The sequence below is a fragment of the Sus scrofa genome, chromosome 4 (genome assembly GCF_000003025.6).
Source record: "Sus scrofa isolate TJ Tabasco breed Duroc chromosome 4, Sscrofa11.1, whole genome shotgun sequence".
Taxonomy (NCBI): Eukaryota; Metazoa; Chordata; class Mammalia; order Artiodactyla; family Suidae; genus Sus; species Sus scrofa.
The window spans coordinates 21,946,077-22,090,255 of NC_010446.5; the positions used below are offsets into that span (position 1 = coordinate 21,946,077).

A 144,179-nucleotide genomic window follows, 5' to 3' on the forward strand; every position below is an offset into this window, starting at 1 on the left:
AAACTCCTTGCCAGGATTAGATAATTTTATATTGGCAGATGTCTGTGATAAAACTTTGATGTTGGTTAGTGTTTGCCAATACAATTGCCCTTTCTTTGATCACGTTCAAAATCCTAGTTTATAAGTTTTCTGTGAAAGGTAAAATACTTTTTCAGAGTAAAATAAACTAAATCCTTTTTGCATACGATAGAAGCTATCTTGACATTTGTTTCTTTTGAAAGTATAAACAATTTGATTTGAACTGAGAAGGTCAATGGGATGTATCTCCTGTTTGGAAAAGTTAGTTAAATATGAAGAACCCCAGCTGCTTGGGCAAGAAACATCAAGGGAGTGTTACTGTCACCTGGTTGTCAATTAAAGAAAGCAAGCAGAATTTCTGTCTGTTGGCCCAGCTAGTACTAGCGAGCTCTCTCTCTCTTTAGGGTAAATAACAAAGGAGAAACTATCTCTAAGAAAAAAATTTCAAGGGATTTCTGATTGTATTTCTAAATGAGACAGTGATCAAGAAGTATTCACTATTAGTTATCAGTGACTATTGTCAGATGGCTATAAAATTAGAGAAGCAATTTGCTTGCTAAATAGTTTATTTGAATCACATTTTATACTGTCATGTGAGGTAAGTTGAAATGAGTTCAGTATTTCACAATCAAATCTGAATAGTGCTCTCCATTGGGATTTTACTCCAAATGTCCAGTGGTATTGTTACCGAATCCAAGTTCAAGTGCCTGATGCCCGGTGAGGCCAAACAAACAGAAATATTGGAGTTTGGAGCAGAGAAAGATTTATTGCAGGGCCATGCACGGAGATGGGTGGCTTTTGCCTCAAAAAACCCTGAAGTCCCTGAAAGCTTTCAGCAAAGCGTTTTTAAGAACAAGGTGAGGGAGGGACATAACTGGTTTTTGTAGACTTCTCAGGTAGGAATCCTTTAGCTGTCCCTATAGATCAGATCACAATGTTCCTGTAAACCTCCAACAAGACATGTTATTCTCGGTTTTGCAACTTTTTATCTCTATATGAGTGCAAAAGTATATACCCTTGAAGGTAAGAGCCTGGAGACTAGTCTATCCTGTATATTTCAGGCTGTAGGCAAGTCTTTTACAAAAACTGTGCAGAGCCAGGATGACTAAACACAGGCAACAGAGTACAAAGGTTAAAATAAAAGAAATTGATCTAATATGGAATCAGATTTGTTCTTCCCTGCTGCAGTATTAATTAAAGTAGTAAAAACATACCTTGGAAGAGAAAAGTGCAAAGAAGCAGTAGCAATGTGCAAAATATTTTACGTTGATACATGCATAACAAACTACCATTTGAAATTTAATTAAATCGTAACTGAAACTGGTTAGAGAAGTTCATACTGTCATTCATTTTTAACCTATCAAAGCATTTTAGAAGATTAATGAGGAGTTCCCATTGCAGCTCAGTGGTAACAAACCCAACTAGTGTCCATGAGGCTGTGTGTGGGTTTGATCCATGGTCTCGCTCAGTGAGTTAAGGATCTGGTGTTGCCGTGGCTATGGCATAGGCCAGCAGCTGCAGCTCTGACTTGACCCCTAGCCTGCCAACTTACATATGCCACAGGGGTGTGGACCTAAAAAGACCAAAAAAAAAAAAAAAAAAAAAAATTGGAGTTCCTGTTGTGGTGCAGCAGAAACGAATCTGACTAGGAACCATGAGGTTGTGGGTTTGATCTGGTGTGGCTGTGAGCTGTGGTGTAGTTCGCAGACGTGGCTCGGATCTGGCAGTGCTGTGGCTCTGGTGTAGGCTGGCAGCTATAGCTCCAGTTAGACTCCTAGCCTGGGAACCTCCATGTGCCGCCCGCGGGTGTGGCCCTAAAAGGACAAAAGCCAAAAAAAAAAAAAAAAAAAATTAATGAATCCTTATAAAATTACTCTAGGTAAGCAAATATTATTACTGTTACTTAAAGGAGTTTAAAGATTGAGAATTATGTCAGATTATGGCATTAAAGGATTTTCCAAAAACAGTGTTTATTTATTTTGAACAAAATGTTGAAGACAACCCTTTCACCCATGGTTTCGTATATATTTCTAAGCAGCAGGCAGACTTCAGGGCAGAAACTGAACTTTTGGTGGCAAGAAATTAAACAGGCTTTCAATAATTCAGTAGAATATTATTTCAAAGTCTTGTACTTATAATTGAATTACATTAGTACAAGGTATTAATTACATGATATATACAAAATAAAAGTTGCTCTTAGAACATGTGCAAATGTTTTCAGTGCAAGATCACTTCTTTTAGTATTAGTTGGTAAGTCATAAATCAAAATACTGTGATGAGAAGATCAAATGTCACTTTAAAAAGAAGTATTATTTTAGCAAACATAGAGAAAAGTCCCACATGCTGTGTTGTATGTATAAATGAATATTATTTTCTTTTCATTGGCTCTCTTTTTAGCCTCTCTGTAGTGACTTTTCATAATACTGAACAAATCACTTAGCTCTTCCAAGTATAAACTCACATACTCTCATTCCACATATGCACACAGACGGAGGCATGTAACTTAAATTAATCCCAGACTAAAGAGAAAGATTTCCCCCCATGGTTGGGGGAGAGGTTTTCTTTTTCTTACAATAAACATTAAAAAAAAAAAAAAAAAAAAGACGTGCATTGTGTTCTTTGCTACTGGCAGCTATTTTGAGGTTAGCCAGCCTGTGTGTGGACAGAACCAAAACATGGCAGAAGACAGTTAGGAGATTCATAAAAATATAGAACTGGAGTCTTTCTGCTACTTCATTCAGAGTGTCTCCCCTCTAGACATTTAATTATGTGGTAGAATAAATTTCCTTCTTGTTTAAATAATTTAAATTATTTTATACTTAGTTGCTTATAGCCCAGAGCATCCTAACTGATGGACTATCTTTTAAATCTAGGCAACAAAATGTACTTTTAAAGGAAAAATATTACCTGTAAAGTACTTTGCTTTAAAGAAATTTAAGATGTTCTGCATGTGTTCTTGTTTTATCTTAGACTCCGTTGTGCAGGGGCTGAGCTGCAGAAAATGTGTTGCTATTAGCTACTTTCAATATCTCCCAAGGCATTTTCTTCCATCTTAGTTAAATATTAAGCAAAGCATTTAGTGTTTTAAGCCAAATGATTTTCTTTGGCCAAATGAATATTGGTGAACTTCTGAAGAGTGTATTAACTTAATTCAGAACCTTAGTTTTGCCCTATTTATATGTTGTTTCTTTTGGCCTTGCTCATGTCTAATTTTTGTGTCTCTGGCCTTGTTCATGAATTATGATGGGACCATATATTCTCTTGGGGAGGAGGAGATGGAACAGATAGTGCCCTTTCCTCCCATTTCCATAGAGTAATGCATTTCTGGTCCCCTCCTTATGAGTAATGTTGGAAAGTAGATTTCCTATTTCTCTCTATACCCTGTTACTTATGACTCCCCAACGGTGGAGTGACTAATCGGATGTTTGGGAGATCCTGTAACTATCCCATAATGGTATCTCCTTCTCAAGGAGAAAAAAGATCTTTGAAAATAATCTACCCAGAAGAGATGAGAACATATGCCCCTTCCAAGCTTTCACTGAAAATCTGATTGAAAATGGTGGTGCTTCCTTGATTCCTTTGTTTCTCGTGAGTACTAAAGAAGAACCACCCCTTGCTGTATGTCATGAATGTATGGTTACTTTCCAGAGGGACAGTAAATAGAAAGGTCAGGTTACTTTTTACCTTCTTCCTTCATACCAAGGGTGGAACAGATGCTAAGTTGGTCCTATAGAGGTTGCCTGTGAACCCTGAGTTTAATTCAGACCCAAGATTGTCAAGATGTTCAAAGGAGCCTTGCCGTCCATAGAGGTTGGAAAGAAGGTAACAACTGAATAGGAACAAATTGACATTCAAAAAGAAACAAACAAACAACTCCCCCCTTGGCTCTTCTGAATACGGAATAGGAATAAGGTGACATTTTAAGAAATTCTTTGGCTCCTCTTTGACGGCTCGATTCTTCTATTTTATTGCACTGAAAGGGATTTAGGAAAGTCTTAGCCAAGTAAGGGAAAACAGCTCCAGTACTGGCTGGGTCTAAGGCATGGACTGGTCACAGTCTGACATTCACTGGGCTATGTTTTCCTTGTGGGTTTGAGTTCCTATGCCACAAAAGCAGAACTAGTCAGACGGTTTATTTTTTCATTTTTTCACTCAGGTATGGCAGGCTATCCTTTGCTTCCTGTCCCCATGCAGTAATCACCCACGGACGGGGCCTGAAGCTTGCTTTGGACGGTCCTCGTCACCCTCTCTCTTTTTGCCTCTGACTAAATTTGAAAAATTTCCAGCAAATATAGAAATAGGCTAAAAACTTTAGTTTCTGTGACAGAGAAAATGAGGGAAATATTGTTGGGAATAAAAGGTAAATTTATTTTATCCAGAATATGAATACCTACAGTGATATTAATATCCAAAACATCAAAACTGTCTTTTGGAAGGGGGCAAAAACACAATTTTAATGGTTGTGACTTTCAGCGATTAGATATATTCAGTAGTCTGTTATTTAATTTCTTCTGCATGTTGTAGGCTTATTTTGGTCTTATTTTTCTAGGATCTTGAAGAGGAAGCTTAGGTTATTGATTTGAGAATTATCCTCTTTTATTTTTATTTATTTATTTATGTATGTATTTATTTTTAATTTTTAATTTTTTTGGTCTTTTTAGGGGTGCACCCGTGGCATGTGTAAGTTCCCAGGGTAGGGGTCAAATTGGAGCTGTAGCTGCTTGCCTACACCAGTCATAGCAATGCCAGATCTGAGCCATGTCTGTGACCTATACCACGCAGCTCATGGCAATGCTGGATCCTTTACCCACCAAGCAAGGACAGGGATCAAGCCTGCTTCCTCACAGATACTAGTCAAGTTCATCATTGCTGAGTCACAATGGGAACTCCTATTTTTAGATTTTTACAGCCACATGTGCAGCACATTGGAGGTTCCTGGAGCTAGGGGTCGAATCGGTGCTGCAGCTGCTGGCCTATGCCACGGTCACAGCAATGCTGGATCCTTAACTCACTGAGTGAGGCCAGGGATTGAACCCAAATCCTCATGGATACTATATTGGGTTCTTAACCCCCTGAGCCACAATGGGAACTCCAAGAAATATGCTCTTTTTTAATGTATACATTTAGCTATAAATTTCTATCTCAGTACTGATGCAGCTGTGTCCCCCAGATTTTGACATTTCAGATTTTTATATTCATTCAGTTTAATGTGTATGTGTGTGTACATGCATGCTTTAAAATTTCCTTAAGACTTCCTCTTTGATCCATGGGTTATTAGAAGCATGCTGTATGGTTTCTAAGTATTTGGAAATTTACCTGTTTCCTTTATGACTTGACCTCTAGTTTGAATCCATTGTCACTGGAGAACATACTCTGAATGATTTCAATTATTTTAAATTTGTTAAGGTTGTTTCATGACTCAGTATGTGATTTCTTTTCAATGGGCCTTTGACAAGACTGTGTATCCTGTTGTTGGGTAGAATGTTTTATATATGTTGATTAGATCCTCTTGATTGATGGTATATTGACTGATTCCTTTATATCCATGCTAATTTTCCCTCTAGTTGTTATATTAATTGTTAGGAGAGGGAAGTTGACATCTCTAACTATGACTGTGGGCGTGTCTATTTGTCCTTTGAACTCTGTTCGTTTTTTTCTTGACACCATAAGTTCAACTTTGTAGTGAGGATATACACACTCAGAATTGCTGTGTGGAAGTTCCTGTTGTGGTGCAGTGGAAACGAAACTGACTAGGAACCATGAGGTTGCGGGTTCAACCCCTGACCTCGCTTGGTGGGTTAAGTATCCGGCATTGCCATGAGCTGTGGTGTAGGTCGCAGACTTGGCTCAGATCCTATGTTGCTGTGGTTGTGACTGTGGCATAGGCCACCAGATGTAGCTCCGATTAGACCCCTAGCCTGGGAGCAGAATTGGTATGTGTTTTTGGTGAGTGACCATTTTATCATGATGTGATATTTGTCCCTAGTGATTATTTTAGTTCTGAATTCTCCTTTATCTGATATTAGTCCAGTCAATCTTGCTTTCTTTTGATTAATGTTTGAATGATATATATTTCTCCACCAGTTTGCTGTCAATATGCCTATATTATTATATTTGAAATGAGTTTGTTCTAGACAGCCTACGGTTAGGTTGTTTTTATCCCTTCTACCAATAGTTGTCTTTTAATAGGTTATTTAGAACATTTATATCAATCTATTAATATGTTTAGGCTGAAGACTGACATTTCTTTTTTCCCCTAATTCTATTTTTATTTGTTTTCTTTTCATTGCTTTCTTGTGGACTATTTGAACATTCTTTAGAATTTTATGTTGACTTCTCTGTAGTGTTTTTGAGTATATCCCTTTGTAAAGCATTTTCCATGGTTCCTTTAGGTATTACATTAGATAAAAATAACATCTCAGTTTAGTGTTGTCATTTTACCAGCTGAGGTGACTTATAGAAACCTGACTTCCCTATATGTCCTTTAACCAGCCATTATTTGCTTTTAAGTATTTCTTCACTGGCATCAGGAGTGGGTAGACTCATTACCAGCTGTGGTGAAATCCTTTGTTTCTACTGAGCCTCTTTGGGCATCACTGGGGAATGAAGTGAGTCCCTTTTTGCTGTCTGGTAAGGGTGAATGGTCAAGCTCTCCACATGGTCCCCACTGACAGTGTGCAGAGAACAGATTTTTGTTGGAGCTTTCTTTCTTTCTTTTTTTTTGTCTTTTGAGGGCTGCACCCACTGCATATGGAAGTTCATGCATGCTTTAAGGGGTCAAGTCAGAGCTGCAGCTGCTGGCCTACATCACAGCCACAGCAATGTGGGATCGAAGCGTGCCTGCAGCCAACACCACAGCTCATGGCAACACCGCATCCTTAACCCACAGATCGAGGCCAGGGATGGAACCCGCTTCCTCTTGGATACCAGTCAGATTAGTTTCCACTGAACCATGATGGGAACTCCCTAATGGAGCTTTTTAAAATCTGTACCTTTTGATGTTTTCAGATGACGATTTCGCTCCAAGTCTAGGATATATGTACAAATAGAAGCTGGGAGATAACCATTGTGTTGTTCCCTGGATTCAGCATCTCTATCCCCAGTCTTTCTCCTTCTCTCCACCTTGCAGTGTCCTTTTATATTTCTTTTATATATAATGTCCAGGGATTTAGTTGTACTTATAGGGAGGAATAGGAAAAAAATTTTTATTTTATCTTCCCCAAAAGAGTCTGGATTTTGAATACATTTTTAATATAGAGCCTACAGGAGTTTCTGATGGATGGAGGTGTAGGTTATGAGGGAAACAGAGGAGTCAAATATGGTCCTAGGGATTTTGGTTTTATTACCTAGAAAAATAGAACTGTCATCAAATGAGATGGGGAAGACTGTGGGAAGAACATTTTTTTCCAAGGGAAGGTGTTATTGGGAACTCAGTTTTTGAAAGATTTAGTTGGAAGTGCCTGTGGGACATTTAAGTGGAGATGTTAAATACCCAGAGGGACACGGCTGATGTGGAGTTCAGTGGCAATGTAAACATAATATATACATGCATTATATAAATATGATATCAATGTGTATTTGTTAAATATAAATATAAAATTAATGTATTTAAATATAAACATAATATTAATATATATTTATATTTAAATATATATGTATAATATGTTACATTATATTATGTATAACACAATTAATATTATATACATATGTATTTCTTGGAAAATATAAATTTGAGAATCATAGGTATATGCATGAACACTGAGATAGGGAGTAAAGACAAGGGAATGAAGGTGTATGAAGACTGAACTCTGGTGCTGTTCTTAAAGTAAAAGAATGGCTTTTGGCTCTGGGCTATTTCATGTAGAGGGGCCGCATACACTGTTGTGGTTCAAATGATAAGAACACATGTAGTGGGATTAATACATATGACTGGAAAATCTTAGGTATTTATTTCCAAGGACAAAAATTGCAAAGAAATTTTAAACTTTAATACTGGCTCACCACTAATTAACAGAATGACGTTAGACAAATCATGTCTCAATTTCTTAATCGGTAATGGGAGTTAGTATAGCTCTTCATATTTTCCAAGATTGGGATGGGGGTTAACTTTTTTTTTGGGGGGGGCTATTTCTTGGGCCGCTCCTGCAGCATATGGAGGTTCCCAGGCTAGGGGTTGAATCGGAGCTGTAGCCACCGGCCTACGCCAGAGCCACAGCAACGCGGGATCCGAGCCTCGTCTGCAACCTACACCACAGCTCACGGCAACGCCGGATCGTTAACCCACTAAGCAAGGGCAGGGACCGAATCCGCAACCTCATGGTTCCTAGTCGGATTCGTTAACCACTGCGCCACGACGGGAACTCCTTTTTTGCTTTTTTTTAGGGTCGCACTTGTGGCATATGGAAGTTCCCAGGCTGGGAGTCAAATCAGAGCTACAGCTGCTGGCCTCAGCCACAGGAAGGCAGGATCCCAGGTGACCTACACCACAGCTCATGGCAATGCTGGATACCTGACCCACTGAACGAGGCCAGGGATTGAACCCGCTTCCTCATGGATAATAGCTGGATTCTTTCTGCTTCACCAAAAAAGGAACTCCAGGGATTAATTTTAAAATTTAGAAGTGAAAGAATTTTTAGGAATGAAACACTACATAAATGCTAGCTATAATGCTATTACGATCAGCTGCTTAATGGAAGCCCACTAAACATAGAGTAGAAAACATTGAAAAAAAAGACTATTTTTGCCTCTCTTAAAGCATTCAATGAGAAAGAAGCCGCAAATGTACAAGGCGCAAGCGCATGGATTCCACCGACAAGGGCTGGAAAAAAGCAGGGTAGGCGGGGCCTCCCTGGTTCGGCCTTAGCTTCCAGCTCCGCCCCTCGAACGCCGGCTGCGTCTGACGTCACGTAAAGTTTGTACTTCCTCTTCCGTTTACTCACGTTTCTCCTTTTTCCTGTCCGGCTAGGAAGATGGCGTCCCGCAAGGAAGGCACTGGTTCTGCCGCCACCTCTTCCAGCTCCACCACCGGCGCTGCTGGGAAAGGCAAAGGCAAAGGAGGGTCTGGAGATTCGGCGGTGAAGCAAGTGCAGATAGATGGCTTGGTGAGTGGGGTTCCGTCTCCCCAGGTCCACGTGGGAAGCGCAGTTCCCTACCCCGTCCCGTCAGACCTGCTTCCCGGCAGCCTCCCCCCTGCGCTTGCTGAGACTTGGCCAAGGTTTTCCCCTAAATTCCCTTCCCTTTATCTTTACCTTTTGTTCGGGAGAGGTGACCATCTTCTTTGCCATCTGCTGAGGGGGTTGAGGGCTGAGAAAGGGGACCTAGGCTAGAGTGCATGTGTGACAGATTCTTGGGGGCTTGTTTTGAGAGATCTGTGAGAAAGTATTTGGAGGATGACTCCTCTGGGAGACTAGTGGTGGACGGAGGTGTGGAGAAGGATCTAGTACTCTAGGATTCTGGAATGGGAGAGTAAACTTTATTGCTTCCCTGCTGGGATTTGACTTCTGTAAGTGCTCAAATGGAGATTTTCTTTGTAGCCAGTTTTGAGCTTGTGATTCAGCCCCTTACTTGAAATCGTGTAATTGGAATAAACTTCTTTTATGATGGCTTCTCTTTCCCGCATTTGGGTTTTCGGCTTCCTTCCACCTGGTCTCTATTTGCGACTTGACAAAGTAGGTGAAAGCACAATTCTGGAGTCGGACTTCTTGGGTTGGAATCCAGCTCTAAAATTAGCTGAATGACATTGGACGTGTTACTTAATTTCTTTGTGTCTCATTTTCCTTATATGCATTTTACCACTTAATCTTAGCTGCTGCTGTTATTATTTATAGTAGCAATAATGGTAGACACTCTTTAAGGCTCCTTTTGAAAGCTTTAAGTATTGTTTGTATTTTTCTAACTCCTAGATTTCTATTTCTTGCCATACTTTGGTTTTTGAATGCCACTCTTGCATACTCAACTGCCTGTTTGATATTGTTGTTTGGTTATTTATCTCATAGGCACCTCAAATTATTGGCATCCCCCCTCTTGTCCTTGGTCCTTCTCTCATTCTCTTCCATCTTAGTAAATGGAAGCACCATCTACCCACTTGAACAAGTCAAAAAACCTAGATGTTAACATATGCTTGTTCACATCATCCATTCCCTCAGCAAATACTATTGGTTCCATCTCCAAAATATATGAAAGTAACCTGCTATTTATATTGCCACTAACCACATTCGCTTACAATAAAATGTAGACTTCTTAATACACAAGGTTTTTCTACTCTTGTCTCTTCACACTCACCTCTCACTTCTATGCTTCAGTAACAGTGAGCTTTCAGTGTTTTGTTTTCTCTGCCTGAAATACTCTTTCCTATGCCACAGCTGCTGCAATGCTGGATCCTTAACCCACTATGCCACAGCAGGAACTCCTCGATGGCTTCTTTTGAGCTTTTAGGTATTAGCTTAAAAGGCCTTGCCTAACAAACCTGTCAAAAATAGGCCCATCTCTATCGCTCTATTATATTACCCTTTATTTCCTTCATAGCATTTTCCACTGCCTGTTGCTATCTTGTTTGTTTTGTTTCCCCCACCAGAATGTAAGCTACTGAGAACAGACAAGGGATTATGATTTTCACCTGTTATTATATTCCCAAAATTGAACCAGTTAACTGACATAAATAGGGTAAATTTCATTTTATTTTTGTATTACTCCTATTTCATGTCTTAGTATCTTCTTTTATAGATTATTTTAATGAATTTAATATCTTGAATTGTCCTCATAGCCCACTTCAATCCATGCTTCATACTTTTTATAAGACATTCACCCAGTGTGAAAGTTCAGACCTAGTTACTTTTCCTTCTGAAATATTCTCAGTGACTTTGGAATGAATTCAAGGCCCACCAAGATGTTGTCTTGCTTTTATGTTCAAGTTTATTTGCTACTGTTTACAAATCCAGGATTTGTTACGAACTGTTCATTCCAGCGACACATGACTAATTTAGTTAGTGTGATTTTTTTTTTTTTGGCTGCACCTGCGGGACGTGGAAGTTCCTGGGCCAGGGCTCAAACCCAGGCCACAGGGGTGACTCGAGCTGCTGCAGTGATGGTGCTGGATCCTTAACCCACTGTGCTGCAGGAGAACTCCAGGCTAGCCTGATGTTTAATCACATTTTTTTCATGGCACCTTGGTAATGACCAAGACCAATTTTTCTTCTTTCCTCCTTAAACCTTTACTTTCTTACCTTTAGGCTTGTTTCATCAATTTTCTGTGTTTTTAATATTATCTTTCTCTTAACATATGACCATTGTCAGACTTTCCCATGTTAAAATGTTCAGTTCTGTCCTTTTTACTTAGTACTCTGTTCTGTTCTTAGTCCCTAATTTTTCCTTTTAAGTCAATGGTTAAAGAATTTGTCGGTATGTGTTTTTTTTCCCCCCTTCCATTTGTTCTTTTTCGTTTTTTTTTGTTTTTTAGGGCTGCACCTGCAGCATATGGAAGTTCCCAGGCTAGGGATCAAATCGGAGTTGCAGCTGCTGGCCCATGCCACAGCCTCAGCAATGCCAGATCTGAGCCACATCTACAACCTCTGAAACCTACACTGTAGCTTATGGCAATGCCAGATCCTTAACCCACTGAGGCGAAGCTAGGGATTGAACCTCCATCCTCATGGATACTCCAGGTTTGTAACCTGCTGAGCCATGAGAGGAACTCCTTCCATTTGTTCTTCAACTCACTGCTACTAGAATCTGCCGTCACCAGTTCCTTGACCTAGTTTTTTAAAAGGTCATTGGTAACATTATTGAAGAACTATGAAAGGTATCATATGTGCAAAATGGTGTCTGTAATGCATAATTTTAATAATCACAAACATCCATTTACCTACCATTAACTTGAGAAATAGAACATTGTGGATATCTTTGAAGCCCCTTCACCTATTTCATCCTTTCCTTTCATTCCTTCTCCATAACCTACGATCACTCTTATGAGCTTTATTTCAGTGATTTCTTGGTTTTCTGTAGAGCTTCATCACATAGAGTATTCCTAAACAGTTTAGTTTTGCCTGCTTTTATTGATAAATATGAATGAAATAAGGACTAAAGCATAGTATATGTTCTGCTATGTTTTGAACTATATATACATATCTCACACTATGATTTTGAGATTAGCTTATTCTAGAATAAGCGGTTGTAAATCCTTTTATTACTATGTAGGATTTTATAGTATGAATAGAACATAGGTTTTTTCTCATCTAAAGGGACAGTTAGATGGCTTGTTTTCCTTGTGTGAAATGGTGTCTCTCAATTATCTTAATTGACCATTTCAGTAGACTTGTCAGTGTGTCTTTTGTTGTACCCTGCACAGAGTCAGTGCTTGGTATATCCTTGTAGAGTGGAAGGGTGGATCTTGTAGCCTAGTGGGCTCGTTTTTCCTAGGTAAGATCAAGCTAATTCTTCCTGATGGACTTTTCATGTAAAACCCACCTCACTCCCCCCAAACCAGTCTGAATCTTACCTTTCTTATGTATATTATACCTTTGCTACTCAAAGTGTGGCCCAAGGACCAGCAAGACAAGCCTGGTAGCTTGTTAGACCTGCAGAAATACAGTTTCTGAGAATCTCTCCTGACCATCTGTTTCAGGTGACTTATAGCATATTAATGTTGGGGCAGTACCAGTCTGGGCCACATCTATCTCTTCTTTTCTGTGAACTTTTTTTTTTTCTTTTTTGCTTTTTAGGGCCGCACCTGCGGCATATGGAGGTTCACACGCTAGGGGTCAAATCGGAGCTTCAGCTGCTGGCCTCCAACACAGCCACAGCAACACAGGATCCAAGCCACGTCTGTGACCTACACCGCAGCTCACAGCAACGCTGGGTCCTTAACCCACTGATGGAGGCCAGGGATTGAACCCAAAACCTCATGGTTCCTAGTCAGATTCATTTCTGCTGCGCCATGACAGGAACTCCCCTTTCTGTGAACTTTTTATGGTGTTAGTTTGCATTACTCATCTTGGCAGTAATCATTTGCTGTTAATTAATGGTTTACTGTTTACATAATTTTTCCTTTCTCACTGAGATGATAACCTGAAGGCTAAAGTGTAAAATCTTGCTATCTTTCATAGTGACAATGCTTAAAACCCATTACCACTGAAATAATTTTTTTTTTTTTTTTTTTTTTTTTTTTTTTTTTTTTTTTTGGTCTTTTTGCCTTTTCTTGAGCCGCTCCTACGGCATATGGAGGTTCCCAGGCTAGTGGTCAAATCAGAGCTGTAGCCACCGGCCTACGCCAGAGCCACAGCAACGCAGGATCCGAGCTGCGTCTGTGACCCCCACCACAGCTCACGGCAATGCCGGATCCTTAACCCACTGAGCAAGGCCAGGGATCGAATCCACAACCTCATGGTTCCTAGTCGGATTCATTAACCACTGTGCCACGACGGGAACTCCCTGAAATAAATTTATTTATTTGTTTTTTGCTTTTTTTTGAAACCGCTTTTTATTTTTCCATTATACCTGGTTTACAGTGTTATGTCAGTTATCTACCATACAGCAAAGTGCATTACCCTCCATCATGCTCCATCATAACTGACTAGATATAGTTCCCAATGCTACACAGCAGGATCTCATGCTTATCCATTCCAAATGCAATAGTTTACACCTACTAACCCCAGATTCCCAGTCCATCCTACTTCCTCCTCTGCCCCCTTTGCAACCACAAGTTTGTTCTCCAAGTCCATGAGTTTCTTTTCTGTGGAAAGGTTCATTTGTGCTGTATATTGGATTCAAAATACAAGTGATATTATATGGTATTTGTCTTTCTGACTTACTTCACTTAGTTTGAGAGTCTCTAGTTCCATCCATGTTGCTGTGAATGGCATTATCTTGTTCTTTCTTATGGCTGAGTAGTATTCCATTGTGTATATATACCACATTTCCTTAATCCATCCATTCATCATCTTAATCCATTCATGGACATTTAGATTGTTTCCATGTCTTGGCTATTGTGAATGGTGCTGTAGTGAACATACAGGTGCATGTGTCTTTTTCAAGGAAAATTTTGTCTGGATATATGCCCAAGAGTGGGATTGCTGAGTCATGTGGTAGTTCTATAACCATTGAAATTTATTACCTTTCAAATTTTTGTTTTCTCCTTTATGTAGGAAGTTATCTTATTGTTTAAAATTGTCAGCTCCGGGAGTTCCCGTCGTGGTGCAGTGGTTAACGAATCCGACTAGGAACCATGAGGTTGCGGGTTCGGTCCCTGCCCTTGCTCAGTGGGTTAACGATCCGGCGTTGCCGTGAGCTGTGGTGTAGGTTGCAGACGAGGCTCGGATCCCGCGTTGCTGTGGCTCTGGCGTAGGCCGGTGGCTACAGCTCCGATTTGACCCCTAGCCTGGGAACCTCCATATGCCGAGGGAGCGGCCCAAAAAATAGCAACAACAACAACAAAAGACAAAAAGACAAAAGACAAAAAAAAAAAAAAAAAATTGTCAGCTCCTTTGTTAGAAGCTAGGTAGAGTATTTTATTAATAAATGAAAAAGTCAGAGTTACATAGACTTTTTTGTCATTCGGGTGTCAGCTTAGATGTCACCTCACATGGACTCTGTGATAGATCTAAGGTGGCCCATCAGTTGCCCTTTTCCTTTTTTTTTTTTTTTTTTTTTTTGCTTTTTAGGGCTGCAGTCTGGGCATATGGAAGTTCCCAGTCTAGGGGTCAAATCAGAGCTACATCTCTTGGTCTATGCCACAGCCATAGCAACACCAGGTCTGAGCCTTGTCTGCAGCCTACACCACAGCTTGTGGCAGGGCTAGATCCTTAACCCATTGAGTGAGGTCAGGGATCAAACCTGTGTCCTCATGGATAGTTAATTTCCCCTGAGCCACAGTGGGAACTCCTGAATTCACTGACTTTTATGTACCCTCTTTTACAGTCTGAAATTCTCTTGTTGTTTTCTCACAGTCTAATATCAAATTCCCAATAGCAGGACCTATGTCAGGTTTGTTCACTACAATATTTGCAAGTGTCTAGAGCAGTGACTGATACATAGAAAGCACTCAGATGTTGTGAGTGAATTAATACAGTCCCGTGGTAGAGAAATTTTCTTTTCTTTTTTTTGTTTTTTTTTTAGGGCCGTGCCTGTGGTGTATGGAAGTTCCTAGGCTAGGGGTTGAATTGGAGCTGCAGCTGCCAGCCTATATACCACAGACACAGCAACGTGGGATCTGAGCAGCATCTTCGACCTACAGCACAGCTCATGGTGATGCCGGATCCTTAACCCACTGAGCTAGGCCAGGAATCGAACCTGCATCTTCATGGATACTATTTGGGTTCATAACCTGCTGAGCCACAATGGGAACTCCCAGAAATTTTCTTGAAAATGAATCATGAGGATCAAACTGGGTTAGTAAATGCTTTGTAAGTGTTGATGTGTTGGTGAGAAAAGAGCAGAGGAATGAATCTAGGAGACCAGTTTGCTTTATAAACTTGCTTGTATTTCTTTGTCCGTTTAAAGCATCGATGTGTCTTCTGTAAGAAAAATCATTCTTATTGAGAACCTACTCAGTTAAGAGAAGATTTGGTTTGATTATGTCTGATCCTCACAACAGCTTTGAGAGTAGATGTTATCTCTTTTGTGCTTACCTGGTGATTATTCAGATCTAATGAGAAAATGTTGGTAGAAATGCTTATTGAGCTGTTTAGATTTGTCAAGGGCTTATGCTGGGCTATGGACATATATCATTCTATATATTTTTTTTTGTACGTATATAACTTCTACATGAAGTAGTAAAGATTAGGTAAAGCTCGTTAAAGCTCTGTGAAGGAGCTTTCATCTGAAAGCCTAATCTAAAGTCCAGTGTAGTTTGGCTTTTTAATGTTTCAACGAGAAACATTGTTATGTCTCTTGGCTCCTTTCAGTTTTCTGATTTTAATGGAGAATAAATAAATTCACATGTGTGATTATGTCAATCAGATAACATGAAACTATTTTAAGCCTCAAAAGTTACTTTTTAGCTCTATTAATTATAAATGTTTCTCAAGTGCCCTATGTAATTTTCTCCCTCTTTGGTCAGGGATTATTGAACACAGCCAATAACATAATTTATTATCCCATACTGGGCAGATGTCCTCAAGAGTTCCTTGGGGGTATATACATCTGTTTATTTTTTATAGTAAATGTCCCTGTTTTTGAATTTTAGTTACCTTGAATAATTTGTCTTTCTAGTTGGCAATTTTTTTTTGATTGTTGTTAAATTTATCTTTCACCCCTTTGATTTCCAGCTTTTCATCTGCTATGGATAAAAACTAAACAGTCTTGTTAGCATTAATCCCAACATGAATGAGGATTAAATTTAGCATGCAGTTTATATTTTTGTTGCTTATTGCTTTTAAGTCAAAGGGTTTTTTTTTTTTTTTTGTCTTTTCTAGGGCCGCATCCCACAGCATATGGAGGTTCCCAGGCTAGTGGTCAAATTGGAGCTGTAGCCGATGGCCTACATCACAGCCACAGCCATAGCCACGCCAGATCCGAGCCGCATCTGTTACCTAGACCTACACCACAGCTCATGGCAATGCCAGATCCTTAACCCACTGAGCAAGACCAGGGATCAAACCCACAACCTCATGGTTCCTAGTCGGATTTGTTAACCACTGAGCCACAACAGGAACTCCAAGTCATAGCTTTTAATAGTAGATAAAAATACTTTGACATATATTGTTTTATCTTAGGAGCTCTAGGAGCTGGTAAAACCAGTGTTATACATAATGCACATACGATTCATAGAAACTGAGTGGGGAGTTTCCATCATGGCTCAGTGGGTTAAGGACCTGATGTTTCTGTGAGGATATAGTTCGATCCCTGGCCTTTGCTCAGTGGGTTAAGGATCTGGCATTGTCACAGGCTGCAGCATAGATCACAGATGTAGTTTGGATCCACTGTTGCTGTGGCCATTATGTAGGCCTCAGCTGTAGCTCCAGTTTGACCCCTAGCCTTGGAATTTCCATGTGCCAAAGGATTGGCCATTAAAAAAGAAAGAAAGAAATTCCTAGCCTTGGAATTTCCATGTGCCAAAGGATTGGCCATTAAAAAAGAAAGAAAGGAAGAAAGAGAAAAGAAAGAAGGAAGGAAAGAAAGGAAAGAGGAAGAAAGAAAAAAAGAAACTGGGTGGCTTTTCAGGACATGAAGGGAATATATCCTAGAGCTTAAACTCAGATCTTGCCATGCTTGATTTATTCTGCTTCCCATTATTACAGTTCCTTCTAAAATTGTAAGGAATCAATAGATGTTAGCTTTTATTGTGTGCCAGCTACTGTTCAAAGTACTTTATATATATTATAGCGTTGAAGCTGTATGACAATTCTTTGATGTTGGAACCATTATCATTTTCATTTTACAGTAGAAACTCAGGTATATATAGATTTTGTCACTTGGTAATTGTTGAGGATAGGAGGAAATAGAGGTAAATGTGTTAACAAGGTAATTAATCCAGCGATTCTTGCTCAAGCATTAGAAGGTATATTTTCCAAAATTTAGGTCTCTTATGGACTTAAAACTTGAAAATGTACAAGAAAGCTAATACTGTATAATCTTTATATTTAAAAAATCTCATATTCCAGGGGATTGGGAAGTTAGGAAAGAGGCAACCTTTTTAAGATATTGGGGGATTAATATCGAAAAAGAAAACAAAGTGTATTAAGGAGAGTCAGTAGTTAATAGAAAGCATATTAAAGAGAGTCAGGAGGAGTAACAGTAGATACCCCTAAGCAAGGTAGTTTACTTGCCTTGGCTCCATCTGGTTTTTTCATCTCAGGATGTTTCCAAGATTTGGATAACCCTGCACATATCCTGGGCATTGTTTCTTTTTCTTTAGGTCAGAGAGCTTTTTGAAATAATTGTCTTTAAAACAAACAAACAAACAAACAAAAAAACCCCCCAAACTTCATGACATTGCTTCTGTGTTTATGGCATATACACCAGTGATGACAGGCTACCTTAGGGTCATTTCTTGTAGCTATTGTGGGGATGATTTAAGGAGCCTAGCACATGGTGTTTCTCATGGAGGAGATTTAATAAATGGCATTTCTGGGCCTAAGTTTCTTCTGCCTTAGTATGAGGATAATGCATGACCCTCCTACTGTCATAAATAAAAGCTTAACATTAAAATTTCTATTGATGTTTAATAATCATTGTCAATAACAGTTTTAGTAAGTTGGTATTTATTTTAATAGTTGGAATTAGTTACAGTAGGTTTCTAAACTGAATGCTTTATCAAGTAATGGAATATAATGAGAAGTTTAAACTGTAGTTGTGAAGGCTTAGATGAAATGACATACATCACTCTCTATAAATTCCTGTTTTGACATTAAAAGTTAGGGGCACAGTATTTTACATGAGACTACTGGTTTCTTATCTTTTTGTTTTCTTGTTACCTTTGGCTTTAGCTAGCTCCTATATAATTAGAAGCTCTGATCGTCTGCTCAATATCCAGGATTTCATGAGTTTATACAGGTATTTTAAGTCTTGGCAGCCTTTTTCTGGACTTTTAGCTCAGCCCTAGCCCCGACATTAGGGAGAAATGCCTCTAGAAGGCATTAGACTTTGAAGAGGTGTTTGCCACTTCTTATTTTTGTGGTTAAATACTTTCACTTTTACTTTGCCAGGTCTACTTTAGATAGTTTCTTAAATAAAGATTCCTGATTTTAGCACTTACGTGAAAATTTGGTTGCATTTGCTTTTGTCTGGATAATTCATAATTTTGATTTTGTAAAATATTTAAATTATGATACTTGGATAGTACTTCTTTTGGCAGGATATGGGATAGTATACTCAAAAAAAAAATAGCCTTTTTCCTGTAAACTGCTGTTTGTAAGATCATTGTATAAAATGGTTATCTTCTGTAATGATTAGATTTATTAGCAAAGTATAGTATAACTTACATATCCATCTTTTTGATTATAAATTGTACTTATTTCATAAAAACTGAAAGGGCTTATGTGGATACTGGTATATGCATGCCATAGTTAGATTTTGGAGTTTCATTGATGTTGGTACCAAACCCAAGCATAAAAGAAAAAAAAAATAGAGTCAATAAAATACTGATAACAGTATTAACTTAAAATATAAAACTTTGAGTCTGAATATCAGTTGTACTTTGCTGTAAAAATTTAAGGTTTTATTTCCCCACCAAATAGTACCTAAATACCACAGGTATTCATTGTATCCTGATGATTAATAAAAGATTTTTTTTTCAATACCTGTACCTTCTATCCCTATCCTCAATTAATTTTTCTTGATGTAAGTAGCAGATGTTTGTGGGATAACAGTAAACTGGTAAAATAGAATGTTTTAAAAGACAAAAAAAACTATACATTCATTGTAAGAAAATTTGTACAAATAAAAACAAAAAGGAAATTAGTTTATAAGCTCATAACTCTAGGGTAGGTAACGCCATAAAGATTCTGGAATTTACTTTTCTAGTGTTTCTTCTGATGCTTTAATAAATATCTGTAGTTGAAGTTAATGGGTTAAAGGTGGTTGTGCATGTTTTTTTTAAGATGTATTAACCATGTTGCCAAACTGCTCTCCAGAATCGTTGTATAGTAGTGTTTACTTTCCAATTTACAGAGTAGGGAGTGCTGTCTCTTGGCACCATTGCCGACTGAAATTGTGATTTCTAAAAATCTTAGTCTTTATTTTTAAAATTGAGTATGCATGTTAGTATGCTTGTTATAGTGATTCAGTTCACTAAAGAATTCCTGTATGATAGTGATGACACTCCCACATCTGCCTAAGTCACCCAGTCCTCCTGTGTTATCTTTGGTTGTTCCTTAGGTTTCCCTTGAATTCTCTTGTAGCTGTGGCCCTAGAATGCAGAAACCCTTTGGAAAATTCTCATTACACAAAATCAAACTTTAAAGCCTGACTTTTAAGATCTTCTTTGCTTTTTATTTATAGCCTCCAAATGAAGGCTTGTAGATGGTTTAAGGGTAGACTTTAAAACAAAACCAACATCTTTTTTTTTTTTTTTTGATAGAAAGCCCATTTTGCATTTTGTACAGAAATGCATAATTTTCAGTTTTGTTCTGAAGGGCTTCTTGAGAAATCACTTTCCCCTGGGATTATTGTGGTATATACTCTTTCTGCTGGAAAGTTGAAGTGCATTTAATTTGTTAAGCCTATTTAATTACATGCAGCCATTACACTGGGTCCACATGGTATACAACCGAAAGCAAAAAAAGAGCAGGTAGTAAAGAGAAACTGACGCTTTTATCCCTATCTTCCCCTACCGTCTTCCCGGAGGCAGTCACTGTTACTCTTTTTTAATGTTTCCTTCTGGACCTATTTTAGCAAGTACTGCCTCCTGTTAAGGAGTAGAAACCAACTGTAATCCGAAGTGCCTAAAAATCACCTAAAGGCCTTTTAATTAAGCAGTGGTTCATGCTCCTGAATATAATAAACTTAACTGTTTTAGGAAGCAGACAGCTCATTACAGCTTTGAAATTTTTTGGTTTGTTTTGTGTGAGAGAGGAAATGACTTTTGTTCTAGCTAAGCCTCTTAAATAACTCATTTTACTTTGGGAAAATTACCTTCTGGTTACATTTGGGAAAATTTGCTGAGTTGGTAAAGTAAATATATGCCGAGTTGGTAAAGTAAAAACTTAATGTTATAAGATAAGTATCCTTATTTAACATTTAAAATGAAATTTTACGTTTGTACGTTTTATTGCATCATTGTACTTTGTCATGACTAATTTTTATGATGAGAGCAGAGCTATTCTGTTGAATTTCTTGAGGATATATTGTCCTTCTCTCCCTTTTCCCAACAATTATTAGTTGATTTAACTTCAAAACTGTGGATCATCATCGAGTATTACATCCAAGAGAATAATAACAAAATACTTTCAACTGAAATATTATAGAAGTGATATTGATTAAGTGTATTAAAGCATTGTAACTAATCCTGTATGTGTCAGGGACAAAATTCTTTTTTTTTTTCTGTTGAAGTTATTTGCATTTCTTTCACGTCAAAACTTAACAGCAATGATTTAAGTCCTATTTATTATTTGACTCAGCCAGTTATGAAGTGGAACCCCATCCCACTTGAGCCATAAAATGTGTGAGATTTAAGACTAATGCTGCTTTCTGCTTTTTGAATTTACATTTTGGCAATAACTACCTTCTTTGTTCAGTGTTAGAAAAAGTGATCCAGGCTTAACCAAATAAGAAAACTGCCAAGTTCACAGATCAGTCAGTGAAATAAGCCAGAATTAACTGAAAGTCTAGATATTGACTTTACAGAATATGCTAAGGAGAGATTCTGTGGCATTGCAGTTTCTGAGAGACTAAAATTCTTCTACAGTAATAGCTTGTTCTTTGACGGTGATTGATGTGAGAAATTCAGGCTATGGACCTTACCTCCCAGAATTTATAAAACTGGAGTGAAGCCAGCTAGGAGTCATGCATCCTGTCTGATTTTTCCAACTGGCCATCATGCAGTTTGGGCTTTGCCATTTTATTTCAGATTTTTGAGAAACTCTTGGAGTGGATCTAAGTCTTTTTTTTTTTTTTTTTTTAAAGCAAGGATAATGATATTTTTAAGGAAACTTAACATCTATCCATACACACATATACTGAATTTTTTTTTCTTTTTTGGTTGCCCTGTGGCATGTGAGTTCGCGGCCATGGATTGGATCCTAGCCGTAGTTACAACCTAAGCTGCAGCTGCAGCAATGCCAGATGCTTAACCCACTGTGCAGGGCCGGGGATCCAACCTGTGTTCCAGCATTCCCAGACGATGCCAGTGCGGTTGTGCCTGGGAGCTCCTATACGCAATGTTTTCAATAAATCAATTTAGTCATAGTTGAGTTTTTAATGCAGATTTAAAAAATCGTGTCCTGAAACCCTTGGATTATTGGTTGTTATAAGAGCTAGCTCCAGGTACAGTTGGCTGATAAGTCTTAACAATAATGGAAGTTTAGTATCAGGTAGTTGATTTTTAATAAATCATATTTTTATCTTATATTGGACTGAAAAAAAATCTCTGAGGAATAGACTCGGAACATTCTGAGGAGACAAGTGTCAGTGCCATGAGAGTACCTGGCTTGTTCTAGTCACTCACTAAGTATTTGTGGGTTAGGTGGATGGATGAGTGAATGAGATGAGGTGAAATATTTATTGTAATAATAGTAGTGTTAGCAATGGTAGCTAACACTGAGGATTTACTGGGCCCAGTGTGCTAGGTTTTTGGGTGGATGATATTTTAATCTGTGTAATAATGCATGAGATAGGTACTGACTCACTTATCTTCACAGGAGATGGGGAGGCTGGGAAAGATAAGGTAATTAACCTGCCTAAGGCCGCAGACTCTGGCACTCAGACTTAATTTTTGATTCTGTTGCTCAGACTCTCAACTATGCTATGTGATTTCCTGTTTACTAAAGTTTTTCCTCTCACTTGAACATTATTTTTTTTTTTCACACAAATAAGAATTAGTTCTCGAGTTACTGTGTACTAGCCAACAAGTAGAAGACAGCAAAACAAGGTTTGCATGTTGGGGCTTCAGCTGGGCTCACTCATTCGATAAATAATTCACTCCCTTAAACCTCTTGTCTTATAGAGCATGTAATTCAAAGTGGGCTCCTGCTGCTGAAATGAATTTGTTTTTGCCCTTCTTACAAATACAATATTTAGGAGTTGCCTCATAGCCTAGCAGTTAAGGATCTGGTGTTGTCACTGCTGTGGCTCAGGTTTGATCCCTGGTCTGGGAACTTCCACATGCTCTGGGTGCCCCCCAAAACAACAACAACCACAAAAATACAATGTTCAGAACAGAATGAAAGAATAGTGAGTGGTCTGACCCCAGCTGAGGAGGTCCTTCTCTCCTATAGCAGCAGCAGGTGGGACTTGGTGGGGAGGCTGTGGGTTTGAGTTGCTTGAGTTTGCAGCTTGGAGTTCAGATCCATTGAGCTAATGTTATATTTTGAGAGATTTCATTTTCTCTGACATAAATTAGGAAGTGATTGATTCTAAACTCTGGATGTTTTACTCCTGGAGAGGGCAGAGGACTGTACCTGCCTAATGTTATGGGTTCTATAAACCAGTGGTGTCTGAAGTGTGAGGTGTGGTCTGTGAACTGTTTGCTGGCCTGCCTTCGATGAGCATGGGAGTGATACTGAATGTTTAGAAACTTTGACAGCAGTTTAATTTTGCTGTGTAGCTAAGCTTGTGATCTCTAGGCTTGTATTCTCTCTGTCTTTAAAAAAGAGATAGTTTTTAATAAGTAATTTTTTTCTTTGAATAAAGTACCAGTCTGTGATGGACTGGAAAAAAGGGAGTTCTTCACTAGTAGTTTGAGAAACATGTTATAAATGATTTTCATGTTTATTTTAGGTAATAGTATCTTCCTATAGTGAGAGTCTAATAATATTAGAACCCTATCTAAAATAATATTGTGATCACTAAACACTACTAGATTTACTTTTTATTTTTATATTTAGTGGTAAAACATTTTTTTTTTTGTCTTTTTTTTGTTGTTGCTGTTGTTGTTGTTATTGTTGTTGTTGTTGCTATTTCTTTGGCCGCTCCCACGGCATATGGAGGTTCCCAGGCTAGGGGTTGAATCGGAGCTGTAGCCACTGGCATATGGAGGTTCCCAGGCTAGGGGTTGAATCGGAGCTGTAGCCACTGGCCTACGCCAGAGCCACAGCAACGCGGGATCCGAGCCGCGTCTGCAACCTACACCACAGCTCACGGCAACGCCGGATCGTTAACCCACTGAGCAAAGGCAGGGACCGAACCCGCAACCTCGTGGTTCCTAGTCGGATTCGTTAACCACTGCGCCACGACGGGAACTCCGGTAAAACATTTTAAAGTCAGCTTTTCTTTATCTGTGAACTCTAGCAAGATGAACAAGTAGATTCAGTATTTGCTTACTCCAGGTGCATAATACAGGTTTCAACCTCAGAGCATTGCTTATGAACTCATAAAGGAAGGTTAAAAATGATAAATGGTATAGTTTTAACAATTTAAAACTACTTAGGTCCCAAATCATTTAAGCTGGGCTTTCAACAGATCCTTTTTATGTGTATTACAGAGACAGTGGGAAACCTGCTGCTTTTCCTGGTGAAGATTTATCTCCATAAGTTTGCACAAAGTTTGAATTAATATTTTGCTGATTTATAATTGGCTTAGGTTAGGCTTCTCTTAAACAGATCTCTCTGCTTGTTGAAAAGCAGTCTGTATATCCAGAAGTTACCTCTTTTCACCTTGATGGTGTGTACATATGTGTATTTTTTAGTAATTTGTGTATACGTGTGCAGTGACATCTGTGAATTGAGTTGAAAAGTAACCATATCAACAAGAGATTAGAATTTAAAGTCGGCAGGTGCGTAGGCTTAAAAGTGTGTGGATTTTTTTCTTTCTCTCCTTTCAAAGCCACTTAACTGTGCTTCATTCGGTCCATATATTTTTTTAATATACCCAAAAGAACATGCTAAAATCAAGATATATTGTGTCCACATCATTCTCTCAACTCAGTAGCACCCTCAGAAAAGGAAATTAGTTTGTTCTTCTTCGTGTAACACCATGCAGTGAATTGCAGTGATTGCTGTATTTTAAAATCTTTTCCTTAATTTTTTCATTTGATGTTTTTTCAATTAAAAACAAATACATGCTTATTATAACTAGGTAAATAACAGAGATTCATAAAAGAAAATGTAGGTCCTTCCACACCATTGTTGTTCATACAAATGTAGATGCACAATTGCATGTATGTAGTAAATTTTTATTACTACTTAATTTTTAAAACTATAACCTTTGGTGTGTGATGGGCCTTTGGGAATCTGACAAATAACATGGACCTTTTTTCCCAAGAAAGCATAGGCATAAAATATTGTATATGATTTTAAGAGGTTCTTAGATCACTTCAAGTTTATTTGTAGCCTTCCAGTTTGAATGTTTGCTTGTAGAGCTTATACACTTTGAAAAGTATACTTGTTAATGTAGAATTTTGAGTAGCATGGATTTTTTTTTTTTCCTTTTGTCTTTTTAGGGCCACACCCATGGCATGTGGAGATTCCCAGGCTAGAGGTCCAATCAGAGCTGTAACTGCTGGCCTATGCCACAGCAACACTGGATCTGAGCTGCCTCTGCGACCTACACACAGCTCACGGCAATGCTGGATTCTTAACCCGCTGATTGAGGCCAGGGATTGAACCCGCAACCTCATGGTTCCTTGGATTCATTTCTGCTGCGCCATGACGGGAAGTCCTGGATTTTTTTTTAAACCATGTTTTTTTTGGGGGGGGGGGTGTGTGTATGCGTCTATTTGTAAATATTTAAACTTCTCCTTTCTAAGAATGTATATTTATGTATGACTGGGTTACTTTGCTGTACAGCAGAAATTGACAGCTATAATAAAAATTCAAAACAGAAACCGAAATTCATGCAATTTCTGGTGAATTGGTTTTACATAAACATTTTTTCTAGCTAACAAATTATCTATTAATCTTGTTAAATTCCAAAACAGTTTAAAAGAAATATTCTAAATGTTATACTTCTTTGACTTCTTAAATAGTGGTTTGATGTATTTTTTATTACTTAGGCTTATTATAAACTTGAGTTTTTAGATTTATTTATTTATTTTTTATCTTTTTGGCCACACCCATGGTATGGGGAATTTCCTGGGTCAGGGATCAAACCTGCGCCTTAACAGCAACCCAAAACCACTGTGACAATGCTGGATCCTTAACCGACTGCACCACAGAGAACTCCAAATTTGAGTTTATGTATACATATATAAAATGAAAATTAGTCACTATAATCTGGTATTTAATCTGCTCTTAATCTAGTTCCTTGGACTTTATAGCATTTAAGTCAATCTTTTTATTTATTTATTTTGACCACACGTTAAGAGTAAAGAGGGGGGGAGTTGAAGTACTTCATATTGGTATATTGCAAAGCCTGAAAGTTCCAGATACATTTATTTCCTAGTTTACTTTTTAACTCAATTTTGCTGCCTTTTGGGGTGGTAACTTGGTAGACATGTTTACCAGCTAAAGATTAACCTTGATACTAGAGTATTGTAAATATTGCTGATTATAAAAGCCATGGCAAACCTTTCCTGAAAGGATTTTATTTATATATTGTTTCATAATTCAGCAAAAAATGATATGAAATCGTTAGTTTTGAATTAAGTAATGGGATCTTTAGACATAACTGTTTCTGCCAGGAGATTGAGTTAAATAAATAATAAACATGAAAGTGTACTATGCCCACTCTACTGTTCATCCATATTTAGGCTTTTTTGTTCCTTTAAAATACAACTTGTATACTTTTTGAAAAGCAAGTATCAGTGCTTTAAAAAAACTGGTATTTAAAATCCATAGTTGGCAAATATTCTCTTCACCTATTCTTCATACAGCTGGCTGACTGCTTTTTCTTTAGCTCTCTGCTCAGGTGTCATCTCAGATCACCCTAGGTTGATGGTACATTTCCCTATTTGTTTTCGTCATAGTGCTTTTGACAGTCTGTAAGCATGTTAACTTTCTTAATTGTTATTCTAAAATAGTGGCTCCTAAAGTGTGAGAATCCCCAACACTCTTTTAGAAGGTCTCTGAGATCTAAACTGCTATCAAAATAATAATTAAACATTATCATTTCTACTTTTATTCTTTCATGAGTGTTTAATGGAGTTTTCCAAATGCTACATGATGTCTTATTTGTAAAAGATTGAATGCAGAAGCAGATAGGAGAATCCAGTTGTCTTATATTAAACATTAATAGGATTTACAGAAATATGTCATTCTTCTATCTTGATTAAAACCTCTTTTTAAAAATGTAAATATTTAACAGAAATATGAAACAATATGTCAGTTTTGTATCCTTATTAAGTTTTATCTTTTGGAGAATAGTTATTTTTCATAAAGGTATAATTTGTTAGTTTGTGATGCATTTCATTTAAGTGAATAAAATATTTTGAATGTTTTTTGGTTTGAATTTTTACTATGTAAATATGCATGTAAAAATTTTTTGGGGGTCCACAGTAATTTTTAAGAGTATTAGAGGGGCCTTTTGACCAAAAAGCTTTGAGAATTGGCATTCTAAAATATAAGCACCATGAAAGTAAAGACCTTATGTGTTTAATGTAGTCGAATATTCACAGGGCCTGGCAGATGTATAACTGGCCTGTAGAAGTCACTCAACAAATAACCTAGGTGAATGGATTAATGAGTGAACCAAAGAAACTGAAAATAGCAGAATTCTGGTGATTCTTTGCAGAGCTTCCAAGTTTTTCTGTAATATCTGGTCCTTGCAGACATCATATTTGATAGAAAATTACTGTAATTCACCAGAAAGCATAATCTTTATTTTGGCCAGATTTAAATTGTCCCTTGGTGCAGAATTGAAAGTTTTTGATGTGATCTTGATAGAGAGTTATTAGAGATACCTCTAAATGTTCCTTTCCCGGAAAGATGAAAGATTTTACCCATCATTCTTATTAACTAATTCAGAGTTTAGGTTGATTGACTTCTGGTGTAGTTTATTTATTTGGATATTTTAGATTATTATATAATATTTTGTGCTACGGCATTGAGAATACTTAATGTCTTGGAAGTTAAATTCTTTTCTGCCTTTAGCCTCTGGACAAAGTTAGGTTTTCTTTTTTTTTTTTTTTTTTTTTTTGTCTTTTTGCTATTTCTTGGGCCGCCCCTGCGGCATATGGAGGTTCCCAGGCTAGGGGTCGAATCGGAGCCATAGCCACCGGCCTACGCCAGAGCCATAGCAACGCGGGATCCGAGCCACGTCTGCAACCTACACCACAGCTCACGGCAACGCCGGATTGTTAACCCACTGAGCAAGGGTAGGGACGGAACCTGCAACCTCATGGTTCCTAGTCGGATTCATTAACCACTGCGCCACGACGGGAACTCCGTTTTTCATTTTTTTTTAAATGCGAGGCGCTTAAATAGTATCTTGTTCTTTGGAGATTACAAATAGTCTGCTTCTGCTTTTTCATATTGTCTGGTCTGAATAATAAACAATAGTAGGAAAAAAATGATTCCTTTTGGATACTTTCAGCAGACAGCAAACCTGGTCTTGCAGGTTGGGATTCTTTGCTAAGCTCTGCCTGTTCCAAGAATATATGCAAACCTTAGAAAGCTAGGAGATGCTTCTAGGACTGCTCATCTAGCCCACGAACATTACTTACTGTGCAGAGTACATCTAGGAGGTGAAAAAGCATTTAGACCCAGAGCATGGGGAAGGTATAGAAAAATTTGATAATTTAGAGTTCTGCTGGCCAGTTTGTTTTTGTCCTTTCAGGCATAATTTATAGAAGAATCTTCATTTACCCTCTAATTTATGGGATAAAGGGACCTGGTCAGCACTAGTTCATAAATAGTCACAAATATGGGGCCAAGCCGTAAAGAATAAGTCTTACTCTGCTCCAAATACTTGAATGCTTGCTTCTCAGATGGACTGCTCACATTTCTTTTCCTTTTATTTCTTTACTGTAGAGAGCCTTCCAAGTGGAGCTTGAATTTCTCTTTATGCTTTTATAAGTAAAAAGTTCATTTTTGGGCCTGTGGTTCTCAGTGTACTCACTTTTCAGCCACACAGGCATTCTTTTTTTTTTTTTTTTTTTTTTTTTTTTTTTGTCTTTTTGCCTTTTCTAGGGCCGCTCCTGCAGCATATGGAGGTTCCCAGGCTAGGGGTCTAATCGGAACTGTAGCCACTGGCCTACGCCAGAGCCACAGCAGCTCGGGATCCGAGCCATCTCTGCGACCTGCACCACAGCTCATGGCAACGCCGGATCCTTAACCCACTGAGCAAGGTCAGGGATCAAACCCGCAACCTCAAGGTTCCTAGTTGGATTCATTAACCACTGCGCCACGATGGGAACTCCAGCACAGGCATTCTTAAAACAGGAAAGGAAACTTTTGGCTTAATCATTCGTGTGCATTGCAGTCATCCAAGGAGTTAAAACAAAAAAGGAAAGCTGGTCCATACTACATTAAAGGTTAGAAGGAAGTAAGATGATAGAATCACCCAGACAATCTAAAAACAATAATAGAAGCCAAAATCCCCCCAAAAGAAAGAAAAAGGAAAGCTCCCCTCTTTCCAGCCCAGATTAACTAACTCATTTTCAGGGTTAAGCATTAGTGTTTTATTATTATTTTTTCTTTTTTGGATGCCCCATGGAATATGGAGTTCTTGGGAGCAGGGATCAGATCAGAGCCACATTTGTGACCTATGCAGCAAAGCTGGATCCTTAACACACTATGCTGGGTTGGAGATTGAATCTGCATCTCAGTGCTGCAGCGATGCCGCTGATACCATTACACCATAGCAGGAACTCCTAGGCATCAGTATTTAAAAAATACTGATGACTATAATACGTTGTCAAGATGAAGACTTCTTTTCATGTTTTTAAAAAAAGCACCCTCCCCCCCACCCCCGATCATTTTGATGTGCCGAGAACAAGAAATACAGAGCTAGCTCCTGAGTATTTGAGGTCGTTTGTGACACTTATAAACAAAATGTAATAGAGGAGTATGTTTTTGTTTTGGAGAGCTATTAAGCTTCCCATGTATCTTGTTTCGAAGAGTAAGACAGGGAGCATGACATCAGTAAACAGAATTAATGAAAAGTATGTCAGCACTGTTTTATGGACAGAGGCATATATGGTTGGTTGGAGGAGAGAAAATGAAAGGCCAGTAAGCATGCCTAAAACAGGACTTGTGTGGTGGAACATTCCCATCTTGTGGTTTGTGAGGACAGTGCTGCTAAAGATAAAGAGCTGAATTGCATTCTTGCAACCATTGGCAGTTTCCTGTTCATGCTACTTGACTTCTTGTGATCAGGGTACAAAAAAATGTGACGACCAGCACCATTCCCCCAATCTTTTTGCTGCTTGACCCAGTAAATCCTTCAGTGAATTTTTCTTACTGCAATGCAGAAGCCCTGCTTCTACAACTTAGTTATAGAGACTTCTTCCAGAGCTCTTGGCCACTGTATTCAGCTTGGTTATGAAAAACACCTTTGGAGCCTTAAGTCACTAGGTTATTGTGAAGTAATTAAATGTACCTTGGAATCAGTAGTCAGATCACACATCCCTGATTTAATAAATCAATGTCAGATTATATGTTACCTCCTCTGTAAAATAGGGAAATAGTGTTAGAGACTGACGAGTGATTATGAGGATTAAATGAGTAATTGCATGTGAGACATTTAGTGGAGTGCTTGACATATGAGTGATTGGTAAGTGTTTACCATCCATTCCTTTAGCAAATATAATTTGAGTCTCTTTTATGTGCTAATACCTGTGTTGGGTGGGTGTTGAAGATGTGGAGATTAAAACATCCCTTCATTTTTACAGGGGGAGGCCATGAGCAGAAAATGGATTGTCTTAATTCTAAATACCAGTAATCTATGTAATGTTCTTATAAGATACAGAAAAGTTCTTGGTTATTTATGTAGAATATCAAAAGCCTTTATGGCCCTTGGTTACTTCTGACAGGAATTTCCATTTGACATCTAAATGAGCATACTCTGAAGTTGGTAATGCAATTCTAGTACATTATTTTTTGAATCAGGAATTGAGATTTCATTGCATATGTAGGAAATGGAAGTCTATATAAAATGTCAAAGTGAAGAATGAGTCTGCTTAGTTTTTATAAAGTTTTTTTCTAAATCTTTTGTATCATCAAATTTTATTAAGTTGGCAAGGTCGTAAATACTAGAATTGAAAAGTATTTTAGTCATCACCAGTCATTTCCTAAAGGCTTACTATTTTGGATAGCTGTAAGTGCTAGAAAAAATTCATCCTTAAAGTTGAGACTTTCTTTCTTGAAACTATCTCCTGTGGTCCTCAGTTTGCCTTTCAAAGTAAGACACATCCTTTAGAAGGTGCTCTTTGTGATTGTCCCTAGTCTGGAGAGAGATTTGAATTCATTGAACTGGTTCTCATCCTAGGGTTTTAAGGTTGCTCTCTTATAATTAGTCCTTTCCGGGTACATTTAATCACATTGATTGTCTTTAGCAGATAGTTAAACCACTGTGCTTTCTCACTGCTCAGTTGAGTACTGTTAACTGGTCATCAGAGAGAACTGGATATAACAGATTAGCGATGCTGAAAAGAGTGAGATGATAATTTCTCTTACTTGGAGTACTTATGTGAATGCTATGTAAATTGTATTGATTCTTGGGACAGGTGTTACAGGCCTCTGCACTGTTTGGTTAATTTCCCGCAATCCCTTTGCAGTCCCCTTTCCTTAGAGTTTAGACAGTGTTTCAGTGTAAGATTTTTTTGAATTATGCTGCTTCTTTTTTTTTGAGGGTTTGAACCTGCGTCCTCATGGATGCTAGTCAGATTCATTAACCACTGAGCCACGAAGGGAACTCCCCTCATTCCTATTTTATTTGTTAAAGGAAGTAAGGAAAGGCCTAACTTTTTGTGAAACTGTGTCAGTTACTAATTATCAGTACTCTTTCTGCATACTTAGGAACCAGCTGTTGAAGAGTCAGTTCTAGAATTTGTGCAGAGATCTGCATAAAACTCGGATGTCCTCTAACATCTCTTATTTACTTTGGTTCAGTGATCTCATAAATGGAGATAAGTATTCAGGAAACTAGATAATCTAGGCAGGTTGGTAGATGTGTTTGTAGTAATTCTTTACCAGTTTTGTTTATCACTTCTTAGTCATCCATGTTTCTTCCATTTTTTTAAGTGTGAAACTGATTGTCTTTGGCAGAGTTGAGTTGAGTAGGATTTAAATAGTTCTGCTTTCTTTTTATTGACAAAGTCGATAGAGGTGATTATCGAACATTTATTACATGGCAGCCCCTCTGTGAAGTATTTACTGTACATTTTCTCTCTCTCTCTCTTTTTATTTTTTTTATTAATTTTTTTTTAAATTTTCTGCTTTTTAGGGCCGCACCTGAGGGATATGGAGATTCCCAGGGTAGGGGTCCAGTTGGAGCTACAGCTGCCAGCCTATGCCACAGCCACAGCAACATAGGATCCAAGCCGTGTCTGTGACCTGCACCACAGCTCACAGCAACGCCAGATCCTTAACCCACTGAGTGAGGCCAGGGATTGAACGCACAACCTCATGGTTCCTAGTCCGATGCATTTCTGCTGCGCCACAAGGGAAACTCCCATTTTCTCGTTTTTGATAGTGTCAGTAATGCTATGAAACAGCTCCATTTTGCAAGTTAGAAATCTAAGACTTAGGAAGATTAAATGCCTTTCCCAAGGTCACAGCTAATGAATGCTAGAGCGTGAACTCATTGCTATACCTGCATGACTTTTTAAGCCCGTTTTGTGCCTTTCAGGAGGTGGAGAGGTTTTTTTAATTAAGAATGTGTAAAGTTTGTGCATTTTTTTCTATGTCCCAGTACTGAAGGTCGGCCAGTCTTAACAGTTGATGTCCTTCCATGTCAAGTTCTTTTCCTTGCTGACAGCTTGCTATCCTTAGGGGGTCTGGATCTTATTGGTATACAGTCTTTTGGGGCCTGTTCATCAGAGCCTTTGCATCATGTTTATTACCAGGGATGGTTTAATTATTAAACTACTGATATGAAAATCATCTCCTTGTATGCATACAAGCTTTGGAGTTTCGCTTAGTTTAAATCTTGGCTCTGCCACTTCCTGGATGTGTAATCTTTAATAGTCTTTTACTTAATTTCTCTCTGCTTCAGTTTTCTTATTTGTAAAATGAGTATAATAATGCCTTTCTTCTAAGGTAGTTGTGAGACTCACGCGATTTGATAATACATGTAGAATAATTAGACTGTTGCCTGGCACATAATGTTCAATAATTTTAACCTTTGTTAATAACTGGTTGCTGATGATTGATTTCTGTCAATAATGTATTTGTTTTAAATGAAATGCTCATCAGTAAAATGCTAATTATCATTTTGTTGTTAGATTTATTTTTCCCTCAGAGGGAAATTTTCCATTATATTTTAGACTGGGTTACCCTTTAGTGTTCAGGCCATGGGCTTGTACTGAATAATACATACTATGTGCCAAGTATTATTCAGAGCCCTTTTAATATATTAACCTCATGTTGAAGGAATTATTATTAATCATTACTGTTACTGTGAAATTAAATTAATTGCCTGTTCAGTCATGTAGTATTACCTCTTTATCTTTATGGAAATATTAAAGGAGAGAGTAATATAAGAACTGGCTATTCTGTTAGAGGTTATTTGGTGTATCTGTGTTCTTTGATACCAAGCAGCTTCTTCTTGGGTACATGTGTATTCCTGTTGTGGCGTCCTCTGACTCTTGAGATGCTCTGTTCAGGAGCCATCTTGAGGTGTTGCTCTTAGGTGTTGAGATAATTGAGGTCTTCATCTCTGTATCTTCTTAATACTTTTATCATCTGTGGCAGGAAATTATCTTCCTATTGATAAAGGATACCGGATCACTTTCTGTTTTAAGGATGCAGGATCACTTTCTGTAGTAACTTCAGGTTGAGGTGACGTTGTTTGGTTTGACTGAAGGAACTCTTGGTTGTCAGACCTTTGGGGAGCCTTGACCTGAAGGTTATGAATGCTGTATGTGCTCATTTCTGATTTATCTTCAAATTCTAAGAGTTTCAGATGTACGTTTAGACTGTGTAAGACTATTATTTATATAAGGGTAAAGGAAATGATTTGTAAGAAATTTGGTTAGTCCTATTATATAATTTTGTGGTTTTGCAAACCTGCCAGTAGTGTATTCTTTCTTTGAAATAAAGGAAGTGTAAACTGTGATAATGGTGTTTAAGCTCCTTTCTCTATTTTCTTTTAGGTGGTCTTGAAGATTATCAAACATTACCAAGAAGAAGGACAAGGAACTGAGGTGGTTCAAGGAGTGCTTTTGGGCCTTGTTGTAGAAGATCGACTTGAAATTACCAACTGCTTTCCTTTTCCCCAGCACACAGAAGATGATGCTGACTTTGATGAAGGTAAGGGTACTCATCTTTACTGTGTCTTTGCAGTGCACGCAGGTGATTATTAATCCACTTCTCACCATAACCTTTGATAATCTGTTTTTGGGAGTCTGTCAGTTTGGCCTAGTTCTAGTTTTTTAAAAACAACAACAAAACAAACAAATTCTCTGAAATGAGGATTTATTATCGAATATTTCATTAGTTTGACTAATTCCAGTTAGTTGGAATTTGTGATTCTGATTGTAATAAATTAGGAGCTGTGCTGATATTAATTTTTCCACTGTGAAATCAGCTTGCCAGATATATTGTGAAGGACACAGATAGTCAATATATCCAACACCCATTTTCTTCTATAGTATTTTGACTTGCTGTTTAAACAGAGATGAGTTGAGCTATCTACTTTAGAAAGAAAACACTCCTTAAGCTTTTCAGGATCATTTTATTCTGTGTTATAGGAATATTGCTTTGTTAGCAAAGGCTAATACTAATTAAAAGCTCATCCCAAAGGATTTAAAAAGAAAATCTGGTTGAAAATAATTTCTGGCGTTCTCGTCATGGCTCAATGGAAACAAATCTGACTAGTATCCATGAGGACGCAGGTTCGATCCTTGGCCTTGCTCAGTGGGTTAAGGATCTGGTGTTTCTGTGAGCTGTGGTGTAGGTCGCAGAAGTGGCTTGGTTCCCGCCTTGCTGTGGCTGTGGTGTAGGCCAGCGGCTATAGCTCTGATTGGACCCCTACCCTGGGAACCTCCATATGCCATGGGTGTGGCCCTAAAAAGACAAAAAAGAAAAAAAAGAAAATAATTTTTCACTTGTCTGAATTCTCAGAACTCATTCTGTATATTTATTTTTTATGGTAAGTAAAACATGGTAACATAAAATTTATCATCTTAATTCTTTTTAAGTGTACAGTAGTGTTAAACTTTATGCCTGTTGTTGTGCATCAGAACATTAAAACTCTGGTTTTGCAAAAACTGAAACTGTATCCATTGACCAGCTCCTTTCCTTTCCACCTCCCTAGCCTCTGGCAGCTACCATTCTACTTTCTGAGAGTTTGATTACTTTAGATACCTTGTATAAGTGGAATCATGCAATGTTTGTTTTTCTGTGACTGACTTATTTCACTAAGCTTGAATGCCCTCAAGGTTCATTCATGTTGTAGCATATAGCAGGATTTCCTTTTTTAAGGCTGTGTAATATTCCTCTGTATGTATATACTATATTTTTTCCATTCATTCATTGTTGGATATTTAGATTATTTTTTACCTCTTGGTTACTCTGAGTAATGCTGCAGATATTTCTGTAAGATCTTGTTTTCAGTTCTCTTGGACACATAATCTCATCAGAAGTAAGATTTGCCAGATCATATTATAATTTTATATTTCATTTTTTGAAGAACTTTCATATTTTCGACAGTCACTCCACCAGTTTACATTCCTATCAGCAATGCACAAGGGTTCCTTTCTCTCTATTCTTGCCAACATTTGTTATTTGTTTTATCGATGATAACCGTTCTGACAGGTGTGAGGTCATCTCTCATTATAATTTTCATTTGTATTTCTCTGATGATTAATGATGTTGAACATTTCTTTATGTGCTTGTTGGCCATTTTTATGTTTTCTTTAGAAGGAGAAATGTCTGTTCAAGTCTTTCAGTCATTTTTTATAATTTTCTTTTTGGTGGAAGGAGTGCTTTTATATATTCTGGATATTATTAACTCCTTATCCTATATATGGCTTGCAAATATTTTATTCCAGTCCATAGGTTACCTTTTCACTCTTGATTGTTTCTTTGTTGTGCAGAAGCTTCTTAGTTTAATACAGTTCAACTTGTCTATTTTTGCTTTTGTTGCTTGTGCTTTTGGTATAATATCCAAGAAAACATTGTGAAGACCAGTGTTGTGAAGTTTCTTTCCTGTATTTTTTTAAGAGGAATTTTATGCCAGTACCATACCCTTGATTATTGTTGCTTTATAATATGTTTTGGAATCAAGAAGTGTGAGGTCTCTAACTTTGTTTTTCTTTTCAAGATTATTTTGGCTATTTAGGGGCATTTGGGATTCCATATGAATTTTAGTTTTTTTTTTTCCTATTTCTGCAAAAAAAATGCCATTGGGATTTTGATAGGGACTGCTTTGACTCTCTAGATCACATTGGATAGTATGGACATTTTAACAATATTAAATCTTCTGATCCATGAACATGGGATAGATGTCTTTCCACTTCTGTTGTATTTACTTTCTTTCAGCAGTGTTTTAAAGTTTTCAGGGTACAAGTGTTTCGCCACATTGGTTAAATTTTTTTGTTAAGTATTTTATTCTTTTTGATTCTATTATAGATTGTTTTTAAATTTCCTTTTTATCATTCACTTTTTATATAATTTTTAATTGATCACTTTTAACTTTGATAAACGTTTATCTCATTTGACTTCACATCCTCATAGTACCTTGGACATAAAATAACACAAAGTACATTTCTTATTAAGCTTTGTATTTTGATATTGCAGTTTGGTCTACAAATATTTTTTTCATTAAAGCCATACTTCTAGAAACTAACCAAGGCTATTTTATCCTAGGCATCTAAGTATATGCATTTTTAAAAAACTTTTGTGCAGTATGCAGTGTATTTTATTTTAAACCAGCCAGGATCTCCCTATTTTGTCTGAACTTCTATAGTATTAATATTAAATATGTGTACACAGGATTAAGCTTGGAATTCCTCTTCTTTCCATTCTGATAGTATTAGGATATCTCTGTTCCCATATTCAGCAGTACATTTAGAGATGCTCACTTATAATTCAGTGATAACTATTTTCAATCTAGAAGACTAGAGCAGTCCAGGGATTGTTAGCCCAGTTTCTTTGATTTTGTTTGAGGTGACTTATTTCAGTTTCCTGGTTAGTGGCACGGTTATTTAGTACAGTCCATTTCTGAACAGTTTACCTTGTCATGCAGTCTTCTCAGGTAATTAATTTTGTTTTATAAAACTCAATATAAAGTATGAACAAGAAATAATGTTTAGTGCAGTTGTGATAGGTGAACAAAGCAAAATGTCTTTTTAGATCTTGATCATTGGAAGCCAGCTTATCTTATGGAATAGAGGTAATTGACCTGTATGCTGTTTCATTAACATGTGATTTCAGAAGTTCATTAAAACATGTTTTTGTAACACTAAGAAGAGATTGCTGTTTAGCATTAAATAATAATAAAATTGCAGTGTATTATGTGCTGTGTATTATATGCACATTGCTTATAATCACTTAGTCTGCATAGTTGAAGGTTTTATCAGTCCCATTTTCCAGATTAGGAAACTAATGCTAATTTATCTAAAATCATTTAACTGGGAATTGGTAGAATAAGGATTGAGATCTGTGTGTGCCTGGTCCTAAATCTCATGATTTTCTCACTAAGAAGCATTGATTTTAGAAAGTGGAAGCCAGTGATTAAAGGGTGTTGTATAACGTCATTATTCTATATCTTAAATTTACTTTTTGAGAAAAACAACTCAATTTGTTTTTCTTGGTTTGCCTTTAGACACTAGTAGGATCTGCCATTTTTCTTACATGTGAAAAATCTAAGACAATGCTCTGTATTTCTTCATAGCCTCCTCTACTAGTCCTGAATTTTAGATTCTCTTACCTAATCCATTTGTCTTTTTTTTTTTTTTTTTGTCTTTTTTTGTCTTTTTGCCTTTTCTGGGGCTGCTTTCATGGCATATGGAGGTTCCCAGGCTAGGTGTCTAATCGGAGCTGTAGCTGCCAGCCTATGCCAGAGCCACAGCAACACGGGATCCGAGCTGCGGCTGCAACCTACACTAAAGCTCATGGCAATGCCGGATCCTTAACCCACTGAGCAAGGTCAGGGGTCGAACCCACAGCCTCATGGTTCCTAGTCGGAAACTCCACCTAATCCATTTATCTATCTTGATGGAAATTAGTATGCAGTCACCATTAGATTTTTATCAGATTTGATAAAAGCTAAATTTTCCTGTTATAGCCCTGCATATTGATTATTTTATTTTAAATCATGCTAAAAACCTATTGTTTTGCTTATTGCTTTTCTTTTATTATATGCTTGCTAAAACTAATATTTATTCAGGGATGGATCTTTTCCTCTGCTTTTCATCCTGTGGAATAAAATACTCACCAAACGTAATTTTTTAGTGATTACATGTATTAAGTTGTGTTAGGCTTTTTTTTTGTATTTTTTGATTGTTTGTTTGCTTGTTTGTTGTTTTTTTCTTTTTTGTGCCTCATGTAGAGATTTCTAATCTGCGGTCAAAAACTGAGATGTTTTAAATTAAGGCTTAGCAAACCATGATCTGTGGGCCCACTTCTGCATGTAAAGTTTTATTGGAATGCTGTCATGCCATTCACTTACGTATTTTCTGTGGCTTTGTTCCTGCTACTTTGGGTTGGTTGAGTAGTTGTGACAGAGACCATATGGGCACTGAGGCTGAATTTTTTCCTTTTTCTTGGCTGTGCCTGCTACATGCAAAAGTTCCTGGACCAGGGATTGAGCTTGTGCTGTAACTGTAACCAGAGCCACAGCAATGACAAAGTTGGGTCCTTAACCAGATGAGCCATCAGGGAACTCCATTTTTTTTTTTTTCCCCCGAGCCTGACTTTTTTTTGCTGTCTGGTTTTTTAAGAAAGTTTGACCACTTCATCTGTGGCATATGGAGCTTCCCAGGCTAGGGGTCTAATCGGAGCTGTAGCTGCTGCCCTATGCCAGGGCCATAGCAATACAGGATCTGAGCCCTGTCTGAGACCTGCACCATAGCTCACAGAAACGACGGATCCTTAACCCACTGAGTGAGGCCAGGGATAGAACCCGTGTCCTCATGGATGCTAGTTGGGTTCATTAACCACTGAGCCATGACAGGAACTCCTCACTTCTTTGTTATATATAACTTGTTATTTTCCTGCTCTCATAAAATTAAAGAGAATTCTTTCTTTTCATCATCAGTTGATGACCTTTTGTTTATTTATTTCTTCTAGATATTGGCCTTAACATTGACTCTTGGTCCAGGATGTATTGTGGGCACTGTAATGAAAATGTTGGTATTAATTGGGTGTTTGTTTCACTGGTAAACCTGGAAGGTATCAGAATGGTAATCTTTGCTTTAATTTTAATGCATTTTTCCATTTTTTAAAAACCTGTATATTGAATTATTGATGTTTAGGGGAACTGTGTACAGATAATAGAGAAGAAAGGCTTTCAAGTAATGGTTGTAGACTTGTGACCAGGTATTGTAGAAAGATGGTAGGAGGCCACAAAATTAGTGGAAATCTCAGCTGTATACTTAAGGATCTCTCTGATGCTGAATAACTCACTTCTGAACCAATTTTTACCTGATTCTCTCATATCTTTCATTTAGCATATATTAATTGTTCATTTTCTAAATACTAGGAACATAGCTGAAGGAAAATTTCCTTATGATTAACTTTTTGGGTAACGCTACTGTGGTCGTTAGAATATGATGATTCAAAAAACAAGAAACCGTGTGGCATGGAGTTTCTCTTCCTTGAATTCACACTTTGTTTTTGCATATGTGATAACTCTCTTTTGATTTGTTTAAATTTTGATACACTTTTATGTTAGAGAGTTTATTTTCTAGAGAGGTAATGTGCTCATATTAGGGAATATATGATTAAAAAAATTAAATCAAAAAACTCATATTAAAATTCCCATTAGGGGGCACTATTATCAAGCTTAGGAGAACTGGAGGCTAATTTGTTTTCTCAGACATGCAACCCGAGGTTTGCTAAAAGGGAGAAATATTTTCATCTGATAAGATTCAGATACTGCTTTATACAGCTGAATTCCTTAACTATGTTATAAGGTACACTGAATTAAACACAGATCCAATAATTCACTGTTTTGTTTTCAGCAGACTAAATCAATATAATATTATAGGTGATATAAGAAGCTTACTTTATTTTGAATCAGAGCCAAATCCATAATTTTCATATTTGGAGTAGACAAATTTTTGTTTTGCCCCTTTAAGTCAGTCACAAAGGATGATCCTTGGCCTTCAAATAAGTTTCTTTCAGAAATGAAGCATGAAGACTATTGTGCTGCTAAAATGCAGTTAGGGGAGTGAAGTGATGCCTGAGACAGTTCTGACGTGTGCAGCATGGGTAATTACTGAAGTCATTCCACAATTTGCAGTGATTGGTACATACACATAGCTTTTTACTTATCTGTTTATTTTTAGCTACTTGAAAATTACCTTCTTTTTTTATTCCTCAGGTTTGGTATTAGAGCAAGAAACACTACTATAGACTCTCTTATACATGGTCATTTTATCAAGCTTCTGAAAGATAAGCAGCAGTATAGTCTTAGACTTTCCAAAGGCTAAACTATGAATTGGCAAAAATGTAATTAAAGTAAAACATAGTCACAGTAATTTTTCACAGCATAGGTGTTATTTTTGTATCAGTGAGTTTGGAGAGAGTGGGTTTGTATAGTTACATTATTTGCAATACTTCCTCCCTAAGAAAAGAAAGTCTCTGCTTAATTATTTTCTTGTTCCCTGAAATCTCACCTTCCTTCTCCTTAGTTTGCTGGCAGCTCACACTCAGGGCAAAACTGCCTGAAAACTAGCCGATGATTACTATTTTGCTTTTGTATTGCTTTTAAGTTCAGGGAAGAATTGAGTCCAAAGAGAGAAAGCTTTTCATATTTTTTTCAGGCAGATGGGGACATTCTGTGAAAAGACATGATGTTTACTTATTTCGTATTATCTTCTGTTGTACACAGTGATCACTCTGATCTCTTTGTCAGATTCGTTTTTTAAAAAATTCTATTTTGTTACTGTCTTTCTTTTTCAAAGAGCGTTTTTTCTTGGTAGAAACACTGGAAGTATATATAGGCAGTTTTGGAGTGTGTTTTGAAACTTATTGGAGAAATAGGATCATGTTTATTATGTGACCTCATCATTAAGTAGAGATATGATAAAATGTTTCAGATATCTCAGGAAAGAAAATTCTTTTTCAGATTTTATTCAGCAAATTATATTGAGTGGATTGTGAAAAAGAAATTTGAGGGGAGTTCCCGTCGTGGCGCAGTGGTTAGTTAACGAATCCGACTAGGAACCATGAGGTTGCGGGTTCGGTCCCTGCCCTTGCTCAGTGGGTTAAGGATCGGGCGTTGCCGTGAGCTGTGGTGTAGGTTGCAGACGCGGCTCGGATCCTGCATTGCTGTGGCTCTGGCGTAGGCCAGTGGCTACAGCTCCGATTCGACCCCTAGCCTGGGAACCTCCATATGCCGCTGGAGCGGCCCAAGAAATAGCAAAGAAAAAAAAAAAAAGAAATTTGAAATCCTAGTTACTGCTTTGAAGGATTTTAAGTGGGAGAGACAGAGTTGTGAAACAGAATTGATGTTAAGTGTGGAGTGAAGAAGGGAAAAAATGATTGGAACTCTCAGATATGAGCTGCTAATTCTTTTTGGGAGGTGATTCACAGGGAAGGTAAAGTCTGATTTTGTAGGAGGTTATCAGGTGCATTTTATTTTATGTAAGTTTTAAGGAAGTTTTGTCTTAAGAGTTTGTTACACCTGTTCACAGTTCTGGGCCCTCATGAATAACACAAGCATCTCTAGAAATAAAGAACAAACTATTTAATATATATTCAACTTGGCATCTTTATTGTTCAGAGATAATTATGTTCTTTGATAATATTTTTCAAATTTTGTTGTTGATGTTCTATCAGACAGAGAAGTTGTTTTGACATCTAGGCTCTGTTTATACATTAAAAAAGACGCCTGACAGTAATTGAATGCTCTGTTTATGGAAATCCAGGACTCACGCTGCATTTATCTCTGTTTAAAATATTTAATAAATATTTAAATAGGCTATTTAATAAATTTTAAATACTTAATAAAATATTTCACATATATTTCATTTTAAATGAAACATTGTATAGTCAGGTAACTAGAGAAAATCTATACACTGAATTATGGCACAGTTCTCCAGGGTACTGATCTCTTTGTTGTTATTCATGGTAATATTTTGAAAATGTTAAACCATTCATATCGAATGATTTATCGCTGAATATTCAGGGTAATGAACTTCAGGTTATTGCTTACTGAAATTATTTTGATAACTCAGAAAGCTATGATTTGTGATTTGAAATTAAACTTGAAAACCTTAACTTTAGTTATGTGTTTAGTTTTTGGTTTATTAAGACAATTAGAATATGAGAAGTAAAATTCAAATATAAAATCCCATTATTTTTATGTCTTTTTTTTGTTGTTCTTTCAGTGTGACTGTCTCAGAGTTTTAAATACAAGCGTAGGAGCAAAGTCCAGCTTTTTAAAAGCTTGAAAAGTATTTTTGCGTTTACTTCATGTTTTAAAATGTAGATTTTCTCCCCTCCCCTTTTAAATGAGTTAAACTCCTGTGCATGAAATGTGGTCAAGGTAAAAGATTTTTCTGCTTTAAGAAATTAAAGCGCTTTACACTATATGCTCCCTTGGTCCCTAAAGCGTAAGTGCTATGGTTTGGAAAGAAGCCAAGTAAAACCTGTTCAAATTTTGTGCAGACTTAAAGTAATACTTTAAGATTTGAAAATTACAGGTGGATACAATACTTAAATAGTATTTAAAATTCCTAAGTTTCCCAAGTCTAAAAATGTAATCCTTAAATTACTATTCCCAGTGGTTTAAATTTTAATTAAATAAAAATTGCCTTACTTTTGAACCACAACAACTTTAGGTATAGATATTTGAATTTATTACTAAACTTTAAGGTAATAACCATTAAAAATGAACTGTTTTGGCACTAATTAAAATGTCAAAAAGCCACAGCTACAGTGTGTAACCAAAGATCTATTGCTAGTTTTATTTTTCCAAAAATTTTCTGAACCATCACAGTTCAAACTTGCTTCTTATCCTGCCCAGGAGAAGTGCTACCCAGCTTCACTCCCTCAATTAAATACATTACCTGATCTGCAAGTTTTTATAGATTGATAGATTATTTATAGTTAGAGTTGATGTTTTGGTATTAATACTGAGTTTTCCGAACCGTCCTTTCTCTTTAGAGTGATATGTTAGTCATGCCTCAGAAGTATTTTATTTGTTTTGTCTTCGTCTCTCTAGGTGATGTTTTCATAGCTCTTGAAATTTTTATCTGTTATTTTAAATTTTTATCTGTTTATCTTACCTATTAGCAGTTTCAGAGTGGTGTTTTCGTACTTTAATTTCTTTTCCAACATGAGGATTATTTGCTGCCTTTTTATCAGTGATTTTTTTTCTCAGTTCATTTTACATGCTTTTTGATACGTTTGAAAACTAAGACAATATGTACTTCGACTTGAGTAATAATATAGTGGCATAAGTTTATAATGCAATCCTGTGTCTCCCACCTTCCTCACCCCGTACATATTCACTCTTTGTTCTCGATAATGTTTAACCTGCAGACATTTTAATATGCAGACAGCATTTCTTCCCTGCTCAGTTGGTGAGAGGATCATAGAATTATTCCAGTGGAGTTTGTAGAAAGGTGTCTGTCGTGTTTCTGTTTTGTAGATGGATAGGTGAGGTCCCTGTGGACATAGGTTTTGGTGGCAGGCTACTGATCCCACAGGCAGCAACAGGGGTTGTGGCATGGGCCTGTGTTGCTGACCCCAGCAGGCAGCCATGGCAGCAGCAGTAGTCACTCTACAGATGACAGTTGTCCTCAAGCTGCTGTAGCTTCCAGGCACCTCTGCTCTTACCCTACCTTCCCCTTTTCCTTTCTTCTTTTGTTTTTCATTCATCAAATCAGTATTTCAGTGGGAACTATGTGCCAGGCATTTCCACTGGCCATTTTGTATTTATATCTCTGAGGATGTTTTCTGAAGTGTTCATTACTTAAAGAACTTAGCTGTTCTAAGCAGTATCTTGGACTTGAAGCATAGGGAGATTTGTTAGCACATTATGTTAGTGATATCAGATTATTAGTATAAAGTAAGGATTATGTACTTTTCAGGTGAAGGTGTCTAGAAAATATTTTTTGTGTAGTCAGAGAATGACTTGGTTTTATAAATATGTGTCTGTAAATCTGCACATCTCCAAATTTGCAATTCAGTGATCCTGTTATTTTGTAGAATAATTTGGTTTCTAAAGCTTTGTAAGTTCTTCATCTTTTTCATATTAGAAATGTTTTAGTTTTTGATCTTACTTGGTAGGAACGACCAAACCTTTAGATCAAAGTTTCTCTGTCAGTAATTTAATCTATAAACAAGTGTACTCAGAGAGTTTTAAAAGATTATTAGCAGGACTTTTGGTGAGGTGAATTATTTCTCCTTATTTAAAAAAAGGTTTTTTTTCATCTTCATATCACTCTTATCACAACTCCTACCTTGAGAACACAGATAAAAGCGAACATTTAAAAAGATTCAGTACTAGAAGGGAGTGAAGGGTTGTATGAAGAGTAGTAATAACAGCCCCTTGGGTATTAGCCATTTTCTCAGGTGAATCTGAGGAATGGGATGGTACAGACATACTGTGAAATGTTAAAATCACTGTAAGCATGCCAGGGTTACTTCCCTGCTCCTTTAGAAGATGTTTGATGTAGAACTAAGAAGATGTTTGATGTAATGATTGATGTTTTGCCAGAATCCAGATTTGTATTTCTTTCTTGCTTGTCTCCTCATCCTAGGGCAGCCTGATAAAAAATAATAGCCAATTCCACATATATGGAAGTGGCATGTGTACGCATATACCATTATAGCTTTTGGTTGAGAGAAAATTTTTGATCATTTATATACAGATTTTATAAACTTTCTGAAAGGCATAAAAGGAAGGATATTTACACTGAAATATTGTAAAGTTCTGTCTTATTATTAACTTTAATCATGGGTCTCTAGCCTCAGTTTTCACATTTGTAGATGGGGTCATAACAGGGACTTTCGTGATACTTTTTAGCAAAGAGGCTCAAGTTTAAAATGAGTGGCCTATCCAGAGCTGGAAATTCCAGTGTGCCCATCCAATATGTAATTCAGCACAGTTTGGGGGGGGGGGTCAGTAATCTGAGTATTTTGTTGAAATCACTGTGAGTAAATGATATAGATGTGTGGTCATGATGTATTTACCTAAAAGGCAACTTCTTGGTGTTATTATCATTTGCTATCAGCACAGCTGGATTCAAATGATTGTAGAATTTAACACTAGACTTCAGAAAATTTCCTAAGTTTGTGCCTGTATACTAGGTATTAAATGAAAATAAAGGGCAATTCTGACCTTCAGGTCAATAGAAAATTAGTGGTATTTGAATATATACAGTCAGTGCAGGCAATCTAAACCCATTTCAATGCTGAAAGAATGGAGGGACTAATTAAAGTATAAATTGATATGGGTAGGTTACGAGAGGAAAAATACATTTAAATGCCATTGAATGCAATTACAACCAAGAGGTTAAATAGGCGGTTTAATTTGACTTGGGAGATCAGTGTCTGATGACACAGGAGGACTTTCTAGAATACATTGCTTTGCAGATGATATAAACAGACAATACTGATAAAGCCTGTCATGTGAATTTCCTTCTTTACTGACTACACAGTATGCTTAAGTGGTATGTTGTGCGATGATTCCAATCTGCTGTGACTGCCATCTGCGCAAGCAGAGTGAGAGAAGAGAGCATGGCAAGGCAGTGGATCGGTAAGTTGTAAGGAGTCTTTGTGAACACTGGGTGCCACTCATGAAACACTGAGCAGTTAGTGATTTTCCTTTGTAACCGGCACAACCAGCTGTCTGTAAACTGGAGGCTTGTTATACATACCACTCTCAACCTCACCTTTTGGATGTCATGGTAGGTGCAGATGAGACGAACTAGAAAATCCAGGGACAGTAACCATGATTGTGTCACCCTACTGTTACTTTTTTTTTTTTTTTTTGGATAAAACCTTTTTCTTCTTTGGTGTTTGACATCATTATTGAGCTAGATTTAATAATGCATTTTTGCCTAAGTAGAATGTTTTTGAAAACAAATTATGCTATAAAACAAGTATCCTGAGAAACATTTAAGTGCTTTTTAAAAAGTCAGTAAGACCTATAGATGGGAAAATTACTTCGAAATCTTATAGGTTGTAACCAATAGGGAACCAACTGTGTGAATGATGGACAAATTGTATATGGGTAAGAGGAAGTTGACTGGCAGAATCTAACCTGTATATATTTGTCAGTGGGTAAATCTCTTACTTGAATCTGAGGTTTATAACTTGTAAAAAAAACAGTTCTTTGTGTGTGTATATGGTTACCTTTTTGATGTAAACATAGGAGCCCTTATGAAACTGTTAATCATGAGTCATCTGGTACCTCCTTCAGAATTAACATAACCTTATGTAGATGACTAATAATACAAAGCCACCGTGGTTTCTGTGGTTTTACTAACCATGGCTCTCAAACATTTGAAATGAGACCCACTCCCTCTTAAAAAGTTTTTTTGGACAAAGAGTTGTCTTATCAGAAAACTGCAGTAACTTAAGCAGATCCATAACTGGGGGGAATTAATAACAGAAAGTTTTTGTTGACACCAGGAAGTAGATTAAATAGTGCAATTGTGGTAATGAGTACCATATATGATAAGCTTGAGCCACCTGGGTTTTATTAAGCTGCTTGATACTTTGATCACAATATTATTTCAAGGCTTGTCTATTTAAATTGCTAAGGTTTCTTGTCATCTTTGTGATTTAGACCATAATTTCTTTCACTGCAAAGAGATTTTTTAAAAGAAAGGCTCTGGCCATGCCAAAATTCTGGGGAGGTGCAAGTTCAACAGCTAAGTGAACCTTAGAACAAGAAAACCTTTTAAACATAAAGTTAAAAACTTGAAAGTAAATCATTTGAAAATCAAGTTCATCTGACTTAGCTTCTCTTTAGGTTTTTGCTTGGATAACAGTTACACTTTTGTTTATCATATGGTACTAGAGCACTATAATGCTCTTTGTATAATTCAATTAATTATTATTTCATATAAACATATGCATTAAAACTTGTATTTCATGTTTTGAGAATGTGGTACTGATATCGGTTTCCCTTCAGCTGGTATTAAGTGGTTTTGATGAGCATCTTTGAGAATGTATGGAAAGATTTTTAACTACTTCACCCATAATGAATAAATTATACTAATCACAGAATTTAATTTGTTTGATAGATTGTCTTGATTTATCTTTGAACTTGAAATTTTAAACTTCAGTTAACCAATTAATATGGATGGATGAATGAAGTTTTTAGTCATCAAAATCAACAGACTTTCCTTCCACTGATTTTAGAAATAGTCTTTCACAGGTATTTAATAATATCTTTATTTTTCAGTTAAGCAAATGTTTTGGATTAAGAAAATATTCATTTTGACTAGTAAAGGGAGGGCAGGTAAGATTTAGTAATTTAATATATTGTACTTAGCATAATAGTGATTATCATTTTTAAGTGCCATTTTGAAAATTAACATGTAAAATGCTTTTGTGCGTTTATTGATGTGCTCATTATTTTTCACTGTCTTGGTTTTTGAGTACTCTTACAGCCATTGTAATTTGGCTTGAAGTTTTCATGTCCCAGTGTAACTTTTAAGCCTGGTTGAGGGCACTTAAAAATATCATGCACTTCTTAATTTGCCCTTAGCACTAACAGAAGTGTATGGAAGTGATAATCAACAGCCTTTTTGTTTTCCCTTATAAGACAAAGGAGAAAAGTATTAAAAATAGGAAAAGATTTGAGCTTTGAGATATCTTACCAGGAGTTTGTAACATTCTTGTTTTGGAAAGTGGGGTTGAGGGTAGTACTTTAAAGTTTTAGAGATACCTGACTCATAGAGTGAGGAAAGATGAACTCATAAGATGCAGAGGCATAGATTTAGGAACAAGCATGTGATACGAGCATAGAAAAGTGGAAAGGTCTGTCACATAGAGCAAAGACTGTCACATTCGTTTGGAGGAATGGTCTGAAATAATAATAGATAAGATAGGGTCAGATAGGGTCAGATTATAGAAGACCGGATGTTTGAAAAAGAGGTTTAGACCTGAAGCAGTTGTGTGTCATTCTAGGTTCTCCAGCAGAGGTGTGATAACATAAAATCAGTATTTTTTTGGCCAGAGTCAGGAAAAACATGAATATGGGTGGATAATAAAGGTTTGAATGAAATATGGGCAGTAGCAGTTAAGAATGGAAAGGTGAATACTAGAAATGGAAGAAGTGGTAAAAGGATGAGTTTAAAGTTATGTACATATTTTGATGGCTTGCTTCATGTATCAAATAATTTTTAATATTTGACATAGTCTAGAAGAATTAAATCCTGTTTGTCATCCCCTTTCTCTTGAATAGTTTATGAAAAACACCTGCTCTGTGATAATGGTATGTATGACAGCAGATGGGTACAGCAGATGTGAGACTGTTGATAACCAGCAGGGGGATTCTTGCACTTATAGCAATATCAGCTTTACTAATATTAAATATTTAAGATTTTTCAATTCAGGGAACTTTGGGGGCCATTTTGAAAAGTACGTACATTGTTTGGAATAGTCAATGTGATATAGATGTGAACTGATATTCTTAGGGCTATCTTAAGGAGAGAGGATTAATTTGTTATAAGGCTCCAAAGGACAGAACTAAGGTCTACTAAAAATAAGTGCTCCCATTATGGCTCAGCAGTTACGAACCTGACTAGTATCCGTGAGGATGCGGGTTCGATCCCTGGACTCGCTCAGTGGGTTAAAGATCTGGCATTGCTGTGAGCTGTGGTGTAGGTCACAGACACGGCTCGGATCTGGCGTGGCTGTGGCTGTGGCTAGGCAGGCAGCTGCAGCTCTGATTCAACCCCTAGCCTGGAAACCTCCATATACTTTTATTGTAGGCATACTGTTGGCCTCTACATGGATGCAGGTGGATGAGGATCCATCTAGGACAGATTATGAATGATATGTTGGAGGACATTCATTGTAGCTCATCAGCACTTCGATATCAGGTGTATTTGATGCAGGGATTAACATTTCCCATGTGTGATCCTATGCAGTGTTATTGGCAGTAGTTTGTTTCCACTGCAAAATGCCTTTTTTTTTTTTTTTTTTTTTTTTTAAAAACAAAGGAACTCTGAACTGTTATGTTTGGGGTAAATACAACTTTGACCACTGACTTAGACTATGCTTCCACTACGAGAGCTACACATTAGCATGCAATCTCTGATATTATTTAAGAGATAAATAAAATAAGAAGTACTTGAAATAATTAAAAGCAGCCTTAGATAGCTTGTGTTTTCTTTGTGATGTTTGAAACATTTCAGCTTTTGAACTATTAAAGTTAAGAAAACAGGAAACTATATATAGCCATCCCTAGGTATTTACCATGGAATTGAGTCTAGGACCTCCACAGTGAATACCAAAATCTGCAGATGCTCAAGTTTCTTATCTGTTTATTGTCTTATGTATTCTTATTTTGGGATTATCTGGGACTTTTCCCCCTTCCCTGAATACTGTCAGTCTGCATGAATTCACAGATGTGGAAACTAGGAGAAATGGGAGCCTGAGTGTATTGAAATTTTAGGGACATTACTTTGATTTCCCTTTTGTGCAGTTCTTAAACTCTTCTTTGATTATTGACTCTAAGGATCTCTATACTTGTTGACTAACCTTATTACTCTTCTCTGTATGGGAAAAAAAGCAATTGTACATCAAGATTTTACTAGCTATTGTTAGTAGAATAGGTATTTTTCCTATCAGTAAGAACATAGAAATAAGAAAATTTCTTTTTTTTTTCTTTCTTTTTTTTGTAGTCTTTTTGCCTTTTTAGGGCCCCACCTACAGCATATGGAGGGTCCCAGGCTAGGGGTTGAGTCAGAGCTGCAGCCGCCAGCCTACGCCACAGCCACAGCAACGCCAGATCCGAGTTGTGTCTGTGATCTACACCACAGCTTACGGCAATGCTGGATCCTTAACCCACTGAGCGAGTCCAGGGATCAAACCTGCATCCTCATGGGTACTAGTCGGGTTCATTAACAGCTGAGCCACAATGGGAACTCCAAGAAAATTTCTTTTTCCTCTTTTTAACTGGGAAAGATCATTAATAAGTAAAAGGCTTGAAAGTTAGCCATGGGAAGGCAGTTGTCTTTCAAAGTTGTCAGCATTATCATCATTGCCAGCATTGTTATTATATTGGTCATGATAGCATTACAACCTCAGTTGTAATGGCTAACATTTGTTGAGCATCTGTCAAGTACCTGAAATTGTGTTGAGCACTTGGTATGCATTAAATATAATCCCTATGGCTACTTTATTAAATAAAGTTCTGTACTCTTCCTAGGTAGTACAGGGTTATGGCCAAATGGCTGGTATAGGAAATAATTTCAGAAGAAGAAGTCACTTCAGCGCTAGGTTGAACTAGTGGAATTTGAGCTAGATGTTGAGGATAGGTAGTTCTTGCTTCTCTCTCTGACATTATCCTTCAACACTACCTCCAGTCCCCCCGACCCGTTGTGCCAGCTGTACTAAACTACTTGTTTTCTACCCAAACCAAAGTCTGTCTTATTCTTGGAAAGTGGATTATTCTGTTCTCAGTTTGAAATAATTTTAGATTTACAGAAATTTCAAAGATTTCTTGCACACCCTTTATCCAATTTCCTTTACTATTAACTTCTTATATAATCATAGTGCATTTGTCAAAACTAAGAATTGGAACAATACCATTCACTAAACTACAGATTTTATTTAGATTTCTCCAGTTTTCCTACTTATGTTCTTTTTCTATTCTGAGGTCAGTCCAGGATACCATGTTGTAATTAAGTGTCAAGTCTCTTTAGTCTCCACCACCTGTGCCTTTTCCTTGTTTTTCCTGACCTTCATATTTTGAGAAGGTCTTTTGTTCATTGTCTGTTAATTTGGATTTGGTTGATGCTTTCCTGTGATTACATTGAGTTTATGGAATTTGGCAAAGAATACAAGTGAAGTGCCCTTCTCATCACGTCATATCAGGGGGGTACATTCATCTTAACATGTCTTAGTATTAGTGATTCTAAACTTGGTCTCTCAGTTTAGTGAGTGACTGCTGGGTTTCTCCACTGAATGGTTCCTATTTTTCCCTAGAAGTGAGTTCCTACTCAAGAGGAGGGGAGTTCCACCTCCTGGTGGGATGAGTAGCAAAGAATTTTGGAGATAAGTGAAAACTACCCCAGTAATTAATAAATCTTGGGAGGATTGTCAGGCTTAATCTTAATTACTTTTTCCATTTATTCACTTTTATTAGACTGGATTTTTATTGAGCTCAGGAGCTTAAGCATGATGTATTATTTCCCTTTTATGTAGAACAGTTGCATATGGTAAATGGTGAGTAAAATATTTGTTGAATGGCTAGATCTGAAAAGGGGAGATTATAAATTGCACACAAAGCTAAATTAGTTACTTGATCCTTTATATAGTGGAATAGTATTAACAGTGTTTGAATAATGTGACAAAAATTTTTACTGTTTTGGTTTCCTGTTTTAATGTTTTTTTTTTTTCTTTTTAATGAGAGTTGCAGCATTTATTTTTTTGCCACACCCACAACACGTGGGCCTTCCTGGGCCAGGAATCGAACTTGCGCCACAGCAGTGATCAGAGCCACTCCAGTGACAATGCCAGATCCTTAACCTGCTGCGCCACAAGGGGACTTCCTATTCTTCCCTAATTTTAACATGATATTTAGAAAAACTGATTAGAATATAAAGAAATTTAACAAAATAAATTTAGGACAGAAGTCTTATTATGTGATTAAAGATAACTGTTTGAATGTTTTGCACATACTCTGTATTTAGAAGGGTGGATTTAACTTGGGAAAGCATATAATTTCTAAGTAAATTAGCAGTGATAGAAAAATCCCTTCTCGTTTCTCAAAAAAGGTGTTTAAAAGTACCAGTGTTATGTTTAACTTAGCTTTTGCATTATAAATGGTCTCTCTGAACCCTGAGCATGCTAAATTTAACCTTCATATTTGATGCCAGTTTTACTTATGGATGCCTTTCAGGCTTCTTTCAAACTGTATAAATCTTTTTTTTTTTTTTTTTAAAAGAATGTCGGTTGCTGTACTAAAAACAGGAACAATAAACCATGCTTGCATTTGACCATTGGCTTTTTTTCTAAGTAGTGGCTATGTAGTGAAAAGGTGTTTTCTGTAAGAAGTTGGAGACTTCGGGAGATTGATAATTGGTTTTAATCTTTTTTTTTCAGCTGATATTGCCACCACCCCACTAAGAATGAATTTTCTTACCTGCTTTTTTGCCTAGGAAGTTTCACAGTCTTGCTCCAGTGCCAGATTATCTGTGGTTACTTGAGACTATTATAATACTGTCTTCTACTTTGTTATTTTCATTAAAAAAAAAAATCGACGTTGTCATTTGCCATTGATCTTAAGGGCCTTTGCCCTTGGAATAATCAGAGCACCTATGTGTTCATTTAAATTAACTGCTTTGGTAAAATTTGAGGAAAACGTTTGTTGAATTCAGAAGAGTCAAATGTTGAGTGTTTACTGATGACAAAAATTGTTGGGGAATGTAATTATGAAATGGATGGAAATGTAAATAAAAGTCATCAGATCAGTTTTTTAAATTTTTTAAATTTTATGGCTGCACCTGTGGCATATGGAAGTTTGTGGGCCAGGGATTAAATCCAAGCTGCTTCAATTTGCACTGCAGCTACAGTAATGCCAGGTCCTTTTAACTCACTGTGCTGGGCAAGGGATTGAGCCCGGACCTCGGCAGCAGCCCAGGCAGCTGCGGTCAGATCCTTTTTATTTGTATTTTTTTCACTTTTTAGGGCCACACCTGTGACATATGGACGTTCCCAGGCAGGGGTTGAATTGGAGCTACAGTGGTGTGGCTGGCCTATGTGGGGTCCAAGCTGCATCTGCAGCCTACACCACAGCTTGAAACAAGGCTGGATCCTTGACCTCTGAGTGAGGCCTGGGAGGCTTGGGATCGAACCTGCATCCTCATGGATACTAGTTGGATTCATTTCCCCTGAGCCACAATGGAAACTGCTGAAGTTGGATTCTTAACCTACTGTGCTATGGTGGTAACTCCCCATCAGATCAATTTTAATTAATGATACAATTAGGTAACTTAAGAATGGTGTGAGTTTAGGCATATATACTCAAATAAATATGTGTTTGTATATAAAATTTACGTGTATAATTTATTCTTTTTATGGCTGTACAGCATATGAAAGTTATCAGGCTAGGGATCAGATCAGAGCTGCGCCTATCAGCTTATGCCACAGCCACAGCAATGCCAGATCTGAGGCACATCTGCGACCTATGCCACAACTTGCGGCAGTGCCTGATTGGTTTTTTTGTTTGTTTGTTTGTTTTTGTCCTTTGTCTTTCTTTTTTCTTTCTTTTTTTTTTTTAGGGCCGCACCTGTGGCATATGGAGCTTCCCAGGTTAGGGGTCCAGTTGGAGCTGTAGCTACTGGCCTATGCCACAGCAACGCCAGATCCGAGCCTCATCTGTGACCTACACCATAGTTCATGGCAACGCTGGATCCTTAACCCACTGAGCAAGGCCAGGAATCAAATCTGTGTCCTCGTGGATGCTAGTTGGGTTTGCTAACCGCTGAGCTACAACAGGAATTCCAAGTATCGCCTGATTCTTAACCTACTTTGTGAGGCCAGGGATGGAACCCACATCATCATGGATAATAGTCGGGTTCTTAACATACAAACTCCATGTGTATAAAAGCTTCACTGTTCTCCCTTGTTGAGCCACTGACATTAACAATGTTTTGCATCTCCCATAGAAAAAATCATAAATAATGAAATTTAGAGGTTGTCAGCATTAAACAATTGGAGTTCACATGAGAGATTAAGATTTCCTAAAATGGGGAAAGAAGTTGATTGTGGAGAGAGGATTTGAAATTAGAGGCTATGGAGTTCCCGTCGTGGCGCAGTGGTTAACGAATCTGACTAGGAACCATGAGGTTGCGGGTTCGGTCCCTGCCCTTGCTCAGTGGGTTAATGATCCGGCGTTGCCGTGAGCTGTGGTGTAGGTTGCAGACACGGCTCGGATCCCGAGTTGCTGTGGCTCTGGCGTAGGCCGGTGGCTACAGCTCCGATTCAACCCCTAGCCTGGGAACCTCCATATGCCGCGGGAGCGGCCCAAAGAAATAGCAACAACAACAACAACAATAATGCCGAGGGAGCGGCCCAAGAAATAGCAACAACAACAACAACAACAAAAGACAAAAAAAGACAAAAAAAAAAAAAAGTATTAAAAAAAAAAGTATAAAAAAAAATATAAAAAAGAAATTAGAGGCTATTACATGACCAAGGTGCTGAACTATAGATGGGGAGGATGCTAAAAGTTAGTCCTTTGGCTTTAGTTTCCTCATCTGTAAAATGGAGACAGCAGATATCTACAACATAGTATATATTAGTTTTGATTATTTTGCTCAAGAGTTTTGACTTTTGTACTGTTGACAGCAGGCGACTGTGAAAGCTTTTTGTGTTATGAGAATATTTAGATCTGTTTTAAAATATTAGGAGTTGCCTCTGTGCTATAGCAGGTTAAGGATCCAGCATTGTCTCTGAGGCAGTATGGGTTCAATCCTCTGCCTGGGTGCAGTGGGTTAAGGATCCAGTATTGTCCAAGCTGTGCCATAAGTCACAGCTGCAGCTTGGATTGATTTCTGGCCCACGAACTTCTGTATGCCACAGTATGGCCAAAAAAGAAAAAAAAAATTAAACTGCAAGAAGACCAGTGTGAGCATTGGTGGTGGGAATGAGAGAAATTCGATGACTTCTGAGTTAAAGGGGTAATTTGCATTAGTAAGTGACAGCTAATTTGATTTGTAGACTAGCTTATATGATGATGATCTGTAAAATTGAAGCTTAAACTCTGTTTTGAATTAAATATATATGAGATTTATAGGCTTTTTTTTTTTTAATAATCAGCCATGTCAAATTTATTTTGTATCACATTGGTCATCTTGTTAAAGCTGTGGTAAAAATAACTGCTGTTACATTTATTTTGCATGTGAAACTATAGCTACCTAGTAGGTAGATAGTGGCTGTCTAGTATAAGTGGTCCAGTCAGAGAGGCTCTTGTTACAATCGAATCTGATCTGATCTTGACCTTGGTAATACCATCTACCTTTAGGGTTGTTCTGGGAATTAAGTAAGAATGCATTTAAAATATTTAGATGGCACCTGACTCATAGTAAACACTTAATGAGTGGTAGATATTGTTTTCTTTTTCACAAAAGCATAACTTTGGGTACATTTGGGGTACAATTTTGAGTTCATTATAACTTGGAGGCATATACATAGGGTCTGTCTTCCACTGGAGCATAATTTAACTTAATCAGTTGAGATTATGTTTATCGCCTTTCAAGATCAAGCCTTATTGAGTAGACTAATTTGCATTGTATAATTCAAAGTAATCAGGGCAAGTTGAAATTTAGAAGATTTTTAAACAGTGTGATATTTAATAGGAACAAATAAAGGTTTAGACCCTGAGGGAAGAAACATAAGCCATTACTAATTCAGTGTGAGAAGGACAGGCTCAGTTTAGAGGTTCTTGGTAAAGGGGATAAAGAAATGGTTGTCAGATAATGCACATTTTTGTAGGCTTTAAGGAATAGGGAGAGTGGCTTGAGTATAGAGAGAGAGGGTTGTGGTCATCCTAAATCCAGTTTAATTCACAAACTCACTGGTAGAGTGAATCCCACTTTGTTCCCAGTCTGTAGGAGGGTATTTATTGGTAGTAGAACAGAGGAGGAAAGTGAGCAAATTCACCAGGCTTTGGGTTGGCGAAGGCCAACAGTAGGTCTTTAGTGTCCATATATATGCGAATAGGCCTGCATGCTTTTCTAAAATGCTAAAACTCTATCCTTTTTTAATTCTCTCTTTAAAAAAAAAAAAAAAAATCCATCAAGCCCAGTATTTCCCTAGGAGTGATCTGCCACCCCTTGGAAAAGCCTCAGTGCTTTTATTGTATGAATGTATTTATAGTATGGGGAGCCTTGGTGTCCTACCCTTTTTTGACTGACTGCACGGGTACTGCCGTAACTGTGTTGTTTTATATTGTTTGTTTACTTAAATTTCTTTTGGTTTTGTGCGTTTCATTCTGTTTTTGGAGCAAAGGTGTTCTGCCTCACATATTTGTAGTCAGATTTACACTTTTAATTTTACCCTCACAAATTGTTTTGATTTCTTTAAGTCAAAGACTGAAGAAGTGTGATACAAGGATCAAATATATGTGTATATATTAAAATTCAATATTATGCTAACAAACAAAACTGCTGTATTATAAGTATTCTGAAGCCTTAGTCATTGAACCCTGTATTTTAGGAGGAAAGAACAAATGGTTTCAGAAACCATTTGTATAGTGCCTTGGAATCTGATTTTTTTTTTTTTTTTTTTTTTTTTTTTTGTCTTTTTGCCTTTTTGCCTTTTCTAGGGCTGCTCCTGTATATGCAGGTTCCCAGGCTAGGGGTCCAATCAGAGCTGTAGCCGCTGGCCTGCACCACAGCCACAGCAACTCAGGATCTGAACTGTGTCTGTAACCTATACCACAGCTCACAGCAACGCTGGATCCTTAACCCACTGAGCAAGGCCAGGAATCAAACCGTCAACCTCATGGTTCCTAGTCGGATTTGTTAACCACTGAGCCACAACGGGAATTCCTGGAATCTCATTTTTGATGTAGTCATGAAATATGCTTATCTTTTATCAAATCTGAATTATTATTCCTAATTACGGGGTTAGAAAAATTTGAGTATCATGAAAGGTCTATTTCCAAGAATTTTAGGGGGATTTTCCAAGTATTTAGGGATACTTTGAAAATATCTAAGTAATTTCAGTTTATTCATATATCTGTTTATACTCATGATTTCCTGTTTTATGCGGTGGGTTGCTATTGCTGTTTATTTTGATGTTCGTTTTATCCCCAGTTTGATCACTGCTTTATCATTCAAGGTAGCTGTGTCCTTTAGCAATGTATCCATGAATTATTTGAATATTTTCTTGCTCTGTGAAATAAGATGATGTTCCAGGCCATTTCGTACTTTCCCTGTCACAGCTCTGGAACCAGTCATTTCCAGACTGATATAAAGGATATAAAGGAGCCTTATATCCTTGTAGGAAAGATTGGTACCTAGAAGATGAGGGCTAGGTACTGAGTGTACTCATTGCTATTGGAGTATCACTACTTCTGGGCCTTCTGAGGTGGCAGAGCTAGGGAACATATATATGTAAGTACACAAATAATGCGCAGACAAACCTGATCACATCTGTACTTCTATCAGTATTTATCTCTATTGAAAACCACGCATACACACTGAAACCTCCAACTCCAGTGCACTGCAACAGAATTTATTCTAGGTTTCTTCCTTTCCATGTCTGTATCTTCCTTCTCTGACAGTGAAAACACTGGCTGTTGTTATCCTTGATATGTTCACTCATTTGGTTAATTTCTCACTCTCGTAACTCATCTCTCTCTGCTCTCACACCTTTTCCTAAGCTGATGTCCTCCTCACTCTGCTCAAGCTCTGACTCCAGTTTCCATCCCCTTCTCCCATGCGACCTTCTTTACCCCTCTTGGGCTCTGATACCCTATGCTAGAGCACCTGTCTGTGGGTTGTCCTGCATTCCTCACTGGGCTGAGATGCTCACAATTCTTTACCTTACAGTTGCACTTAAAATAATTTGATTTGTACATTTCCTTACCACATTTGTGAAGTGGTGTACAAGCAAGGATATTTATTACAGGGATATTTAATATTAAACGGTTGAAATTGTTCAATGCCCACCACTAGGGGAATGATTAAACTTACGGCGTATCCAATAAGTGAGATGCCACACATCTGCAGAAAAATATGAAAAGCTTTATGCTGGAGGATAATGTGAAAAAAAGAATGTATATACATGTACGACTGTGTTACTTTGTTTTACAGCAGAAATTGAAAGAACATTGTAAATCAACTATAATAAAACAATTTAAAAAATATGGAAAGCTTTATGAACAAGTTTGGAGAATCTCCCAGACTTATTTTTAAGGGAATTGGGCTTTTTGTTAATTCGTTTTTTGAGCATGCTATTTTTGTTGAAAATAGGTGAATATATGTATCTTTATGTATAACAGACTTGTACATGCTAAGACTACATTTTTAAGAATACAGCCATAAACTGGCAAGGGTGGTTGTGTCAGACGGCATAGGATTGAAAAGGAGACCTACTTTTTACTTTATACTTACTTGGGGAGAAGTTTTAAAATTAATATAGGTGGGCAAATAAATCTTAATTTTACATTGACCTACTCAGATGTTAGTGCTCACAGGCTGTTTCTTGGTAAGTTACTGCATGAAGCAGTAAGTTACTGCTTCATGTGTAGCGCTTTGACATCCCAAGGCTGAAAACTTACCTGTTGTTCAGGAGACATGATTTTTGTTTAATTTTATTCTTTTCTGGACATGAACTTTGAGTATCTAAAGATTTGGACCTTAAGAAATCTCTGTAGAATTAGTTACTTGGCTTGTAAATTAAATTAATTTTATTCCAAAGTAGAGAGAGGTAAGTAGAAAGTATGGTATTGACATAAAGATAAAATTAGTTTAATCATATGCCTGATAAAAGGATTTGAGATTTATTAAGATTATTAAACTAGTATTTTAACGTTTTGGCTTGAAAAACCAACTCATTAAGCATATCATTGTGAAGAGAATTTGTAAATAAATGTCTCAGTGCCATAATATAAGATGAATATAGAATGAGGGTGGCATTCTTTTCTCAAGGACATATAATACTTTTCCTAAGTCTGTCTTTATTGTAATGTGCAGCCTTGTCTTTATTCTTAGTCATTTATTGTGCTAAAACATTCTCTAAATGTTACGTTAGATTTTAGAGCAGTATTTACTTTTAGTACAAGGTAATAAGCTAGATGGTCTTTTCTGTAAATTAGAAGATTTATTAGTCTTTACTACATTTATTTTATTTTTATTTTTTTAGTATGATCAAGGTCCTGAAAAAATGCATAGTTTGTATGTTTATAAATCTATCAGTCTTTTCAAATGCACTGAGAATATACCAGTAAGAGGAATCTTGGGTAAGTCTTTTAAATGCAATTAGCATTGTCAGCAGCATTTCATTTAAAGTGTGCTGTGTATATCATGGGTGTAGTGTACAAATGGGTTGTTATTTATACATGGAAAGTGAAAGTTTTTCTTATGTTTCCTAATTTACTTGTCAAAGCAGTGCTTGCTCTCATTAAGAGCTACCATCAAGCTTAGTTATGTAATAAACTATGTTTGGACTAAGACTGTTAAATATCCCTTTGATCTAAGAATACAGGGAAATATCATTTACCCAAACAGTAAGTATTAGGGTTTAGTGCATTCTCAAAGATACAACATTGTCAATAATTTTGGTAAAATTTCTGTGGATTTAGCCATGCTATGTGTTCATATTGCTCTCACATTTTATTTCGTTGTCAGAGACTGTAATATATGGAGAATAATGGCTTTCATTTTTGGCACTTAATTTAGCAAATATACTTAAAGCATTTGCTACCTATGTTTTTAATATTCTCTTTTTTTAAAATGAATACCCAGAGCAGAACTAATATTTGAATATTTGCTGTATCAATTATTTTAGATGTTTTTCTTTTACACACTGAGAATGATAAGAAAAGAAGTTATAATTAGATCCCAGTGTAAATTATTCTAGAAATGGTACTTAGGATCAAAAGTAATGTTAAAAAAGTCTGAAAGGTTTAAATAAATCTAGTACACCCTTTCCTGGGCTTCATTTGGTGTCTGCAACCTTTTAGTAAGTTGCCTCAGCTCAGAACTTTTCAAATTTCTTGTTTTTTTTTCCCCCTTTCCTGGTGCATTTCCAACAAATGATGTTATTGGTGGGATTGACGGATAAAGCAAGAGAGCAGTGTTTTGTTTTGTTTTGTTTTTCTTTCTTTTTTCTTTTTGGTCTTTTTAAGGCTGCACCTGCAGCATATGGAAGTTCCCAGGCTAGGGGTCAAATTGGAGCTATAGCTGCCAGCCTACACTACAGCCACAGCAACATGGGATCCGAGCTGAGTCTGTGACCTACACCACAGCTCATGGCAGCTCTCGGTCCTTCACCCACTGAGCAAGGCCAGAGGTCGAACCTGCATCCTTATGGATACTAGTCAGATTTGTTTCTACTGAGCCACAACGGGACCTCCTATTTTTCTTTTTAATTGTATTGCCCTCCATTTGATTATTTTGGGTTGCTGTGTTTTCAGAAATAGACAAGTGACTTTAGTGTTAGTGGTCCTTCAGAGGGTTGTCAGATCTAGGTCCTAGGCCACCTCTTTGCTTTTACTTAAGGCCAAATAGTGGGAAACAACAGCAAAAGGAAGTGGGGGGCCAGTGAGGAGAAGGTCCTGGGTTTGATATCCTCTAAGAACAAGTATGACTAACTTTTAGTAGTACTGGTGAAAGTAGAAATTATTTTCAACAGTAACTAAAGAGATAGTGATCATTTTGGATAGGAATGTATGATTGTTTGTAGGAAGAGTACACATGGCATTATCACCTACTAGATGTCAGACCTCTTGGATTTTCTGTGATATGTTCATGTTATATATACTTTCCTATCAATGCCATTTATTTTGCCAGTAATGGTTTCATTAATTTTTTTTCTTTTTTTTTAATAGTTATTTCCCCAATATAATTTTTTTTCTACTGTACAGCATGGGACCCAGTTACACATACATGTACACATTCTAAATAGGCTAATGAAAACACAGCAAATCTAACTTTCAATGTGATAGAGCCTCTGACTACATTTGAGTTTTTAATGAATATATAGTGGTTTTCAGAGTTCTTAGTGATTTGGCAATAGAAATACATTGATTTTATGTGTGTCATTGATGAACTTGTATACACCTCATATTTTTAAATTCTTCTATACTGTGCTTATTTTATTTTTGGCTCCAGTTGTTCTTTGTCTTAAAACATATTCATTGTAGGAGTTTCTGTCATGGCTCAGTGATTAACGAATCCGACTAGGAACCATGAGGTTGTGGGTTCGATCCCTGGCCTTGCTCAGTGGGTTAAGGATCCGGCGTTGCCGTGAGCTGTGGTGTAGGTCGCAGACATGGCTCGGATCCTGCGTTGCTGTGGCTGGGATGTAGGCCAGTGGCTACATCTCTGATTAGATCCCTAGCCTGGGGACCTCCATGTGCCTCGGGAGCGGCCCTAGAAAAGGCAAAAAGACAAAAAAAAAAAAATTGTAATTAATTGTTGGGTGAAGGAATGAAACTTGTTCCTACGTTCAACTGATGAGCATATTTATTTAATTCAGAAATTTGTTGTCATTTAAAATTATAATTTGTATTGTTCCACCATCCTCATTGTTACTTCTAAACAGGTGAGGCTAGAAAAGTTGTTCTCACATGTGTTAAAAAAATTTTTTTTATTATAGTTGATTTATAATGTTCTGTCAATTTCTGCTATGTAGCATAGTATCCCAGTTATACATACATACATACATACACATACACACACATTCTTTTTCTCATACTATCTTATATCATATTCTATTCCCAGGACTTTGGATATAGTTCCCTGTGCTGTACAGTAGGGCCTTGTTGCTTATCCATTCTAAATATAATAGTTTGCATCTACGAACCTCAGTCTCCCAGTCCATTCCACTCCCTCCCCCTTCCTCTTGGTAACCACAAGCCTGTTGTCCATGTCTGTGAGTCTGTTTCTTTTCTGTAGGTAGGTTCATCTATATGATGTTTTAGATTCCACATATAAGTGATATCATGTGGTGTTTGTCTTTCTCTTTCTGACTTCACTTAGTATGAGAATCTCTAGTTGCATCCATGTGGCTGCAAATGGCATGAGTTCATTTCTTTTTTTATGGCCATAGTATTCCATTGTGTATATGTACACATCTTCTTAATCCATTCATCTGTTGATGGACATTTAGGTTATTTCCGTGTCTTGGCTATTGTGAATAGGGATGCATGTATCTTTTTGAATGAAAGATTTGTCTTGATACATTATTATTTTTTAATTTTCTTGAGATGTAATTCTGATATCATACAGCTAGCTCATCCATTTAAAGTACATGGATCAGTGGTTTTTAGTGTATTCACAGATATATGTGGGCATTACCATCATCAATTTTAGAGATTTTTAGCATCTCAAAAAGAAATCCTGTACCCTTTAGCTCTCACTGCACTTATCCCCCACCTCTAACCTTAAGCAGCCATTAACTTACCTTTCTGTCCCTGCAGATCTCTCCGTTTTGTACATTTCTTTCTTTTTTTTTTTTCTTTTGCTCTTTAGGGCCGCACTCGTGCTGCGGCATACAGAGGTTCCCAGGCTAGGGGTCAAATCAGAGTTACAGCTGTTGGCCTACACCACGGCCACATGGGATCCTAGCTGCGTCTGTGATCTACACCACAGCTCGGGGCCACCCTGGATCCTTACCCCACTGAGCGAGGTCAGGGATTGAACCCGCATCCTCATGGGTCCTAGTTGGGTTCATTAACCACTGACCACGAAGGGAACTCCTGTTTTGTACATTTCTTAATGGAATCATACATTGTGTGGTCTTTTGTGATTGACTCCTTTTACTTAGCATAATGTTTTCAAGGTTCATCTCTGTGGTAGTATGTATCAACACTTCATTCTTTTTTAGGGGTATACATTTCTTAAATTGTCTTTTTAGCATTTCTTAGGCTTATAATTAAGTGATTATATTCATAATGTGCAACCATTACCTTCTATTTCCAAAACTTTCTCATCACATCAGGCAGAAATTCTGTACTCATTAAGCAATAACTTCCCTTTCTTCCTCCTCTTAGCTCCTGGTAACCTTTAATCTTTCTGTCCCCATGAATTTGACTTTTCTGGGTACCTCATGTAAGTGGAACCATGCAGTATTTATCCATTTATGTCTGACTTATCTCATTTAGCATATTTTCACTGTTTACCTGTATTGTAGTCTGTAGCAGAACTTCATTCCTTATTATGGCTGAGTAATATTCTACATTTTGTTTATCCATTTATTAGTTGATGGGCATTTGACTTTTAATGAATAACACTGCTATAAACATTTGTGTGCAAGTTTCTGTGTGGATATGTTTTTATTTCTTTTGGGTGTTTAGTTAGGAGGGAATTGCTTATGTCATATGGTACCTAAGTGTAATTTTTGAGAAGCTGCCAGACTTTTCCAAAGTAACTGAACCATTTGCACATTAAAGTAAATCAAGATATTCATTAATTTTGAACTTTTTCATCATTTAAAAAGTACTACTGGGGTTCCCTTCGTGGTGCAGTGGTTAATGAATCTGACTAGGAACCATGAGCTTGCGGGTTCAATCCCTGGCTTTGCTCAGTGGGTTAAGGATCTGGTGTTGCCGTGAGCTGTGGTGTAGGTCACAGACGCGGCTTGGATTCCTCGTTGCTGTGGCTGTGGGGTAGGCCGGCAGCTACAGCTCTGATTGGACCCCTAGCCTGGGAACCTCCATATGCCGAGGGAGCGGCCCAAAGAAACAGCAAAAAGACAAAAAAAAAGTACTCCTTCCTATATCCCATTTTAAAACTTTTCACTGCAAAATATACTTAAAGGCAAGGTATGTTAAACAAATGCAATTTGATGGAAAATTATAAAGCGGACATCCACATTACATTACCATGACTTTGGTTAAGAAATAGAATATGGAGAGCACCACAGAATCTCCCTGAGCATCCTCCTTGATCACAACTCCCCTGCATTTCCCCTAGAAATAATGGGTATTCTGACTTAAGCTTTATCTTTTAGAGTTTTATCAGCTATGCTTTTATGTGTTATGAATTTAATTTTATCAAAAATTATAAAATTATAATGACTAATATTTTCTTTATGTCTCACTTTTACTCAGCATTGTGTTTGTGAGGTCAATCCTCTGTAGTTCATTCATTTTTAATTATTACATTCTGTTGTGTGAATATATCACATTAATTTATTCTGTCCTCAATGTATGTTTGAATTGTTTTCAGTTCATTTTTTAAAAAATTTTTAAATTTTTTGTATATTTTTTAGTGCAGCAACATATGGAAGTTCCTAGGCTAGGGGTTGAACTGGAGCTGCAACCATGGAATCTGAGCCGTGACTGACACCTACACCACAGCTCACTTCAATGCTGGATCTTTAACTTGCTGAACGAGGCCAGGAATCGAACATGCATCGTCATGGATACTACTCGGGTTTGTAACCCGCTGAGCTACAATAGGAACTCCCTGTTTGCAATTTTTAGGTGAAATTTCTAGGTTTTTAGAAGCACTGCACAAATCAAAACATTTTGTGTGCTAAAGTTGGCCATTTAAGGCCCTTAAGGTATGAATACCAGAGAGATTAGACGCTATTCTGCGTTTAGAGCTTGAACTTGAGCATGTTCAGAAGGTGGCATGTCACTGCTGTCTAGTATGTTCGAGGTGAGTTTAACAGTAGTTGCTTGTTACAGAGTTTTTGGAACTTCTCCCTTAGTATTCAGATGTTTCTTTAGTTTTTCCTTGTAGTGTGGTATTCTGTAGATAAAAGTGAGGGAAATTATGAATTAAATTGAGCTGATTAAATACGGTATTTATTTTTATTTTATTTTACTAAAATTTTTTTTTAATCTTTTTGGGGCCTTGCCTGCGGCATATGTAAGTTCCCGGGCTAGATGTCAGATGGGAGCTGCAGCTGCCAGTCTGTGCCACAGCCACAGCAATGCCAGATCTGAGCTGCATCTGCAACCTACACCGCAGCTTGTGGCAATTCCGGATCCATAACCCTCCAAGCAAAGCCCAGGGATTGAACCTGCATCCTCATGCATACTAGCTGGGTTCTTAACCTACCTTTTTTCTTTTCTCTCTCTCTCTTTTTTTTTTGGGCTACCCCCAGGGCGTGTAGAAGGTCCTGGGCCAGGGATCAAACCTGTGCCACCTCAGTGACACTTGATCCTTAACCCACTGTGCCACAAGGGATATCAGGAAGTTCTTTACTTTTAACTAACCTTAGTTTGTATTATATATAGTCAGACCTGATTCATTCTGGATTAGTGTCTTAGGCATTTTAAGTTTCTTACTTGAATGATTGATTGCTTTCGTGACCAAGTTTCTATTACAAGTATCTTTAAAAGGAATCATGAAGTACATAAATAACTTAGCAATCCTCATTGTTACAGGTTTTTTTAACATTTTAGATGGTTTTCAATAGATTTTAAAATTATTCCAGAAATGAAAGCAGCCATGGGAAAAACAGTTTGGAAATGATGCAATTTTAAAACCTGTAAAAATGACCCAGATTAAACAGATGTCTACTGTCCTTCCTGACTTAAAAGAAAAAAAAAATTAATGGCCAAGTAGAAAATACTTCATAAAGCCTATCAAATGGCTGAGTCAGTTTCTCTTGAATTTTTCCATCTATTTGTCTTTAGATAATATAGTAACAAATAATGAAATTATAAATTGTAGCAGTTCACTTATTTGGAAACTTCCTGGTTTCTCTGCTAATTTGTGAATTTTGTGATACCACTTTGTGGTTTTTTTATTCTTGTCGGAGTGTCAAGGTTGGAGCAGGTAGGATGTGGATTTCTGGTCCTTTTCTTTAATTGTTTAAACCTTATTCTTACTAACTGAAATTGTTTTGCAGTGTTCCTTTAAGGCTGTACACAACCTAAAATGTCTTTTGGAATTTTGGTGTTTTCTTGGTGGCTCATTTAAACTTTTTGCATGAGCTTTTTTTAAAGGTAGCATGTAAAAAGTTGTTGAGCATGTTTCATTTTTCGTGTTAACTGCTCAGTTTGTCCACATTCCCTAACCCCCCTTTATCATCTCTTGCTTGAATGATTATGGCAACCTTTTAGTAGGTCTTCTTGCCCTAATCTTTTCCTTTTTAGTCCATTCTGCACTCCAAGTGATATGATGCCTTAAAACAGAAGTCTGAGAACAGTCACTTCTCTACTTAAAACCCTTTTTTGGCACCTGTGTACCTACACAGTAAAGACCTTGCCTCTTTGGCCTTTTGGCCCTTAGAGATTTATCTCAGGCATATGGTTTCCATCTTATTTCTTATTCTTTTCCTGTGCACATTATATAGTATGAGATTGTTTATAGAGTTCCCTAGAAATTCAAAGTCTTTCACACTTCTGTGCCTTTGATAGTGGTTTCATCAGGCTGGAATACTGCTCTTACTTTTTCTTACCAATCTTTCAAAACCTAGCACAGGATCCTTAACCCACTGAGCAAGGTATCCTCAGGGATACTAGTCGGGTTCCTTAACCACTGAGCCACAATGGGAACTCCTGCATGCTATTGTTAACTATTTGAAGGCAAGGACTGTGTCTTCATTGAAGGCTGGTTGTCAGCTTTTACCTTAGTGCCCAGAAATAGAGATAGGTGCTTAGCAGATACTGGCAGAAATCATCTAGGACTAGAGTTGGGACTCAGTCTGTAATGACTTTAGAATATTTTTTTCACATCCTTCCTATTTTTAGTGTAATATGGATGCTTTGAGTACATTTGACCACTCATTTTCCAGGATATATAGACTGTATTACCCTATCTGATTAGTAGGTAGTTAAGATATATACAGAAACACCACAAATTATCCAAAATTCCCTCCATAGGGCTTATCATTGACTTTGAACTTGGTGTAAAATCAATTCCTGATGTGATTCCTGATGCAATGCTAAATGTTTTCTGTTTTAAGTAATATGGTTTTAATTTAGAATATGGAACGCAAAATAAGCTTCATAAATAACACTTGTAAACTATTCCCTAAAGGCTTTTGTGATTAGTTGTTTAGTCCGGTAGAGGAGCGGCAGAAATGGGAAGTCTAGTATTCATTTTCTTCATTGATGACTTCCTGTGTTTAATAGTAGGATTAGTCTGTAATTGTGTTCTTTCTCTTTTCTACTGTCAGTGAAGTTTATTGTATGAAAATGCTGGGTAAAATCCAGTGTCTCTTTCATGGGTACTAATGGAAGTAGCCGATAGTGTGAGGTGATGGAAACATTTTATTTCTAAACACTTTTCAGTTTGCATTTGATTTCTGTTACTGGAGGGGACTGATCCTTCACAGCTGTTAGAAAACGTAAGTGGGTTCTTCTCCTGCTGTGCAGATCTTTCCTTGTTTGGGGAACCTTTGATGGCACAGTAGGGGCTTTTAAAAGTGTCACAAATGTAAGGCAATTTATACCACAGTAAGCATAGAATTTTGTTGTTGCTGTTTATGGCAGAAAATTGAAAGTTAAAAGTAAATGGAGGAGAAAGGCTGCTAAGTATGGTGTGCTTGTCAAGGCAGCCTTTTTTGAATTAATAATGTCATCTTTCCCAGTCACCAGGGACTTGTTCTCACTTTTCCTCTCCTATTTCTTCTATTCCAAATTCTCTTACTCTCTTGTTGGTGAGTTGAAAAATAAAAGCAGAGTAGATTGATGAACCTCAGACAAAAAATTAGCATGCATTTTGTCTTGATTAATGCCTAGATTAATATACTTGGGGGAAGGACGCAATCAGCAATCCCATGGTGGAAGCAGTCTATTGAATAGGTCCGTGTTCTGAACTGGAGTGTGCACTTATTACAAAAGTAGTTCTCCAAGTGCTCTGTGAGGCCCAGTTGTTAGCACATTGCTGAGAAAAAGAAAGCACGTTGGTTGAAGAAGATGCCTCTTTAGTACCTTTTTATTCTTTGTTGGGCTTTTACCACTTAGCATGGAGATTCCAGCCATCACATTAGAATCCTAACCTTAGCAGCAGATGGGCTCTAAAGCATGTTACACATTTCACCAGATGTTCCATTTCTCTTTAGGGCAAACTTCTGGTTAGTTTCTTGTATCAAACACTGTAAGAAATCAGAATTTGAAGTTTATTTTAGCCATACTATGGTTGTTTATAAATAAGAAAGAGAAAGGCACAGTCTTTTATAACCTGAAAGATGGGTGATTTGCATAATATCAAATAAGTTGTGCTGCAGCTACATTTTATAAACACTTTGTAGTTGATATTGCATGTATATTCTACGTGAAAAGGTTTGGGAAATATATATTTCAAGAAGTACCTCTTATGAAATAAACAGTAAAGTCGTATTCTTTGTTGATTGTGCAACAAATATTTATGATTTACATACTTCTTCCAAAAAAGAATTTGAAACAGATAGGAGTTTCTTGCTAATTTGACAATTTAAAACATTTTATAATTGAACAAATTGTGGATATTCTTAATCATAACATCTGCAGGATGTTGATTTATAAACACTATAAAATGTTTTCATGCTATGCATACTTCCTGTAGTGTATGCTTACAGTTCAAAAGAATTATTTTCTTATCTATTTCCTTCAATCTTTGAATTTTAGCACTAGTCATAATTCTGGGTCTGGAAAAAATTTCATGATATTCCAAATTTTTGTGTTTTTCCTTCCCATCAATAATGGTTTAGCAGTTTTATGTAACGTTAGGAGTACTGCTTTGTAAAAGTACCGGTAGGATCCAGAAATGCACCATCTTGTTTCTTGGGAATAATTAGTATATAATAGCTTCAAGGTAATTTAAAAATGTGTATTAATTGAAGGAAGGGAGGAATCGTGGAGTCTTTTCTTTTGGAAACTTTGCTTTATTTGTGTTCAGTCTACATCTTCACTTTAGGGGTAGATCCAGCAAGAACAGTTTTACAGTGCATTTCAGAAGATACACTGTTCTTCCTACTTTCAATCAAATATTTTGGAAAAGGCCCTCATGTCTGCAGGACCTCCACCTGGTGAGAACTTGCTCCTTTCTGTCCAGTTTTGTCTTGGCTCTCTCCAGTGGTTGTAGTGTAACAGCTTATTTTTGAGATTAAAACATAGAACAAAGACAAACTCTTTTATTAATAGTTAGATGAAAAGTTACAGATTTGGTGAATAGTCCTTTTTCTAGGTAGAGAACTATTAGAGACAGGTCTTACTTTCTTCTTTTATACTATGTATTTTAAAATTGTGCTATTATAATGGACAATTTTTACTCTTCCCTTATTTGGAAATAGAGATAATAGTACCTACATCCTAGAGCTCTTGAGAGGCTTATCATAAGTACATGTGAAATGTATAATTTTAATAATAAATGTAGGCTGCTATTATTCATCTTGTGGCTTAAAAAAATACAATAGCCAAAATTAAAAAAGAATTCAACATATGTAACCTGCCTGGGTTATGTAAATCACTGTTATGACCAGAGCATTTAAAAAACAGCATCTTTTTGATAACCAGAAATTAAATTTTTTTTTGCTTCTGTCCAATTTTGGTATTGTTTTCTTATAGTTCTTTCTATGAATATTAATAAATAATATTAATATTAATTAAAATTTTTTTATAGGAGTTCCTGTTGTGGCTCAGTGGTTAATGAATCTGACTAGTATCCATGGGGTTGTGGGTTCGGTTCCTGGCCTCGCTCAGTGGATTAAGGATCTGGCATTGTCGTGAACTGTGGTGTAGGTCATAAATGTGGCTTGAATCCCATACTGCCGTGCCTGTGCCTTAGGCCGGCAGCTACAGCTCCAATTAGACCCCTAGCCTGGGAATCTCCATATGCCATGGGTGCGGCCTTAGAAAAGATAAAAAGACTAATAATAATAATAATAATTTTATGATTTAGGAGTTTTCATTGTGGCTCAGCAGAAATGAATCTGACAGGTATCCATGAGGATGCGGGTTTAGTCCCTTGTCTGGCCTGGCTCAGTGGGTTAAAGATCTGGCACTGCTGTGGCTATGGCATAGGCCTGTGGCTACAGCTCAGATTCGACCCCTAGCCTGGGAACCTCCATATGCTGTGGGTGCTGTCCTAAAAAGACAGACAAAAACAAAAAACAAAAAAAACCCTAAAATTTGTTACGATTTAAAATAAACATTTTTAGCTTATGTCAGCCATTCCTGTGCACACACACCATTGCCAATTTGAGAAAGTTAAATAGAAATTGTTATGGACTGAATGTTTGTGTCCCTCCAAAGTTTATATGTTGAATCCCTTGCCCCCGATGCAATGGTACTTAAGAGATGAGGCCTTTGGGAGGTAATTAGAATTAGATGAAACCATGAGGATGGGACTCTGGTCTGATAGGATTAGTGCCCTTCTAGGAAGAAGTACCAGAGAGCTTGTTTCCCTCTCCCTCTTAACCATGTGAAGGCATAGGAAGAAGGCTGGCAAGCCAGGAAGAGAGCTCTCACCAGCAACTGAGTGAGCCAGCACTTTGATCTTGGACTTCCCAGCCTCCAGAACTGTGAGGAAATAAACTTTTATGGTGTTTTGTTATGGCAGCCCAAGCTAATACACAAGGGGAGCTTAAAATTGGAGTAGATAGGTAGGAAGCAGACTGATCTCTCTTGTACTAAAGAGATAAATTCATTATAGGGCATTGTGACAATGAAAAGGCATTCTGCTTAATGTCAGGGGGTGGGGTATTGCTCTTTCTGTTCTTAAACTTGCTAGGAGAGCCAATGTCTATTGAAATTTTTGTTTTGGGACACCATCTGTAAGATGTTATTGTTTGTATAATAACAAATGGTAGGCACTCTGAGATGTTTTTGACCTTAAATAATCTTGTGAGTTGATTTTCTCTGTACAGGCGCTTTTTATACTAGTCATAATTCAGTGTCAGAAGATTATCATCTAAGCTGAGGTCTGTGGAAGAGTTCATGTATCACAACCATAGCAAACAACGTATCACAGCATTTCATTTTTATATGTTCTCTTGATTAGGTTGTTGAATAGAGGTAACAGTCAATTGGAAGGTAAGACTTTTACTTCTAAGAAACCAAACATTCCCTGCTTAAGTGGCTTCATACCACTCTGCATGTCCTTAATGAAATTCCATTTTTATTTTGTAGGGAAGGTAAATTTATTATGTATGGACCAAGCCCTTAGGATATCCATTTTTACTTTTTACGTGTTGTAAGTTAAGCAGAGTATGCATCTTGTACCCTCTTGAAATGTGACCTGTAAAATGTTTTGAGGGAGTTTCCGTAGTGGCACAGTTGTTAACGAATCCGAGGTTTTGGGTTTGATCCCTGGCCCTGCTCAGTGGGTTAATGATCCTGCATTGCCGTGAGCTGTGGTGTAGCCTGGCGGCTACAGCTCCGATTGGACCCCTACCCTGGGAACCACCATATGCCGTGGGTGTAGCCCTAAAAAAGACGACAGCAAAAAACAAAATATTTTGAGAGGGCATTTGAACCATGCTGCTTCTGAAGACAGGAGTATCTAAGAGTTTTTCATTTGGTTTTGAGAAGTCTTGGAGAAAAGATTGTAACGTTGCCTAACCTATAGAAAAGTAAAACAGAAGAAAGATGCTTGGAGAGAAAGACATAGTGACAGTGAAAGCAAGTAAAATGGATATTTGCTAATTACTGTTGGTAACTTAACTTTTTACAGCCTCAAATGGGACACTGTTCACTTAAAATTATGCTTTTGACCTCTGTATTTTGACCCAATTGCCGAGCTTCCTTTTCCCAGTGAAATGCTTGAGGAAGCAGTCTTGTCATCTTTCCAGTGCTTTCTTACTCAATAGCCTTCAACTGATTTTAATTTTGAGTTTTACTGAGAGCTTAGTGTGGCTTGATCCCTTCAGTGTAATGGACAGTTCTGTAGTAAATGGACCCTGGTTTTATGCTCTTTGATCTGAATATAGCCAATGACATTATGAATTTCTGTCCCCTGGACCCTCTGCTACAGTTCCATAGGAACATCTGGTTTACCTCTTAAAATGCTTCTGTTACTGAACTCCTCAAATTCTTATATCTCTTTTTTGCTTTTTCTCTTCCTATCTTATCTTTATCTTTAAACTTAACTATCACTTTTTGTGAGCATACGAATTTTGTTATGAATTAGAGAACAGAATGTACTCTATTTGAACTTTTAGCCCTTGCTAAGTTTTTCTTTTTTAAATATGCTTTTTGAGTTATAAAAAATTAAGAACAATATTTCAGAGAATGTAGAAAGGAGGGAAAATTATCCATCTTGTATTTTTTACACAATGATGGTTAATAATTTGATATTATTTCCTTCTAATTTTTTAAGATATGCTTTTAACATTATAAATTTTAGAGTGTTTTACCTTTTGTATCTGTTTCATATTATGTTACATAATATTGTATCATTGAGTGATTTCCACCGTCGTTGTTAAAGGTGTATTTAAAACTCTTTTGCTTTTTAGGGCTGCATCTGCAGCATATGCAAGTTCCCAGGCTAGGGGTCACGACACGGTATCTGAGTCAAGTCTATGACCTATACCATAGCTCCTGGCAACACCGGATCCCTGATCCAGTGATTGAGGCCAGGGACCGAACCTGCATCTTCATGGATTCTAGTCGGATTCGTTTCTACTGCACCATGAAGGAACTCCCTGTATTTAAAACTCTTGAAGGCATAAATGTATCACAGTTAACAATTTCCTACTGTCAGACATATTGGGTAGTTTCTAATTTTTTGTTATACACAATTTTTGGGGGTCTTTTTAGGGCCGTACCCACGGCACATGGAGGTTCCCAGGCTAGGGGTCGAATCAGAGCTGTAGCTGCTGGCCTACACCACAGCCACAGCAAAGCTGGATCTGAGGTACATCTGCGACCTACACCACAGCTCACGACAATGCTGGATCCTTAACCCACTGAGCAAGGCCAGGGATCAAACCTACATCCTCATGGATGCTAGTCAGATTCGTTTCCACTGAGCCATGACGGGAACTCCCTATAACACAGTTTTTGATGATCACTTAAAAAATAACTTTTTTCTCCCCGAAGTTTGCATTATAATCTTTCCACTGATTTTCAGCAAGGGAATCAGAGCTACAGAACATAAGCATTTTTATGGTATACTGAAGGGAATGTAGCTGGGAACATCTAGCTTCGAATCATGGTTGTCAGTTATCTGTTAAATGGGCAGTTTACTCATGTGACAAATGGAGAAACTAATAGCATCCTAACATATGAAATATAGGTAGTATCTCACTTATTGGTTGAAATACAGGTGCTCAGGATAGTGGAAGCTTTTCTTAGAGCTGGCATTTTTCCTTAAAGGGTGTTGGTCTCTGTAATGTAAGAGAGTATATTACATATGTATGTAAGAGAGTACCATTCAGCTGTGACCATATACTTTAGTCCTTAAACTGGGACACTTTAGTCCCAAACCAGTGCCAAATCATGTGGTACATCAAGATAAATGTAAACTGGGATCAGCCTCACTTGGGACACGTGTCATCCTGCAATTAAACCGCATCTTCACCATTATTATGCATTTTTTTTAAGTTATACATTTTTCAGGTGAAAATTGACATGTTTTGGTTTAAATTTATTTGATTACAAATAATGTTGAATTATATACTGCCCAACGGAGTAAAATTCTCCATTTAAACGTAATCTTGGAGTTCCCATCCTGGTGTAGCGGAAACGAATCCGACTAGTATCCTTGAGAATGTGGGTTCGATCCTTGGGCTCACTCAGTTGGTTGGGGATCTAGTGGTGTTGTGAGCTGTGGGGTAGGTCGCAGATGTGGCTTGACTCTGGTGTGGCTGTGGTGTAGGCTGTAGCTCTCATTCTACCCCTAGCCTGGGAACTTCCTTATGCCGCGGGTGTGGCCCTAAAAAGCAAAACAAAGGCAAAAACAATCCCCCCCCAATAATCTTTTTTTTTTTTTTTTGTCTTTTTTTTTGCCTTTTCTTGGGCCGCTCCCGCGGCATATGGAGGTTCCCAGGCTAGGGGTCCAATCGGAACTGCAGCCACCAGCCTACGCCAGAGCCACAGCAACATGGGATCTGAGCCGTGTCTGCGACCTACACCACAGCTCACGGCAACGCCGGATCCTTAACCCACTGAGCAAGGGCAGGGATCGAACCCGCAACCTCATGGCTCCTAGTCGGATTCGTTAACCACTGCGCCACGACGGGAACTCCAAATCTTAAATATTATCTCTCTTTTTTTTTTTAATGTGTTCTTCTGAAAAAGACATAAGAAAAAATAGCTATGTAATGTCAAGTCACTCTTTCTAAATATAGAGACAGTCTTATACAGTGCTCCTTGAAGTTTCTAATAACCCAGTGTTTGCAACATTCTTGATTGCTTTCAGGATTTTTTTTTTTCCTCTTTTCTTGGTATTAATTTCTCTGGATAAACTTGCATATTTTATTATTCCTTTTGTAAGCCATAAGGAGAGCTATTATAGCATTCATCTGAGGTTTTTTTTGGTTTTTGTTTTTTAAACAAGGACTTAAACTAAAGCACCACTTGTACCAGGCAGTGTACTCAGTTCTGGGGACACAGTGGTTTTATTATGAAAATGTAGACATAACAAGGTGATTATAGCATAGTGGGATAATTTTATCAAAGCAGATGTGTGATGCACAAGTAAGGGCACTTAGCCTGGACTTGGGGAACCTGGAAAGTTTCCAGAAAGAAGGAATTTCCGAGCTAAGACCTGATAAATGAGCAGTACATGTGTAACCTCTTGCTTGTCTGCCATGTGTGTTAGTACTGCTGTATTAGTTCAGGCTGGTGGTCCCCCCACCTTCCATTCTTTCTATAATTAGTAAACAGTATTGTATCAAGAGACAAATTATATACGATCACTAAAATTGGCCCCCCATTTCAAGATCTCAACTGCACATGTATCTGTCTCTTAGTAGTTTCTCTTAAACCCTTTGAAAGTCCTGCAAATTCCTGGCCTATATCAATTTTGATAGTGAATTTCATATTAAACACTTAAAATATGACTATTAAAAATTTAACCTTCACTTTATACCTCAAATTATGTTGTTTTCAGAAGAAAAGACATTGAAATAATTGTGTTCATGTATAGTTTACATGTTGAAGTGTAAGACTGATTATGACTCTCCTTAAAGACTTCTACATTCTAATAATTGTTGTGTTCTTAAAGCTTGTATGGGTGCTCTAGAGGATAATGAGTTGGTCAGTGCGCCTCGGGTACTAGTTATAGTAGGATAGTTGGTTTTAGTTACCACTTTTACATAAGTTACATATTTTTGTTTGTTGAATTTGAGTTATCATTCTTATTACTGTGTTGTAATTCCATCTCAAAAATGGGGGGGTGCTGGTTCATTCAATCATAAAAGTAGTAAATAAATCACAGTATCTCAGAGTAATATAAATGTGATCCTTGAACAGAACTGCAGTGCCTAAAGTGTTCTGAGGAGAGTTGGGCTTGGCTCCTTAGGAAACATTGGCAGTGTTTTGGAGACATTTATTATCACTTTAGGGAGTGCTGCTAGCATCTAGTGTATGGAAGCCAGGGGTGCTGTGAAACATCCTGCAGTTCACAGGCCAGGACCCCCCCCCCCCCCCCCGCAAAGATTATCTTGCCCTAAATGTCAATAGTTCTCAGTTTAAGAAACCCTGGCTTCAGTGGAATGTGGGTCTGTACATTCTGGGAATGAGAATTTAAGAATGTGATGATTTATACAAGCAATGGAGAAGAAAAGTGTGAATAGGAATCACTATGGCACATGCCTCAAAAGTAGGTTTTATTGACTTCATGAATAATTTGCCTACTTATCCCCAAAGTTCTTGGTTATTTATGAGACTTTGTCAAGTGGTGGCCTTGTGCCACCAAAACATTTGCGTGATTTAAAACTATAATTACTGTTTTTGTAAATCAGTAAAGTTTTTCCAGGAGTTCCTGTCATGGCTCAGTGGTTAGCGAATCTGACTAGGAGCCATGAGGTTGTGGGTTCAATCCCTGGCCTTGCTAAGTGGGTTAAGGATCTGGCGTTGCTGTGGCTCTGGTGTAGGCCGGAGGCTGCAGCTCCGATTAGACCCCTAGCCTGGGAACCTCCATATGCCGCAGGAGTGGCCCAAGAAATGGCAAAAAAGACCAAAAAAAAAAAAAAAAAAAAAAAAAAGTTTTTCCGGAGGAAATGTAAAATAACACTTTCAAAGCATTGCTTTCTAAAAATAATGAATCTTGTTGCTAAAGATGGACAAGAGTCAACCAGAGCATCATTCAAAGTGGCACCTTAAAAAAATAGCACGAACAGAAGCTGCGCTATTGCACAATACCTTGTAAAACCAGCTGCAAAGTTAATGACAAGTGCTATGTTTGGAGAGAAAACAGAATAGCTATGATGTTTCCTTTACAAAATGACTGTTACTATTGCACAGTTTTAATCACATAGAATATGTTCAATGTGTATGTTACTAGATAATGTCACAGTTGAAGTGCACAAAAGTGTTCATTCCTAGTGTGTTATGTTGTTCTTGTGTGAAGGAAAAGTGCTGGGTGATTGTTTTGTTCATTATAGAAAATCCATGATTCAAAAGAAGAGGGTTTTAATTTAGCAGTTATTTTATGGGTTATATATGGACTAGAAAAAGTGTGATGGAGTACTGATAGAGGACAACTGTGTTTTTGGCAAGAAAAGAGCATTACTACCACAGTGCCTGCCCACACACTACTTTATTATGGGAATAGCTTCATTGGCTCTAGAATTCTCGTCCTTTCCTCTCCTTTTTGCACTGCACCTGAATGCCTGTGAAATTGAGATTTCCATGGTGTTTTATAATTAAAGTTGCCATCTCTCTTGCCTTTCTTATGCTTAGTAGAATTTGACTCAATAAAATAATGTTATTATGCTTTCTAATCTTAATTTAGTATGAAAGGAAGTAGTGAAAATAATAAAATTAAAATGTCAGTCTTTCAGTTGTCTTTAGAATATGCTCAATGAATGTGTAGCCGGAGATTAAATCTGACCCTGCTTTTCCAACCTGCCAGTGAGTGGAAAAATGCCTGCATGAATCTTTGGCATGAAAGTAGAGGGTACATTTTTATACCTTCTTTATAACACAGTCAATGCCAATAAAAGCTATTTCCATTCCTTCCTTCAAATAATTTGCTAAAGTGGCATGTTTTAGCTAAACATGTAGTATCTTGAGTAGGTTTACAGTATTACTTTTGAGTAAAAATTTCACAGTTTTTAACGTTGAGATTATGATACTGGGATGAGGAGAAGTGTTCCCGCTTTACTAAGCTTTGATAATTTTAATTTATTAGAAGAAGAAATTGATGAGATTGCTAGCATATTTTTAAAAATACATCTAAATACTGCAGCAGGATATGAATAGCTCCAGAGCTTAATGACATCAATGATTAGAAACTAGTCCCCAGAGTGTCCCTAATTGAAATACTAATTTTTAGGTATAGTGTGTTCTTTGGGCAGGTTTAATGAGAAACCCCTATGATTTTAGAGTCTCTAATTCATCCGTATATGTAGGATCATCTATCAGTAACAAAATGCTAGCTGCTTTTCTTGATAACCTACACAGCTGAGTAAGGAGCTGCTAATTTAGTAGAAATAGAAGGAGGAAAGAAGCTTCTTAGCTATTCAACCTCTAATCCAAATTATCCATCTTCAGACTGTGTATTTAAACCCTGGAGGTAAATGCAGATCATCTCTGTCACGGATATACAGCAGTTTTGTTTTTAATGTTGTTAAAACTTTTATTTATATAATTTAAATTAGGATAAGTATTTTTGAACTTGAAATTGGTGGTTTTTGTGAGTGAAAAATGTTCATTAAATGATCTACAGATGATTCAAATGTGAGAGAGACTGTTCTAGCACTTGTTTGTCTGAACTAAAATTGGGAAGAAAATCTGATGATGTCTTTTGAATCTCTCCCTCCTCCTTCAGATATTAGCCTGAGGCCTGTTTTTAGTGTGAGGAACCCACATATGCTCTGTAGTCTTGAACTCTTGTCACTTAAACTGTGATCCTTGTTACTTCCACCCCTCTTCTGACCATTCTTGCTGTTAGGATTTCATATTTTTAAAAAATTTTTATTTTATTTTATTTTATTTTGTTTTTATTTTTCTGCTGTATAGCGTGGGGACCAAGTTACACATACATGTATACATACTTTTTCCGCCCATTGTTGTGTTGCAATGTAAGTATCTAGACATAATTCTCAAGGCTACACAGCAGGAGCTCATTGTAAATCCATTCCAAGAGCAATAGTTTGCATCCATTAACCCTAGGCTCCCGATCCCTCCCACTCCCTCCCTCTCCCCCCGGCAGACACAAATCTATTCTCCAAGTCCATGATTTTCTTTTCTGTGGAAAGTTTCATTTGTGCTGTATATTAGATTCCAGATATAAGTGATATCATATGGTATTTGTCTTTCTCTTTCTGACTTACTTTGCTCAGTATGAGAGTCTCTGGTTCCATCCCTGTTGCTGCAAATGGCATTATATCACTCTTTTTTTATGGCCGAGTAGTATTCCATTGGGTATATATACCACATCTTCCTAATCCAGTCAGTCATCTGTCAGTGGGCATTTGGGTTGTTTCCATGTCTTGGCTATTGTGAATAGTGCTACAGTGAACATGCGGGTGCATGTGTCTTTTTCAAGGAAAGTTTCATCTAGATATATACCCAAGAATGGGATTGCTGGGTCATAAGGTAGTTCTATGTATAGTTTTCTAAGGTATCACCATACTGTTTTCCATAGTGGTTGTACCAACTTGCATTCCCACCAACAGTGCAGGAGGCTTCCCTTTTCTCCACACCCTCTCCAGCACTTGTTATTTGTGGACTTACTAATGATGGCCATTCTGACTGGTGTGAGGTGGTATCTCATGGTAGTTTTGATTTGCATTTCTCTAATAATCAGGGATGTTGAGCATTTTTTTTTCATATGTTTGCTGGCCGTCTGTATATCTTCCTTGGAGAATGGTCTATTCAGGTCTTTTGCCCATTTTTCCATTGGGTGGTTGGCTTTTTTGCTGTTGAGTTGTGTAAGTTGCTTGTATATCCTCGAGATTAAGCCCTTGTCAGTTGCATCATTTGAAACTATTTTCTCCAATTCTGTAAGTTGTCCTTTTGTTTCCTTTTTGGTTTCCTTTGAGGATTTCATATTTTTTTAATGAAACAGACCTTTTCTTTCTTTTTTTCTTTTTTTTTTTTTTTCATTTATCTTTGGAATATTAGTATCTGGAGACACAATAGATGATTGATTCCAATTTCAAAACCTAGCAAAGAAACACATGAAATTTTATCCATGGAGGCTTTTTATCTGATCTGTGTCTTAACGCTTTTAAAATGTCAGATTTCTTGCAAGGGTAATCAATGCCATTTTACTACTATTTACTATGGTCATCATTAACCATGTAGTAAGCGTAATCCAAATCATATTTTCATTTTGAGATGAATTAAAAATTAGATGATTTTAAAACTTTTTATTTTATTTTTTTGGTTGTCATTGTTGAAATAATAGCTTTGTGGCCATAACCTATTAAGCTGTCATAACCGTGGGTTATCATTTGCCAGATTGCCATATAAAAGGCATTGTCCTCTCAGATCAACCAGTTTCTTGGAGGGCATGATAGGCAGGGCATGGAGATCATTGGAAATATACCCTGGGAAGCTTTCCACCAGCCTTGTAGATGACATGCCTAGGAAAGGTTAATCTTTCTACCAGCACTTTTTTTTTGACTGCCCCTGTGGCACGTGGAAGTTCCTGGGCCAGAGATGGAACTCATGCCACAGCAGTGACAACACTGAATCCTTAACTGCCAGGATACCAGGGAATTCCTAAAACTGTATTTATTTTTTTTATTTTTAATTTTTTTTTAGAGCTGCACTTGTGGCATATGGAAGTTCTCATGCTGAGGGTCTAGTTGAAGCTGCACCTGCCAGTCTACATCACACCCACAGCAGTGTGGGATCCAAGCTGCCTGTGACCTTTACCACCAGCTCACAGCAATGCCAGATCCTTAATCCACTGAGCAGGGCCAGGGATCGAACCTGTGTCCTCATGGATACTAGTCAGGTTTGTTAATGCTGATCTGTGATGAGAACTCCCTAAAACTGTGTTTTTAAGAGTAGTTTGGTTATTTGGCGGTTTTCTTCTGCTTTATTTTATTGTATTTAGCGGTAGAACCAAAAGTGCCATTTAGGTTTCCTGTTTTCTCAGTCTGCAACTATTCTTTTCACTGTATTATTTTGCAGGGTAAGAAGCCATGTCCTTGATTCCCAAGCTTGATTTCCTGGTTGTTATTAACAGAGATGGTTTGTTCACAGGCCCAGAGAACAATATGGGATTACCTAGATCGTTTATTTAGGGAACATTAAGCATCTGAGTAGACCCAGCAATGCTGACTGTCACCCTGTGTGTTGTACTTCCTCCTCTCTACTAGAATGTCAAGTGCAGAAATCTTTTCTGTCTTCTCTGCCCTATTGCTGGACCTAAAAGCACCTAAAAGTGCAGCACATTATAGCTTAGAATAAATACTTGTGTGAATATATGAAGGGGTGAATGTTTGAATTTGCTCTTTTCCTCCCTGACATATAAGGAGGAAGCATCTGTAAGCCATTTGTATTGCCTTTATCTGATTGTCATAATCTTTTCTGCAAGGAAGAGGTACATACCCTTTGGGGGTAAAAGAGGGAATTTTTTGTTGTTGTTGTTAAGGTGATTTTACCTGGTTTGAAAATGCTTTGAAACATTGCAAATACTGTGATTAAACTTGATAGCTTTTTAGCTAGTATTGTTCGATCTGCCTTTGGCACATTTTCAAAAGCCTTGGTATATGCTGTTGGCTCTGTGTCTTTGGACACTGTAGTGAGGGACAGTTTTGTTTGGTGGTCTTGGGGGGGTGATGAACAATCTGAAAGAAGTTTAGGGAAAGTAAAACAAAAGATAGCCTTTCCCTAGGTAGTTATTTATGCTTCCCTAGATATTTGTTTATTTATAGTTGTGCTGTTTATTTCTGTCAGCCCATAGAGGTTAATTCTGTTTCTGACATCTGGCAAGATCCTGTTTGCCAATTGCAGAAAAGAATTATTTGGTCTGTTTTGTGACCTTCTAACATCTTTCTGTAATAATTTTCTCGTCTTTCAGTGATTTTTACTTCCCGTACTTTATTTCATCTTCCTCCCTAATCCAAGAGGCCCACCATAGAAAAGAGTCTTCAAGAGCTTCAGATTACATAATTCATTATATAAGTCTCAGTAATGGCTTTTAGAGATCTTAGTATAAAAACTCCAAAAGGCAACAGGATTACTGAGTTACTTGAGGATGGGTTTTAGTGTGTGACTGTAGAACTGAATTTCAAGGCACATTTGTAATAGCAGAATACAATTTGTGCAAAGTGTATTTTTACAGTGTGACATTTTTGCTAGAGACCACCTTTTCCCCCAAATGTGTATTATTTTCAAATAGAGAGGGTTACTATTCTGTTGGGGTCACCACTCCCTGCCTTTAGAACAATCATAGCTTACTAGTCCCAGTCATAATTACCTGGTAGGCAGAGGTCTGTATTTTCTCTTTTGTCTACCTTGGGAATTACTGTCTTAAATCACAGAGTAGTTTAGCTGAAGCCTTCATCCAGCTTTCCTGTGATGGACTTCCTGATTTTGGTAGGATAGGGGTAAGAGGGACAGTCTTTTGGGTGTTCTGCTGCAAGCTGGGGTTTTCTTAGCAGCTTTGACCTGTCATTCTTATTCTTCCTCATGGTGTGTCTTTGGTGATCTCAGTGCTATCTGTGCTACTGTTTTGCTGCCTCTGAACTGAATTGATTATTGCTTCACATCTAACCTCCCTCCTGCCCTCCCTGGTGTACATGAAGGGGAATGGAAGTTCCCTGACAGCTAAGACCACATTTGGCTGGTTCTCCACTGCATCTCAGTACTTGGTACTCTCTTTTGGATCCTCAGCCCCTTTGAGAACTTGGTGAAAGCTTTACATTCTCTCTCCATGAAAGTGCATATTCATATGGTTTTGGGAAAAGCAGATTGTAATAGGAAAGTAACACAGACTCATTAAAAACAAGCCACAAGTATCAAGCCTCAGGTTTATTGTGGTGACTACAAGGATTTATGCCCGTTTTTCTCAGCATAGACCTCTATTGATTACCCCTTGAAAGTAAGTTTGAGCAAAGCTTAGTGTGTGGAGAAGGAGGTTGGGGCAAGAAAGGGTTGGATGACAAGTGTGCTTATAAGTACTGTGTTTCTCTGATATAAATAAATAATCCATGGGAATTTATTTGTTTTCCCTAACCTTTTCTGTAACTGTCACTTCTCATTTTTGCCAGCTTTCTCTTCTTTGGGTTGCAGTTAAGGATACTCTTAAAGGATTATATCCTTCAGTCTTTCTTCTTAAGATGTTTTCTTTCTAGAATCTTCAGTACTGATTTTCTAATCCCCATTATCCTGATACTTGAAGGTAAAGGAAACTGTCTTTGGACAGTAGAGGCTGCTGGAGTGGGTCACCCCACTAAGCGATAGATGACACATTAAAACACTGTTTGCCATATTGAATTGAGTTTAGCTACAACACTTGGGTGGGCAGTATTTCCAATAAGCTGTACCCCTGTCAGTGCAGCTTCTTGTATAAGGTGCACTGCTGCACATTCCTTCCCATTTCCACTCCTGTCCCCGGTGTTGTTTTTAAAGTCACCTGTTGGGGGGCGGGTCAGGAGCTTATTTCCTTTCTTTGGATGAGTTACAATTAGAATCAGGATATAGAAACTTATATAGTACAATGCAATTATATTGTTATATGCACAGTAATAATAGAACATCCAAGATTACCTTTTCTTGAAATCTAATTTCTGTAGCTTGTCTCTTTCTTTATTGAATCTGTTCTTTATTGTAGTGAATATAATTAGATTATAGTTTTAGTATCTAAGAAGTATATTTTTCCTTTTGTAATCTTTATTCATGGTAGATTGTTTTTTGATCACATTCGTATTTGTACTCATGAATTCTGTTTCATGAAATGGATGTTACAAATTCATACTTTATTTTTTTTGTAGTCGCATATACACCCTCTAATCCTCTTCCCTGTTTTTTTTTTTTTTTTTTTAAATTTCCCCCTACTCCCAAAATGCAGATGGAAAAGGAAAGTTTATACAATACGGGGACCAAGTTAACCAAATCCAGTTCTCTAAAACTTCCCTTTGCCTCAGATAGGTACCATAACCTCTTGATTATAAATAGCATTTCTGAGTAATAGATGATGGTGAAAATCTTTTGAGCTCTCTTGAGGTTATTCAGTGCACCAAGTTCTTGTTGCAAAGGATTTGATTTAGTCCTCTTTGTTACCTCATTATGTTGATACTGTTTTTCCTCACATTTTACAACAGCCGACACCTAGGCTGAGATAAATTTGTCATAGGTTACAGAATGGCTTTGTGTTAAGGGTAGAGTCTTAGCTTGGGCTGCCATAACAAAAATACCATTAACTGGATGAATTAAGCAACAGGAATTTATTTTTCATAGGAGACTAGTCCAGGATCAAGGTGTCAGTAGGGTTGGTGTCTGATGAAAGTGGTCTCCTTAGGTTGTGGCAACCTTCTCACTGTGTCTTTAAATAGCCTGATTACTCAGTACTGCCTGTGGATGGATGGAGAGAGAGGAAGCAAACTCTGAGATGTCTCTTCTTATAAGGGCACTTACTCTATTGTGAGGGCCCCACTCTCATTACCTCACCTAAACTTAATTACTTCCCAAAGGCCCTATCCTAAAAAAATACCATCACATTGCAGGGTAGGCCTTTATCATATGAACTTGTGGTGGGTCACAATTCAGTCTACAGCAGGTGGTATTCAGACCAGGTTGGCTACTTCAGATTCTGGGTAGTCTGGTACCCAGATTATTTGGTGACCATGTTAAATAAAACAAGCTAGCTAGCAAAAGAAAATTCTATTGGTATGTGTGTATGTACTCCTTTAATATGTATTGCATACTGCCTTTGCCCAAAACCACGGAAAATAAAGGTAGAAATAAGTAAAATAACAAAAATCTTCTCTGATCCCACCTCCCAGAGAACTGTTGCCATTACCTTGTTAGCGTATTTCTTTCCAGTCTTTCTCTTTAGTAGGAGCGAGCAGCCCGGGTTATTTATATATTTTGCTTTTTTTCTCTTCATCTCTGTCTCTCTCTTTTTTGCTTTTTCTATGGCCACACCTGTGGCACTTGGAATTTCCTGGGCTGTGGGTCAAATTGGAGCTGCAGCTGCTGGCCTACGCCACAGCCGCACCAAATCCTAGTTGCATCTGTGACATAACACCACTGCTTGCGGCAATGCAGGATCCTTAATCCACTGAGTGAGGTTAGGGATCAGAACCTGCATCCTCACAGAGACAATGTTGCATCCTTAATCCATGGAGCCGCGATGGGAACTCCTCTCTTGACATCTCTTGAGCGTTTTCCCAGGTAAAATTTTTAGAAACATTCTAAATGATTTTTGCCTTTGAGAAAACAGGTTAGTGAGCCATTGAGAAGGTAGAGGGCTCTGTGAACTGAGTGGGAGAAGGTGGTCAAGAGTGATGATGCAGAGGGACTCCCACTGAAGGAGAAAAACAGAATTAGTAGCTGTGGAGGGTGGGATTGATAAAGTCAGTTGTAGACTTTAACAGCGTGCGTATCTATAGAACTCCCTCTGAAAGTGCTTATTAAGCAAACAGCCTTCTGGACTGGAGTTAAGTTTTTAAAATTGCCATCCCCATATGGTTGGAAGTTGCAACCACCATTTTCTAGATGAGGAAATTAAGGTCCAGAGAGATAAGTGTGTTAATTAACCACCAGCCTGTATTGAAGAGTGGGCAACTTAAAAGATCATGTCCCTATATCTTTATCAGGCTCCCAGCACAGGTGGTGCTCAGTAAATGGTTTTAGAATGAATGGTTTTGCAGTACTTCCAAAAAGTGATCATTTGTTCTCTATTTTTAATATTTAGTGTTCACTACTACTGCATTTTTTGAACAACTTGAATTATTTTTTGAACAACTTGAATTTGGTAGGTAGTTCCTTATAAGATAAAACAATTAATTTTAACAGCCCTTTTTCTTCTTTTTTTGGCTGCTCCTGTGGCATATGGAAGTTCCTGGGCCAGGATCGATTCTGACCTGCAGCCTTGGCAATGCCAGATCCTTAACCCATTGCGCTGGGCTGGGGATCAAACCCATGCCACCGCAAAGACAGTGCTGGATCATTAACCTGTATCACAGCAGGAACTCTCTTCTTTTTTTCCCTTCTTTTTTGGTACCTTGTACAGACTGTTTTTTCTGTGTTATGAAAAGTACTCATGAGTCAGTCTCTCCTTGTTTTACTCTAAAAACCTAGATTTGTAAAAAGAAATCACTTGTTTTTTTGCTTCTCAAAAAACTGCACAATAGTTTTCCTTTGAAATATCACATGAAAATTTATTTTAGGGCTAAGAACTAGAGAAAGTCGTACCTACTTTGATATCTGGTGTTTTTCTACCTTGGAATGATATAAATCACCTTTTCCCCCATTTGCTTTGACTGCCAGAAAGCTCAGAGCTAAATTTGTATATTTTAATCAAAACATCTTTGGCTTGCTTCACTTGGTGTTGAGGTCTCTTCCTCACCTTCAGTCTCCACTGTCTTTAATCTGGCTTATACCTTCCCCAGACCTGATTTCACTGATGATGTTTTAATGCAAGCTACTTCATGTCCTTTGTGAACATGGTAAGATGAAGATGGATTGATTTTGTCTATTTGTCTGTCTGTAATTTTCTAATAATTGTGACCATTCCCTAGTACGTTAAGAACAGTCATGCTTTTGAAACTTTCCTTTCACCACCTAACTTTGTGCCTGTATTGAAAAAGTACCTGATATATAGCTGTAAATACGATAGGGGTGTTAACGTGTCCTCATGAAAGAGCATGAAATCCAGAGATTCTCATTTGGTACTTTTAATTGTAGCAAGAGGTAACAGTGGTCAGTGGGTTATTTTTTAAGTGAGAAGTTAATAGGTAAGGAGTGGGGTCTCTACCCCTTGGTCCTGTCAAAGTGAATTCACTTTGTGTAAACAGATCTTAAATAACATACAGTTAACCTACTCCATGTCTGTATCGTCCACTTACATGCATCTGTTTTCATGACCAGAGACATAAATGTGTGTGTGTGTATGTATATATAAATTCTTGTAAATGTATATATATAAATTCTTATAAATATATATATATAAAAATTCTTGTAGGATCTCTTGGTGGCTTCATGATTTGGTTAAGAAGATAATTATAAATTTGTTGTGTGTACAGAGTATTTTCAGTGAAGAATCCAGTTTATTTCATAGAAGACTTCTTCAGATACATTAAAATCTCTAAAAAGCCCTGATCTCCAATAAATTTCAAAGCTCTTGTTAGTCTTAAAAAGAGTGGCACGCACATTCCCCTTATTACTAGCTTGGCATTCAGAAGAAATTATTTGTCAGAATTTCATAAACACTTTGAAGAAAAAATTAAACCACCCTGGACAAATGAATGATTGAAAAAATATTTCTGGGAGTTCCCATTGTGGCTGAGTGGTAATGTACCCGACTAGTACCCATGAGGATATGGGTTTGATCGCTGGCCTCACTCAGTGGGTTAAGGATCTGGCATTGCTTTGAGCTGTGGTGTAGGTCACAGACACAGCTCAGATCCTGTATTGCTTTGGCTATAGTGTTAACCAGAAGCCGCAGGTCCGATTCGATTTCTAGCCTGGGAACTTCCCTATGCCGCAGGTGTGGTCCTAAAAAGACAAATAAATAATAAAATTTCTGGTAAGATTATTAAGAAATGCATTTTTGTTTGTTTTTGGCCACATCCACAGATGGCATGTGGAAGTTCTCAGGCCAAGGATTGAACCTGCGCCGCAACAGTGACCCAAGCTGCTGCAGTGATGCCAGGTCCTTAACTGGCTGCACCACAAGAGAACTCCTTGTTATTTCTTTTAAAATAGAGTAAAATTTATATTGGACATATTGTGAGAAATTGAACTCTTACTATTATTCTTAAACAGTCCCAGAGTGGCCTTAATAACAGGTGTATTAATTGGGGGGGAATGAATACTTAATGCAGACCAGGTGAAGAGAATGTGGAAGTTTTAAGAAATATGTACTCTGTAGTTCTCACCACCCCAAGTAGACTCTTACTTCCTTTTGTAAATGCACATTCTGTTTTCTTAAATCTACATCTGCTCCTAGCTTTGAACATTGCTTGAAACGTATGTGTGGCTTGGCAAAAAAATCTGATATGAAGAGAAACACACAGAAGTCTGTCTTAATAAGTAATGGACAGAGTCTTCACAGTTCCAAGCCTGACCCGTCTCGATGTGTGTCCCATGGTACTGCTGGGGGTTGTTATTATTTTCTTAGAAGCTGTACAAAGGCTAGCCCTAGTGCCAAAACAGATTTTGATGTATTCCACTTCCCTGTAATCGTTGATTTGTTTCAGAGTTGTGGGGTTTTGTTTGTTTGCTTTTAAAGCCATTTGCATCTCTTGATTGAGCTTACTTTGTTTCTTTGCTGTGTAGAGACTAGATCTAGTCTCTTTTTGTGCCTTTACTTGATGTGTTTGTATAGGTCATCTTTGATGTGAGCTAATGCTTAGTTACGGAGTAGTCTTGGCATACATTTCAAATAGTAATATAAAATGCAGTGTTGAGGAGTTTAATTACATATTTGTGATAATTTTTGACTTGAACATTTAAAAATCTGAAGGTAGTTTTATCATTTAAAATCTTAATAGTAGTGCTAAGTTATTGGTTAAATTAGTGATCAACCATACGCAAGCTGTGGTTTCCTGAAAACCTGGAAGTTGTGTGTTTCTGCTGTATCTCTGTGTTCTGCTTTATTGATTCAGAAATAATTTACTCTATACTTACCAATAAGAAGAGATGAGATTCTGCAAATGGAGTAGTTGCCTGGGCTTTGGAGTCAGAAAGTCTAAAGTCCGTTTGAGTCCTGCCACTTTACAAGCTGTGGTAAACAGCTTTTCTAAAAGGATTTCAATAATCGTGATTAGCTCATCAGAGTTATTGTGAGGAATAAAGTCAGATAACAAATAGAGACCACTTAGCAGGAGTCTGACATAATAAGTGCTCACTAAGTGCTGGTTTCTTTCCTGGCGCTTAGCCCTGTCCTTTCCCTCCAAGGCTATATCTGTGTGCATATTTTTAATATGATTTTATTATAATATGTAGGTAAATGATTTAGATTTATTTGACACAATATTAAGTAATTAAATAGGATGATAGGTCCATTAAATTGTTTTTAATTTTTAAAATTAAAATTGGAATATTACTTTGTCCTTTAATTGTTCCCTAATAAGACATCCATAAAACACTTTCCCCTCCCTTAATCTCCCAGACGGGTAACGAGTTTTAGACTTTGCTTCAGCTTTAGTTTTCTACTTTCAGCTTATCCCAGTCTGGCCGACTGTGGTAATTCTTTTTTCCTATTTTCTGGTGATAAATTTATTTCCTAAGGGTTCACTTAATAAAATAAGGATGATTTTTAAAATAAAGGCGAGGAATTGAAGGTGAAAAGAATGCTGATTAATTATTCTGCTGAACTGAAAAGCTTCTAATCCTTGGCCTTCCCAGTGATTTTAAGGAGAACTCAGTCTCAAACTCTTGTTTGCTTGTTTGCCACTGAGTCCAGATATAACATTTAAATATAAAACAGCATATTATTTTCAACGTTTCATATTTGAAGATAAAAACAATAGAAAGCCCAACAAATGTAGTGGATTTTTGAAAGGAGTAGTTATTGGACAGCCTGCCTCAGTTTAGACAATTTTAGCTCTCGGCAATTTAAAATTGACTATTTTGTAAAGAGGATATCTGGAAAAAGTGATTATGAATATGCTGGTGCCAAACTTTGAACAGTTATTTGGTGTTGTAAAGCAGGCTCTTCCTTTCCTTGGGAGAGGCTTAACCAATTAAGACAGTTGTAGAGGTTGAGGAGATTTATAAAACTTCAGATCATTTTTATATTCCTTCCAAATTTTGCAGCATCACCTCAGTTGCATCTAAGTGTAGCGGCGTATTAGTAATTTGAGTTGGCTTAGTATTAACTAGCAATTTGTCTTTGAAATTCATTTGCTGTGTACTGTTTCTTCTCAGTCGGTAGGGTGTTTGCTTTTTAAACTAAGAATGTTTAAAATGTTCTTTCCTAAATTTTTCACTATACAATTCTGAGCCTTTCTGTTGAATATTATCTTAAATTTTTGAGTAGTCCCCTCTCCCCAAAAGTTTTCCCTTGCCATTCATCTTGGGGAAGGAAATTCTCCAGAAGTATTTAGCTATTAACACAGAAGTGAATATCTTTGGTTGAAATTGCCGCTTGGGCTTCTGTTAAACATGAGAACTTTAGAACAAAAATGAAAGTGTGTCTAACCCTGAATCAGCTCTGCAAAGTTGCCAGTAAATGTTTGTTTCTGATTTCTTTATCTGCATTATGCATTTTATATCCGAGAACTTCAGTTTTTCATTTTACTTTTTCCTTTGTTTCTTTTGCTGTGATTCTCTTCCATCTGAGGTGTGAGGCACCCCCTTAAATAGGAGTGAACCGTATCTCTGTCTTGCCTGTGTCTTTTCTCCTCATCTCTTATAACTCCAGCCAGGAAGTGAGGATGGCTTGGAATGAGAAGGAAATAGCACCAGCCCCACTTGCTATGGCATACAGGCTGGGCCCCCTCCAGATGGCTGGGCCCCCTCCCCTTCCTGTTTACCTGAGCATCTTAGCTAAACTGGGTCTCTTGTTCGCGCCTCACCTAGCCACTCCCACTATCCTCCATCCCCAGCATAACCCTAGAGGGACTAGCAGAGCCACTAAAGCAGAGGCATTTGCCAGAGAGATTCAAATCTGGAATGACCTTTCTTTACTTCCTTTGTAAAGTTTACTGGCATGTCATTATGTTACAACTTTTTTCCTTGACAGAGGGGTAAAATGGGTATCGGCTGGTGTGGGAACTCAGCTCAGTTTGTTGATAGGGGTGTTGGCAGCACAGTTTGAGACTGCTAAGTGGGACACTCCGCTATGAATTTCTTATCCCTGCTTAGGTTTACTGGGAAGTGTGTTGGGTTTGGTTTTGTACGTTTTGAGAACTTGGGCTGCAGGGAGAGGACAAACTGTGAGTGAAGGGAAACGAGGGTCACATGTCTGTTGTCAACATTAGAACAAGGATATAGGTCTAAAGGCCTGCAGAGATAAGACTGTTTCTGAGTTGACTTTTTCCTTGGCTTGCATGTAATAGAACAAATATAACTTCTTTAAAAAAAAAAAAAAAAAGGAATCAAAGTAACCTCTTAAAACATGCATTTATTGGAGCCTCATCCAGTGAGGCCTGGGCCTCACTCAGTGTACCCCAGCTTCCCTCTGGAGCTCCAGCACCCTTACCCTCACCTTTTCAAGGATCACTTGCAGTCTTTTTAGATCCTTTATTTAAATGTGATACCACCAAAAAAAGTTATCTTTTTTAATTAAAAAAATTAGGGTGGTAAGTCTACCAAGATAAAAAATGACCTGATATTTCACACATTCTTATGTGTAATAGTGAAATTGCAATTCATTGTAGGTTTTCATAAGTAATTTTATTAACTCACCTGTCATTGCTCTTAACCCTTAAATTTGTATTTTCATCTATATTTCTGTCATATGAAAATTCTTATGACTTTAAAAATAGATTTTTATTAAAGCCTCATAAAATCTTATATGTCATGATTTTCTAATCTGTAGAGAGGAAAATGGAAGTGCTCCTTCTCCAACCCTGGCTCATAATATAAAGGTTTATTTCTCCCTTCCTCCATCACTAGAAATAAATACATTGGCATTTATTACAGTGGTAACTCCACAGGGTGACAGGCTTCATTCATATCTCTTAGTCTCTTCCCACCTGGGAGAAGTATTTCATATTTCTTCTTATCCTTAACCAGGAGGCTGTAAGGTAGGTGAGACTCTGGATGAAGAAGGAATCTGTAGGTTTGCTACTGATTATAAGGTTTTCTACCTCATGTATCCTGAAAATGCTATTATAAAATCTACTGTATTCAGGCTATTTGACTTAGTAAGATTACAGAATATTTTTCAGAGAAATGCATTTTAATTTTAATTATTGATGCATGCTAGAGGCCCTGCTTAATTTATAGAAGACTCATTACTTAAAATTACAATATCCAGTGAGTAATGTGGAATCCTGGCATTTTGACTGGGATGGAATCTCGTGCTGGCCTGAGAACCTAGATCTCTAGATTCCAGGTTCGTTCTTTCTTTTCTACTATTACAAGTTGGTAGGATCTTAACTTCTGCTTATATTATAGCTAAATTGTGCATTAACAGATGTTTTGGAAGTAATTGTTTTAAAAAACTCATCCTATAAAATTGTATTTGTACTGTCAGTTGCTTGGTAATCTCTCCCCATCTCCTCTTTCTTACTCTTTTTAAAATGTTAAATTTAGTTCTGGGTCTTGTTTCACTGGTGGCACTAGAATTTTTCATTCATAAATTACATGTGATTAAATTTTACTAGCCAAATCAGTGATTTTACTTTAAAAGAGTTAGGAAATTTTAAAGCAGAAAGAGACCATCCACAGCAGTTGTTTTAACTGAAATGTATATGATTGATAGGAATCTGTTAAACTAGCTACAAAGGGGCTCTCTTACATGCTAGAGAGACACAAATAATTAAAGTAAAAGATAACTGATACAAGATATCATTTTTATTTTATTTTATTATTTTTTAGGTCTTTTTGTCTTTTTAGGGCCGTACCCACAGCATATGGAGGTTCCCCGGCTAGGGGTCCAGTTGGAGCTATAGCCATCTGCCTCTGCCACAGCCACAGCAATGTGGAATCTAAGCCATGTCTGTGACCTATACCACAGCTCACAGCTTCGCCACATCCTTAACCCACTGAGCGAGGCCATGGATCGAACCCATGTCCTCATGGATGCTAGTCGAGTTTGCTAACTGCTGAGCCACGATGGGAATTCCCAAGATATCATATTAATTTTATATTCTTTCTTGAGGCTATCATGTGGTATATAAAAAGAAAACTTCAAAAAACATGTAATTCTTGAGTAGTTGATGAGGTGGCTGTCATCTTTTTTCAGGAGAAATATATATCGTTCCTTTGAATACACAGATTTGTAATTTTTTTTACCTAGTAACAAATGTCCAAAAGACTTTGTCCATCTGGGGAAGGTTCTTTTATACTTTATGATCTAGATCTTGTTTGTTCTATAAAACGTAGTGCTGTAACCAAGGAAATGACAGATACGTTAACTTTACTTTTGCTTAAACCTGATTAAGAGTTTTAAAAATGAAATGGTTAGATTTTGAGTTAAGCAGATATGTTTCCTCAGCCTAGTCATGCATTCATTATAGTAAAAATAATTTGGATATTATGTTAACTCAAATCTTCTCCTGTTTTATATATATGCTACTCATTATTGGGCTGTATCTGCTTTTAAAAATGTATCATTTATTGTCATTTTTGTGCCCGTTTTTCCGGTAATACTGCTTTGAGTTTGTAACATACATTATAGTCATTAATTTGACAAGTAAAAGTCATCCAAAGATTTCATTCCATGCATGGTGATTCAAATCATCTATTCTAATGAAAAAAGTAGTGTTTAACTTATTTAAGTGATTACTTAACACAAAGGAACACACAAACAAGAAAAAAGGATTCTTTTTAAAATTTAGCACATGCAGCAGGGGGCACCAGATGAAGGCAAAAATGAATTCTTACATTTTTAATCCGCTGCAGCTTGAATCCTGTTTGTACTTAAATAGTGTGGTAGTTAATTGTTTCCCTGTTAGTTTTCTTGTTGTTTTTAACTTCTCAAGACTGAAAACTGTGTTGAAGAAGACATTGCTAACTGCTTTCAACTTATTAATTCAAATGAAACTTCTTACAACTAACCATTTTAGTAATTGTACAAATTTTTTTTAAATAATAGGGACCACATTTAATAAATAATTACTCGTTTTGAATAAGGTATTATTATTACATTTTAATACCTTTTCTACAAAATTTTTCTTTTGTTAATGAGAAAAGGAATGCCCTAATGATTTGAAAGCTTAATTTGTTCTCTTTATATGCGTACTGAATGAAATTTTAATTTGGAAACCTGTTCCTTTTAGCTAATAAATAGCTGTGTAGAAATTTGTTTCTGAAAAAGCTGTTTTTAATATGGGTGATATATCATTTAATAGTTTTTCTTTTGTCCCCCCTCCCATCCTCATCATCCAGTTCAATATCAGATGGAAATGATGCGCAGCCTTCGCCACGTAAACATTGACCATCTCCATGTGGGCTGGTACCAGTCCACATACTATGGCTCTTTTGTCACCCGGGCACTTCTGGATTCTCAGTTTAGTTACCAGCATGCGATTGAAGAGTCTGTTGTTCTCATTTACGGTTAGTGGGAGTTTCCTTTATTATTCTTTTCTTCCCTTAATATTATTACTACTACTATTTTTGCTTTCTGTCTTTTTGCCTCTCAGAGTAGCCTGGCAGGCCTTCTCAAGTAAATACCAACCCTGTTCTGCAGCAGCCTCAGCAGCAGCTAAGTCTAGACAGGGTTTCCTTCTTTCTGTTTATTTTTCTTGCTATCAGAGCCCTGATGTGTACATTTTGGAATGCTGGAGTAGCTGCTTCATTTTTATTCCTCCATCTCCCCTCCCTCATTTGAAGGGGCTGGTGGAACTAGACCAGATGTCTAACAAACCCCGATTGCTAGAGTGTCTGGCTCTGTACGTGACTGACCAATCATAATACAGCGTGCCAAGTTTTTTTATACCTCTGACAGCAGCGTACAAAACCTGGACTGTTTCTTAGCACAAAGATTTTTTTCTTTTCGGCCTATTTAATGGTGTTTCCTCAAGCTCTCCAGACCAGATGTTCTGTGCTGTATCAGAACTGTAGGCAATTTAACAGCTTTATAGCCTTCCCCCTCCCCAAACACTCACAGTTTGCCATATCTGGCAGACTTGCATATAGTTTCCAGCTGAGAAGTAAATGTAACGTCCTGAGTATCTGTCAGAAAAAATACTAATGAATACGATCAATCTTATGAGCTGCCCCCAAATTGTTTCAGTATGTTAACAATTGGATTACAGTAAAGAACAAGTTGTTAAAGTGTACTTATATTGGCTGGAAACATTGCATCATCAGACCTTGATGAATTTTCCACTTGTTTCAATCTATTTTGGTTTTCATTTTATCACCTATTGCTAAAAGTTTCACTGTGTTAAGTTTCAGACAACATGAATGTTAACACAGGTTTTAGGCGAATATTGGCGTGCCGGAGCCGTTATCATGTGGCAAGTGCTAAGCTCCCTTCCTCACGGAGCATTTAAGCAGTTAGTTTTGACAAAATTAGTTTCTCTAAAACTAAAAAGACACTTGTGATTGCACTTTGACTTTAGTGATTTTTGTCTTTAGAATCTGTTTTAACTAAAAAATTTGAGCAGTGATTATTAGGATGGATGTATTTTGTTTGCAAGTCCATTCATTTAAATTTGTGACTAAGAACTCCACACGTTCATCCAATGAGTTTTCATGTTTAATATTCTTTGTCTTTTCCTTCTAATTATACAAGATGTATATAAGTTGTATGGAACATATGCTACATTTAATTTTTGTCAAGATTGCTGATTCTAGCTGAGGAATAGGTTTGAAAGTAACCGTAGTTTAAATCTTCTGTTTTCACTTTTGGGAGGAAGTTATTCTATCTATTATAAGTAGGATGATAGGTTCCTGCCTTTTCACTTACTATGTGCTGTACTGGTTTGCATCTGCTTCAAATTATTTATTTATTTTGATCTTCATTTTGCAGGTTGTATGGTAAGTTACAGAATGTTCCTAGGTGTCATTTGAGCACTGGTAGTGACAAAATTCTTAGTGATTTCTTTGTCTTTTCTTTGAGATCCCATAAAAACTGCCCAAGGATCTCTCTCACTAAAGGCATACAGACTGACTCCTAAACTGATGGAAGTTTGTAAAGAGAAGGATTTTTCTCCCGAAGCGTAAGTGTTTGGGGGCCTATGAGGCGTACGTTAAGGATTGGGTGCTTTTCTTTTGAGATATTAGTTTGCTACATTTATTGAATCCTCAGTGGTGGTGTGGTAATGCTTTTGCCATGTGGACAGTGGAAGTCTCTGCATGGCTGAGTGCTGCTTGATTTCTCCCTTTCCATGTTTAAACTGTTCTTTATGGAACGTCTCATCTCTTGTTCTCACCCAGGGTGAATTCAGTTAGAGTGGGAATTAATTAGCTACTGGATTTGAAGAAATAAATGATTAAATAAAGGGAGATGGGATGAACTAATCAGCGCCGTCAGGTTGTAAGCTCCCTGTCAGAACAATTGTAAGCTGTGGGTCTTATTTTCTGACCTCATGTTTCATTGTGGGGACGGGGGATTGGAAAGATACAAACGTTTTAAGGATTCAGTAAGGAGTCTGGCTTCTTGGAAATTTCATGGGTGACAGGTAGGCAGAGAATTAATCGGTAAGCTGTTTAGTGATCCTATATAATGGCATCAGAATATTCATGTAAAAATACTTTAAAAATACCAGAATTCTTTCATTTTCTGTTAATTATAGGAGTTTTATTTCTTACTAAATTAAAGGTAATAGTTTTGACTTCATGTAGGACAAACAGTTCATTACTAGTTTCCATTTGACTACTAAAGAAATTACAATGCAAAGAATTTTAAAAAGAAAAGCTAACTCGAACAGTTCCTGGCTATGGTGGTTATAACTCATCTGTGAGAAGTTGCATTCTTGCTGTGCCTGAGTTATTGTGTGTGGAATAGCCTGTGAGTGTCTTGCTAGTTGTTAATCTCTGGAGTTCAGTTGGCTTTTAAAATGAACTTTTTCAAGAACTAGAGTATATAGATTATATAGCATAACTTCCTCCAACATTTACGTTTTAGTATCAGTGAAATTTTGAAGGTACCTGATTACGAAGAAAGAGTAGTTTCTTTTGCCAAGAATCTTATTTTTTGGTCTTGTAGTTCAAATTCGGATCGTTTTCAGAGTTACTCAAATCCCTCGATCTAGGCTTGACTCTGTAAAACTCTAGTCTCTCTCCCTTTTTAAAAGAGTGCTAATGAAACAAACAAAAATTCTGAAGAGGGCCTGTATTTAGGGAAAATGTATGAAATAGTTACTTTAACACTTACTTTTGACCACCAGACTTAAAGTATTTTTAACATGCTTCACAGATTGAAAAAGGGAAATATCACCTTTGAGCACATGTTTGAAGAAGTGCCGATTGTCATTAAAAATTCACATCTGATCAATGTCCTAATGTGGGAGCTTGAGAAGAAGTCAGCTGTAGCAGATAAACATGAATTGCTCAGTCTTGCCAGCAGGTAAGCAGCCTTGTCTAATGAAAAGTCCCTTTTTATCACTTTCTGCAAAATGTTCTTTTACTTATTAGACTTTAACCTCTGAAACAAGAAAAAACTTGCTTAAGCACATTTTGAGGTTCTTAAGACATAACAATAGTATGTAGTACTTACCCAGCCCTGCTAAAATCCCAGGAAAAATGCTAAACTTATTGATAAAGTGAGACAGTATGAATACTAATAGCCCCTGTTATCATAAGAACCCTCTTCTGTCTTTGCTGTGTCATTTATGCTTTGAGATGGTAAATGACCACAGGCGAGGAATTTTTTGATTTGGCTCAGCTTTATTTATTATTCACTGTCCTTAGAAGCTTATGATATTATGTCTTAGTGTTTAATAATGCTTGGGAGAAAACCAAAAATGCTTCTTTGTTTTACTGGTGACATTTGCCCTTGTTCAGATGTAGACTCTATTAGTGGTAAACTTTGCGTTTGAATTTTCAATTAAATTTAGAATTTTTTTTTTTTAACCTAACACTGGCTCTTGCTATCTTAGGCAGTGGTGACATAATTTCTTCCATTGTAACTGCTTTTGCTATCTAGTTATTATTTATTGTATTGATAAAATGCTGACTGAGGTGTTCCAAAACAGATTATTTCCCTTATGGAATTAATGTTTCATTTCCCCTCATTTATTGCTTTTAACAGAAATACGAACAGTCATGTGTATAGCTCCTCTTAAATGTTCTTTAAGCTCGATGTTCGTGATTGTTTTGTGGTGGGACGAGGCTAACAACAGACCTGTAGAATGAAATTAAATGGACAGAGTAGGTAATCAGTCAATATGCATTTGCTGAATGGCTGAGAAAACAAGGTGTGTTTTCTTAAAACAACCAGTTTGGAACAGAAGCTCAGTTATTTACTATATTTCTAGTTATCCCAGATAGAAGCTTGTACAAAATCATATACAGACTTTGTACTTCCATATAAGACCGGTGGGGATAAGTCCAAAAGGACTTGTGTAACCAGTGTTCTTCTCCATGCACTGGGATGGGTTGGACTGGTTGAAGTGCCCCTTTTTGTTGCATGAATCTATCACAGAGGCCACTAGAAAAGCCTTTACAAGGGAAGGAGATGGAAACTGGTTGGTAAACAGAGTGCTAAGTAATGCAGCCAGGTTGCAAGGCTCATTTGGCGCTAAAGAGTGTACTGTTTGACTGCAAACATATATTCATAATAGTCCTTTAATTTGTCTCTTTTAGAAGGTCATATTTTTCTTCATTGCTTTCACAAACACACTCGGCACACCTGTATTTAAAGCGTTGAGCTAAGAACCTTTTTCAGCATGCAAGGTTACAATTTGATGTATTAAGTATATAGTTATATAATAATTTTAAATTTACTATGTGAAAGCTTTTGCTTATTTAATTTATGTCTTCACATTTTCCCAGGCTTCTTTTATTGAGCATGCAAAACAAATACAGCCCTTCTCTGCTTTCACATTACCATTGAGCTGGTCTGTAATGTCTGTTTGTCCAAAGCAACATTTGTAATAGCCAAGAAAATGTTCCCAATTTGCCATAGCAACCAAGATTTGGACAAATATTTTATTATAGTTTTTATCTGTTGTATTTTATGTGAAATAGGAAGAGAAAGCCTTTGCTTTCCATGTGAAATTATTTAAAGGGTAAATTGGTATTCATGTTGGGAGAAAAAAAAAAGAAGCAACCTTGAAGTAGTGCTTATACTAATGGACTGTTACATTGACCCAAATTGATAATACTAATTTAAAAGACTGAAATGTAACATTTGTACTGCTCAAAGTTTAATTTCTAACATTAGTAGCATGATGATGGTAATCAGGCCATTAGCCATAAAGTTTTTTCTAAGAAACCATGTAAGAAATCATTCTTGGGCAGCTCCTTAAACATTTTGCTTGGTCTTGATTTTCACAACTCATATGTGTGTACCAGTTCTTTGACTTACCTGATAAATTTGCTCTATGCTATGAATAAAACATATTATGTTCCCTTTGATTTAAAAAATTATAATTATTTTGATTTTATTAGATAGAAGTTCTAGTAATGGTTATTTCATAACAGCTTTTATTTTTAAAAATGTGTTACACAAGCCTTCAGCTTTTGCACATGAAAAAATAATTCTGTTTTTATTTCCTCTTTAAAAAAGTAAACTATCCATACATGAAGGATATTGAGAACAAATTGATACCACAGCCAGAGCAGACTTATCACTGCACATCTCGGTTCATGTCTCTTTAAGTTATCGGTTTTCAGTTCTTTGTTTCTTTTGCAGTAAAAGAAAAGGCCATATTATTGAAACTCCTAACAGTAACTCCCTGTTTCAGTATTCTAGTTGAACTGGTGCCGAAAAGATCCTCATAAAATTTCCCTTGATAATGGACCTGATTCCCTGTGAATGTTATCTGGGAAATAGTTATGCATTATTGCTAATTCCTTTTGCCCTTCAGGGCCTGTACTGTGCAGATTTTCAAGTATTTTCTTATTGGTTAGATTTCTGAAGAGCATTATAATAATGGAAATATTATGAAATGTTTAAAGTCCGCAAATGCTTGTGGTCTTTCGTTATAATTATATATATTGACAACACCTAGTGTTAATACTTTACATAGAAGACATTTTTTGCTGCAGAGGGAAGGTCTATTCTAGTAGTACCTTTCTCATTGCTAAAATCAGTGTAGTCATTCTCCAGGATTCAGGGTCTGGAAACAAATAATAGCTCTTTCTCTGCTGTGGCTGTAACTCTCCTTAATGGCTTTCTCCAGTGTCGTGCTCGTACCTTGATTACCCAGTCAAGGATTGGGGGTGATCTTTCCCTTCTCTGAATTTCTTTTGCATTTAAGGATATCAATGACTTACTTAACAACTAATCATGTAGTTAATTATAGTATTTCTTATATTTAAGTCTTTGGGCCTCAGTTCTTCCGCTGGTGAAAATTAAGGATCAAGGCCTCCCAGGAGGCCAGCTCAGGATCTCTGGGGTTTTTTTGCACTTTCTTTTCTGAACTTCAGTTCTTTTCTATCCTGGTTCTTTTCTGTTCCATTTATTGACTGGCTTTTCCTACTTCAAATTTTATTTTTGAAAATGAGGAAAATTGAAAAAGTAATAAATAATACAGTGATGTCCATAAACCTTTACCTGGATTCACCAGTGCTATGAGCACATTGGTACCGCTCTCTTTTTCTCTATAGATATAAACATGTACTTTCTTTCCTGAACCATTTAAGAGTATATTGTAGACATGACACTTAACCCCTAAATACTTGAACATACATCTCCTAAGAATAAGTATGAACATTTAAACTTTTTAAGTCTACCTCTTAAAAAACAAAGTTACGAAGAAAACACTTGTGCCATGAATATCCATTCCATTTCCTCTCACCTTTTTTACTTTATCTTCTTTTTTTCGTTGTTTTTTTTACAGGCAAACTTCTTAATTGGATTTTACATGTCACTTATCCTAAACACTTAGTATTCTATATCTCTTCTGTGTTAGAGTTCTCTCTAAAGTCACAAAAGGCGACTTTATTGTATACTGCTGGATATTGTAGACTCTCAAACATTTAATGTATTGATCACACTTCTTCCTGAAATACTTTGTTTGCAAACTGGGATACTACCACTGGGTTACTTCTGGCTTCTTCTTGTTCTCCATAGTGAGCCTTCTTCTGCTCATCCTTAAATATCAGTGTTCCTTGGTGTCTCTCTTATCCTGTGTGACTTCTGGGGTGATTTCATATTATTCCTTATCTTTTCCTATGTTAGGACAGGGTCTCATTATTTCTTTTCCTGATTACTTTCACCATCTCCTCACTTTCTCCTTCTGACCTTTATTGCAGTGATCTTATTAAATGCAAATTGTGTGATCATATTACTCCCTTGCTTAAAATTTTTGGCCGATTCCCCATTGTGCTTAGAATAGAATCCACACTTACAGCCTGAGCTTCCAAGAGGACTGTTTTGCCTCTTCACCTTCCTTGCTCTCTTTTTTCCTCATTCTTGCCCTTCTCCTGTGCTTCCGATGTACTGAGTTACTTGCAGTTCTTTTAAATGCACCATGCTTTTCATGCCAGTGTCTCTGAACATGATACCTACACATAGTATCTGCAGTGTCCCTCCTGAAGCTCTCAGGTCATCTGAAAGTCTTTATCTGGTCCTACCAAGCTATTTCTTATACTTCTCTTCTATTAAAGAATCTACTATCACTGTGTTGCATCTCTTTTTGCATTCCTCTCTTCTCACTAGAGTGTTTTGATTTGCCTCTTCTAGACATTCTGTATAGATGGAACCATAATGTGAGTGGCCTTTTGTGTCTGTTTTCTTTCCCTTAGTACTGCCTTTAAGTTGCATTCATGTGTCAGTACCTTATTATTATTTTATTTTTTTATATATAATGATTTTACATTTTTTCCATTATAGCTGGTTTACAGTGTTCTGTCAATTTTCTACTGTACAGCTTGGTGATCCAGTTACACATACATGTATACATTCTTTTTTCTCACATTATCATGCTCCATCATAAGTGACCAGACATAGTTCCCAGTGCTATACAGCAGGAACTCACTGCTAATCCATTCCAAAGGCAATAGTCTGCATCTGTTAACCCCATCCATCCCACTCCATCCCCCTCCCCCTTGGCAACCACAAGTCTATTCTCCAAGTCTATGATTTTCTTTTCTGTGAAAGGTTCCTTTGTGCTGTATATTAAATTCCAGATATAAGCGATATCATATGATATTTGTCTTTCTCTTTCTTACTTCACTTAGTATGAGAGTCTCTAGGTCTATCCATGTTGCTGCAAATGGCATTATGTCATTCTTTTTTACGGCTGAGTAGTATTCCATTGTATATATATACCACATCTTCCTAATCCAATCATCTGTTGATGGGCATTTGGGTTGTTTCCATGTCTTGGCTATTATGAATAGAGCTGCAATGAACATGCAGGTGCATGTGTCTTTTTCAAGGAAAGTTTTGTCCGGATAGATGCCCAAGAGTGGGATTGCTGGGTCGTATGGTAGTTCTGTGTACAGATTTCTAAGGTACCTCCATACTGTTCTCCATAGTGGCTGTACCAGCTTACATTCCCAGCAACAGTGCAGGAGGATTCCCTTTTCTCCACACCCCCTCCAGCACTTGTTATTTGTGGACTTAGTAATGATGGCCATTCTGATTGGTGTGAGTTGGTATCTCAGTAATTTTGATTTGCATTTCTCTAATAATCAGGGATGTTGAGCATTTTTTCATGTGGTTGTTGGCCATCTGTATATCTTCCTCGGAAAAATGTCAATTCAGGTCTTTTGCCCATTTTTCCATTGGGTGGTTGGCTTTTTTGCTGTTGAGTTGTGTAAGTTGTTTGTATATTTTAGAGATTAAGTCCTTGTCTGTTGCATCATTTGAAACTGTGTCCTCCCATTCTTTAAGTTGTCTTTTTGTTTTCTTTTTGGTTTCCTTTGCTGTGCAAAAGCCTGTCAGTTTGATTAGGTCCCATTGGTTTATTTTTGCTTTTATTTCTGTTGCTTTGGGTTAGTTATTTATTATTTTATTTAATGGTACTAGTCCATTGAATGGCCATGTCACAATTTATCCGTTCATCCTCTGTATTGGGATTTTTCTACTCTTTTGTTGGCAGTTTTGAATAATGCAACTATTAACATACATGTACAAGTTTTTTTGTGAGCATAAGTTTTCAGTTCTCTTGAGTATACACCTAGGAGTACAACTGCTGGGTCGTATGGTAACTCTGTGTTTAACTTTTTGGGGAACCATCAAATTTTTCCATAGCAGCTTTTTACATTCTCACACAATCTATGAGTATTCTAATTTATCTGCATTCTTGCCAACATTCCCCAGTACACTCTTAATCATCTCCTCTCCAGTGTATTCTCTGCATACCCAGGGTGATCATTTTAAAATGTAAGAGAAGACATGTCACCGTTCATGTTAGAGTTCATGAAGGGTCTGATTCATACTAACCGTGTTGTCGAGGTGCTGTTGGTGCAGCTCACGGCTTCCCACACGTGCTGTCTGACCTCCTGAACCTACCTCTGTGCCCTGACGTGCCAGGCCTCTTCTTTTTATCTGTCTAGTTCTTGCCCATCTCAGGCCTTCAGCACTCATGCTTTCTTCCACCTAGAATACTTTTTGCATGCTGATGCCTTCTAATCTTTTGTTTTTAGCCTATCATCTTTCTAAAGAGATTTTCTGAGTATATTGTCTAATGTGTCTTAGAGACTATCTTCCACTTTTCCTCCTCCCCCTCCCAACCAGTTGTAATCTCAGGGAAGACTAAGACCTTGAAAGTGTTATTCACTATTGTCTTATTTGTTAACACTGAGACTGGAACCTAATAGTTGTTTAGTAAATACCTATTTGAAATCAGTGAATGAGTACTGTTTGTCAACTAGTTATTTTTAAGGTATATACCTGAGTTGTGGGCATTACCATGGTAGCAGATACTGTTGCAGGCAGAAATCAGTGAATATGGTGGATATTGTACTAATCATTGGCATCACTTTATGAGATGATTTTGATAAATAAGCTGCAATAGAAACTTCTGGAGAGAAAAAGAAGGATGAATGACTATACTGAGATTCTAAGAAGGGTGGAGGAAAAGGAGCCCTCTTTTAGATTTGCAGAGTAAATGCTGTAGTTACTGTCTCAGAACCTGTCACATAGAGAAGCCATATGACAGAAGTCTCTGTGTTTGTGTGATTTGTTCTTTCTATGGCTGCTGATTTGAATGCTCTGAAGCACAATTGGGAAGAGCAGAGGTAGAGCTAAGGGAGAAGGTTCAGGAATACTGAGCTTACGTTAAACTTGGTTGTTCAGAAAGTATACCTTATAGATACCCTGCTAGATAGGTTCAGCTGTTTCTCCTCTTATATATGTGTACTCTGACAATAAGAAATTGAACTGTTAATTGAACTGTAACTACCCTTGTAGTTACAGTTGTGGGTTTGATATGAAAAGTTTAATAACAAGCCAACTCTTTCCTCTCTCTTTGCTTCCCTGTGCATGTGCACCTACGTTCTTTTTAGCAAGTGGAAGACCAGTTTAATAGTGTGAACATTGGCAAAGCTATAACTTTCAAGTATTATATGTCAGTATACTTTATATTTCAGCAATCATTTGGGGAAGAACCTCCAGTTGCTGATGGACAGAGTGGATGAAATGAGCCAAGATATAGTTAAATATAACACATATCTGAGGAACACGAGTAAACAGCAGCAGCAGAAACATCAGGTTGGTATTACAGGAAAATTCTACAAACAGAATCCATTTCTAAGTATTATACTTCAGGAGTCATCTTCAAAATGATCTAAATTATCTTTTGTTTGTTTGTTTTTTGTTTTTTGCTTTTTAGAGCTGCACTTGCGGCATATGGAGATTCCCAGGCTAGGGGTTGAATCGGAGCTTCAGCTTCCAGCCTACCCCACAGCCACAGCAATTCTAGATCTGAGCCACATCTGTGACCTACGCACGGCAATGCCGGATCCTTAACCCACTGAGTGAGACCAGGGATCAAACCCGCAACCTCATGGTTACTGGCCGGTTCATTAACCACTGAGCCACTATGGGAAATCCACTAAATTATCTTTGATAAAGCATTGACTCTTAGATAGTAACTCTATATCATATTTTAAAAGATAATTCTGTACATAGTATATTCCTACTATATATTTATAAGTTGGATTTAAAAAATACCTGTCTTTAAGAGTGTTGTTTTTTTTAAAAAACTCAGATTGTAATGTCAAGGTTATGCAAATAAGAGATACATTTATTGAGAAAATCAGGCAGAGAGATTCTAGAGAGTCACAGCTCATTTCTTTACTAACTGTAATTGGTTTGCTAGTGGCTCATTGCAGCATAGTTAGCAATCTTCAGTTCATTTAAAAAACTGAGCAATTGTGATTAAGAGCAAGCAGTTTTGATAGGAAATAATGGACCAACTGCTGTGAAATAGATAGTATAATACAGATAAAAACCCTAGAATTACCTGGATATTCTTATATGCACGTCCATACTGCTCTGGCCATTTAATCTTTTCTTATTAGTGTTGCCTGAAGGCCGGCCGAATGATTTTTACAGTTCCTGGAATATGGTTTTGGTCTGTATTGCTTCGAAATATTCTTAAGTTTTAATTCATAGATAGGTTGATTCTAGAATGTATATTTTTCTGAGTGTTCAGCTCCTCTGTGTTCATTAAAATGTACTGGAAACTAGGTGTTGGTGACTATGGGATTTTAAGTATAGCTAAGTCGTTTGAGAATATTTAAATTTTTTTAATATTAATGTTCATATATTTAGTGGAATTTAAAATACTTTGTTTCTACAACAAAGAATTTTAAAGACATATAAATCTATATAAAATGTCTTTTTTAATGGAAATGATGGTGGTGAAGATGGTGAAAATCTTTTTGAAACGAGGTGGGGGAAAAAACCCAGCTTGGTTCCATTCCTCTGCTGCACTTCCTATCAGATCAACTGGAGGATCAAACTGAAAACCTGTCACCCATGAGAGTTGATTCTGTGATTCTGGAAACCAACCTCAAGAGATTTTTTTTTCTTCTTCTTTTTATGGTCACATCTGTAGCGTATGGAAGTTCCCCGGCTAGGGGTGGACTCGGAGCTACAGCTGCTGCAGCTCATGGCAACGCTGGGTCCTTAAATCCACTGAGTAAGCCTAGGGATTGAACCCTCATCCTAATGGATACTAGTCTGGTTCTTAACCCACTGAGCCACAACAGGAACTCCCAAGAGGTTTTTTAAAAGAATGCTGTTATGTCTTATTTATGTTTGACATTTATTCTTACTTAGCATGTTCATAACATAACCCTTTTCAGATTTGTCTCACTTCTACTCTAATACCCATGTGAACATAGAAATATTTGCAGAGCAACTTACCCCCTTTCTATAGGAATCTAAGGACTTGAATTTTACCAGCCTATCCTGGTTTCTCATTATGCAACCTAAGGTTTTGTGTGGGATATTATTCCTCTGCTGGTATAAGCAGAAACAACTATTAGCATCTTGATTGTAATTTGAACTATAAATTTATAGGTGATCTGTACTTTCGTATGTTCCCCCACTTTCTCTGCGGAATCATAAGAAACTGGAGTTAAGTTTTTGAAGCCTTATCTGAGCTAATAGTATTCATTCTTAGCTATAGAGCTCTAGAGCACAGCAGATTATCTGTTGTTAAGAATAGTAATAGTATTTACTATCATAGTAATAATAATGGTGATATAATTGTAATATCAGCAGCATTATTGCTGTTTCTGTCAGTAGGGATAAAGTTTAAAAAATTCCCCAATGTGGTTTTTCATTGTTTAGTTAAAGTTAAGGTGAATTGTGCTTGTAATGCTGTTATTTATCCCATTGTCATAAATGGTAAAGTTACTTCCTTTCTGTCATTTAAAAAATTTTATTTTCTTTAAAAAAAAAATCTCTTGAGAGTTCCCGTTGTGGCTCAGCTGGTTAAGAACCAGACTAGTTCTTCACCACCATCGTTTCAATTAAAAAAGCTTCTTTTCTCACATAACTAGTTTTGTTTTTCCAAATCAGTAGTTGTAGACTCTGAGAGATCAGAGTGACATGAGAGTTTACAACAGAAATTTTCTTTGACTGTTGCTGTATTTAGCTTCTTACAAGCAATAGTTACCAAGGGTTTCCGTGTATAAAATCAAGATCAGAATTCAGAGCTATGGGGTTTTGCTGATCGCATAAGTGAAAGAGGTCTTTTTTCTCTCAGGTAGAGAAAAATAACCAAATATTTCCCCTGTGAATTTTAGTATCAGCAGCGCCGCCAGCAGGAGAATATGCAGCGCCAGAGTCGAGGAGAACCGCCACTCCCTGAGGAGGACCTGTCCAAGCTCTTCAAGCCGCACCAGCCCCCTGCCAGGATGGATTCACTGCTCATTGCAGGTATCATTAGTTAGGGCAGAGCACGGCTGGTTTCTTTATTCCTTAGGAAGCAGGAGACAGAGATTCCCAAGCAGAGTAAGACGTAAAAGCTAGTGTTTTTCAAATGGTTGAATGGTGAATTTGAATCTAGTATCTATAATTTCTGAAATTTAAGAATTTGTCAGACTTTGTTATTTTTCTGGTCCTTTCATTGCTTCACTTTGTCTTTATCTAGACACTTTTGAGATGGCATTATATAAACTTTCTAAAATGGGGAGGTTTTATGTGCGTCATCTTTCAGAAAAAATGTTTATCGTCTCATAATGCACAGATCATTTAGAGTAAACGCTTACTTAGATGTTCTGGCCTAGCCTTGAGCCCAGGTCTGTATGTGGCTGTTTGAATTGGAGTTTTTGATTCAAGAAGTATTATTACCAGTACTTGGACCTGTAGCAACGTGAACTTTCTCTGGGGATACTTAACATTTAACACAGCCTTAAGGTCTTATGTCTGTGTTAGAACTTGATTTTGAATATGTAACATAACATTATTGCTCTTAGTTAGGTGTAATACCTTATTTCTGTATAATGTCATTGAACAGTCATTTGTCTGTGAGAGATTTGTTGGAGTGAAAATCCTACTCAAAGAAAAGCTGATGTTACAATTTCTCAGTTCTATTGATACAGTGTTAGTATGGGGGAAATTCCAAATTCCTTTAAACTTTCTGGTATACATATAAATTAAATTTAGGAAACTGAGACGTATTACTTATTTAACGTTCAATTCAAGCAGGATTGTATTTCTTATACTTTCAAAAAACATGTTAACTGTTGCATCAGATTAGATTATTAGTTAGAGGACTTCAGAAGCAGTGATAGAGCCCTTTCTTCACATGGACTCTGCTCCTGCTCTGTCTTGGCTCTGGGGCTGTTGGGGGGGGGGGTGGCCTATTAATATTTCCAGAGCACAGACTGAAAACCCCTTTACTTGTTAACATCTGGGTCTGGCGGGCTTGGTTGGTTTGCAGTTCTGTGATTCGGTATCTCCTTTCTACCTGGCTAAGAAGAGCCAGTGCTATTTTCTCACTTGTCTTAGTATAATCCTGGTCTGATCTGCACAGTCAGTACTATTTGATTCACAGCTAACATGTGCCTAACTGCTAGTAAGTTGTAGATTTTCTTCATTCTCCGTGTAACCAAGAGTGGAAGATAGGTTATTTTTTCCAAGAACTTATATTCTTTATTATCCCTTATAAACAAATTCTTACAGACTCTTGATTCAAAACATAACAAAGTAAAATTCTGGTGATTCTGTATTATGCTGATTTTCTTGTTTGACTAGTATTCTAGGTTGTTTTACAATTTGTGGAACGTTATGATTCTCTTTCTCACTTTCCCAAATGCACAGGCCAGATTAACACTTACTGCCAGAACATCAAGGAGTTCACTGCCCAAAACTTAGGCAAACTCTTCATGGCCCAGGCTCTTCAAGAATACAACAACTAAGAAAAGGAAGTTTCCAGAAAAGGAGTTAACATGGACTCTTGAGATCACATTGGGGCGACTTTTGGAAGAAACACACTTGCATATTGAAAAGTCTTTCTAGCACATAATAATAAAATAAAGATAAAACAATCTTGACTGCTTGCTCATTTGATTTTAGACTTATTATATTTAGCTCTTGTTCTTGTTTTGCTTATACCTGTGTATTTCCAAAGATAAAGCAGGCTTGACCAGAAGCTTCTTCAGGCCCAGACCTACAGGCTCCTCCATCACCTTGTTATCTCTGGTGCCGCATCTCTGCCACTCAGCCCAATGATGCTTTTCCCCAGCGCCTGACCTGGAAGCCCCGGTTCAACTGTGGATTCTAGTACTTCATCGCTCCCGAGTGAGTGCTTCCTATGCTTACCCTGGCTGCCCTTGTCCCCAGGTCCGAAAGTGCTTGGCGAGCTCCCCACGGTCTGTCTTTTTTCTTCTTCCTGTGGCGGTAGCCCAGTCCCCATGCTCATAGGCCATTCATTGGGCATAAAAACTTAAAAAAAAAAAAATTATTTCACCAGAAGACATTATTTTGTATGAAAATGAAATTTATTCTGTGTGTATTTTTTTTCATTGAGAACTTCATTTTTTTTTTTCCATGTCTTGAAATATAATTCTGCCAAATAGCAAGTTTTATGAGTGGGGAAAGAAGAATTGGGAGACAGGTACCATATTGGGGCAAAAAAGACTATTTTAATAATTTTGTATTTGAAATAAAATAAAAAATGCTGCCATTTTTGTAACAGCACAAACCACTGAGATTTACTAGCTATGGAGGTGTGCCTATGAGACTCTTATTTGGTGATTTTCACCTTGAAGATATGGCTGATAGGAAGATGATCAGAAGGAATGGATAATGGGTAAGAAGAGTTCAGAAGTCCTTTTTTCCCAACAACATTGTTTTGGAGGCAGCTCTGGGGTCTGGTTTGATTGATCATCAGCTGGATGGCAACCTGGTTCTCTTTACCGTGTTCTTAGGTCACATAACTTCCCTGCACCTCACTCTTGATTTGGAGGGGATGCAAGGAGACATGTGTTAGCTGTAGGTGTGAGAGCCAAAGGCTTGTATGGGAAGCAGCAGTTGGTGTGGAGCAATCTCGGTGTGTACCATGACCTAGGGCACATGCTAGGTTCACTGTTCAGGAAGTTGGCTTATTAGCAGGTTTTTGCTTTTAGAAAGATCAGGCCCTTCACTACTCGAGAATTCAAGTACTTGCTCACATGTAATTAACTTTCCTAGGATAAACTCCTAGAAGCAGACTTACTGGTCAAAGGGTGTGTCAAATTCTAAGGCCTTTAACTCTGTTGCCAAATTGCCTTCTAGAAGGGGTATACTGATTTGCACTCCTGCCCATGGTGAGTCTTATTTGGGTGAACATGTATTTGAGTGTGGCTGTGGTAGTAGACAGGTCATATTGATAAACAAAGCTGGTGCCCTTGTGGATGGGATACTCCTTTGGTTCATTTCCCTGAATTCTGCTTGCCTAGATGTGGAATTTTATTGTGGAGTTAAACAAAGCACCCCTGAAGTGTCCAAGAACAAAGTGAAAGGACAGTCAGTTCAAACCTAACCTTAATTACTGTTTTCCTTATGGTGTGTGATTAAGAAGAGTCAATTATATTTTTTAAAGGGGTGATTCTTTCTTAAATTCTATATGAATACTTAGACACCTGTAGCTCAGTAATATGTGAGACATGCCTAACAGACGATTTCAGTAGTTTTTGAATTAGGAATTACTGTAGTGGGAAAAACTGTTTAGGAAAACATGTCAATGGGAATGAAATCTCCACAGTATGTAGCGTTATGGAATAGCTTCTGTTCGGCATTTGATCTGAGTGCTGTATTCTGACATTTTTCAGGAACAGATACATGTGGTTCATCTTCTATAAATATTTGCAGTTTCTTCAAGTTGAAATGAGAAAAGCTCATAAACTGAGTACAAGGTCTAATAAATCATTCACGTACCCAAGAACAAGAAGAACAGGAAAAACTAGCATGTTAATCTAATGGAAAATTAAATATTACAAGCCAAGAAAAGTAAAACCTCTTTGGTATTAACCCCATAATCATAGATAATGCTTTATTTGGTTCTAGAAAACATAGTATTATTCTCAATTGAAAATACCTGAGAGAAAAGAAGCATTAACTTGCCCAAAATACCTTATCCTTTTAGAATGGAGGTAAAGTAAACTTTTTTCTCCATTTTTGGGAGCTTGGGGATGGAGATGTGGTTATCTAATGTTAATCTAGTAATAATGAAGCATGGTGTGATTTCTCATTTACAGCACCTAAATATTTACATTTTAGTGTCTTTGAAAATGTTACTACATTGTTCACACTGTGTTTTTATAACATTCTTTGGAAAACCTATGTCAGCTTTACTTGCAGACCTTGGATATCAGAATGTTAGGAAAGAATTTTTTATTTAAATTGCAAATTCCATCTTGTAAACATTTCTCATTCAAGTTGAGTATATAATATACTGTTTATCAATTTTTTTCTTTTCGCATTAGGCATATTTTTCTGTGTTGATTCTATCATAGAAATGCTTGCTTAAAGGGGTAATACTCAAATTGGGTCAAGCCAAAAGCCTGTAAGGGCTTTCTTTGTATTTATAGAAAATGACTCAAGCGCTCATCTATAGAAAGCATGGTCAAGTCATCATTGCCAGTGGATTCCTTCTTTATTTGGCATGTATGGAAGGGGTGATGGTGGTTAGTAGATACATAATAAAGGGAAGGATGAAGATCTGAGTCTACTGATTGACAAAGATGAGAGAAAAACAATGGGTGGTTTCTGTATCCCCCAGCCTAAGAGTGTGCAGTGTGTTGTTCAAACCTGCTTGTTGAGCAGCGGCTCCCAAATGGAGTGTGAACCTCCTTGGATAGATGGGAGCAGGGCTTGATCTGACTCCAGGTTACTTGAGATAAGGAAGGAGGGATGGGGAGCCAGAGCCATTGAAAAGACAGCCTGCTGGAGCAAACCTCTGTAGCTTAATACCCATTGCCTCGAGCTTCTTTTTATATAAATGTACATTTTGTGTAATGCACCTGAAGCCTGTCTGGCTCTGGCGCGTAACTCAGGATGGCTGTCCAGAAGTTGCAGTAGTGTTTTTGGGAATACAGTCCATGGATGCAGGAATGATTCCCAAGAGACACCACCCCCAGCTTGGGGAGTTTGGGCCATTCTTTAAGTGTTCGGTCTATCTCAGATGTTACTTTTTTTGTTGTTGTTGTCTTTTTGCCTTTTCTAGGGCCGCTCCCACAGCATATGGAGGTTCCCAGGCTAGGGGTCCAACCAGAGCTGTAGACACCGGATCCAAGCTGCATCTGCAACCTACACCACAGCTCATGTCAATGCTCCGGATCCTTAACCCACTGAGCAAGGCCAGGGATCGAACCAGCAACCTCATGATTCTTTGTCGGATTTGTAAACCACTGAGCCATGACGGGAACTCCTCTTAGATGTTACTTTCAATACTTATGTCCTGCTTGTTCTTAGAGGCTTTTAAACTCACATCACTTGCCATGTGATCAGTTTATTAGAATCATGATTTGGTGGGATTGGTTTTGAGATCAGTTGCATTTTCTTTCAACTGTGAGTTAAGTAATCTGTTTTCAATCCTTTCATTGAATTGGTGGCAAATGGTCTACCAAAGATTGGATGCAGCCTCAGACTCTCGCTCACTTAAGTATTCCCTGGAACCTTTGTGAGTTGAGGGGATAGCAGATGGAGTGCTGAATCCAAGCTGACTCTAGGACTTGTTGGGATTCCTTTTCAACAGGTTGCAGATAAACAGTTTCTTTCCATGTGCATTCTCCCCTACCCTCCAAAAAAAGTATAGGAGAATTCTAATCATGGATGCTATACTGTAAAGAAATGTAAAAATGATTTTTCTCAATATAGAAATTACTGTTTTTACAAGTAAAGGACTCTACCACTTCATCAGCCCATTAATGATGTATGGTGGCCCATTAACAATGCATGGTGGCCCATTTCCCAGTGTTCTTAGTTAAAAGCCAAGTTGACTGCAATAGGAAAATAATAACAGCTTCTAGCATTTGTGTCAACCTCAAGACATAGACTCAGGTGTCACTTCGATTTCCTTCAGTAATATTTTTTTTTCATTGACCCTTCTTTAGGGCATAGCCAATTCTGGCATCTTCCATCTTCCTTTGTGGATGTGGAAGCAAAGGGTTTGACTTTCAGCAGTGTTTACTGCTTCTGACGGTAAATGGTCCTTGCCTTTTCTTCTTGGACTGGAGTCTCTTCTTGCCAATGTTTTACTTTGTATGTATTGGAAACAGTTCTTACTTTGTCAGATCCCCTGGGTAATCTTTCCCCACCTTTGTTTATCTTGTCATTTGGCTTTCACTTGCTTAACTCATTCCTGAATTCAATCTGCCTGTGGTCCTTTAGTTTTGATTCTTGCTCTTCTTTTTGAGGTTGTTAAATTGCATTTCATTCTTCTTAAACAGTCAAATTTTAATTTTTTCCATGATGGAATCACGCATCTCTGAATGTCATAATTCTCCAATCAGGCAGGCAAGTGTCCCAATAACCTCATCTCCTAGATCACAATGGTGAAGGGTCTGTTTTTCTCTTTGATGCGTGCAACAACCATTACTGCTAATGAAAGGTCTTCATGTGCATTAGGGGGAAACTAGACCTCTAATGAGATACAGAGAGTAACTGCAGCTGATGATTTCCACTTCTAGCCCACTGTACTATAACAGAAATGCACTCTCAGGAGGCAGTGAGCCAAAGAAAGAGAAAATGCATGTGCTGCCTACCTTCAATTTCTAGTCTGGTCTTAATGGACGGGTAGTATTTTGGCTTGAGTCTCTCTGACATTCCATTCCTGCTGAAGGGGACCCATTTTATGGAGGCAAAAGAACCAGATGCTTGGAAAAGAAAGTAGATAGGCTAATTAACTGCATTTGACACAGCTTTTAAGAACGGTCTCCTACATTAATATATGATTTTACAGTTCACAAAGTACTCGCTCGTATGTGTTCTCATTTGGGATAGGAGAAGTGTACAGATGTGTTACGAAGCCAGTGTCCTCGGTACTTGGTAATTCCTGCTTGGGGATGATGAAACCAAACTTCAAAAAGGTGTGGTTAACTAAAGCTAACATATACCCAGGTGGCAGGGCCAGGGCTGGAGCTCCAGCCTGGAGTTCCTTGTGAGTACCTGGCACTATTTCCCTCCTCCACACGACTCTAGGTAAATGGTTCTTATTGCAACCCACTTCGTATTTGTGTTGTATCTTCCCTTCTTTTTTTTTTGGTCTTTTGTCATCTTAGGGCTGCACCCACAGCATATGGAGGTTCCCAGGCTAGGGGTCTAACCGGAGCTATAGCTGCTGGCCTACACCACAGCTCATGGCAACGCCACATCCTTAACCCACTGAGCGAGTCCAGGGATCGAACCCCTCAACCTCATGGTTCCTAGTGGGATTTGTTTCCACTGCGCCATGACGGGAACTCCCCTATCTTCCCTTCTGTGCTGACCCACTCTCTCCCCTCTTCCCACTAATTTTGGGGAACTGTTTTGCCCCCTCATTCAGCCCATCCCCCAAAGTCAAAGGATCTGGGTGGTGAGCTCCCACTGTCCATGTTTATAATTAAAACAGTGTGGGCACCTCATCCAATTAGTGAGCATTTTCTGATAAACAAAAATTGAGATAAAGGAATCCTTTTCGTGTCCATTTGAGCTGATTTCTTGACTAGAGAATGTCTAACCTCCTGTTAACCATTTTATAATACAGGGCTGCATAGTGCCGAAGAGCTAGGGGAAGAAGCAGAGAGATAAAAGGTGGAAGAAGGCTTCCAAGTTCCTAACACTTGGATTTTGTTTCCAGCCCTTTCTGAGGCTGTTTGTATTCCTGCCCTTGGGTCTTACAAAAACACTTTTGAATCTTAATAACACTGCCTTTTTTCTCCCCCTTCAAATTTGAGTTGGTTTCTGTTCCTCTTAACCTCAAAAGTACCTGATCCAACCCATGTATATACTAAGGCTTATTTGCTATTAGGCCTGAGTGGATTTGAGAAGGTACAGCCTTACGAGGCTGTAGGAGGATCAAAGTTATTTTGTGAATATATTAACATTTTGGAGAAGGAAGGTACCCAGACTAATCTTTTGGTTACCACAAATACTCCCACTTACAGATATGGTAACAGGCTCCGAGAACTTTAAATGTTGTCTCCTAAACAGCCTAGATCATTCACTCCTCTTCTGTATTATTCTGTGTCTCAGCATTTCTTAAAGAGCTGAGTGTTGCCCCTTTCATGCTGAGCCTTTCTGCTTTCAAGGTGCTTTCTGATGCACCATGGGGCTGAAGTGTGTTTCTGCAGCATTTGGAGCACAAAGGTTACATGCTCTGTAGAGAAAGAAGAAGATGTTAGGGGCTAATTAAAAACCTTTTGTATCTATTTCCCCATCACCCTGACTGTTCCAGCTGGGAAGTGGCTGGAAGAGGTGAGCTTTTGCTGCTTTGCTGGAGATTGGTGGTGTAAACAGGTGGCGGGGTATTCTAAATTTGGTCTGAGATGAAAACATTTCAAGCAAACAGAATTGTTAGATTCTTTTGACAGTGAAATATTTCTTTAGAGATGCAGATGTCAGTTTATTAGAGTACAGATCAGCACTGGAAAAGAATACTTGGCAGGGGGTGTGTGTGATTTTAAAATCTGTCGAAATAATTTGGAACACTGTATTCACCTTTACCTCTGCCTTCTAAGAACTTAAAATGAAATGGCCTGTGGAGTCCATTCCCTCCCACTCCCAAACTTAGGGGAGGGGGAACTGGAGCAATTATTTAGGAACAAAGACATTTGCATTTGTAATGTTCATGTCATTCTGTTCATGCTTCTGTGAATTCACAAATGTACAGAAATTGAGAGATCATCTGGGGTAGGAGAATGAGAAAGGGAAGGTGTTGATTTTGCATTTTGACGAAGCCCTGATGTGGCAAATCTCAGATGACAATCTCCCATCTTGGCTGGATTGTAGCAGCTGTGGGGTGCTCTGCTGAAAGCGATTAGAGGCTGGCCATACAAATCATCTGTGGATTCTGAATATATTTAGTGTTAGTAGTAAACCATTGCTCCCAATTTAAGCATGTTTGGACAAAAAAGATGGCTTTTTTCCTGATGCTCTTATGTATTAGATGCTTGCCTCTTATTACCTCTAGGAAGGAAAGTCAAGCAACCAACAAGCTAAGAGTAAAATTCTTCCTTAAAAAGAATTGAGTGTTGCTTCTCTTGGCAGTTCAGCACTTTTGAGTCTTTCTGTCTACCTTGGCAGGTGAATTTTAGCTTTGTAAATGGAACATCACTGTGGGATGAAAGTAGAATCAGTAACTTAAACTTTCAAAATGGTGACCTTTGTGTGTTTTTCTCTGCACTGTATGTCTTAATGTTAGAGCGCCTTCTGGTGGTCGTTCAGCAGACAGGTTTCACACGGCGCCCAACTCTGGGACTGGAAGGGCAGTAAGTTCCGACACTAAGGGACTCACCCCTGGGCACTGGTTGTCTAAGCGTGGTCCCTGGAGGAGCATCACTTGTGAGCTTGTCAGATAGGCAGATTCTTGAGTGTCCACCCAGACTTACCCAATCAGGAACCTTATGGGTAGAGCCTATCCCTATGCTTTAATAAGCACCTTGGTGCTTCAGATGTTTGCGAAAGATTGTTCTGAACAGTGGGACCTGAATCAAGTTGTGGGTTATTATTATTATTACTGTTATTATTATTGCTTTTTGGGCTGCACCTGTAGCATATGGAAGTTCCCAGGCTAGGAGTCAAATCAGAGCTGCTGCTGCTGACATACACCACAGCCACAGCAACACTGGATCTGAGCCATGTTTGTGACCTACACCACAGCTCACGGCATTAACCCCCTAAGCGGGGGCCAGGGGTCGAACCTGCATCCTCATGGGTCCAGTCGGGTTCATTACTGCTGAGCCACTACAGAATCTCTCTGGTTGTGGGTCATTATTGCCTGGGGAGTTCAGATTTGAAATAGGCCTGGGAATGTTTTTCTCCCTCATCATCCCCCCCCCTTTTTTTTTAAAGGAAGATTATGGGGAGTTCTCATCGTGGCACAGCAGAAATGAATTCAACTAGGAATTGCGGGTTCAATCCCTGGCCTCGCTCATTGGGTTCAGGATCTGCTGTTGCCATGAGCTGTGGTGTAGGCCAGCAGTTACAGTTATGATTAGACTCCTAGTCTGGGAAGCTCCATATATGCCAGGGGTGTGGCCCTCAAAAGACAAAAAAATAAAGGACGATTGTGGAAAGGCATAATGAAATGAATTATTTTAAAGTAGCCACCTTGATTAGAGGTTCAGAGTGATGAGACATGTCAGGTCCTGGAGAAGAACTCCAGACAGAGCGAAAAGAAGCCAGGCACGCAGGCATGCTTGGCCAGAACCAGCACAGAGGAGGAAGTGGAAGAGAAGGGGAAGGAGGCATTGGAAGGAAGAGAGAGGAAGATGAAGGGCCGGAAGGATCCACACATCCAGAGAGCTTCTCCACAGGTGTGGGAGAGCCTTCTCTTTGAGAGTCACCAGCACTTGCAGGCAGGTGCTCACGGAGCCTGAGACGATAGCAGGGCTTTGTTTACTTGACTGCAGATGGCAGTGGCCACCTAGAGGCAGCGGTGTTACACACTGCAGCGAAAGGACAGCAAGCATGAGCTACTGAACATCCTTGCACTGAGCAAAGGCCGGATGATAAGAGTTTTGTTTTGAATCTTAGCAGCAGGAAGGAGTTGCCACAATCTACCTCCTACCTTCATCCTCAACTCCACCTAATTATGTTAAGGAGCCGTATTTTAAAAAAGAAAACATAAATGATTTGAATATATAGTATTTTTCTAGGAGACATGTAATTGCTGAACAGTAGCCTTATGATTTATGGTGAAAAGCATGTTGGGAAAAAAAGTCACACTGTTTGCTGTCTCCATAGTCAGAATCATGAGCAGTTCTGCGTGAGCGGCTACCTCCCAAATATGATTCATTATGTCTTGAGTAGTTTCTTGTGTATTCGGGCACCATTGATGGAGTGTTACACCAGAGTATGAAAGTCATTCAGCATTCACTGACGGGGTTTCTTCTTTGCACCTTTGTAAAGCTGGCAGGGAGAGTGCCTTTTTAACAACTACGAAGTCTCCGAACCTATTCAGGATCTTCTTGGCCAGTGTGGGGAAGGCATTTCTGCATACCTCAAGGCCATTCAAACAGATCACGTAGGCACAGAGAATAGACTTCTCCTCTTGCCTGTTGCCAATATCCCTTTCTTCCTCTGTTTTAACTTCTTTTTTTTTGCATTGCATTCTGAAATTTGTCTTTTTTTTTTTTTTAGAAAAGCATATAGAAATTTAGATTTAATTTGTCACAGCTTGCTTTTAAAACTGGAAAAATGAGAAGTAATTGGAAGATAACAGTAGCAGCTGCCTAACCAGTTGTTTCAAAATATGGCAATAAAATATTAAACTTGAGGCTTGCTATTTTTGTGCCCTGATGTCTGTCATTGGCTATGATGGATTTCTAACCTCCCCACCAAGTTAATATTTTAGGAAGGGGCAGAAGAGGAGGCATATGTCAGTTACGGACTTAGATTATTCCCAAAGAAAATGTGTAATAAAGGAGGCCCTGACTGGAAACTTTATATACACCAGCCATTATTTTCTTTTAAAAAGGAGGGGGAAAAATCCAGCTAAGCATATATATACCACATTGTTTAATTGACCTGGACTAAAAGACAATCTCAGGTTTTGGATACTGCCATTGGAAAAAAGCCTGCAACTGATTCGGCACATAAATCCTATGAAGAATTTGGACTTAAGAGGGAGGGTGAGCCATTCTGATGGAAGATGCAGTTTATTTGCATTACAAATGGGCGGTATGGAATGGTTAAAGTGTATTAAGTGAACATCCATCGCCACACAAGGATGGAGCTTCATTATTCCTGTAAATGGAATTGGCCAGCAGCAACAGCAAGAACTATTCAGGTTCTTTTAGTTTAAATGGAGTTCCATTTGCCAGTGGAGCAAAGCGCATGCCCAGAGCAGTTGTGTGGGGATTCTGGGAGTCAGGAGGTGGCTGCAGCCAGAGGATGGTTGCAAGCTCTTTGATGGGGATGAAGGGAGTTGGAGGTGTTTCCCAAAAAGGGTTTTTGCCAAGGAAGACTAGTTTTGTGGAATATTCATAGGTGCTACGGGGGGGTGGGGGGGGTGGGGGGCAGTACTTTACTGGTCAAATAAACTTGAGAAGGGCTTACTTAAACAGCATTAGATTCGTTCTTTACTTTAAAAAAAAAAACAAAAAAACAACAACCTAAAAGTTGAGAGTTAAGTTTTATTTGGGGCAAAATGAGGACGATAGCCCAGGAGGCATCTCAGATTACTCTGAAAAACTGCTCCAAAGAGTTAGGGGGGTATGTCAGTGTGTAGGTGATTTTGGTGAAAGGGGAGGTGTGTGGAATCAAGCACACATTGTGTGGAAGGTTTTTGCTATTAGTCTTTTGAAGGTTACTATTAGTCAAGAGGAGCAGGTGTCACCATGAAGGATTTTAGTGCTTTTCTAGATGTAAGGAGATACAGGAGTTCATAAAATCTTCTCCTGAAAATATCTATCTAAAGATCTGTTCTGCCAGTTTTCCCAGAATGCAGAATGCCTCACCCCTCATCTGCACCCTGAACTCTTTCAGGGGGTGTCAAGGGTGAGCAGTCACAATGGGTCACGATTCAATCCTTACAGAGGCAGATGGCAAGTGCCCACTTCCAGTTCACACTTAAATATTAGCACAACCTTTAATACATAAAGTGAATGTAAAGTTTTAAGAAGAAGCAGTGTAGCTAGTTGCTGCCCTAACCAGAATGCTCGTTGGTATTTGAGCACTTTCACTTAACTGTGTGCTGATGGGCCAGTTGCTCCTGTAGTGTCATTTTTTAAACAGAGATAGTAATATTAGCTTGACCTATATGAAATTGCCAGCATTTGACCTTCAAAAAAAAAAGCAATTTCATATTGCTTAGTCCAGTATTATTAGCACAGTATGTATTTGTATAATAATGCATATCTCACAGGATTGTTGGGGAAATTAAGATAATGTGGGTGTAAAAATCAATAAAAAGAAACCTCAGTTAAATTAGGCAGGAGGCCAGAAGGGGGAGCTCTCATGTCCCACAGCAGCAGAGCCCTAGGATAGCTGAGCCCAAAAGGAAGAAGAAAGTCTTCCTCTTCTTGTTGGGCAAGACCTTAGCCAATGAGAGACTCTCACAACTCAGCCAATGAAAAGCCACTATAGTTTGAGCTCTCAAGTCTCCCAATGGACTCTATTTACTGTAGTCCTCCTGACTTCCCTTTCCCCTCTTTAAAAGAGTTCTCCTCTCCTTGCTACATGGGGAGTTGTATGCAGCTCACTATTGCAAAAATAATTGCAATTTTTTTTATTGATCCCAAATTCATTTTTGATGAACAAATAACTGCCAGTTAATTTGTTTTAGGTCCACATGAGTAAAGCTCTTTGCACTCCTAGTAGTAAGCATTCATGAAGGGATAGTTGGTTGTATAAGCTGTGTGACTGCAGCAATGTGTTCACGGAGCCCTTGTCTCTACCAATAGCTCCAGGGCTGATGGGATTCCAGGCTAGAGAGAAGAGGTAAACAAGCTTTTATCTAGGTGGTAGATATTTTAGGTTTTGTGGGCTATGTGATCTTTATGGCAACTACTCAACTTGGCCCGTTTTAGTGGGAAGACAGCCTTAGACAATAAGTAAAGGAACAGGTGAGGCTGTGTTCCAATAAAACTTTATTTACAAAAATCAGGTGATGGCTTGGATTTGGCTGCAGGGCTATAGTTTTCTGACGCTTAGTTTAGACAGAGGAAAGCAGTGAGTTGTAAAAGCAAGGAGACTGAATTGGGTGTTTGGAGACCTGATCTGCACCTGGCTATGTCAGGTTGACTTCCATGTGTCCACTGGTTTGTGAAATGGCTTAATATTTTCTGCCCTAATAAGCTCATAAACTGAGGACAGCATGGAAGGAGATACTGTAAAAGTAGTCTAAAGCCCATGCAAACATATAGTATTATTTTTCTAGGGCTATTGTCTGTTCATTTATTTACTTGTTCAAAAAGCCCTTTTTTAGGATCCTCTATGAATCAGTACTTTGGAAATATTGGGGTGAATAAGCCCTATGTTCATATGGAACATATATCCTCTGGGGGGGTATCTATTTCTGGAGTATTGTTATATGATTTAAATGGAAAGTGGTGCTTGCTGGAAGAATTATTGATTCCTCCACTTTTTAAGAAAATCCTTTGTCCTGAGTAGAATAGAGTGAGAGAAACGAGAAGGTGAGTTTCTCAAATATAACCTGGTCTAGAGGAGAAGAGCTTGGCTTTTCCCAGGAGGCTTACTAAATAGGACTTAGGATGAAGTCAGGCTTAGCTGGTATTTGAGCTTTAGCTGCAGTCCTGTGTATAAGAATACTAGATTCTGTTTATATAGCAGACTCCGCTTCCAGCCACAGATGTTTCCGGCACCTGGTTAATTTATCCAGGAAAGGCCAATGCTCATTAAGACTCCCCAAGTCCCAGAGCTAGGTTTTATGGGTGGGGAAACTGAGGTACTGAAATTGGTTATGGGATTGGCTCCGATCACAACTCACTGGACCCAGGACTCTGGCCAACACAACTGGCGGGTCCTAGGACCCGGGCCTCCCTCTCTGGGACTACCTGATTCTCCAGAGCAGCTGAGACTTCTCAGACCCCCGACTCCAATTAGGCTTAAGGAACATTAGAGGGACTCTAGCCGCTGCTGGAAGGGAACGCGTTCTGACAAAGGAAAGACTAGAATCAGGAAACCAGATGCTGCTTCAGGGCGAAAGAAGTTTGGCAGCATCAGAGCTGTGAGTCGGAAAGCTGCCGTCTGTCAAAGACAAGCCGGACAATGTGGAAACACGGTCCCTGTTCTTTCTTTCACGAGCTGGTTGCTTCTGTCCCCCGAGTGGCCCGTAGTGAGGTTGTCTCTCAGGGGAGAAGTATCCCGGAACCAAAATGGATTCCCATCCAAATGGTTGTGATATCACGTGTCGCCTGCACTTTTACTAAAGCGAGTCCAGGGTTGGAGGAAAATGTCTTATCCCGTCACCTCAGTCTCTGGCAGGGGTTACCAGCTAGGAGAGCATATCAGAACCTTAAAAGTGTCCCCAGAGGGATTGGGGGAATGGGAGCGTTAGTTTTAGTTTGAATACACTTTTTAATGTTATGGATTAATTTCATATTTTTTTGGGGAAAAAAAAGAATCTGTTGGTTTTGTAACTTGCCCGTCTTGGCATTTGCCAAAAGGGAAGTGCCATCAAATTTTCTTGGTCACTTGGGATAACTAGCCAGTCTAAAAATTGTTGGGAGATAGGGAGATTTTAGTGTTTATTAATGGAAAAAAAAAAAAGGAAGGCTGAAATAAAAATAGACTCTTTCCTGGTTGCCTGGCTAAAACCACAAGCTCAGAGTAAGGGGATTCTTAGACACAGTCACAGTAGTAATGTGAAGACTAAAAGTGACTCGTCTTTGAAAGGGTTGATGCCAGCTTTCATCAGGGACAAAAATGGGCTTTACTCTGTGGGTGGAAAGCCAGCTGATTCGGTTTTACCAGAACTGGTGAGAGCTGGGAGTGTCAATGCAAGAGTAAATCCATCACTATGACGTCAGGTCCCTGACACTTGACTCTGGCAAGTAAAGTCATGGATGTTCCAGGTGATGCAAGGTCCAAACAAGGCAGGACCTCGGCCACTCAGGTCCCTCGTGCTGTTCTAAAAGGTTTATCAGCTCCTTCTCTGAACGGTAAGAAGGAGTGGGATGTCAGGGAGAACTTATAATTTACGTACAATAGTTTTAAGCCACCAAAATGTAAGGGTTTCTATCACAACAGCAAAACTTAAACTGTCCTAATTTACCATGCCTCAATTTTGTCATCTGAAAAGGGGAGTAAGATGAGTCCTGTACTGCTGTTGTGAGAATTCAGTAAGTTAATGCTTATACATTGTGTGTAGTCAGCGCCTGACACAGACGAGGCACTCAGTAAAACGTAGCTCTGTTGGCGCTGATGTGGTGGGTGGTGTTGGGAACAGCTTTTTCCTCTAGCCATTGTGTCATCCCTCTCACAGTACAGAGGCTCTGAGGAATGGGGCACTGGTATGGATTCTATGGGGCACTGGTATGGATTCTACAGGGCACTTCCCTGGTGTGGTTTCCCCAGAGGATGACTTGGATGAGCTCTGACTCATTGCCCCCTCTCTCAGCTGATCGTCACCATGTCTGCAGGCTAGTATTCATTTTGCACATGCTAATTGAGCATCTCTTGTACACCAGGCCTTGTTCCAGCTCTGGGGGAACAGTCGGGAATAAGCAGGGATTCCTGTCTGTGTCAGTGCGAGTCCTTAGGGAAGCAGATGCCCTTTGGGAGAGAAAGAGGAGGGAGCAGAAGGGATGGGGAGAGCCTTCTCCTGGGCTCATGAAAGGGGAAAGGGCAGGAAGGAGTGCTGGGTAGCAAGTCTTAGATGTCAGCCTGGTTCTAAGAAAGCCCTGGGAGAGTGGACAGGGAGCCCTCGAAACAAAGTCACCTGTTGGAGGAGTCCCACATTTGACAGAACAGCCTGCATTCTGTGCTGACCTTGGTCAGTGGCTGGAAACAGCCCACGGACAGCAGGGCTTTGGCACAGTGCCATGGTGGATGCAGAGCACAGTGGCTGGGGATGGCGGTCACTCATCCTCGCTGCAGCAGGAGGCCTGAGGGGCTGCCATACTACCCTCGTGGCCTTGGCAGTCTGCACCGGGAGACCAGCATGACACAAATGGTGCCCTAAGCTGTCAGTGATTTTCAATCACCACTAGAGCCATGGAGGAGAAGTACAGGAGGCCCCAAGATGGTAACACGGAGAGTCTGCTATTGTGAAAGGTAGGAGGGCTTCCTGGAGGAAGGGATTTCCCAGGGCTAAGGTTGGAAAGACATGCAGGAGTTGGCTGGGTGAGGAGGGGCCAGAACAGCTTTCTAGAGAGGCAGAGAGGCTGGGCCTAGGGACATTCCTGGGAGGAGGGGGAGGAAGAGGGAAGAGGGGTAGAGGGATGGAGGGGGAAGGAGAGGATGTCTGACAAAATGTCATAGAAATTTTGGAGTTTACAAAAAAATTATTTCTGTTCTTTCCTTTGAGATTCAATGGTTGCACTTTTTTTTTTTTTTTTTTTCCCTCCAGGAAAAAGACCCCCACTCCCACCCCAAGCATACGTTCTAAGGAGACCCAACTGAGACCTTGTACATAAAGTATCAAAGACGTCTGGGTTCATCTGCTCCTGGGGGGTGCTGGGCCATGCATGTCTTACTGATGTCTTATTTATCAAGTCACTGATACCAAGGGCCTCTCAGTTTGGGGAGAGGTTCCATTCATCTCTGCTGTATTAAAAAATGATGAAATGCCAAAATAGGTTATAAAACTAGTCCTGCGAGCATACCTCACAGACACACTGTCACTCTGATGTTTGGAGACTGACAGCAGGAGTCTGAGCATGAGGCCAGTGGTGTCTTGTCCACCCTCCCAGCCCTGGGCCCTGCTGAGTCCTCACTGTGTGGGTGGCTCTGTGTAGCTGGCAAGGGATGGCTCTTGTGTACTGACGAACAGATTCATGCAGACTGAGTGAGAGGGATCTGGGCATATCCCACATTTCCTAGGAGCCCTCTCAAGTCCATGACTTCTCTCTCTCTCTCTCTCTCTTTTTTTTGGTCTTTTGTCTTTTTAGGGCTGCACCCGCAGCATATGGAGGTTCCCAGACTAGGTGTCTCATCGGAGCTGCAGTTGCCGGCCTATGCCAGAGCCACAGCAACTCGGGATCCGAGCCACGTCTTTGACCTACACTAGAGCTCACAGCAGTGCCGGATCCTTAACCCACTGAGCGAGGCCAGGAATCAAACCTGCAAACCTCATGTTTCCTAGTTGGATTCGTTTCCACTGCGCCACAATGGGAACTCCTGTGACTTTTCTTAAACTCTACAAACCTGAGCTGATTTCTTAAATAGGCCAGGGTCCACAACACCTGTTTTCTTTCACCTCTCCAACCTAGCCAGACCTCTGACCTTGATAATCAAGGACATCTGTAGTTAGAGCATCTCAGATGATTTCCTGGCCTCAAGGGACAGGAGGCTCCACCTTGAGCTCTGACATTGTCTGTTTCCATTTAGTCTCCATGCCCCTGTTACAGGCTGTTGTCTTTTCTTCTTCTGCCTTGCATATACTAGCAATATGTATAAATCTCAGTGGCTTTCTCTTGGAGGAAAATAACACTTTGAATATTACTTAAAAGAAATCAGTTCTGTGTGATGAAGCATTCCATTCCTTTCTCTGCCCATCTCTGCACCTGAAGAATGATTCTTATTAGATTATAATTTGTCTTAGGCTCTGTTAGCATCTAGTGTTTTTCTGCTCTTTCTCATAAGGAAGACTCCCTCCCACACACCCTCCGTAGCTCATTTCCAAGTCGGTACGTTTCATTGTGCATCTGCTGTTGCTTTTCCTGGGCCTGAGTAGCCGCTGACAGTGATTGGCAGAAAAGTGTTTCCAAGAATATTAAACAAACAAACAAAAAGAATGAGAAAGAAAGGGTTGAGGAAAGGGAGGGAGAAAACACTGGAGAGAGAGAGAGAACTTTTGCTAAGGATGACAAAGAACAAATATTGGCCTCTGTGTGCTTTATGTGATTGATTGTACAGACCAAGATGTGGGCCCTTTGAGTTACTGCTACCAGCTGGTATTTGCTGTTATCACCCATATGACATTCTTATTTGGAACTGATAAATCCTATATTCATAGTGCTGACTGGGGTGTTTCTGGCTTGCATTTTTCAGCCCTGTGCTCTTCTTGGGTTTTAAGCACAAGAATTCAGGGTTTGCAGAGGGAAGAAGGGTGGAAATGGGGACACTGTCGTTTCCATAGCATGCCCTACCATGTCAAGTTTAGTCAAGATTTAGGAGTTAGACACAAATTTATGAGCCAGAATGCCTAGGTCCGGAGACAGTGAGGGGTAGGGCCAGCTCTCGCCTTGTAATCACTGTGTTGTCTCTCCTCTCCTTCCCACTGTAATTTCTTTTGGAAGAAAAATCTTAGGTAGTCTCTACACAGTGTTAGAGAACCATGACAAAAATGTAAGCCCCAGAGAATACTCTCCAGGTGCTGTAGGTGGATGTCTTTTGTGACACAGTCTTTCTAAAATGAAGCCCTGATAATGGCCCTCCCCTGCTTCAAATGCTTCAGTGTTGACTTCGCATTGCTCCCTGGTTAAGCCCCACCTGGACCTCTGACATAGCCCCCTGCAATCTGATGGGCAGGGGACTTGGTGAACTGGCCCCGGCAGTACCCTCTAATGTTCTCTGGTATTGCTTCCCCACGTACACCTTATATGCCATAAGAGATGTCAAGCAGGGTCCAACTCGGAAAATAGGAACCCTTGTAAGTTCTTAAAACAGAAGAGATTGAATGCAGGGAATTGATGAGACAGGTAAAGAAGAGCAGAGAAGCCCACAGGGGAAGATGTGACTACCCAGAAATTAGCCAGCAGAGTCATAGGTATGGTGACAAAGCCCATAGATGGGGCCGTGTTCACCTGACAGAAGCAGGGACCATGTGGGCCTGTCCAACTGGAGCCCCTGATGAGACAGCTGCCTGAGTCAGAGAAGAAGAGAGAAATATCCTGGCTTTTTGTTCTCTTTCCTTTCTATCTTAGTGTGTGCAGGCTGCCATAATGGAATAGCACAGCCTGGGTAGCTTAAACAACAGACTTTTATTTTCACAGTCCTGGAAGTGAAAAGTTCAAGATCAGGGGAACTTTGGTTCTTGGGGAGCCCTCTTTTTCTGGCTTGCAAACGGCTGCCTTCTTGCTGTGTCCTCACATGGTCTTCCCTGTGTGTGGAGAAAGAGTGTACCCTGGTGTCTCTTCTTATATGGACTCCAGTCCTATCAGATTAGGGCCTTACCCTTCTTACAGCTCTCACCTCCAAAAACGGTCACATTGGGAGTTAGGGATTTAATATATGACAGAAGGGACATAATTTAGTTCACAGCACTTCCTATCTTCTACCAGCACCTCCATGGGTCAAATCAAAGGCTGATGTGGGAACCTGGGAAATGCAGCCCATTGGACCAGGGTCTGTGTGATAACGAACAAAGCGTGGGGTCAATGTATGTGGGGCGTGTGTATGTGAGTAGAGGTTTCTGCTCAAAACTGGGGCTCCATTTGAAGGGGAATGGGAGAATGGATTATCGTTGGGCAACCAACAGTGTCCACTTCAGAATGACATCAGACCTCTTTATGTTTCTGGAACTAACCATGTTTCCTGTCTTGTTTATGTTTTCTCTTTGCTTGGAGCCCTCCCTGCCCACCTTTTCTCTTTATTACCCCTTTGCAGGGCTGAGTTCTCATCATCAGTGCCATCTCTTCTATAGATTAGAGTCTTTCATTTCTTGACAAATGTTTTTTGAGTACCAGGCACTGTTCTAGGCTCTGGCAACATCAGAGGCAACAAGGTTTCTGCCCTCATGCAGCTAACATTCTAGTGGTGGTGAGAATTAATAATAAGTGAGTAAAGACTTAGCATTTCAGAGGGGATAAATGAAGGGGAGATCAATCAGGGTAAGGAAGACAGAGAATGCCACAGGTATGGGGAGTATGTCTATTTGATGCTAGACTGGCCAAGAAAGCCTAAGAAATAAGTAATGTCTAAGCAGAGAATTGAAGAACAGGAGTCATGAGGGTTGCAAAAGACTGAATAATGTCTGCCCTCCCCCCAGTTATGCCTACACCCTAATCCCCAGAACCTGTGACTTGCATGCCTTACATGCAAAGTCCTATAAAAGGGACTTTGCAGATGTGATTAAATACTTGACATGGGGAGATTATCTTGAGTCTTTTTGGCGGATCCCATGTCATCACAAGGATTTTTATAAAAGGCAAGCCAAAAGGTCAAAGTCAGTCATAGGAGATATGATGACCAAAGTAAGAGGTTGGAGTGACATGAGGGAGGGTCAGGAATCTTTAGATTTCCAATCTCCAGGGCAGTAAGAGAACACGATTATGTCCTGTTAGGCTGCTAAGTCGCTAGAAATCTGTTACAGTAGCAACAGGAAGCTTCCTACACCAGTAACAGGGGGAAGAGCATTCTCCACAGAGGAACAGAATGTGCAAATGCCCTGTTGTAGGAAGGTACTTGGTGTGTTGTTCCAGCTGTTATTTCCACAGTTAAAAAATTCATCTACATTAAATATTTTATGGAGCATTTGTCACAAGATGAACACTTTTCATCATTCCTGCCCCCCACCCCCCCAATTCTGGGTTTTCCTCATGGTTATAATTGCCAGTTTGTTTCTGTTTTTCCCTCCTGGATGGTAAACTCTCTGAGTGCAAGAACCTTGAATTTTTCATTGCTTTGTCCCCAGGGCTGACTTAGAGTAAGTACTTAAAAAACTGCCGCATTTTAAAAGTTGAAGATTCTTCAGGAAACTTCCCTCCATGCAGATAAACCCATGTGATAAGGTAACACTGTAATACTCCATACATATTCTCTTCCCGCTGTGGTCCAAAAATTTGTGGATAAGGCAAAGAAAGGTATGATGGGGGCCCGGACTGAGTGTTCTCAGAGCTTTCAGAACACGCAGCTGGGTTATGACATATTCCATCAGGATCCCTCTATATCCATGGGAGGGTAGGCCTATTCTTTGTGTGAGGCGTATCAGTGGGGTCACTCATTAATGGTGATGGGGTTGAGGGGACCACTGTGTCTGGTGAAGCGAGACTTAAACCCTCAAGGTCATCACCTCATTAAAGATTGTGCTGCTTAGTTCCTGTGTGATCCTTTCTGAGTCCAGCTGCCATGGTAACTAGGGGAGTTATCAAAATCCTTCTGTGGGCTGAGGATGCGCCCTCCCTGCCTAGCGTCTCCCTGGGGTGGTCTTGGGCTCTGATCTGCCTCCCAGCTCAAGCATAAGCCTTACCAGCTGGGGAGAGGAGCTTTCATCAGAACCCTTGGAAGCCATTCAGGGGGCTTGTGCACTGGTTTTCAGGCTGTCTGCTCATGAGCACCTTCATTATTTCACACTCTAAATACTTAAAACTACCACTGGGTCACCCTTAGCTCCCTGCGATTAACCATTGGCTTTGAAAATCCAGCTGTGCTAAGGATTTCCATGATGATTACTGATGCAGAGATGGAGGTTGGGGCTCTCGACTAAGATGGTTGTTGCTGGAAGAGGGAAGAAGGAAGATGAGTATTTCGTTGTGTGTGCAGGGGACAGCAGGATGCTGGGGAGAGGAAAGGGGAAGAGAAGCGAAGTCTGGAAGAGTCGGGGGGCAGAGGATGGTCTGAACATGAGTCATTAGGACAGGACAGGACAGGGCTTACAGGGAGGGGGGAGATGCATGAGGATTTGGAGAAGGTGTGCTGGGTACATGAACACACACAGGTTGGGCTTGCCCTTAGGGATGGAGGAAGGCTGGAGGGATGTTTATGGAGTACCGGAAACAGTGAGGGCCTCTACATTTTCTGCTTCTTTAAGATTTCACTCCACATGTGTATGTGGTAGACATTATTCTCAGTTTTACAGATGAGGAAATAAAGGCTCAGAAAGGTTAAGCAACTTACCAAGATGGCACATGGCAAAGTCAGGATTCAATCACAATGCATTCTGACTAGACTCTTGGCCCACTTGAGTATTTATCTTGCATGTAAAAAGATAACAAACATTGGACACTGGATCTTCCCCTGGGAGTTTCAGAGCCTTGAATGGGCTAGTTCATGCTGCAGTGACAAGTGACATGATGACAGTGACCTACAAGCCAATGGTTTATCTTGCACTCATGCTTTATGCCCTTCGTGGGTGGCTTCAGCCCATGCCTCAGACTGATGGAACTACCTCTACCCTGGAAGTCGTGTTGCTTGTAGTGACAGGAGAACAGAATGGCAAACTCTCAGTTGGCTCTTAAAGCCTCTGCTTGGAAATGGAACACGTCTCTTTTGCTTATGTTTCTCCAGGAGAAAAAGTGGCACTGCCAAGGCTGCTGCCAGTGGGGCAGGGAAGTAAATTTTCCCCCAGGGAGGGCATTAGATGCTTTTGAATATCAATATGTTTGAACATAGGCAGCCAGCCGGGATCCACGAGGCTTCCCCATTCCTGGAGACAATTCTGGCCTTGAGTATGGCTGGTATGGAGCTGGGTTGCAGGCAGTCTATACAGGGGCAGGAACATTAGATGGCAACAGAGCTGGAAAGACTGTCGAGACCAGGAGATGTGTTACCACAGTGTTCCTTGACCCCTTGATTCTGTTTCTTCATTGGTAAATGGGGGTAATGATACCTTGTTCTCATGGTTGTGGAGGATCAGAGCTGCTCGTATCAAGCCATCAATAAAGATGATGTTTCTCAACCAGCCATTCATCCCGGCTTGACAAGGACTCCATAAGGAAGGAGGTTGAACTTTGAAGAGAAGGAGTTTGGCACAGGTGATTGCAGTCAAGAAGATGAAACTGAAAGGAATCAGGTCAGAGATCCATCAGTGGAAGCAGCGGCGTGTAGATAACATGTTGCTAGTTCATAAGTGGTTGTTGGGATGCTGCAGAGCTGGTTGTGTGTGGCTTCCTCCGAAAGGCTCATTGAATCTTTAATTGAATCTTGGCACATCTTCATTCCTAGTGGCAGACTTCCAGGAAGACACATGGGTGGACAGCACATGACCAGAAGATCAGTGCAAAGTGGAGGTCTTTTTCAAGCAGTCACCTCTGTGAGGACAACTTTGAAGCAGAAATAAATCCCTAAGAGACAATGGGAGCTTGTATGTTAATCTGTCGCTCAGAGCAGAGCCCTGGCATAAGCTTTGTTTTGCAGTGCCGTGTATGAGCCCTGCATCACAAGGGGCTCAGCTCATGTACATATTTGGCAGTTTCAGGGAGCTTCTTTCACAAAATCCCCAGAACTGAAGTGAATCCAGCTCTTCAGAGATTCACATTGTGTAAAGGCAAGAACAGTCTTGCTTATCTGTTGATGTTTTGCAAATTCTACCTGTCGATGTACTTCCCTTGGCTGGCAAGTTTCTCTGGCATCCTTGGTCAAGAGCCTTGGGTAACCAGCAGACTCTACCATCCCTCAAGGCGCTCCCAGATGCTCTCAGGGCTTCCTACCACCCACTCCTATCTGGACTTTTCTGAGGTGACCTTAAAAAGGCTGTTTATTCTTTTTTCATCTCATTTTTTAAAAAAATTATAAAGTGGGCACGATTGATAGGACCTAGGGTTTTCGTGGGAATGGAATAAGATTATCTTTTAAGTTCTCAGTGCAATGTGTGGCACATAGTAAAGCCTCAAAAGCAGCTTTCCTCTCCTTCTTCCCCTGCCCCCACCTCCTTCCTCTCCCCCTCCCTCCCTCCTTTCACCTCCATTATTATTATTATTTCTTCTCCTTCCCCTCCCCTCCTCTTCCTTCTCCTCCTATGCTCCTTGTATCCCTCCTCCTTCTCTTCATCCCACCCAACCTTCTTTTTCTCGTTGTTTATTCTTAGAATTCAGCAAACATTGCTCTATAGCAAACCTCTTTGTGGTTTCTTCTAATATTCTTAGCTCTATATATGACATGTACCAGTCAGGGTGTCAGCAAGAAACAGAAGATGTGATCACATCGGGTAGATGGAGGAGTCTTTAATAAGGAAACTATTTATCAAGGCTTGGGAGGGCATGAGGAAATCCCCAGGTGTATCACACACTAGGTAGAGCATACCTCGTAGCAGTAGGTACTGGTCAAACTCCTAGGTCTGAAGGGCCAGTGAGAGTGTATCAGTTGATTTTTGCTGTGGTAACACTTATCACAGCAGCTTAAAACAACAAACATTCATCTCTTGTGCATGTTACCTCCTGGGTGTAGACCAGCTGTTGTTCAGCTTGACTCTGCTGGGCTCCATGGGGTTCATTTGGGCTCTGCTAGGCTCAGCTAGGCTTGAGTGACCTGCATATGCCTTTTCATCTGAGAATCCAGGCTAGCAGTAGTCTTTCGCTGAGACTTGTGGTGGAGGGTAGAATAAGAGAGGCTGAGCCGAACCCTGCCTGAGCATACATAGTGCTTCTGTTCTGATGAGATAAATGTCATCCCTGTTGAAGTTCCATTGACCCTCCCTCCAGCCTCTGGCCAGTTCTTCTGGGTCTGTGCCCAAGTGGAAACCAAAGGCAAGAGCGCTTATTCTGTGCCTGTGCTGGTCATTTTCCTGGGACGGACAAGAAGAGTGGAAAAGATTAGAGAGTGAATCTGGGGAAGCAAATGGGAGATGATTTGGTTCTTACTCAAGGGCATTATAATCTGATTCATGATAAGAATATTAGCACTGCAGAAAATGTACTACCATAAGCGCTTCTTAAAAACCAGCAGCTTCTCATTCCTAAATGACTTAGGAGGAATTCCAGGCTGACGGTTCATAAAGTTAAAATGGGGGAAAAAATTAAGAAGGCAATAAATCTTCCTGGAGATCATGCTATAAATCTAGGGGAACACCCTTTGGGGTGACGTAAGGCATAACCTTTAACAGCTAATAGTCTAAAAACTGTTTGCTTCTGACCATTCTGAGTCCCTAAGTGGTTTCCATTCCAATGTTGTCATTTATCTTGTGATATTTACTCTATTGTGGTGAGTTGTGATTTTTCCTCCTCAGTGCGTCTGTGATAAAATAAACTCATGAGAGTAAGATGAATGCCAGCCTATTAAAAAGCATCACTTAGACAGGAATGGAGCTAAGCTGGCCCAGCAAGAGGTGTAAGAAGTTCCCGTTCCTCAACACCAATCTGGAGGAGATGCTCATCTCCACATTTATGTGTTGTTACAGCCACATACTGTAAGAGCTCTGAATTCTGAAAGCATCATGGTGAAAGAGTGCAAGCGATCTCTGCAACGCTTTGCATCTTTCTTTTAAGATTTCCTTCCTCAAATTTTTTCCCAGTTCTTCCAGGACACGTTTCTCCCGGTCATCCAGATATCCTAGACTCCCCCAGGGTCCGGAGTTCCCTATGGGGTCTGTTTTCTGTAGGGGGAGAAGGATGTTCTGGATCCTCTGCCCATTTTCAACTCTGCTCCATCAGTGTGCAGAGTTCTTCTTGCCTTTCCATTCTTCTCTCCACCTGTTTTTAGCTTCCATTTCCTCATTGCAACTTGGCTTCCAAACCATGACTTAGGAGAGGGAGGGGGAGAGAGACAGACAGACAGACAGAGAGACAGACAGACGGGGAGGGAGGCGGGAGATGATGAAGATGATGATGATGGCAGCCACAGCTCCCATTTCCATACCCACTCCAACCAGAAGAGATTTATATCATCTTATCCACTGATTCAATGCATCAACCAAAATTTCCCTCCTGATTATTCATGATTTCTAGATCTAATACTTAAGGGCTAGTTATTAATCCCTTCTTTCCCATCTAGTAAACTCCTATTGGTTCCTCAAAACACCACTTCAAATTGCATGTTTTGAGGTGGAGGCTCTGACTCTCCTGGGCATCACTGGCCCCTCCTCTATGCTCCCATAGCTCTATTTATATTTCTTTGTAGCTATTATTACATCTCACGATTTCTTCTGTCTGTGCCTCCTCTTAGATTAGTCATCGTGAATACAGGGCCGTGCCATTTTCATTTTTTGTGTCTGCAATGCTTGGTTCTCAAATAAATGTTGAGTAAATGAACAAATTAGTAACTACCCCAACAGTTCCCTTCCAAACCTGTTGGTGTTTTGTTCAAAATAGTTTCTTTGTGCATGTAGCTTTAAATATGTTTAATGGGACACAACCAGGTTTTTTAATAGAAAAATATTTGTTTTCTAATGTTACAATTCTTTTTTTAAAAAAATTTTTATTACTCAAATGAATTTATCGCATCTGTAGTTGTATAATGATCACAACAATCTGATTTCACAGGATTTCCATCCCACAGCCCAAGCACATCCCCTCACCCCCCAAACTGTCTCCTCCGGAGACCATAAGTTTTTCAGTGTCTGTGAGTCAGCATCTATTCTGCAAAGAAGTTCAGTCTGTCCTTTTTTCAGATTCCACATGTCAGTGAAAGCATTTGATGTTGATGTCTCATTGTACGGCTGACTTCACTTAGCATGATAGTTTCTAGGTCCATCCATGTTGCAAAAAATGCTGGTATTTCGTTCTTTTTAATGGCTGAGTAATATTTCATTGTGTATATGTACCACATCTTCTTGATCCACTCCTCTGTTGATGGACATTTAGGTTGTTTCCATGTCTTGGCTATTGCAAAGAGTGCTGCAATGAACATTGGAGTACATGTGTCTCTGTGAGTCTTGGTTTTCTCTGGGTAGATGCCCAGGAGTGGGATTGCTGGATCAAAGGGAAGTTCTATGTGTAGTTTTCTGAGGCATCTCCATACTGTTTTCCACAGAGGTTGCACCAATTTACAATCCCACCAAGAGTGTACTAGGGTTCCTTTTTCTCCACACCCTCTCCAGCACTTATTGTTTGTAGCCTTTTTGATGATGGCCGTTCTGGCTGGCATAAGGTGGTACCTCAGAGTGGTTTTGATTTGCATCTCTCTCTAATAATGAGTGATGTTGAACATCTTTTCATGTGGTTCTTGGCCATCTGTTGTCTTCTTTGGAGAACTGTCTGTTTAGATCTTCTGCTCATTTTTTGATAACGTTACAATTCAATAAACCAAAAAAGGAGGAAATACAAAGAAGACAGATTCTTCCTCTCTGGGAACCTCCACTTAGAAGTGGAGGCCAGAAATAACAATATAGAAATAATAGTAGTCTTTACTGAGCACTTAGCTGTGAGCCAGACCTGCAGTGGCTGGTCTTCAAACATGATTTTTAATCTGCATGGTACCCCATCTTCATTTTGCAGGTGGGGAACTAGAGGACCAGGAAATCTATGTTGTAAGACCATCTGACTCCCTGGTGGAGAGGTGGGGGTGGTGGGGGTTGTGCAGAGAAGCAATTGCCCTCTTCTGATAGCTCAATCCATGTGGTGACTTTACATCTTGATTCCTAGAGAAAACACTATAAAAATATGTTAGAATCATAACAACGTAACTTGAATTAGCTCCATATATTGTATAATATAAGGCATGTTCGTATTTGGTTTTAGATAGAGTAAATACTGCCATATTGCCAAATTTTTTTTTTTTTTGGTTGTGATAAAAATTTAAGACAAACACAAACTATGTCCCCCACAAATTGTGAGTGATCCATCTTTTCCGCTTCAGATTCATTCCCTTCTCTATAATCCTCTTTCTTCCCACTCCTCCAGGCATGTTTTCCCTATCAATCTCTGTGGTAGAAACTGCTAATTACCTCCTAATATCCTGTTCCTCTTTGCCCTTGGTAACAAGAACCCGAGTTTCAGCTGAACACATTACTATCAGCTAAAACTCTGTATATTCTCCTGCTTTCCTTGCAGGTCAGTGAGTATATTTTGGCCAATAAATTAGATGCAAGTGGAAGTGATGGTGAAAATTGTAGAAAATGTGCTTAAGAAGAGAGAAAGTGGTCCCTTCTTCTGCTTTCTACCCTTTGATCTGGAACTCAATGTGATGGTTGGACCTCTAGCAGCTACCTTGGAGCAATAGATACTAGAGTAGAAGGCTGATGGAATCAGGTTGTTGATTTTGTGGAATCATTCTGTCAGCCTTGGACTGTCTACATCTGGACTTTTTTTTTTTTTTTTTTTTTTCCTGTGAGAGAGTAAAACACAGTTTAAGCTACTGTGCATGTGGGTTTTCTCTCCATAGGTGGCCATATCTAATTCTAACTGATGTAATGTCTCACAAGCTCACCGATGATTTTAAATTACACAAGCATTCCTTGTTTTACTGTGCTTCATAGATACTTCCTCCCCCCTGCCCCATTTTAAATTGAAGGTTGTGGCAACCCTGCATCAAGCAAGTCTATAGATGCCATTTTTTCCTATTAAAATTTTTTTATTGAAGTATAATTGATTTACATGTTGTGTTAATTTCTGGTGATCAACACAGCAAAGTGATTTGGCTATCTGTCTGTGTTTCTTATTCTTTGCCATTATGGTTTGTGACAGGATGTTAAATATAGTTCCCTGTGCTATACAGTAGGATCTTACTGTTCATCCATTTATAGCTGCCATTTTCCCCATGGCATTTGCTCACTTTGTGTTTCTGTGTCACATTTTGGTAACTTTGCAATACTTGTAGTATGTTTGCTATGGTGATCTATGACTGGCAGTCCTTGACATTACTACTATGACTCACCGTAGGCTCAGATGACGGTTAAGAGTGTTTAGCAATAAAGTATTTTTGATCAAGGTATAGACATTGTTTTTTAGACATGTTGTTGCAAACTTAATAAACTATAGCATAGTCATAAACATACTTTTATATGTACTGGGAAACCAAAAAAAATGCATGTGACTTGTTTTACTGTGATGTTTGCTTTATTGCAGTGTTCTGGAACCAAATCTGCCATATATCGGAGATGTGCCAGGATCTTCAGACTCTTTGTGAGGTACACGTGCTAAGCCCTTAGAGACAGGTCTGACACAGTGCTGTAGGGAGGCTGGGAAGGGGCCCATCTCATTTCTTCCAGAGGAGGGAGAGAGGGAATGTTTGCAAACTGAGGAGCACTCTGGTGTTCTGGTTTCAAGGTGAGCTCCTTGCTTTGAGGCTCTCATAGAGCAGCTTAGGCTATAAAATACAGGTTCCATTCATGCAGTTCTCCAGGGGGGTGCAGTCCAAGGACACCCTTACATTACCCGCAGAAGGCATGGCTAACTCTTAGCTTTCTCTTGGCAAAGGCTGTGTGTGGAAATGAGACTCCTCATTTGAGATGTCACCATGCTGAGATGCCAGTGGCCCTGTGGTCATAAGTGGCAGGATGAGGTCTGTAGCATCCAAGATGTAGAGGCATTTAGGTATCTAATCATGATGATTCATTTGGCACATGGGGTACTGAGGTTTTGAGACATGGTCTGACACACTGGAAGGGGTCAGAGCTGGGACAGTGGTGTGGGTTTCCAACATTCCAGTGTGGTGTTCTTTCTCGAACATGGTATTTGATGTTGCCTGGTGTGTTAGTCCAGATTCCCCAAGAAGTAGATGCCAAGACAGGATTAAATGTGCAAGAGTTTTCTGAGGAGAAACACCTGTATTACAGAAAGAGGGGAGGGAGCTGGAAAAGCTTGGGAGAGTTGACAGACTGTGATGCAAATCTGACTCTCGAGTAAAGAAAAGGAGAGTCGGTTGGGCAGAAACATCCCAGACTGCTGTCTAGCCTGGGAAAACCCCAGCAAGTCTGTTGGTAAGTCAAAGAATCCCATTTGGCATTTCAGGAGTCCTGTGTTTCCTAGGAATAGGTTGGCCTTTGTATCTTTGATGCAGGAGCAGCTCACAGGAACTATGGCCTCAGCACAAATGCAGCAGGAGATTTCAGAGCTGGATGCCTTGGATAATTATGCCCCCTGAAGTTAGACGTCTACAAGATATACTCTCATGGCTGCCACACCTGGCATTGATCGCCTGCCAACCCTTTATAGCCTATAATATCAATTATACTTGTGCATATTGGTTTGTGTTTTTATAGAGAAACACAAGCGGATAGGTACATTCTTTGTGTGCGGACTGGCGCGACTGAGTCTTCCATTTCTTATGACTTCACAGTGGATGTTGAGCCATGTAGTTGAAGCCATCAGGGCGCCCTTTGATGGGGGAAGTTCCAGTCACTGAACATGATAGACCTGGTCCCAAATGTTAACCATAGAATCAAAGCAATTGCATTCCCCGTCTTTTCCACATTTGTTTGGGGGCAAGTCCACAGGATTGCTGGCTAAGCTCACTGACATTTTCTAGAAAATTACATTAAGTGAGGCCTTCTGAAAATTTCAACTACAGGCTTGTGGCTAATTCCTCATTGTTGGAGTTCCATATGTGTCTCTGCTTGCCCCTTTAAGTTGGGACTGCAAGGCAGACGGAGGATGGAAACACGTGTTGTGTTCTGTGGCCTCTGACCCTCACGTGGGATCCTCTGAGCAGGACTGAGCATCACTCTGTTCAGTGACTACTCAGTGTTCTTCAGAAGCAGAAATCCTGTAGGCTGAGCTCAAGTGCCCTATGGAAGAGGTAAGCATCTCCGTTCGGGATGGGGCCAGATGCAAAGAAGCAATGTCTGTAAGAGCAGGTGCGGCCTACCCAGCTCCCTACTTGCTGTTCCCTCATGCTGGTGCTCATATTGCCAGAAGGAGGGTATAACTCACTTTACAGTCAATAAACGTTCATAGCACACCACTTACATGGGTCCCAGAGCTGAACAGGACATGATTTTCATCCTCTGGTAGCTCATGAGGTGGTGAGTTGATGGCCTCCTAAACAGAGAATTAAATCCAGTGTCATGGGGCGGTGTGAGAGAGAAAATGTGCTACAAAGAGCCAGTGGAAGAGCATCCAATTCAGGCTGTGGGTCTCAGGAGAGTCTTGCTGGAAGAAGCGGTATCTGAGTCTTAAAGGAAAAGCAGAAGTTTACCATTTAAGGATGGAGTGGGACCCTGGCTAGAACTGGTGGGAAAGCAGGAGAGTGACTGAGAGAGAAGCATGTGGCCAATCACTGTCGGGCCTTCCATGACTCAGAGCCCCAGTGGGGGTTTAGATTTTATTCTAAATGCAGGGGGAAGCTGTTGGGATTTGTCACACAGGGAGTGAGATGATGGGAGTTTTGTTTTAGAATATTACCCTGGTTGCACTGTGGAGAATGCATCATGGGAAGGTGGGAATGGGCACGGGGAGACCATTCCACTAGTTGAAAATAGTCCAGGGAAAAGAGAATGGCAGTCTGGATCAGGAAATGAACCAGAGAGGCAGATATAAGTTATCCAGTGCATGACATATTTTAGAGAACATGCCTATGGAGCCGGGTGACAAACCGGTTGTGTGTAAGGCAAGGGCAGAGGGTGGAGAAAAAAAGGGAGTGATTGAAGATAACTCCTTTTTAGATACATGATGTTTCCTTTTATTGAGGTGGAGGAAGAAGAGATTTTGGAAGCAGAGCAGGAAATCATGAGCTTTCTTTTGTACATGCTGATTTCAGGGTTGCCTGTAAGAGGTGTCAGGTGTTAGGCCATTGCATATATGACACCAGCTTACAAGGGAGGGCAGGGCTGATGGTAAATTAGGGAGTCATGAAGACATGGGGGCCACTCAGAGCCCCAGGCCTGCAGAGGTCACTAGCAAAGAGATAGTGTAGACCAAGAGGTAAGGCTGTAACCGTGTTGGGTGCGCAGACATTTGGAGTTCCGACAAGTATGTTGAGCACATGCCAGGCACTGGGCTGGTGCTTGGCAGGCATTGTTTTTTTCAACCACTTAGTCTCCATTTGGTCCATAGTGGACCAACAGTCATCGCTCTGCCTTGCTTCTCAAATCTGACCATAATTGGATAATCCAGTCTGCACTGCCCAAGCATTTCTAAACTGTCAGCTGAATCGAACAGACGATGAATCTTTTATGACTGTGAGTTTTCACACAAGAGGGCTGCTTCCTAGAACTTACTGGGCAAAGAAAGAAACCAGACAGGCTGCTGGGGAGAGAGGAAAGCATTTGACTAAGTGGAAGCCTCCTTACCTCACCTGATAGGAGTGCTTGGCATTGAACCCAGCTCCACGAAGAAAGAGAAGCCAGGAGCATGCTTGCTGTTGGAAACATGAGGGGCATGCTGCCTTGGTCTACATTTTTGACTAATTTAGTCACTGACCTTACACCAGTATAGAGAGTCACTCCAGTAGAGTGTGGCAGATCACGAGGAGTGGGTATTTGTCCTTCCTTATCTCCACTTTCCACTTCCCAATCCAGATGGTGCCTATGGATGTAAATATACAACTTTGCCATCATGCTAACTGCATAGATCAGAAATCATGGAGGGCGTCATCTTTATTTTTATTTATTTATTTATTTTTGGTTTCTTGTCGTTTGAGCGCCACACCCACGGCATATGGAGGTTTCCAGGCTAGGGGTCTAATCAGAGCAGCAGCTGCCGGCCTGCACCACCGCCACAGCAAAGCTAGATCCTTAACCCACTGAACAAAGCCAGGGATCAAACCTGCAACCTCGTGGTTCATAGTCAGATTCGTTTCCACTGTGCCACGACGGGAACTCCTGAGTCATCTTTAAGTCTAAGTGGGTGGAAATTAGACATGAGGTTGACACTTTACCCTAGAAGGAGACCTACCCAGTGATGACTCCAGCACGTGAAGTACAGGTGACATCCTTTGGGTATAGCCAGAGTTGTCATGTGCTGACATCAGTAAGAGGTTAGAGAATGCACATTGGCACTCAGGTTCTGTCTCTTTTAAGAACGTACTTAAATACAGATGAAATCTGCTCGTAAAAAATATTGGACTTCCCCTCTCCCACCACTTCTTTTTTTATATCTCTTTATTTGTGTACATCTAACCGCTTTAACAGGAAGATATATGTACCCTATATTTTAGATCAGGGATTCTCTGAATTCTGTGTATTTTCTATTTTTTTTTTTTTTAATCCCAATGAGTTCTGGTCTTATAAGTAGGATACCAGGTTCTAGCCTTTTCTCTCTTTCTAAGTGATGGATAAGTCACTGAGCCTTAATGAGTTTCAATTTCTTAATTAGTAAAAAAAAGTGGAGGATTGATGAGGCTTGATGTAAAGGTTAGCCAGTATTTCCAAAAGCAGACACCCTATGAGGTTTCTGTAAAATGTGTATAGCTAGGGAGTATTTATAAAGAATATAGAAACCATCAGGAGCATTTAGAGATCATGCTGTTCTGGATCATTGACAAAACATTCCATCCCTGAGTTGGCTTTGGTTGCAAACTATTTATTGTCTTTATACACAGCAAATTAGATGCCTCAAAACAATCTTTTAATTGAAATAACAGAGAAATAGCAAACTTTGCAAAACGGCAGAAGTGTGAGTCATTTCTTCAGCTATATCTAGAGTTTGCTACTGTTTCATTTTCATGAGTTTTTTGGGAGGCCACACAGAATGACAAATTCGAAGCACTTATTCAGCAAACATTTATTGAGCACTTACTATGTGTACTATGCTAGGTGGTAGAGATAAGAAAGCAAACAAAAGAAGGTCCCTGCCCTCATAGAAAGAGTCTGGTGGCAGATACAGATAAGGAAAGAGAGTCACAATGCAGTGTGAAAAGTACTGCCAGAGAGGAGATAGGAGATGACCTAATACAGATGTGGATGTGAGGTGTCTTAGTTGGTAAGGGCTACTCTACCAAAATACCAGAGATGGGTGGCCTAAACAGCAGAGATATATTTCTCACAGTTCTGGAAGCTAGAAGTCCCAGATCAAGGTGCTGGACAATTAGGTTCCTAGTAAGAACACTGAAACTGGCTTATAGATGGCAGCCTTCTCACTGAGTCCTCACATGGCAGAGAGAGGGAGATGGGGAGGGGAGAGGGGGAGAGAGAGAGAGGGAGAGATTGAGAGAGAGAAAGAGAAAGATGAGGGGGTGGAGAAAGAGGCTCTACGGTGACTTTTCTTATAAGGGCACTAATCCCATGTGAGGGCCGCATCCTCATGATCTCATCTAAATCTGATTACCTCCCAAAGGCCCCCACTTCCAAGTAGCATCATTCTCTGCAAGCTTTTCCTCATTCCCTAGCCAAATTAATCAGACTGTCTTCCTTGTTTTCACAGTACTGCAGACAGAGCTTTTTGGTAGCATGAATCACATGATTCTATTTGTTGTTTATGTGTCTCTGCACAACTAAACATAAGGTCCTTGCGGTGGTGCAATAAGGTGGAATCTGCTTATAATGTCATCAGCATATCTGCATTTGAATTCCGAGTTCCATGAATTATTATTGTCTGACCCTCTATAAAATGGGCTGCTGTCTGTAACATTCATTCAACACATATTTATAGAGTTCCTACTGCATGCTGAACATTAAGCTGGTGCTGGGGATGGAACGAAGTTTTCAATCTAGAAAAGGAACCAACAGGGAAACACACAAATAAGTTCCTGCTTACAAAACTATGATGTGTGATGTGAGAGAGGATAGCAGGGGACCCACACAATAGGTGGTTCAGAAAGGCCTCTGTGAGGAGGTGACTTCTAATTTGACACTGAAGACAAAGAGAAGCCAACCATGTGAAAGTTGGATAAAGGTTTTTCAGTGGTAGGAGTGGTGAGTACGGAGCCTGAGTGAAAGAAGGAGCTAAAGTCAAGCTAACATGGCTAAAAGGCAGGGAGCAAGACGGTGTCAGGGCTGTGACTGGAGAAATAGCCGCATTCTCTTCGTCTATGTCAGGCATATCAAAGGCACTTAGTAGATATTTGTGGAATGATTTAATGCCTAATTGGAAGATTGCCGTCTGTCCTGGTCCTCAGCTAAGAGTTGGGCTAAGACAGGATAAGAGAATTTTCTCTCTTTCCTTTTCTTGGTCTGGTCAGGGCCATGTCTTTTACCCAGTCACAGGACTGATGAACTGGGGTGTTCAGGGATTCAAGGTGGGAGCATAGCCCTCCCCACTTATGTCGTACTTTGTTCCATGGGGAGCGAATCAGCCCTTTCTCACCTCAGGTTGTCTGGCCACCACTGAAATGGAGCACTTCCTAACTTCCCCCACAACTGCCTCTCTCGATACAAACTGGTGAGCAGTACAACCAGGTGGTCTGCTCAGAACTGAATCTGCTTCCCTATGACTGCGGCTGTGTCATTGGGCCAAGGCTGTCTGCAGATCCTCTTCCCAATTAGGAAGAGAACTTTCCCTGAAGGCTTCTCACTCCTGTATGCAAATGTCCTGCTGGGAGCCCAGCCCCACTAGCTCCTTAAATCTGTTTAGCTCTATTTGAATCCCAGGGGTGCACACTGCTTAGGCTCTGTCTGGGATGCCCAGTAGGTCCAAGGGTGCTTTCTATTTTCCTCCCCCGCCTCCCCCTCAAATGGCCTTTATTTTTCTCTTCCTTCTCTGAGGATAAGTCTGGTAAAGGCATTTAAGAAATGGATTATGGATGCAGCATAATGTTTTACATCTGCAAAAGACGAAGCTGAAAATTAAGGGAATGATGCCTTAAGTGTAGGAAGGTGCATAGTTTTGGGTGTTCTTGAACTCATACAATGTGGACAGCTCTCCCATTCGGGCTTAAAGCTGTTCTTTCATGACACTGTGCCAGGTACTGCCTGAGGAAGGCAGAACAGAGGCCAAAGGCAGCAGCTGGGCCAGGAAGCAAAACCCAGCGAGTCTCCCTGGAGCTAGGAGGAAGCTAGGTTGCTCTGTATGTCTACTTGTTGGTCACAATAAGACTCAGGCTCTAGAGCCAGGCATCCTTGGTGCAGGACCCAGTTGACACCTTCCCAGGTTCATGAACATCTGTACCTCGCCCTCCTCATCTGTGAAATGTGTAGAATAAGAGCTAAGTGCCCTGACCTCAGGGTCAGACTCCACCATTTTTGCTCTTTGGGAGTTTGAGCAAGTGCCTTCCCCCTTTTGCACCTGTTTCCTCATCAGATGGTGATCTCAAGTGTCTACTGACAACATCAGGGATGTTTGCTATTACTGTTGATATTGTTACCATTAGTGCCCACCTCAGAGGTCCTGTGAGAATGCCAGAGACAGAGAGCTTGCCTGGCATGTGCTGAATTTCAGCTGGGTGGTGAATTTCAGCTGGTGCTGCTACTCCTTCTAACAACACTAGCTCAACTCAGCAAGTGATATGACTTCATTCAAATCAGTGTGAGCTTAAGGTAAATTTTTTTTATAGGTTTAGGAGAAGGAGGCCTCTCCACCTTGCTTTTCCCTTCCATACACTCAAGCTAATGACTCACTTTTCCCTAGGAGTTTCTGTGAGGAATGTCAGAAGCTTTCATGCGTGTGGGAGCCGCCCTTAATCCCTGATAAGGGGAAGAAAGAAGGAATACAACCAAGCGATATGAGAGCCCGGTGGGTTTATGGTGTCACGTTCAGGGTGTTCTGATTTCTCTGCTCTATAAAACACCCCATATAAACTATAACATAAAATATTTACATTTTTACATACCTACAAGTCCTGGGTGGGTAGAGGGAAGTGATTTGGTGGATTTCCAAATCCACGAGGCTTCAGGAAGCCTGGTTTTGCTTTACCTGATGCAAATGGATACTACACAGCTTCTATGGAAAGCTCATTTTACTGCCTAAGTTATTTTTAGTTGGGGGAGGGTGCTGGAGACACTGTTGGCTCTGGGAGAGTTGGAATACAGGCCACTGTGGCACTCTGAGTGGATAGTCCCTCCAATTTTTGATAACAGGAGTAGGAGGACATATACACACACATCTATAAATAAAAGATTAATTTTTCTGTTTATACGCAAAGGAATTTTAAGACATGCAACTTCTCGAAATTTCTACTTGCATCTGGTTAGTTTTCTGAACCACAGTGAAGACAGAGCCAAAACCCGGCCACAGTTTTATCGTAAACTTCTAGGTGTGGCTTGGAAGGGGGAAAAAGAAGGTCTGACTTAATAAGCTGACAGAGATAAGTCAAACACCCACAGATGGTCATTTACAGCTGCAAAGGGCAGTGTTTTAAACTCACCCTAGTGAGTTATACATTTCTGAAAAAGGAACTAGGTATCTGAAAAGTTATGTCTTTTGCAATACTTTGGACACTATTGTTTTGGCCCTATCACCTCACTAAGGTTATAAATAACAGCCCTTCTTACTGTTCTTTTGCTAGATGGGCTGGTTACCACCAGCTCTGGTTTCCTGGCTGTAATGGCACTGCAGTCTGTTCCACTGCAAATGCATTATCATTCCTGGCACCTTGAGGGGGTGTTGTGGGGTATGGCTCTCAGCTGCCTGCATGGCAGCTTTCGGGTGTCTGGGCACCTCTCCTGACCCAGCTCCCTGGTGGCACCCCTCTACTCACCCCATGTGTCACTGCCTTGGAAGAACAGCATGGCTACTTCTTGCTCCTTCGGCTACTCAGTTATCAGCTGTTGAGGGCAGGCCTCTCTGCTGCATGTTAAGCCTCGTGCTGGGGGTGGGGGTGCAGTTACGGACAGGTCTGCCCTCCCCAGCTGCGTGGCCACCTAGAGGAAAGGGCACCCTTATCTAATTTACACAGCTGAGCTTTATTGGCTAGTAGAGAGCACTGGTTAGGAGCACTGGGGCTCACAGGAGAAGCTTTGTTTCAAAGAACATCTTACTGTCGCTGCCATTCAGCCATCAAACATGATGGCATTGGGATTTAGGGCTTGAGGTGTTTTCTGCCTTCCCTCACAGTAGTTTGGCTAAGCAGGATTCTTAAGAACCACCATTACAGCATCAACAGTGACAACAGCATCAGCAACAGTGGCAGATTGCATTTTCCAAAGTTGGCTGCGACAGCTGCTTTGTCAGAAGAGGGAGTGGATTTCTCTATTGCTGGGGTCCTTGTTAGTGCTTTGACCAATCGAATATGGTGGAAGTGACAATGACCCTCATAGACACAGCCCTTACCTGGCTAGGCTGCCTTCATTTTCAGCCTCTTGCAGGGTGGCTGCCCTGGAGAAAGTGAGAAGCCCCAGCCCTGTGGGGAGCCGTGGAGGCTGACATGCCGTGTGAGAGCCAGTGGGGGAGGGGAGGTGCAGACACCTGCATGG

General features: G+C 38.9%; 1 protein-coding gene across 2 annotated transcripts; it reads left to right on the forward strand.

Moving 5' to 3' along the window:
- On the forward strand, positions 8,950 to 107,607 carry EIF3H (eukaryotic translation initiation factor 3 subunit H). Of its 2 annotated transcripts, XM_005662892.2 has the most exons (9): positions 8,972 to 9,119; positions 33,797 to 33,847; positions 33,923 to 33,953; positions 92,920 to 93,087; positions 94,598 to 94,697; positions 95,897 to 96,046; positions 103,186 to 103,306; positions 105,856 to 105,988; positions 107,375 to 107,607. In XM_005662892.2, the coding sequence occupies exons 1-9, from the start codon at positions 8,988 to 8,990 to the stop codon at positions 107,470 to 107,472; spliced, it is 984 nt and encodes a 327-aa protein (XP_005662949.1). In that variant the 5' UTR covers positions 8,972 to 8,987; the 3' UTR covers positions 107,473 to 107,607. The 2 variants fall into 2 exon arrangements, with proteins under 2 accessions (XP_003125563.2, XP_005662949.1); XM_003125515.5 differs by having other exon boundaries at positions 8,950 to 9,119; positions 33,797 to 33,953.

Excerpts from the sequence above, each read along its gene's own strand:
- EIF3H (XM_003125515.5), top strand. The coding sequence starts at position 8,988 with ATGGCGTCCCGCAAGGAAGGCACTGGTTCTGCCGCCACCTCTTCCAGC. Across the intron at positions 9,120-33,796 it reads AAGTGCAGATAGATGGCTTG|GTGGTCTTGAAGATTATCAA; the intron begins GTGAGTGGGGTT and ends ATTTTCTTTTAG. Across the intron at positions 96,047-103,185 it reads TTGCTCAGTCTTGCCAGCAG|CAATCATTTGGGGAAGAACC; the intron begins GTAAGCAGCCTT and ends TTTATATTTCAG.